This window comes from Chroicocephalus ridibundus, chromosome 5 (assembly GCF_963924245.1).
Source record: "Chroicocephalus ridibundus chromosome 5, bChrRid1.1, whole genome shotgun sequence".
Taxonomy (NCBI): domain Eukaryota; kingdom Metazoa; phylum Chordata; class Aves; order Charadriiformes; family Laridae; genus Chroicocephalus; species Chroicocephalus ridibundus.
Genome location: NC_086288.1, coordinates 20,731,995 through 20,875,094, shown reverse-complemented (window position 1 = coordinate 20,875,094; position 143,100 = coordinate 20,731,995). Strand labels below are relative to the sequence as shown.

At 44.9% G+C, this 143,100-nt stretch overlaps 5 protein-coding genes across 18 annotated transcripts in view; 2 read left to right on the top strand and 3 right to left on the bottom strand.

Moving 5' to 3' along the window:
* The window catches only part of SCD5 (stearoyl-CoA desaturase 5), a 35,237-nt gene extending 15,505 nt beyond the window's left edge, over nt 1–19,732 (bottom strand). Inside the window, exon 1 of the mRNA XM_063335988.1 lies at nt 19,415–19,732. Coding sequence (XP_063192058.1) covers nt 19,415–19,574 — 160 coding nt within the window. The 5' untranslated portion in view covers nt 19,575–19,732. The remainder of the gene's footprint in view (nt 1–19,414) is intronic.
* A 9,097-nt stretch (nt 19,733–28,829) lies between these two features.
* On the bottom strand, nt 28,830–73,885 carry SEC31A (SEC31 homolog A, COPII coat complex component). Of its 10 annotated transcripts, none has more exons than XM_063335126.1 (30): nt 73,679–73,885; nt 73,115–73,354; nt 72,294–72,376; nt 71,652–71,775; nt 68,442–68,640; nt 66,992–67,087; nt 65,871–66,011; nt 64,557–64,699; nt 63,492–63,591; nt 62,078–62,239; nt 61,721–61,873; nt 60,042–60,278; nt 59,359–59,433; nt 57,232–57,282; nt 56,328–56,405; nt 53,743–53,818; nt 52,882–53,060; nt 50,843–50,969; nt 49,690–49,835; nt 47,714–47,887; nt 46,975–47,148; nt 43,659–43,751; nt 42,862–42,991; nt 41,479–41,835; nt 38,197–38,244; nt 36,402–36,460; nt 33,989–34,255; nt 33,466–33,585; nt 30,533–30,604; nt 28,830–29,581 (listed from the first exon to the last, which is right to left on the bottom strand). In XM_063335126.1, exons 3-30 carry the CDS (start codon nt 72,370–72,372, stop codon nt 29,402–29,404), a joined length of 3,840 nt encoding a protein of 1,279 aa, XP_063191196.1. In that variant the 5' UTR covers nt 72,373–72,376; nt 73,115–73,354; nt 73,679–73,885; the 3' UTR covers nt 28,830–29,401. The 10 variants fall into 10 exon arrangements, with proteins under 10 accessions (XP_063191196.1, XP_063191197.1, XP_063191198.1 ...); XM_063335127.1 differs by having other exon boundaries at nt 38,206–38,244; XM_063335128.1 differs by lacking the exon at nt 38,197–38,244.
* A 350-nt stretch (nt 73,886–74,235) lies between these two features.
* Nucleotides 74,236–84,798, top strand: THAP9 (THAP domain containing 9). Its single transcript, XM_063336543.1, has 5 exons — nt 74,236–74,355; nt 74,455–74,650; nt 74,745–75,039; nt 75,798–75,948; nt 77,416–84,798. The coding sequence occupies exons 1-5, from the start codon at nt 74,276–74,278 to the stop codon at nt 79,376–79,378; spliced, it is 2,685 nt and encodes an 894-aa protein (XP_063192613.1). The 5' UTR covers nt 74,236–74,275; the 3' UTR covers nt 79,379–84,798.
* A 50-nt stretch (nt 84,799–84,848) lies between these two features.
* LIN54 (lin-54 DREAM MuvB core complex component) lies at nt 84,849–127,249 on the bottom strand. Of its 5 annotated transcripts, none has more exons than XM_063337287.1 (14): nt 126,943–127,249; nt 109,990–110,717; nt 103,602–103,722; nt 100,611–100,756; nt 98,961–99,119; nt 96,383–96,599; nt 95,581–95,654; nt 95,247–95,444; nt 93,330–93,421; nt 92,102–92,173; nt 89,482–89,584; nt 89,152–89,289; nt 88,252–88,454; nt 84,849–87,678 (listed from the first exon to the last, which is right to left on the bottom strand). In XM_063337287.1, exons 2-14 carry the CDS (start codon nt 110,680–110,682, stop codon nt 87,477–87,479), a joined length of 2,418 nt encoding a protein of 805 aa, XP_063193357.1. In that variant the 5' UTR covers nt 110,683–110,717; nt 126,943–127,249; the 3' UTR covers nt 84,849–87,476. The 5 variants fall into 5 exon arrangements, with proteins under 5 accessions (XP_063193357.1, XP_063193360.1, XP_063193358.1 ...); XM_063337290.1 differs by having other exon boundaries at nt 98,961–99,116; nt 126,943–127,248; XM_063337288.1 differs by lacking the exon at nt 126,943–127,249 and adding an exon at nt 126,311–126,431.
* A 113-nt stretch (nt 127,250–127,362) lies between these two features.
* COPS4 (COP9 signalosome subunit 4) lies at nt 127,363–136,777 on the top strand. Its single transcript, XM_063337292.1, has 10 exons — nt 127,363–127,670; nt 128,711–128,790; nt 129,576–129,727; nt 130,952–131,055; nt 131,921–132,074; nt 133,183–133,333; nt 133,720–133,890; nt 135,252–135,367; nt 135,628–135,712; nt 136,212–136,777. The coding sequence occupies exons 1-10, from the start codon at nt 127,597–127,599 to the stop codon at nt 136,343–136,345; spliced, it is 1,221 nt and encodes a 406-aa protein (XP_063193362.1). The 5' UTR covers nt 127,363–127,596; the 3' UTR covers nt 136,346–136,777.
* Nucleotides 136,778–143,100: the final 6,323 nt, after the last annotated feature.

Below are 143,100 nucleotides of genomic sequence, written 5' to 3'. Positions count from 1 at the left end.
TTCCTAATATAAATCCCGAGGGCTAAAACATCCCCAGACACAGACAAAACTACTCAGGAATTTGGTGACCAGAGCAGAAGCAAATCCTGTCAGCCAAATGCACTGTACAGTGATACCAGATTTCTGTGGTTCTTACAGGAATTAGGGTGCCTGAAAATATTACTCAGCCACTAATTCCCAATGTATAAATAGCCAAGATGACAAATACCTGCTATGTAAAGACAGGTCTCAAGCTTTCCTGTGCAGAATAAATTATAAACTTAAACCAAAAATCAGACTACAACCCATTTGATTTTACATTAATTATGCACAGCTACAGTAACTACTGTAGCCACTACTTGAGAGAGAGTCACTACTTACCTACCTGGCTCATTTTTGGGGGGGGTGGGGAGTGAACATCTCCATGAAACACAAAAGGATTACACCGTGGAGCAAAGCAGCTCGGTTAATAGCAATTTCCCTTCATACTGAAAACTTTCTCTTCGACCATAACTAAACAGGTCTCCTAAGTAATAAGGAGTGAAAAACACAGATTGCAGAAAAAGGGGGAAAAAAAAAAAAAGAAAAACACAAGAGAAGTCTCAATAAACAACCTGGAATCCAAACAGTTAATGATACAGTTCTTTTTAATTTAATGAGGTACTTAATGTACAAAGAGGAAGCTGCTAGAATAGCCTGATTAGTTTTCTGCATGTTTTAGCGAGCTAACTCTGCAACTGGGTTGACTTACCAAAGCAAAATCACACTCACAAGGAAACCACATTTCAAACTTAACCTACAGACTGAAGACTGAGCTGTGCTATCGGTATATCTTGGCTTCACACGCGATCACAGGCCACCACAAGTATCAGAGACTCTGGATTCAGAGCAGAAGTGACCATCTTGCTGAGGAGGAATAATATACTGCTTTTCCTCCCCTCAACCAGTGCTGCAGGGCTGGCAGGAGCACAGCTTGGGAGAGGGCTGTGTTGAAGCGTGGCGGAGGAGGTTGTCAGCTGCCATTGATGATGGATGTGAAGGAGGAACAGCAAGCTGGCAGCATCCCCACCTCCCCAAGACGCCTAGCTTTGAGGTCAAGAGGCATTTCCACAGGGCTGTCCTCACCAGGAGGCCAAGCTGGCCCCAGCACTGACTGCTCAGAGAGAGCTGCTTGTGAAACAAAAAGGTCTTGAGGGATAAGGAAGATGGAGCTAGAAAAGGGCTGGGTGAGGACTCGCTACCCACAAGCCTGGGGATGGAGCACACAGAGCTGCCAAGCAGGCAGGGCCAGCGTCTAAGAGAGCCAGGGCAAGAGAGTTCCACCAACAGTACTGCAGCCTCAGCAGGAGCTCTGAAGCCACCTGACAAAAGGTTGTGTCACGCTAATACCAAATTAAAAGAAAGCGAGAAAACAGAAAAAAAGAAAATAGCTGAATGAGGACTTCAAGAGAAAAGAAATGAAAGAACAGAAGCTAACACAGCAGAAAAAACTGTCTGGAGAGACCTGGGATGAGAGGAAACAGAGCAGCCAATGAACTGATCTGTGAAAGAGAGCGGGTTTAAGCCTGGTTATTTCTGGTGTTGTGAAAAGCAAGCCAGAGCTGTGCAACTCACAGTTTCATACTAAGCCCAGAGGGAGAGCAGGAAGATCCTTCAAGCCACTTTCTGATCATTTATTCAGTTTTGCTTCACTGATGGACTGAAGGCAGCACAGAACGCCGGTTTCACTGAGCCGCTGGCAGGGAGCCATCTGCCTGGCATGAAGCTGAAGTGTGCCACTGGGCTAGGAACACATCCCAGCGCTGACTCCACAGCCCTGCGCTCTGCCGTACGCCTGCAGTAGGGTTCTCCTGCCACACGTGAACCCTACAGCAGCTCCTTCTCAGCATCAGCTCCCAATTACCATGTTCAGTGTGAGAGTTCAGATCTACTCTGTTAATGCAGATACCCATGTTAGTAGGCACGGGTCATCCTCACGTACCTCTGCGCCTCCTAGATACTGTGGCACTGCATGGCAAGGGGCTCCACAGGTCTGCAGGGCCCTCTTGGGCCTTTACTCTTGCTTCTGCTACTGTAAAAATGTTTCTTCAGAGAATTTACTCAGAACAAGAGCTGAATTATCTTTCCTAACCCTTAGGATGGTGTGGGAATGCTGCGTGCCATGCCTGCTGCTCCCCCGAGCAATAACTAGCTTGGCCTGGACAGGTGGTAGAGCCCCTAGTTTACACAATTTTAGAGGATTTCAGCTGTCTGTGGTTTGCTTTGAATCACTGTCTGCTCAAAGCAATGATTACAGGAGCTTTAGCTGTGGTCAAGCCCACTTTTCTCCCATTTATCTGAACACGCTGGCTTCAGGACAATTCCCTAGAAATGTAGCCTCTGGATCTCCTTTTACAGTAATGGTCACGGACATGCCCCCAGCCATCCTCAGCTCTGCCCATTGCAGCTGGAAGGGTGCCCACAGCTGTGCAGAAAGGCCCAGGAGGTAGTTCTGATCTCATTGCCCCAACAGCTGGGCCCTTGAGCACAGACAGCCAGGCTGCAGCACCGGCCAGAGGCCTCTGCCACGGCCAGAGCTCTACCCCCAACACATACAAATGTCCCCAGCCAACAGCTCTAACTGCCATCCTAATTAAGACCCAAAACTCAGCTGCGAGATTTAGGGCTTGCTGCAGGTCCGTGAGAAGTCCAAGACCTGGATGCAAGTACTTGAAACAGCAGAACCTGTGCCAAGAGCTCTGGGCTCCACAAAACTCAAACGCAAAGCCCAGAGCTGCCCCTGACTGGACAGTAAATCAGAATCTCGTTCAAAGAAGGATGATTTAATCCAGCAGAGTAAAGGTTTGAAGTGGGTTCCTCCTTGTTTCTCCTGACTCTTTCTGAAGACCTCGAGGGAGAATTACTCTCAAACAAAGGAATTTTACTTCCTTCTTCCATTGTCTCCGGCAAGCTCTGCAATACACAAACCATGGAGTAAATGGTGTGAAATGAGCCCCAACACATCCCTCCCCTGGAGAGGTATTGCTCTCCCCCCGGGAGCCCTGCAGAAGCACAAGGTCTGACAGAAGCATTTCCAGCTGCGAGCTTACTTGGGAGAGCACAGCATAAGCAAAATGCTTCTGAACCGGAGCAGCGGAAGAAGCATTTAAGAGGGGGAACAAAGAGGAAAAGGGGGAAGAGAAAACAACAAGTAAGCCTGTGCAAAGGGACAAAAGAGAAAACCAGTGCATGGGGACAGGGAAAGGATGCAAGAGAGACGAGATAGACGAGGTTAAACTACCATGCAAACAGGGAGCTAGCGGGTTGCTAGGCTTCCAAGTATCCTGTGCCTGTGCACAGATGCTATTTATGGGAACATGCCAGAATCAATAGGCAGAAGATTTTTATTCAACATCCTTATTAATGACCTGAAACAAAGGCAAACAGCATATAAATTACAACTGCAGATGATGCTAAATTTGGAGCGCAGTGAGAGCGCTAACAAACACGAAGGATCCATGCAGAAACGGGGAAAGTAAGGCAGAAAATAAAGATCTGTCTGGATAGAAAAAGCAAAGTAATGTAGTTCAGGGGACGATAACTGCAGACACGGATCTGCATCGAGGGTGAGATGCTTGGGGAAGCAGGAGCCTGCAAGGAGGATCACCAACAGCTCATAAAATATTCTCAGCAGCAATACGATAAGGCAGCAAGACATCAGTGTGATTTTGAACAGCAGGCACAGAGATATCATCTCACTGTCGGAGAGAAGCAATGAAAACTATACTAGGCAAATCGTTTAAAAATGGATGGGATGGGAGATCAACAGCATAAAACATTTGAGCCGTCTTTTACAGAACGGCTCATTATCCCCATGGCTGGATTTCCAGAAAACCTTTACTAGTCCCAGTGCCAAACTCCTCTGAAAACCTGCGTGTCCAGGGGATTGACTTCTTATGAAGATATAGGGAGATACTGCCAGAGTCTGAAACTACTTCACAGGCATCAGGAAATCATCCTCTGCTCTAAGTGGTTGCTTAAATTGGAGCAGATCTCTCCCCCCCCGCCCCTCCCCAATTTCAACTCTGTCTGCTGAATATAAAAATTAGAACGTCTTCTGATTCGGAAACCTGGGACTACATTAGAAACATGATATATATTTACTGTTTGTAAATCCAGCAGATTCCAGATTGCTTTTGAATTTTATATGGTTTAAAAAAAACAACAACAAATCAACCAAAACAAGAAGCTCAACAAGCACTAGGTTCGCTCTGCACATCTGAACAGACAATGCTGGCTCCTGAAAGAGATGAGATGACTGGACATTCTTCTTAGGCACAGATTACAAGGAGACACTGTGTCAGATAGCAACTATCTACACATTACCAATGTCAGACATAACCTAGTTACATGGAGGAAATCGCAATTATCTCTGACATAAAAATAGTAGTGGTAAAACAAAATCCACCGCACGTTCACAATGGTGCTACTGTCAATATATAAAACATCTTTAAAATACAGAATAATGTCACACGACTATTCCTGTGGGGCGGTGACACGCAGAGCCTGGCACTGACTCACACCCAGAGCCTGCAATCCCTGCCAGCACAAGGGTGGCGAGGAAGGCAGGGATAGCAGGGCCGGGAGCAGGGAAGGGCATCAGCCCTTGCCAGTCCCACTGCTGGCATCTTTCTCATAAGTGGCTAAAAACCCCACGGTCCCTTGCAGAAGTAAGGGATTTGGACGCTACATTCAACCATGGCAAAGTGACTACTTTGAACCTCACAAGAGCCTGGAGAGCCATCATCCTTGGTCTAGGTGAGTTGTACCAAACACTGATCCCACCACAGCCCCATTTTCAAAACAGACTTTGAGACTTGGCAAGTTCTGTGAACATTTGGGCTTTTTTGCATGTTACAAATGGTCCTGATGTAGCAAATCAGGTGCTTAAGCCAAGTGATTACAAATCTTAGGTCAGCCAGCATGGGGATGTACTGCAGCACGTGCCACGAAGCAGGGCAGGGACTCCCAGACCACCTGTGTCTCGCCAGTACCAACGATGGGGAAAAACACATTGGGGAAAGTGCTGGCAACGCCAAACAAAACAGATGACATACTTTACAAGATCAGAACAGTGGCTCACCTACCTGAATACTTTTTCCCAACAGGGGTAAAAGGACTCGCTATTCAGAGGAGACACACACACACACACACAAAATTTAAAAAGGGAAAAAAGACAACACAGCCCACTTGCACTAGCAGTGCCTGCACACTGGTGGACTTCAAGATGTGGCATTTTGCATAGAGTATGTGGAAATATTTACCAGGGCTGGAGGCTGTCCCAGAAATGTTATCACACTTGCTCTTACCAGGAAGGTAACAGATCTTGGATCAAGACAGCCACCAGGGGTCAAGGCCTTAGTTTCGTGTCTCGTTCTGAGGACGTCAGCCCCATTTACTCCTGGACTGGTGCAAAGCTGAGTGCAGAGAGCTCAGAACAAGCTGCATAAGCATCACTCTCTCCTAGGACTGGCCACTATCACAGACAGCTATAGCCCTAACACAGATTTTGGCAGCTGCTATTCCCATGACAGATAGGGGACCCCCAGCTGGGGCTGCCAGATCCCTCTTCAATGGCATCCCACTCAGCGGGGAGTCTGGCAGACAGAAAGATCACAGCCAGCAAAGAAAGCCAGGAGCACCACCAACAAAACAAGGACCAGAAAAACATCCAATGCGCTCACTGTAGTGAGAAATAGGGTAGAAGTCTGCATACTCCAGCCACAAAACCACACCCTGTTTGAACCTCTTGTGGGAGTCCATCTAATTTCTGGTTGCCTTTCTCACAAGCCGTGTGCCTCTGCCCACAGCCGCTTCCTGCCAGCCCCCTGATGCAAAGCCCCACTCGCAACCGACCTGCAGCATTATTTTATATTTGCTCAGGGAGCTGTTCCTTGAGTGATGTCTTCGACTTTCAGTTGCTATCGTGGAAAAATCTTAACTCTCCTACTGCAATCATTTTGAGGACGGCTTCAGAAGCGTACAGCACCCTGGTTCTGCTGGAAGTCTCACTGCTGGGCAATGACACTCACAACATTGTTTAGCCTGCAAGATCTGACACATCCCCAGCCCCAGGTGGGAGTGCTTGAAGTTACATTCAGCAAAGGCTTATGCATTTTTGCACACACACTGTGTCTCTAGCAGGTCAAGGACCAGAAGGCAAGATCCCATGGATATAGGAGGGAGTAATTTCTTAAGAAGTTGTGAATGCTAGTAACACTAATGGCTGAGAAAGTTCATCTTTTGCTTGGGGAAGAAAAACTAACACGCACAAGGGCTGTGCTTCACCCGTAGACATCCATTACCTCTTCAACAATAGGGCAACTGAAAACAACTAACCTTAAAAATCCTGTTGCGTGGTGAAAACATCTTATGACATGACACCGTTTGGTGGAAATACTCTCTCCCCAGCTGGAGTAGCCAGCAAAGTCTAAGGCAAACCTCTGCATGAAAGCCTGTCAAGAAATTTTCATCTCAGTGTATGCCATTTTTTTTCCATCTCTATATATAAAGGGATACAACAACTTGATTTATTTGTATAAATAACTATTTGAGAACTAAAAATAACAGGGATGGACATGCAACATTTGTTTGTTTCCACACCAGCATTTTACCTCTGCTTATTCAGCCAGATCAAAATTGCTTGCTAGAGAATTTTAATAACCAAATGCATAAAACCCAAGGTCTGCCATCAGGCTACAAGAACTGCGTGAAATATACAAACAGCAAGATGCTCAAGCACGAAGTGAGCAGCGTAAACCTGGCTGCCATAAATATGTAACACTTCTGTATCTTACAGTTGGGATTTTTTCCTTTTTAAAAATTAAGTTACATCTGCATATCCTGCATCTGCCTTCTCTTCCTCACTTGTGGGTTTTTGCTGCTATTCAGTGGCAGATTTAGGACTAATGAACCACATTATGACCAAACCAGGGAGAGTATTTCCAGTGCTGTTGAATGGTGCCTAACTCCATTCCCACTGAAATTCAGGGCAGCACTGCCATCCATTTCAGTAGCTGCCACCATGCTTGGCCTCTTCCGAACACCTCAGAGATCCTCCACTACACACACAGACAGCGGCAGAAGATTCTCTCCCGATTCAACATCAGGGCTCAGACCAGAAATGCACCCAATAATTCCGTGGTGCCTGGTACCACAACACTTTTTTGTGCTATCATTAGGTAACACCGAGTTTTGGGATGTATTTCCTTAAAATGTGGTGTCTGTCCTCAGAAAGGAAAGTTTTCCTATGCCAAATTAGACCAACACTTAGTCTATCCAGACATCTAATTTGTTCTAAAACACTGGTTGATGTCATACACTGCGTTAGTGGGAGGGCGAGGGTCAACCTGCGCCATTACTAGATCTAGATTGGATATTAAGTCTCCAGTACACATCTCTACTTCTGTCACCCTTCTGTCACCCCAAGGCAACCTCGGAGATCTCTTCCTCCACAGCAGAGAGACACGAGGAGCAGTAACACAGCACTTAATTCACATCATCCTAACAAAAAAGCCCCGTTTCCTCACCTAGAACTACATTTACCATGGAGGGAGAAATTTTCCACCTCAGTCCCTGAATTGCTGCCAAGCAGAAACGTTGAATTAGCGCTCTGGCCCTGGGGTCTCTGCGAAGGAAACACTTCTCTGCTGGCAGACAGAGTCAATTGGCCAAGCCGCTGTTCGCTGAGCCCTGCTAGCTATCAAAGGCTGGCATCAAGAGCACCTTGGGCTGTATTCAAACTAGCAACTGAGAACTAAAAAGCAGTGAGCAGCAGCACCAATTCCCTGAGCCGCCCACCACACAGTGCATGCCATCTCTCACGGAAAACCGTGCATTCCTGGGAAGACCAAACATGTGAAATCTCAGGCCAGAAGCGGGTTCATCTAAAATTAGATCTACACATTCTCTGAGATACTCTAAATTGAACCAAGAAAGAGATAAGAGGAAGCACATCAAAGGCAAAGGGGAAGCAGAGTTTGAGCGCTGCAGAGAAGACGAGTTCAAATGAGGCCCTTTTCCCGCCCCTTTGTACCACGGTGGAGGAGCCCCAGAAGAAGCCATCTGTCACATCCTCTTGGCCCTGCCATCACCAGCTCATGAAATTCAGGCTGTCTCAGCCTGGATGCACATGCCTGCATATGCATTTTCAGGAACGTTCCCCAGAGCCAGCCCTTTTGGCTGAATATACAAAAGACTTTATTCCAGTTGGAATAACAGAAACGTTCACATTGACAACTGCTGCCAGTGTGACATAAATAAAGCCAACAGAGCAATGGAAATTGCGGCTGACAGCAAGTATTCCAGCGAATGCTAAAATTCCCCTAGGAAGCAAATACAGATTCCCTGAACTCACCAGCAACTGAAGATTGCCTTAAGATGCCAAACAGTTTATATATATTTTTGGATCAAAAGGGAAGGCTGGAAGAAGCTCTGATTTCGCCGAAATTTTTGATGGTTATGTGTAGTCTCTCTCAGCTCAGCTAAATCCTGCGTCATCACAAAAGCACGGGCAGATTTCACTTCTCTCCCAGTGACCTCACTGCTGTCCTCAATCCGCACACTGGCGAGGGCTCTGGTGGTTTTTAAGTGCTCTATAAATGCCAGTAAAGAATTAATGCCAATTTTGTCTCTTTTTTTCAAGGACAGAGCACAGAAAAAGTGCGGTTAAGCACGGCACTCAGAGCCCTGCATCAGCAGGCAGCTCTGCCTTAAGGAAGAAGGATTAGTTACTTAGCATCCTCGCCCACCACTGGCCAAAGCTTGCCCTGTATGCAGCTGGCTACCTGGCAGGAGAATGGCTTCATCCAGCCACTCATGCTGTGCATGCTGGCAAGACCACCCAAAGCACAGAGCCAGGAAGAGCAGCTTCTCAGCTATTAGAAACAAAGACATAGCGTGCTACATACTTGTGATTTGGGCAAACTGAAAGCTTCTACCTTTTATGATTTCTAGGGATGTGGCACAGGAAAGGAGCAGGGCTCAGCAGGGAACAATCCCCTTCTGAACTGCTGGGCCTCCAAACACGATTCCCTAGGGAGGCAGCAGCACCTTTGTCCCAGTTCCCCACTGAACAGGATCCATTGCACAGGACAGACCCTGCTCTGACCTGGTGGCCTCCCGGGCCAGCCAGCAGCTGCCGAAGCAGAGCTCTAATGGTTTTGACTTCTCAGGAACTCAGATTCTGAATGATGTTGCCGTCCCTCTGGATCGTTGCATCTTGCCCAGATGCTTTGTGTCTGCTTCACTTGTATACTGTCAGCTCCTGCACCGTTTCCTCCCCTTTCCAAAAATCAAACAGAGCGCAGAAAAAAAACTGTTGCAAAAAATGGCCTCTCCCAGTTTTCTCTGCTTCTGGCAGTTTGATCCTCAGAGTTGGTCTGCAAGCACTACACCTCATGAAAATTAGAAGGCACAAGCCTCTTGCATCCAGCCAAACATGAGGCAGGCAGGTCAGTTACCCAGAGACGTCAGGTTAGAGAACAGTGCCAGAGGAGAGGAAGACACTTTTTAGTGATTGCTTTGTCAGTGTTAGGTTGATGGTTGGACTCAATGGACTGAAAGGTCCCTTCCCACCTAGACGATTCTATGACACCTTTGTCTCCAGCACAACAGGCAGTTGCTGTCGGCTCCCCGTGGGTACTCACCTGATGATTGCTCACCACACTCCCTGACTGACTACTCACTGCACTTCTCCAGCCCAAACAGTCCTAGCCCAGTCCAGCCCTGCTCCTGCAGTGAGCTCAGCCACAAGGAGAAGGGCCACACACCAGGTCTCTGACTCCACCTACCCAGCAAGATGTTTTTCTTATTTTTCCCCCCCTCACTTTCCCACCACCACTTGCATATACACTGCATAAGGAGGCCAGCTTTCATCTGCCTGCTGAATAGTGGCCAGACAGTTTTCAGCCAACACAAGCACACAAGTCTATCCCTCTGCATCAAAGGTAGGAGCCAAAGCCAACGGAAAACAAGGAGAGCCTTGCTATGGAGGCCTCTTGCGAGGAGGTCTGGCCACACTTGAATACCTGCCTCACTGCAGCTGAGTCCAACTGACTGCAGCAGGAGGAAGGAGCAGCTCAGGATGAAAATGATTGTCTATGACCACCGTTACAACTAATTGTTTCAGTTGATTATAGAGGTCCTATTTTCCACACCTACAGCCAAATACACTCTGGAAAGAAGTTATAACCTTATGGTGCTGGCCAAAAAAATATAAAAGGCAGAACCCCTTTTTATACCCTCAATCCCCTATAAAATACAGAGTTTCTGACACTTTCATAAGACATGTTGCCATTTCCAACCTGTGCTGTTACCCAACACCCATTCTTCAGTGCCCTGGTAGGGGCCCTGCCTGAAGGATCACCCAAAGAGAGCAACAGGCACCAAGCAGGAGCCCAGAACTGCTCTCCCTCCACCCCACGTGCTGCCAAGGCTCAGAGAACCTACTTCCAGTCTTTCTCATCAGGACCCGCTTTTGCTGCTCTGCCCAAGCACTTCTCTACGTAAGCGGCAATCCTTCTGCATCCCACCTCCTCCCCCTCCATTTATGAAGAACACGAAATAAGCCTCACCATCACCTTGTCTCACCCTGGCCTCCAGCTTCTCTCCAAGCTTTTGGGTGGCCAGGAGGGCACAGCGAGCTCGTATGACCACCCCAGTGCCCTGGACAGCAGCAAGTGCTGGTTAGAGCAGTGCAAACCCCTTCCAGGTGTCGCCTTCTCAAATGCCACCTAAGGGCCTGTGCAGAAGTCCCTTCACAGATCCAGCTGTGTGGCCATGATAGCAGACATCCTGTGAACTACTCCATACGCAGAGGGCAGGGTAGGAGCAGACAAACACTGCAACCCCCTTCCACTGACACAGTGGGATCCCACGGGCACAGACGGCATTACAGTGAGGCTGGGCTGGGGAGGATATGAAACGCTCAAAAATACAAAGTCAGCCAAAGAACAGAGCCAAACAGCCAGCCAAAGAAAGAGCCCAGTCAAAAAGAGCATCCCCCATTTGCCAATGCCAGGTTATTTTATTCTGAGCCGCTCGGAACACCATCTGAAAAGCCAGTGGACAAAAATGGGTTGAGAAAGATCCTCATTTCAATCTCCCTTCATAAATCCCCATCCTCCTTGTACTGAGGTCCCTGCACAAGAGGGATGGCACACAGGATTCCCGATGCCAGCATCTGAGAAACAGCCCTCCCCTCCCTTTCATATCAGCTTTGCTTTACTTAGCACAATAATTGTTAATGTTTCAGCTCTCCAGTGGGGCAGCACATTTTATTGTTAGCCTACATGGTAAAAATAAAATCTGATTGCAAGAAATTGCTTGGCTTCAATTATAACATCGGTATTAATTACAAGTGCAACTGTAATTGCAGGGAGGGAAGGCAGAGTGGCAGTGATGAGGGTGCATACTAAGTTCTGGTGGGCGAGCCGACATTTTCCAGCCCAGCCCTCCCAGGGAAGAGGCTTTTGCCTCCTTGACAGCAGTGGCAGCAATCCCAGACCAGCAAGTCTGCATGGCTCACGCTGCTCTGCCTGGTGGCATCTCCCGGAGAAGAGGCATCTGATCTGCTCCCAGCCCCTGGAGACCTCCTGTCATGCTGGCACAACTCTGATTGATGCTTTCCCTCCACTTGGAGCATAGTCCCACCCGACTCATCCACGGAAACTCCTCAGAGCCTGTATACTGCCACCCCCAACTCCACATGTAACCAAAGACAAAAAGCTTGAGCCACAAATCTCTGTTGCCTCCCCAGAGCCTGCCTGCAGCAGCTCAGGAGCTGGCAGGCCAGGGCTGGAGAAGGCATCTCACACTCCCATAGCCCTTGGCTGGGCTTCTGTGTGTTTGACACAGCCAGCTCTGGGGGTGCCAACAAACCTCCCCTGCTCTTTCCTTCATGGGATTGCTTGAGAGGGATTTTTCTCCCAATCCCCTGATGTCAGGGGGCAGCCTGGAAGCCAACAATCCCTGTCAAATTCAGTAGGAGCAGAGACAGGGATTTCTACCTTTGCTGGATTCAGCTCTCATCTCTGTCCTCATCACACAGGTCAAAGGGAAAGAGTATTTAAGGTTCTTCCGATTTGCCTGGAGCGTGGCTCAGAGCAGCCAAGGGGCCAGCAGCGCTTTGTGCTGGGTGAACACCCCAGTGTCTAAACAAGAACAGCTTCACTACTCATTCATCCTGCCCAACTGCAAGAACTCGTTGGGAATGCCTCACCACCTCCTGAGAACAACAGGACCAAAGGGCACCCAGAGCTCAGCATACATACACTCTGTGCCCACAGAGGCATTTTTTTTTTCCTCCATTCCTTTATCATGTTCACATGACATACAGCACACAAAACAGAGCACCATAATGCACTGGGGATGAAATCAAGATAGGGAACAAAAATATGTACTTACAGCTGAACATCGTGAAGTCCACAGACAAGACCTTAAAGAATCACCTCCAGTAATAGTTAGGAGTGAATGCTGGGGAAGGGAAAACATCTGAGAGGCAGGAGTGTCCTCTACAGTAGAACATCTCAGAGCAGGATCTGGAACAGGCCCAGGACCACTCATGGCTGTGCACTGCTAGGTGGAGGCCGTGTTTCCCAGCTCTGCAGTGGGCATAGAGCTCAAACCATTCCCAGATGCAAAAGGCTAGGGAACAGCATGTTACAGCTACCCCCAGCTCCAGGGCACATCGTTTCTGATGAGAGAAGTACTGTTTGAGAAAAGACTCTGTTCCCATCAGAGATGACAGGTGTTCAGTTCTTGATACTAGGGAGGAAGGAACAAGCCAAGAACTTGACTATTAAGAGAGGCAGCTATAAAACAACACTTTCAAATGGGGCAGGAGAGGAAAAGACAGTCCAAACCTGATGTGGAGATAAGCAGCGCTATTCCCCGGTGCTGATGTGCACCTCAGACTTGCAATTTCGATTCTGAAGGTCCACCTCTTCTCTACTCATCTAGTGGAACAGCCGCTGTCTTGAACAGCTGAAAGCACGGCAGAGCTAGGGGCTGAAGGACAACAAGGCTGGCCTCCTGTATGCCACATAAACCTCCCAGAGCTGCTCACTGCTCACGGCCAGGACTGTTCTGTGAGCTAGCAGATAGGAGATCTCTCCTGGGAGTAAGGCAAGGTAAGGTCCTTCTGTTCATTAAGCCACTTCCACCAAGGTGGCTGCAGACACCTCTGCAGAGGTATCTAAGAGGAAAGCATTTGCTACCTGTTTCCTGACCCAAAACCTTGCCTACAGAAATCATCTGAGTCTACCCACTTTGCAGGACTCGGAGGCTGCTCCTGCCAGAGTGGCAGCAGGAGTGACAGTAAGAGAAGTTGTTATGGTTTGAGAAAACCCATAACAATTTATTGTTGTTGAGACAATTATTCCATCACCCAATGGACCCCAACCCACCTGGGAAGGGGAATCGGGGAAAACAAGGAAACACAAGGGTTGAAATATAAATAGATTTAATAGGATAAGACTAAATAATTAACAATACTACTAAAGAACCAGTATTGTCCCCAATACTAATATAAAATATACGACTATACTCAGCCAATTCTATCAGTAGGAAGCTGTGTGCTCCCAGCAGCTGACAATGAATGTTGGACACTGCAGGCACAATGGCTTTGGGAGAAAGGGAAGGACTCACACTCTGGCACTGGGACAAGGAGTTCTCTGGACCGCCACCATCAAGGGAGATAGAAACTACGCAGCAAACTTTCTGCTTTATATTGAATGTAACATTCATGGTATGAAGTAATCCTCTTGGCCTGCCTGAGTCAAATATCCAGGCCTCACTCCTGACTCCTGCACCTGGCAAGTCTCGAAAACACTGAAACCTTAAATCCCACATAGCCTATAACATAAATATTTTAATGAATTCAGACACTAGAATCTTCCAAAAGTGGAGTTTTCCCGGCATTAGGAATTAGTCCTGTGTTGCTCAACCGAGGACAGGAGTTTTTATCAAATGTCTTCATTTCATGTCTACGAAACAGAGACAGTATTTCCCCTGTCCTCCATTTGCAGAGGTTCAGAGTGGAACTTCCTTGGAGCTAGGATTTTTTATTTTCAGACATCTGTGCAGAGTTTCTAATATTGCGTGTAGAAACGGTTAATGACTAAAACCAGTTAATAACCAAAAAGCCAGTAGATGGCACTCAAGAATATGCAAGACTTCTGAAATGTGCAAGACCAATAAAACTTGCATCTGCAGTGCAGGACAGCAACATAAGCCTGGTTACATAGACACACTCCCAGAAAGGCGGAGAAAGAGGTGATGATCTCAGTAACCCAAAGTGCTAAGACCACAACTGCTTTAATCTCTCTTCTAGAAGGGATCCAGGCAGCAGGATTTGGATCCCGTGCCTGGGAACAGCTTGCATTTTGGCAGGGATGCAGCTGGGCAGCACCACCGCTCCGTCTGCGCTCTCAGACAGCCAGCGCTCGAGCGCAGGGGAAAGCTGCGGGTAAGCATGGCAGGGAGCTCATCGCGGCTGAGCATGATCAATCTGGCATTCTCAAGAGCACTAAAACATCGCCTAAACACGGCTAAAACAACAGCAACAAGGCTCCCCTCCCACATGAGCACCATCAGAGCAAGGCCACCCTCCTCCCTGATCCCAGGCTCTGGCAGGGCATATCAGCGTGAGAACCGACATCCGCCTGGCTATCAGGCAGCTCGGCAAAACACATCCAGATGATTCAGGGCTTCTGGGTGGCAACGCCTGTGCTAGTTTTTAAAGTTGTTAGTACAACTTTACTCAGTAGCCTGAAAGAGAAGGTTTCAAAGCAGGTAAACAGTTTAATCTTTTGTGGGTTTTTCTATTTCCTATAATGCATTTGGCTACTTTAAGTGCTTCCTCACAAGCCCCCTGTGAAGGCTAAAAAGCACCTTTTTCCACACAAAATTTGAGACCCTTCCACATCACGTGATCCCCCAGAACGAAGTCTTTAAGAAAAAGAAGCTATCATGAGCCCATCAAAAAAACCTGTTAGTAGCAGAAACATGGGTCCCTGTAATGAAACATGCTGATAGTTTTCCCTGTACAGGGATTTCAGAGTTATTTTGCTTTGCTTTCCCAACCCAAAGAGATAACCTCGCTGGGACTGCAACAGGATGGAGCTGGCTGGAGCAAAGAGGTTCCAGGTTAAGAAGCATCATTTAATGGCACACTACAAACTTAGGGGATGAGCCATGCAGAGTTTCCTACCAAGTGGCCTGTGGAAGGAGGGGTAACATTTTCACCCCAAAAGAGGCTGTCGGCAAACCACAGCCACATCCATAGCCCCAGCTGGCCACAAGGATCCCTTTGTATGAGTTCATTCCTGGGGAACCTGCATGCCTGGTCTAGCCGGCAGATCCATCACACCATGGGGGGTTTCTGGCACCACTGACAACAAGGTGCTCCCACCCTGCTTTGGGTGCCGATGCAAGTCTGCAGGGAATTCCCTCCCCTTCAGACCTCTCTATTGGGGGTGCTAAGCACCAGAAGCCCAAAGCCCTGCAAAAGCCAGTGGACAAAGAGACCTAAAGGGGAAGGTCCATGTGCCAGCTCCCTAGGGCCTGGGCTGCACCATGTTTTGAGCTTCACAGGATGGACAGTAAACCCTGGCAAACCTGCCGGCTGTGCACAGCAAGCCTATTAGTGGGACTGGGGGCAGACAACACTCGAGGAATGTTTCCTCAACAGTTCCCACCCCTAATCCAAGGCTGGGCACCCAGAGTGCAGGGGTGCCCCAAAAGCAGCAGCTCTCAGCTATGAAACAGCACAGACACCGACAGCAAAGCACCAAAAAGGAGGAGGGAGCACGTATCGCAAGCTGCCCGGCTCCGGATCAGGAAGGAAAGGGGAAGGCAACAGGGTCTTCTCCACACACCCCTGCACCAAACCACGTATCAAGCTGGAAAAGAGCAAGGTGAGAGGGCTCCCAGTGAGCGCAGTGGGGACGGCAGAGCCGGGGATATATCAAAGGCACAGTGCCGGCAGCATCTGCTGGGACAGCTAACACGACTGTTCCATGGGCACAGCCCAGGCCTGCTCGATGCCTCGCACAAATCATCTCCTGCCCCTCAGGTCAAGGCAGTTGCCAGTTCATGGAAAATTTTGAGAAGAGTAATTTTATTGGTTTTGTTTACTTTGGACTGAAACCAAATTCCATGGAGGCACTGGGATGGCCCCAAAAGCCTATGTTTTAACCAGTTTAGCTGTACGTCCCTTGAAAGATAACCCAATTCCCAGTGCCCCCTGGTGAGGTGGCTGCAGCACCCAGAATGCTGTTTGGGATCCCTTGTGCAACTCCGGCTCCATGTGGGGTGCCGGAAGGTGTAACACTGGCCTCAAGTTGTTAGTTCGGGAGGTGATGAGAACAGGGGAGCACAGATAATCCTGAGTAAACAACCATCTGAGCCTTCACTTGGCAGCGTTTTTCCATTGTCTATTATGTACAGCTGGGTGAATGTCAATAAATTACCAATGGAAATGAGCCCTGCTGAGCAGGCAGTTTGGCTTGAACAGCTGTTTTCTAGGTGGCACAGTGGCATTTCAGCTCCGCTTAGCAAGCAGTGGTGAATCCGGGATTACCAACTGCCTTCGGGGGTGGGAAGGAGGAAAGCAAACCCGGCACAGACAAAGGAAAGCACCCAGGCTGAGAGCCCACTGAGAGGTGGATGTCTCAGGGGAGGAGAAAGCAAAAAGCCAAGCAGGCAGCGGTGAGTCATGGGAAGCTGCCCGCTTCCTGCCAGGCACCACGGAGGTCACAGCCAGCACTGGCGAGCCACTCTGCGCACACTTGCTCCTGCAGCTTACCCACGGGGGAGCAGCGGTGGGGAGCACAGGACAGAGCAATGCAAGAGCTTGCATAAGATCACTGGGAAGCTTCCCAAGTCTCAGGCAAGCTTGGGAAGGAAAAGAAAACCGTGGATGGATGCAACGAGGGCTGCAGCTCCTCCATCCGCACCCTTCAGTGTACACACATCTCTCCATTACCCGACACTACAACCTTACCCGCCACCCAACTTCTGTACCATGCCAGCCCTGCTCCAAAGGCTGGCTGGCAGCCACCACCTACAAAAAGGCAGTCTCGCAGCTGGTCTGCACATGGAAGGAGATGTGGAGAACTGTGGAGGGCAAGTGACACTTCCGATCAACACTTTTTCCTTTTGGCACAACTGTACTGGGTTGGCTCCTTCCAGAGTGAAGCAAGCTGGGCTTGTTAACTTAAGCAACAGCAACCATGCTTTTGTCTACCCTGAGACAGTCTCTCAGAGGGACCTTGGACACATGTCTCCAGCATGACAGCAAGCTACTTTTGTCTGACATATTCTGCAGGAGAAGGCAGGCCCTGCAGCCAGCTGTGAGAGCGGCACGCAGTGTCCAGCTGGCCAGGACAGCTGGAGCCAAGGCACTCACTCCCTGCTGCAGAGCCCCTGTAAAAGACACCCAGCAAACTCCCGTAAAAACTTTGTGGTCTGCTTTAGGGCGGCTGTTAAAAATAACGATGTCAAGAAACCGGAGGCTCTCGCTTTCAGAAAGAAAGGCATTACATTGCAAAGTCGTTGAGACTTGCTTATTATTTAGCATCTGTTTAATTTCAACTAGGAAAAAGTACCTTGGAGGATGGAGGGCTGAAATTGGTAATTCAATCCTTCAGCTCCACCCTTAGGGAGTTTTGTAATTAAGACACAGTGAAATCAGAGATGATTTCAAGTTGTCTCCTTGGAAAGGCAAAACAGACAAAAAGAAAGCCCACCTCTCCACACACTACAGGACCTAAAAGGGTTGAAAGCAGACCACAGGCTACATGTTCTGGCCACGCAGCTCCCACGGGGTCTCCTGGTCTCCCCAACCACCAAGCTATGGCCAAGGTAAACTATTAAATCAGCCTGAACACGACCAGGAACAGGGAGGGGAGAGGAGCAGCGCTCACAGAAGGAAACTAAGCAAAACACAACCACCCCCTAAACCTTTTCTGGTCATGAGTGAGCCAGGTAATGGTTTGTGCAAAACAGGCAGCCAGTCAAATGCCAGGTCCCCACTGGGGACCCAGAAGCAGTTTCCCAATTAAGAACTTGTCAGAGGATGGTAGCTGACTGAAGGGTTCATTTCCCAACTGCCAACAGGAATGATGGCTATTTCTAGGGGTTCAAGACAGACTGAATATCAAAAGCTGAAGAACAGATTTAGGAATTCCTCCAAGAGAAGAAATAAACCTGATTTCTAAAGCATTTGGCTGGGTCTTTTTGAGAGTCACCTCAACACTACTGATAGCAGCCTAAGAACCCAAACCCCCTGTCTGTGAGTTCCTTGCAGCGGAGACCCTTCTTTCTTCTATTTATATAAAAGAGTCCGAGGCCATTACATTCTCCATTCACTCAAAAGCTCCCCAAAGCAGGTCTTTTACCCAGGAAATTGCATCAGCTGTAAGCAGCATTCAAGTTTTTATCCTCTTGGCCACCCACATTTACATGACTCGATGCACAATTCTGCTCGGTGAAGGATGATGCTGACATCCACCATCTATTAGTCTCACAAACCCTGAGAAGCCTTGCACGATACTGCAGTGCTTCTATGTAGCTCTTCTCCCAGCATCATTCTTTTGTGGAGAAAAGAGGATCTCACTGCAGGATGGAAGTAAAAATGCTGTATTTCATATTTTCTTTCCCAAACTGAATCCTCAGCTTTTCACGGCCAGCAAGAAGACAGACGCAGCAAGCCACCTCACCTCGGAAAGCACAGCTGGGCTTATTTTCTCGCTGCCAGCGTCTTACAGCTCTTCCTTGACTTTTACATCTTCCCTAAAGAGAAGGTGCATCACCTTCCCCAAGAGACAAAGGACAGGGTGATTTTCTACTGCCAACCGGAGCAGGAAGATGTGGGTGTTCACAAAGTAACAAGAGGAAGCAGCAAAGGGAAGACAAACGCATTCCCTATCAGACTTTCAAACCGATCTATCAGCTGCTTGACTCTTTTTTTCTTTTCAACTGAAAAAAACCCGATAAACGTAACCGGAGGGAGAGTGCCTCCTGTTTCTACAGCAACCGAGGGCCCGGCGCGGCGCCGGCAATGGCATCCCGGGAGCGGCCGGGGGGGCGGGGGGCAGGGGAACAAAAGCGGCGGCGGCTGCGGGGCAGCGCGGGGTGTCCGCCCGGCCCACGCGCGACTCGCCACGCCAAACGCAACGACGCGGCTGCACGAATAAATAAACACGCAGAAAACAAGACGCCGCTTTTGCCTCCCACCCACCTACCCACCTCCCCACCGCCGGGGAAACCCTCCGCCCCTCCGCGGGCGGGGGCCGCGCCGGGGCCCGGTCCGCCGGGAAGCCCTCCCCTCGTCCCCCGCCCCACCTGTGGCGTGGCGCGGCTCGGCGCAGCCCCGCACCGGCCCCGCACTCACCCCAGAGGAGAGTGAGGAGCTGCGCCCGCGGCACCAGGCTGAGCGCGTAGACGGCGCCCAGGTGCAGCAGCCCCATCAGCACCACGTTGCGCCAGACGATGGCCTGCCCGCCGCCCGCCGCGGCCGCCTCGCCGCTCGCCGCCCGCCGGGACCCGGCCATCTCGCCGGCGGGGCGCTAGGGGCGGCGGCGGCCCCCGTGCAGCGCGGCCGGGCAGCGGTTAGGGGCGGCCGGGCCGCGCCGCCGCATCTGTTGCTGCCGCCGCCTCCATGGAGCTCCCGCGCCGCCGGCTGCGCCCCGCACCGCGGCGGGGGACGAGCCGGGAAGCGGGGGGGGGGGGGGGGGGGGGGGGGGGGGGGCGGCCGCCGGCCCTGCATAGCGACAGCCAATGGCGGCCGCGGTCCGCCCCGCCCCGCCCCCGGCACCGGCACCGCCGAGCGGCCGCCCCTCCTCGGGGCGCCCCAACGGCCGCTCGCGGCGGCGGCCCCAACGGGCGCTGGACCGCGCGCGCCTGCGGCCCTCTCCGCGCGGCCCCGGCGAAGGGAGGGCGCGGAGGATGCGGAGGGGCCGCGCCCGCGGGTGCGGGGCCCCCGTCCGCCCTGCCCGCGCCGCCTCAGGCGGCTGCCCTTGAGGAACGGCGGGCAGCTGTCCCGCAGCTCCCCCGGGGGCGTGAGGAGGGAAACGCTCCCCGGGGCAGGCCGGTTTGAAAGGCGTTTAATTCCGGAAGCCCGTGAAGCCGGAGTGAAAGAGCCACCGGCGGTAGGGAGGAGCAGATACTCGACGGCGAGTTAATGAAGTTTAGCTGGCCTGGGAGTAACAAGGTGGGCAGTGAAAACGAGAAAAAAAAAAAAAGAAAAAAAGACAGCAAGGCTTTTTCTCAGCAGGGCGTACCCAAATGAAGAGCCTGCCGCACTTGTTGTTTACTCCATCCCCCCACGGCTGGCACGTTGCCGTGTTCGGATGTGGTTTAGATGTGGTTTCCTGGGGATGCTGCTCCCCCCGTGCCGCCGCGGCCTCCCGCTGCAAGCCGCTGTGGGAGAGGAGGGACCCGGCATCGCTTGGGGTGCCGGAGTGGGGTTCGTTAATGGCGAGTTCACCCGTGTCAGGAGGGTGACCCAGATACACGGAGGAGCGCCGGCAGAAAGTGGTTCACTGTTACCAGCGAGGCGCTTCACCTGCTGCGGAGCAGGGAACGTCTTGCACAAGCAGCCTGTGGAGGGCTTAAGTCATTAGGTGATAAAATGTTTGTCTGGGATGCGTTTTGTTTAGATTTGAATGTTCCCGGGAGGACAGGAGGGAAGGAGGCAGTGGCACCGGCGTGTTGGCAGCCCTCCGCCCTGGCTGGGGCCAGCTCCTCCGTGATTTACAGCCCGCGATGTCTTTGCATTGCTGCGCCAGGACCGCAGAAGGGGGTGATTTAACTTGCGCTGTGCTCTCCTCCTCCCACTCCCTCCTGGTGCCCAAGGGCAATTGTTAGGCTGAGGTCAAGTGTACCTGCTACCAATTTAATATGGGCTACTCGCTTTCCTTTTAGGGCTCTGCCACGTGGTGTTGGGGACAGGCAGGAGGGAGGACTCCATCCTTGAATGACTTTTCCATCTCTCAGTGTCTGAGAGGGGAAAGAAGCCCCCATCCCTGACACACCGGCTGCTCCCCGGCTGCTGCTGGGCACACTGCGCTGCGGGTGACCCTCGGGCTTACAGGAGCAAACTGCACAGCTCAAGCTCACCCCCGCACACTGCGGCTCGCACAGGTACACTGCCCTGAGTGTCTGATGGAGGAAGGTAAGGTCTCAGGGTGAGTGAAACAGGAGTGCTACCAGGCAGCAAGGAAATATGGAGACCGGGGAGCATGACCCTTTGGAAAGGCAGGATGAAAGCACTCAGCCTGACCCGGCTTCTGCAGGCTATTAAAGCATGGCATAGGACAGATGTTAGTCTTGTCCATCCACACAGATGCCAGTGGCGCTGAAACCTAGCAGCTGCCTTCCACAAACATTCCTGCCACCCTGGCCAGAGGCAAACACGCCGGGAAACTGCTTCATGAGATTTCCGACTAATCTGCAACACTGATGAATGCATCTGTGAAGGCTCCCTCTGCCACCAGTGTGCCTTAGTGCGATGCTACCCGTGCACACAATGCTGTAAGTTTCATATCCTACTTTTATCCCCAGTCACAGCAGTTTGTTTACACAGAAACCAACACAGCATAGAAAGCAGCTGAACAAAGATGACACGACAACTGCTCTGTTGTGGCCGGATGTTCTCTGGGTGCGGGGACTGCTGATGCTTAGGGTGACACTGTTGGGTACCTTCTGTGAAGGAAAAGGCCTCAGGCCCCTGTCCTGGCAAAGCTGGTCGCAAAGTGCAGCGGCAAAGCTGGTCGCAAAGTGCAGCAGCAAAACTGGAAAGGGGACATCGTCCTGTACCCAGCCCACCTGGGACCAGAGGGTTCCTTACTGCTCATGGGGTTGCTGGTCCTGGCGGAGGGGGAAGATGAAGATGAAGGCCAAGCCAGACCAAAGGCACCCCTTTGAGAGTGTCATTGCACAGCGTCATTCCTCACACGTGGAGCCCATCGCTGTTCCTCTGAAATCGCCACTCAGGCAGCAGCGCTTCAGTGGCAGCGTCAGCGTTTGTCCCAAGACCGCTGCAGTGGCTGTGGGCAGCAGCACATTTTGGGAGGTGATGCTGTGAAAACATCTCTCTTTTAAAAAGCTAACTGGCTGTGTAGGTCATGATGTCAGGACTACATGCCACAGACAGAGATCTGGACTGCTGGGCTAAGATCTTGCTAGTACCCAGAGATGCAAAGAAAAGACTTTGCAAATCTGACTCCTGTTTCCCTTGGTAAAAAATAACATTGGAAAACATTCAGTGAGCCAGAATCGCCTGGAGGATAAACCTGAGGAGCTGCAACCAAACCAGCAACAAACGCGAAAGGAGATTTTTCTCAGTAAACTCTCCAGGGTTCATATTTTTAAAAGCGAAGGATATGCAAGTCTCAAACAACAAATGCCTGAGCGTAGTTTAGAAATCTGGAAACTGCTTGCTTTTGTCTTCTGTGCTTAATGGCGAAGGCATAGTGACTGCAGACATGCTGGAAATGAGGACTCAAGGCAGCGTTTGGAGAGAAAGGTCACAGCCTCCCTCTCCTCTGCACATCTTGCCTTTGCTGGTAATCCCAGCTGGACTCTTCTGCTGTCGTGCGTGTCCGTCTGCTCGCCGGGCTTGGCCACCTCTGCTGCAATAATGCCTTTTCTGTGCAGGCGAAAAGAGGCACCTGACATTTAGCTGTGGTCCAGGAGACCCGTACGTAGCCCTCAGTGCTATCTTATGAGCTAACTCACCTCAAATGAGTCTCCCTCTGTTCATTTCAGCACAACTCTCGCTCGGGTCTCCCTGATGGGCGAGAGGACCGGACGACGAGCTCAAATCTGCCCACAGGCAGCATGCAAGTGCGTGTTTCCCCCTGGGACAAGAGCGTACCTTTCTGAACCTGGCTGAAATGCTGCACCAGGTTGCTTAACAGATAGGCACAGGCTTCGAGTACTGCTTCAGCACACCCTGCAAGTGAACGCGACTCTCTGCAACACAACTGTGTGTCAGATAACCGACTCAAGAACAAAAGGCAAAGACCTAAATCTTGTGGTGATTCCTATTCCAGCCGAAAACATCGTGGACTTGCAGGGATCCAGCGCTGCTGCTGGAGCTAGGTACTGCCTCACAGAGAAAGCGTGCTTTTATTTCTGGCTTTGCAGAGGGTAGCACAGGGGCATCCACTTAAACCTACGGCCGGCCCCCGCCTGTTGTGCTGTGCTCTGCGTGGCAGCGCACGGGCAGGCAGCAGCAGCTGTCAGGGTGATGCCTATCTCACCAAAAAGCTTTACTGCCAAATAATATGAGACCTAGAAGCTCCTTGCCTTCCTGAGGTGAGTTAGGCTGGGACAGTATTCCCAAGCTGAGGCTGCAAAGTGCTCAAAAGGCTTTGTGGTATCTTAGACGAAGAGTTTTACAATTTTTTAATATCACAAAGGTTTAAGAAACATAGCTGAGCTCTAACGTTGCATAGCTCCAGAATTTTCTTGTCTTTCCATAGTTATTTGGCCTGAAAGCATTACCCCTTTCGGCCGTCAGAAAGCTGCGCAAAGCAGCGCAGGGGGAGGCTGCTGCCAGAGTCTGAGCGCGGCGCGGCAGGGGGAGGCAGGCAGACACCAGCTCACCTCCACCCGAAACGGCTCCTGGTGCAGCGCCGGCCCCGGCTCCTGATGGGTGATTTGCTGGGGACACGGGCCTGGACCCCGGGGGACAGCGGCTTTGTGAGTGATATTGGTGCAAAGCACATTAGTCTGCTGTGCTAATTAGTTACTAACTACACCTCCCGAGGCAAGTGAATCAGCAGAGAGTATATAATTAAACCCAAGATTGTTTTTGATACATTTTGAACATTCTTCTAGAATTCTCCACCTGGAAGAAAGAGGGCAGCGATGATGAAAGGTAGTGAGCGGTTCATGAAAACACAGCGAGTACCATTTTAACGCTACTGCTGCCTGCTACCATCCCATTTCAGCACAGGGCTATTTAAAATGTTGACAAGAGTGGCCTTTTTTTTCTTTTCTCTTGCCATGAAAAATGAAGTAATGACCCCATAGCATTGTTCAGATAAAGGCTTTAAGTGGTAGAGAAGGAAACAAAGACTAAAACATCATAGGGACAAGAAATATGTGCTCAATGTTTATGTATTGTAGTGCTTGTCGTGTATGTGGCAAAGAAGGTGAGCCACGTTCCCAAGAACCTGTTACAAGAACCTGGATAGCCCTTGTGTTATCCAGGACTTACTGGTGAGGTCAGCTGCGGTTGCCTTTTTAGGGTGCTCCTTAATAAATCCTCTCTTAATTAGACTCTCTCCTGGCTATCTTGCAGCTCTAAAGCTCATCGGAATTTTCATCGGTTTAGCCGCTTTTGAGCGCGAGTTGCATTAAATGTACGCATACATCCTGCCTAGCCCTTTGGTGCTGTATCTGATCTGCAGGACCAGCAGAGGAAACATGGGAATGACTAACTCAGCATATAGTGAGTCAAGGCTGGGACCTTACCCTGAGCTTCCCCATTTAAGACTGGACACGTTGAAACTGTTCCTGGTATTAGTACATTATTTGTTACACTCCTCACTATACTCTGACCGTGGCCTTGGCTCTTGTTCAAAGCTGAGAGACTCAGCTTGGCACCAGGCACCCCAGCGGGACGCCCAGCACCCCCTGCAGGGGAGGCAGGATCAGTCAGTGGCAGACGTTGGGCCGTGTAAGCCTGTTTTTCCCTTTAGCTTTGAGCCGTGCCGGGCTCTATACGTGCTGCCCTGTCTTTGCAATGCATGCTTAATGCGGCTCAGAACAGTGAACCCTTATAGGTGCGGAGCCATGTGGGATCGCAGATATGGTGGGGGGGGACAGGAGAGGGAACTATCTGACCCAGGGACTCTTTTTTTCCCCTCTCGGACAGAAGAGATCTCCAGCTGGGCTAATGACACTGTGGAGTTTGTGCTACCGAAGCAGAGGACCAGCATGGTGATGACGGTGAGAACAAAGCTGAGGGGAGCCTGCAGGACTTTGGGGAGTGGTGCCACTGCTCTGCGTGCTGTCTCTGCCATGCTTCCCAAAACATGCCCCCTCCCCTCCATAGTTTTTTGGGGAAAGAGCTGTGGCAGCAATACCCCCCTCCCTTCTCTTTCAATAGCCCAGTCAGTCTAGCATACGCTCCCTTCTGGGCAGCAAAACCACGGTTACTAAACAGTAAACCCACATTCCCAATCTGTATGTTAGGGAACTATGTTATCCGAAAGGCACAACGGAGAACAAATCTGATGTAAACATTGCACAGGCTGGAAACGCTGAAGTGATTAAAAGACTATCTCCAACATTCATGTTAAATGTTGACCTTGGACTCCTGCCAGCAAAAACAGGGTAAATCCATTAGAGACCTTTACAGGCAGAAAAAGGTTTTCACGCAAGTATTTAACTTGGCCGTTCTGCCCGTAGTCAGCCTACGCCGCAGTACTGCCCCTCTTCCATCCCCACCTATTTGCCTTGGCAGCAGGAGAGAACTGCATTAGCTCCGTCTTTTCCCACAAACTCTCCTACTGGTGCTTTTGCCTGGATGGCGATAGCCGAAGTAGCAAGATACCTCCTCCTGTCAACCGCTGTTGGACAACACCCACGCCGCTGCAGATTACAGCTTTGAATTTTCTTCCATCCCTTTTTCTTTTAGTTGTGCAGCCTTCTGGGGGGGGGGGCACAAAAAGGAGTAGCTTGGTTGGTGTTAATGCCATGGTGTAAATCTCTTCTCACTCAGTGCAATCAAAATTAAGCTATTTGGGGCTAAATTCTTTTACCAGCATAAATTGGCAGGGCTTCATGGCCTTCTGTAAGTGTAGATGGCCATTTGCATTTATAACATCAGATGCGTGGCTAATTGCTTGGCATTCCTTGAAGATATGAACAGACGGCAGCATAACTGATTAACTATTATTATTCATCTCAGCTGCTCTCAGGAGAGAAGTAGCAGATTTTTGCATCCACTCCTATTATGTACTTGGGCAGTTTTCTGGTCCTGAGCTCCTGAGGATGTCCGAGGTAGAAGACCGCTTTCCTTTCAGCAAGGAGAGCAAGATTACTCTGTTGCTGACATACAGTGTCCAGGCCGGTGGTGCAAGACTGCAGTACCCAACGATACTATCACCTCAAAAAAATCCTGTGTTTCTCTCTGATCCGGTGGTCTCGTTTTTGACCACTTCAATTTCCAGACCAAGCTTACTCGTGGCCTGGTCGTATTGCATTTGTTCTCATGCTAGCACTGCTCTTTAGTTCCAATCAACCTGATTTCCTCGCGCTCTTCACTAGGTGAAGCAAAGTTTAGTCTTTCCCTGTTTAACACGCTCTTCAGTCCCTGACATCTGCATGCCCCGCTGAGTCCCTTCTCACTTGGCATCTTCTTTTACATGGATGGAAGTCTCACGAAGGCTTGTGCAACACCATTAAATGTTCCTTGGCTTTTACAAAGCCGTATCACGCTGAGGAGCTGTTCTCAGCTAATCCTCAGGTCCCGCTGCTCCTCTTGTTCCCAGTTTATGAGCTTCTAATTTACAGCAATGCTTTTGCCCACAACCCCGCACACTACACCTACTGGAGTGCATCCCGCTTTTGCCACCACTGTCAGTCTCCCCAGTCGTTACTGCCAGAATCAGCCATCTTCACAAACTGCGGACCACCTGCGCGTCCCTCACAAGTGCCGCTTGCCACCATCCTGCTTCTTGTCTGAAAACACTCAGTGAGAACACATGCAACGACCAGCTTCTGAATTCCCCTTCTAGCCTTCTCACAGCACCTCCCATCCACCAGTTTGGTCCTGTGGTGCTGAGATTCTCTTTTGCTTTCCTTTCCTTGCTGGGCAGTGTATCACAGAAATATCAGGCCCGCCGAGAAAACACGCTTTTCACTGTACTGTTTTTTTTTATTATTCCTGTTTTACCTTTGAATGTGTTCTTTCTTTTAAAATTTGTTCTTTCCCACCTTGAATCAAGACACAAGGGTCTGCGTTTCTCTGGCCAGACCATGCCCAGTTTGCTTTGAGAGAGGCATCAATACTGAAGTTCAGCGCAGCAGTTCTTGCCACACGTGCAGAGATCCTGGGTCCAAATTCTGCTTTTGCTGCAGATGGCAATGTTTCTGCTTCTGTGCCTGTGCCTTTCCTCCTCTCTTCCCTGCTATTGGGGCTCCAGCATTTCATTCCAAGCTTGCAAAAAGCAGCCCCAAGGAGGAAAGGTGGAGCACACCACACTGTTACCATTCTCGGCAAGTAATGGTACCATTCTCCGTACCATTCATCTGAAAAATTTACTGGATAACGTGGTCCCAGCAATCAGGAGTGGGGCTGGTGACCTGAATGTTTTTCCCGCTGAGGTAAACTGCCATTTCCTTATTACCAGTTTCTGGCAGCATCAACACGCTCCACATCTGAAAGGCTGAAAGAGCTGGGACTCTTTAGCCTGGAGAAGAGAAGGCTGAGGGGGGACCTGATTAATGTTTACAAGTATCTAAAGGGTGGGTTGAAGGAGGATGGAGCCAGACTCTTTTCAATGGTTCCCAGTGACAGGACGAGGGGCAACGGGCACAAGTTGGAACATAGGAACTTCCGTTCAAATACACGGAAAAACTTCTTTACGGTGAGGGTGACAGAGCACTGGAACAGGCTGCCCAGGGAGGCTGTGGGGTCCCCTTCTCTGGAGACTTTCAAGACCTGTCTGGATGCAGTCCTGAGTGATGTGCTTTAGGCAATCCTGCTCTAGCAGGGGAGTTGGACTAGGTGATCTCTAGAGGTCCCGTCCAACTCTGAAGATTCCGTGATTCCATGATCTACGTGATTCAGTCAATACCAGAGCCTGCTGGGCAAGGAGTTTTTACTAAGGGCATGGGTGAATAAAGGATACCTGCAAACCTTCCGATTGTCAGGAGCAGAATACAATCTCCTTATAACGCTACTTAGAAACCTGTAACCTAAATTGGAAATTATTCCAACTGTGTTTTAAACTCCTGAAACAAAGCAATTCCAAATTGATGCTTGATGTTCAGCTCATTATAAAAGCTTACAAAGTCAGAAAATGCTGTGAAGGAAATAAAATTGAACTCAATTTTGTCAGAGAAATGAAACTATTTTGCCTGACAAATCAGTTAACTCATGATCAGTTTAAATCACAGAAGTCAGCAATTATTTGCATTGTTATTTATAATATTTCTTGCAGTATATATTGCCCAATCTACATTCTACGGGCACTGATATTTTAATATTTTAGGTAGTTTTCAGGCAAAACTGCCTTTTTTTTTTTTTTTTCTAAACCCGGCCCTTTCTTGCAACTGCTGTTCTTCCTAGACGTACTTGCTATTTGTGGCACACCGTTTCAGATTTTTAAAACTTCAAGCCAACTCCCACTGTGCCACAGGAAAGGAGAGCACACTGTGAAACTTGCCAGACCCAGCTTGCTAATGGCCAGCAGAAGCATGCTTGCCGTTTCAGAGCACAGCATGGCCTGGCAGCGGTCAGCAGTGCAGCACAGGCAGCAGCCGCCAGGGTCGGGGACTGCAAGAAACAATTTGCACCTTGTTTACACACTAAATATCTGTGTCTCTGTACGGGTAGCGTAGACCACTCCGCATTATTTCTGCTCTTAGCTTTTAAAAATACACAGATGTGTTCCAAACCCTTGGTAAACCTTTCCTTGAAGTGTAAATGTCTCTAAACATTAAACAGAGCTTTTAGTGATGAGCGTGGAGAAAAAAAAAAAAAATATCCTCACACTTAGGACGCGACAGAAAGCCGCCCCACTGTACTCTGGGTTCAAAAATCTCGAAGTTGCACTTCATAAAGACATGTTTTAATAAATTAACATTTATTGAAAATATCACATTAGCCTTTATTTTGCTCATTTGCCCCAGTGCAAAATTAAGCTATTTAACATGTAAATTGTAATAACAGAACAGCAAGCAGCTTCATAAAATGAAAGACCAAATACACTTATAATACGATCAGACTCTTTAATCTGGTGGATAAGAAACAGTGGGGTGGAAGGGAATAATCTGGTTTAGGGTCTGATACACAACCTATCCTGTTGTTTTAACACATATCTGTTATTAAAAGCCACCGTTTAGCAGTATAACATGCATCTAAAAATTGACAATACGGGGCATCATCCATTAAATATACTATTTGTAGACAAGAATCATTAAGGATGGGAAAAGGATTAAAATAAAAAGAAAAGCACCAGGGCTCTATGGCCCTCCTAGAAAGAAGTATTTTGCAGGGAGAATGTAATGCCATTTGTCAGCGCTCTACTGCGACATGCCGTAAGGACTAGCATTTGGTCCATTTCCTGCACGTTTGCCGTAGAAATGCGCTTCTTTGGAAAAGCAACCGTCAAGGCTTTGCAAATGCAAGGTTCCTTCAGACACCCAGTTTATTGGCCTGGGTGAGGACAACTTTCAGAACAGGCATGAAAGCAGAGGTCTCGCTGAAGTTGCTGGTGCTGACTATGTGTGTGTGGATGTTCAGTCCTTCCTGGTAGTTGCGGGTTTCGATACTCTTCACAATGTTGTGCAAACCGCTAATGATGGTTGGAGAGAGCTGAAAGGAAGCCAAGCAAGGCAGGTCAGCAGAAAATAAAAGCAGCACATACACTAAATGCCAGAAAAACAGAAATCTTGAGTGTAACATTTGGCCCTCAGGAAGGTGCAGCAATTAGTTCCTTTCTTTAAAGACAGCCACCATCAGAGCTGTACCACGCTGGGAGCAGTCACTGGGAAGTCTAACAGCAGCCTTCGACCAGACCATTCCTTCTCTGCAGTACTGCAGCCTTCACTGCCAGCCCCTGGATGCAATTCCCCGAGGTGGGAGACCTGCTTGACAGACTGTGGCACATGAGAAACCTACTGAGCTTTTATGCCTTTGGGGTAAAGTTAATTGCTCAGCAAAGATGGCCTGACAATGACAGAATCAGACCACTCTAATCCCAAGGTACGAAGAGATCTAAGCCCAGTCCTTTATTCTGTCACAGACCTCTTGGAAGGCTTTGGAAAAATTACCAGATCTCAGAAGTACTTGCACATCTGCCTTCCAGTGAAATTAGTGAGCCTCCAACGTCTAAATCTTCCGAGGTTTTTTTGACCCCAAGCTGCATGTCTCTCGCTTCCTGCTGGGAGTGGGGGAACTTGCTGTGTTGGCTCGTTCTGCCAGCAGCTGGGGACAGGGACCCTCCTGATGCATTCACCCAGTGCCTACTGCGAGTAGCTCTGCTCTCTGGCTCAGGGCAGTCCCCGCACACCTCCGCAAAATTCATGACGTGACCCCAAAACACTGAAAGTCTACAGAGGCACGTAGGGCCAAGCACTCCACCTAGCTATTTCTGGGAAATGCATGGAAACATACAATAAAGGGATCTGAACCACGCTTTTAAAGACAGGACGAGCCCCTGCTACATACTGCAGAAGGGTCCACACCACCAATGAAGTTCTTGGCCATACCTGCAATATTTGGGGGCGGGGGGGGGAGGGAAGAAAAAAATAAACCAGAACTTACTGTCTGTTCCCTAAGTTTGTCATATAGAAGCTCCAGGCGTTTATTTGCATCATCTAGTTTCCTCTTGGTTTGCTGCAAGGGAAATAAATACATTAAACCAGTGATTTTAGGAACACCATACCGATCCGGTATCATTGCAGAGTCCACACAGAACATGAAATTCCTTTCTCAACAATATTTTCCTAATACATCATTTGAATTCTTTGCTCTGACTTTTCTCCCCTGATTTTGCTAGGAAAGACTGTGTGATATGACTGTAGTTCTCCACGTGTAACCACTCTAGTTAGCTACAGAGGACAGTAAACTGTAGAGGGGCATCCCAAAAGCCACTGGTCATTTGCAACACCAACTGGTACAGCTGATATGGAAAGTGACAGAATCCCAAGTTGCAGCACAATTTTTATTCCTACGCTTCACTGGCAAAGCATAATGATAGCTGGAGAAAGCTATTACTGGAATCAGCAACGTCAATGAGAGCTTAAGGGCACATGCAGTCACCGAACGCTAAGCATGTACAACTCGGTCATCCTAATTATATTTTTCATTATGTGATTAGTAGAACCCGGAGTTGGTCTGTAAGTTTTTACTGTCAACAGAAAAGCTAACCCAAACTGTCCTTACAGGTCCTTTGTGCTTCTATGATTTTATATAGAGTAAACCACCCAGTGATGTGTCTGGAATTATTTTGCCACCGAAGGCTCTAAAAATGACCCCAGTATATTCCACCTGGAGTGCTACAGCAGCTGCTGGAGAAATGCATTTTTATCCGTTTTATTTTTTTAAGCAAACAGCTACAGAAATTGAAGATTTTAATCCAGAATATTAAACCAGTAAAAAAGTATCAAGGTTACAATTACAGAAGCACAAAAAAGAAGGTGGTCAACAGCAGTAGAAATGGCATCAGTGCACATTCCTCCTAAGTCATTCTGCACATCAATCCGTCTTCACTCAGAATACTGCCATTTGCCCCTGCCAAATGGAAAAGTTTCCTTGGATTAAATAATTGCCCAGAGAGAAAATAACAAAGCCTATGGGAATGCTCTAGCTCGGGGTAAAGACAGACTGGTGGCTGCCTACTGTGCTAGAAATTAGGGAAAGCTGTTCGTATGGCAAAGGGTATAAAATGAGAACATAGCACAGAGATCTCAGGCCATATGTGGAAAACCCCACAGCAGTAGTTATGTTGTCAAGGAACTGAGACAAGTAAGGAAAAAGTACCTGGGAGGAGCAGATAAGAAACTGGCTAATTCTTTTGGACTTGCTAACTCTCTCAGATACATGACTTCAGAACATTTGTTTCAAAACGTGTGAAAAGGCATACATGCTATTTTCATTTTACATGGCCAACTAGGGCAAAGCGGAGTAAATTGTGTTCAAGAAACAGCAAGGCATTTCTCCAGCCAAGAGAAATTGGGTAGAAGCGCAAACTGGTTGTTCTCCTCAGTCTTTGCTTCCTATTCCCATTTCCCCCTTTGGAGTGTAATAACTGAGTGCCTGCGTTTGTTCTGACAATAACTGATATACACAGTCAGGGTGGGTGTCTCAGTGCTATGTGCCAGAAATGCTTGCTGTGCCTAAGAAAATCAGAGAGTCTTAACAAGAAGCAAGCAAAGTATATTGGCAGAGCAGAAAAGCAATTCCTGGGGGCAGATGTGAACTGAATGCTTTTGACTTTTTTGTGCATCTGGGAGAGGGGGCACTCAGAGGTAGAAACGTCAAAGGGTCCATGCAGTCTACAGCTCCTATCCCTGCAGTCTACAGCCTAACCTTTAAAGAAAGCATTTTGAGCAACTGAATGCTACTGAACGAGATCTGTCCAAAGAAAGGTCTACGGCCTCAAAAAGCTTCTGTAAAGGAGTGCATGGGCAAGTCCACCCTGAAACTGCCAGGCTGAGACCCACAGGGTAAAGGAGTACATACATGCAAATGTCAAGTCTAAACTCCACCATCAGCTGAAATTGTACAGCAGACATAAGTGACACTGAACAACCAATATTCTCCCACAGCCACAGAGCCCTCAGACAGCTCAGCTCCCAGTCACCATAACAGGAGCGAGTCTGTGCTGCTGACCAAGCACATTTAGTGCACAAAGCCTTCTGCACGCCACCAGCCTGTCTTTCCATCATCCACCTTTCCGCACGCGGCAGGCACGAGCTGAACAGTCAGCATCTGGGCTTTGGGCTAGCATGTTATTTACTGACCACTGGAAATAAGCGAGAAGCTTTGAGACAGATGGTTCATTTATAAAGTACTGACTGCCACAGGAAATGTTTTTCCTATCCAACTCCAGTGGTCATGGTTAAAGGTCATAATCTTCCACTTCTCTGCTACCCATTGTTTCTTTTTTAAAATGAGTTTGTTATCAGAAATCACAAACGACAGATCAAAATCTGAGGCATGTACTCACATATATGAGCCTCAGCTCAGACCTGCCATAATACCAACTGCATCCTGCTCTGAATTACAAGAAGCAATTAAGCAAATGTAAAGGGCACGCCTTCACAGTGATCACCTGACAGAAGGAAGGACAGCCCTTCCTGAAGGTTTTAGAATTTTTAATTTTTTTTTTTTTTCAAACCATCAACATCAAAACCTCAACCGTAACCAATTCCAACCTTCCTTCTTAGGAGAGAAGAGCAGAGGGGACCGCGATGGGTTAGTTCGCTGCCCATAAACGGCACCATCATGCTCTGCCCATGCTGAGGGCTGTAAGGACCAGAGTCAAAGTGCTAGGGCAGCTGGGCTGTAGTCTGGCCCCACACTGCTACATCCTATGTGTATATGGCTTTTCTACGCATTGCTTGTGGCTGCTCAAAGCAGCCTTTAGAAGGAAAAAGCTATCTCAGGAGAGGCTGTGAGGGCTAGCTGGGCTGCAGGCACCAGCACGTTCAACCAAACACAGGGGTAACTCTGGGAACACCTCAGAGACCTACCGGATCAGAAGCAGACAGCAGGCACCTCTGGATAAGAGCTTCAAACGTAGTCTTCAGAATAAGGTGCTCCTCAGGGATGGGCTTCTTGGTAATCTTCTCTGTTGGCAGTGCCTGCACATGCTGAGAAACAGAGAGCAGGTGAGGCTTTTCCAGGCCACTGTGACCACATGTTGTTTCCAATTAAACCAAGTGGCATTATTAGCCAGCTTGGCACAACTCCTGTTTCTTCCCTGTGGGTGTGTGGAGGTGACATTATCAGCATCTGCCATTGCTCCCTCTAGAGAGCTGTCAAGTTGCAGAAGGAAGCAGGTTGTTGGTCCATACTGACTAGAGTATTAACTGCAAAGAGGTAGTGTCTAGGTGGAGATTACGGTAGCAAAATACCAGCCTGGTGCAAAGCTAGTGACTAGAAACTCTGCAGTACACTTTGGAAGTACAAGAAATACCTGGCCAGTAGGATCCCAGCCTGCAAGTCTCTGCTGATGTAACAAACCAAAACCGTGCAATGCTGGGGCTACGTTACCTGGATGGCATTGCCGATTGGGGCCCCAGGGGCCCCCTCCGTGCTGGGTTTGGAAGCAGCAGGTGGCACGATGCATGGCCCCAGGGTCTGGGGAGCAGGCGGGTAGCCACCCTGCAGCACCGGCTGCCCTGCAGGGAGGTGTGGAGCCTGGAAGCTGGGTGCGCCCGTGGGTGCTGCCGGAGCCGGCTGCATCTGAGACTGCGGATCTGCCAGCGGGCTCATGATGGGGGAGGTGATGGGAACCGGGGGAAGGAAGTTATCAGGAACCTGGGGAACAAGCAAATAGCACATTTACACTGTCATGGCTGCTGCAGGCGGAGCACAACACCCAGCTCTTGCAGACTTCCCAAACTGCAGCCAAGCAGAGCACTGAGCCCCCGGGATATAGAAATAACAACGGCAGGCAATGCAGGTAAACAAACCCATTCCTCTGGCTGCAGCTGCACACTAAGAAGTGCCCTGGGGCAGTAATATCCTCCAGCATTTCCAGGCTGTGCGCTCTGCCTGTCCTCCTGCCCACAGGCAGCAGGAGCAGTCTGCCCAGCCTGCCCCTGGCCACAAGAGCTGACTACAGCTGCACCAAATCAGAGCCACCCTCCCGCTCCTAAAGGTACAAAACAGAGGTCTGGCAGACCAGGACTAACAGAAGAGTTGCACTAACGAAAACTAACCAACACCCACATCTGTTCTTACTATTGGGTCATTATATTTAGAATTTTGTGTCTCGCTTTCAATGGTACGTTTTTTGTCCATGCAGTACATAAGTCACAGCTAGCAACACACACCAATAAAGCTTCTGAAAGCCTTTCAAGCTTCTGGCAAACAGGTTTGAGCTAAGTCAGATTATGAGTGCGTTTCAGATTCATCCCTAAGCATCTGCCAGCCTTTACACAGGGGTTTTTTGGAAATATTTGGTAGAGGGAAGAAACAACAAAATGAGCTGTGCATCATACAGGAATCCAAAGAAAAGAAAGAGTTCCCATGAGAATACACAACTTTTGTTGGGTGTGCATGGAAAAAAAGATTACAGAACCCTGAATGCTATGCTGAATGAATGATGCCAGAATTAAACTAGTGGTTTGGGACAGCAAGAGAAATATTCCCAATCCAGCAAAGTCAGTTATAAAAGCAATGAATCACAGCAATAAACCTTTGAGTGGTAGATAAATTCTTGGTTAGGTAGAAAACAGTTGCAAATTATGCTGTGGCTTGAAATGCCAGACAGTTCTTCTATTTTACAATAGCCCACCTGTGAGTCATTTTATAATAACCTAAACCACTGCCTCATACAGTGGACATACAAGGAAAAAAATACAGAAACATTTCTGACAGAGGTTTGTTAAATACCCAACAGGGAATGCAACAAACATGACTCCTCATTTAGAAGGGAGCCAACCCTCAAGCTCTGGCTATGACGGAAATTCTGGCTGACACCCACACACAGTGGTAGCAAAAAAACCCAAAACACTTGTTTGCAGAAGGCTGCTTCTCGAGCTCTCAGGTCCAGCAATTATTCTCACTGACAACTTTTCTCCTTCTACTTAAGAGCCTGAAGCACTGAAAGGCAACAAACCGGCTGCTGTGCCACAAACCTCCCAGCACTGGGGCAGTCAGGAACACACAAGGTATCCCGTATCAACCCTCCAAAAGCTTCTTAATCTTGTAACTGCAGAGACCAAAACCCAAAGGGTAAGAGAAACTTCTGCCTTCACCTTTACTCAGACCTTATCTTGCCGGCTCCAACTTTTTTTTTCCCTCCCCACACTTTACACACCCCAGACTGACTCTTGCTTCCCAAATGCACCAGGCTCAGAGAGCAGCAGATGACACTGACTGCCGTGGAGATACACAAGACTACAGCAGCACCAGGAGATGAAAAGGGTCGCTCTGCTCTGTGCCAAGTGTCCCCAGCTATTCTGTCCTGCTGCAACCTAAATCTGTTGTACAAAACTACATTGTCTCCATCACAAAAATTGTCTTACTCTCAGCAGATCTCTCAGGGTCAGACCCTTAATCAGGATAAATTGCTTTCAGCTCCAGTAAAGTCAGTAATCTGTAACAATTTGCACAGCCTCGTCATTTCACGTAAGTATCATCTCCTGCAAAACTCATCTGCTCTACTGCAGATGAAAACAACCTGAGGTATTTTCTTCCCTCAAACCAGGATCAGTGTTGTTATTAACAACCACAACTTTAGCAAAAAGCCACCATCTCTTTAGAGGCTTAAGTATTTTGAGAGAGAATGCATGTTGGAGAGGCATAATGGCCATTTCTCCTCATGAGGCGCAGCTTTTGTTTGCTGCTAACCCTTTTTTTTCCTTTTCCTGCCAACAAGTTTCCCAGGAGCAGCTTAAGTTACTGCTTTTCAAGTGGTGAGCGCTCAATTGTGTCAAGACAGGATTTCCTAGAGTACCTTCTTCTTCTTGGCAGCTCTGTTCAGGGCGGGAGGGTCGTTCCAGCCGTTCTGAGGCCCTGGGACAGAGGAAAAAACAGAGATTGTCAGTACCTCAGAGGAGAGCAGTGATGTCTTCTTGAGCTCAGCTGGGCCAGCTCCCCACCACAGCTCGACTGGCTACATCCTGCCCTCACCTGCCTGCTCCTCTGCCCTTCACTAGGGGCCAGAACAGCTCCTGAGCCAGCCAGAGCCCCCCAACACCCCAGCCATCAGACCCTTTGGGCTCTGCGCCCACTGTGCAGGTCTGCATCTTGACTAACTCTTCTCAGGTTTGATAGAAGTTGATTCTTTTTTTTTTTTATTTATTTATAATTAACTTTTTCTTCTGTTGCAGGGAAAAAAACTTTGAGCAGGCACGCCCTTTGAAAAGGCAGGCAGTTGCCTACCATGCCCAAAACACAGCTCTGCTACACAGACTTCAGTTACTGGTGAAAGTTTCTCCCCTCTGTATCACATGAGAAGAAACGAGAACCAGTTTTGAACTTTTTTTTTCCCCCATGATCACCATAACATCATTATAAACATTAATCATCAGCAGAGCTGTCAGAAATCACGGGTGAATAAGAACATTAAGCTGCATCTATTTCCCAAGAGCTGCTGCTGTGATTGCGTCCCATGATGGATTTATACGTGACAGTTAAGATGTGTTCCCCAGCAGCACAACACAGAAAGGAGAGGCGTAAGAGGCAACAGCAGCCTTAAACACGTCAGGCCAGATCCAGCCAACTGCCCTGGAGACACAAAAGAGCAATAAAACCAGGCTTCCCCTGCCAGCTACAGCATGTTTATGATGCTTTGTGTCCCAAAAGCAGAGCAGAGCTGCTGGAGCAAGGTGGCAAAATCTAGAGTTTTGCACCAAGGGGAATTTCTTTGAAACCGGAAGAAGCACAGAGGATGTCTGAGCAGATTCTCTCTGTGTCCGGGGTGTTGTTCTGTACCAAACCTTCTGCTCTTCCGAGAAAGCACGCTCCATTCAGCTGCAAGATTTGTACACCAAAGCTCACATTAGTGCATTAGAAATAGTTCTCCATCTTGTCATGGAGCACACTTAATTGGGACCACAGCATTATATTTCAGCATTACCGTGGCCTCACTGAGTAATCAGGATTTATTGCACAAAGCCACAAAAAGCTAACAAAACCAAATCCCTGCTCAATGGACTTTTTCACCACAGTGTTTTTCATTTAGCAGATGATGAAGTCACCTTTGACAGCAGAGCTTAACATCACTGCAGAATTTGCTCAATTTATCTGAAATTTCATATGCTCCTGAGCTTTTTTTAAACAAGTTCCACATCCAAAGCATGTTAAAGGGGCAAATGAAAAACAATTTTAAACCCCTTTCATATCTGCTTTCTCTTTAACCAAAGGCAGTGCCATCTCCTGACAGCCATGCGCCCCAGGGGCTCCTCTATTCCTCCCTATACAGAAAATCCCAGAGTATTTCTGATACAGGAAGTCTAACTTCTGCAGTACTGGCAGTGGTGACATGTTCAGAAAATCTCCCAGATTTTACTGCTGTTAACTTCCTGGAACATTGTGCTTTAAAAAGGGAAAGTCAGCATTTGTTTCTGTGGTTAAAAACTCCAGATATGTTGTTATTGGTTTTAATTAAGGAATTAAAAATTGATTTGATTAAAGTCAAATTGGCAAACAGCATCGCACTTAATGTTCTCTGAAGAACATATGCATTACTGATGTCTGTTCAATTAATTTCAGGTAGTGGCTGTAATTATTTTCAGGTTAGGTGGTACCTAGTTCACCTGCGAAGGGAGAGGCCTGGTCTTGAGTTGGTAGGCTTTCTGCAGATAAAATGCAAAGAGAACTAAAAAAAGATTTTCTTCGAAAATAATAAAACAAATGATCTCTAGTTTTGGATTAGCAATTTAGTTTCAATAATCACGAGAAGTCAGGAGAAAAAACACCAAAACTAATTACAATGCCAGTTCAGAGACAAGTCATTTGTCCAAACCACCCTGTGGAATTGCTTTTATATGCCTTCCCTGAAAATAAGTCTGTTGCTCTTTCCATGCAGTAAATCGGTGTTTCTAGTTGTTTCTAACAAACGTTGCAGAGTCCTGTTCCACTTTCTTATCTCTTCTGCTGTTCTCATTTTCTATTCCTAACAGCCAGCGCAGCCAACAGACCACTACTCTCAGCAACAATCTTCTCACCATCATTTTACCATTCCCAAAAGCTTTTCAGGAGATGCTTAAAGTACTTGACTTCAAGGTGGATGTTAAGTATCTTCCCAAATCAAGGTGTGCTCTCAACTGCATGCAGCCCAGCAAATGCTCACACAGCAGCTTTACACCATGCGAAAAGACATGTTGCCTGCTCAGACTGAGCAACAAATCCAAAAGGCAAAACACAGTAACAAAGCCTTTGCCATTTCAAAGAGAAGAGGAATATTGGGGTGAGATAACTCCTATCTCTGGTGCTGGTCTGATGCACTTAATAGTTCTGGTGTAAACCCTTCCCTTAGCTCAGAATTGCTCTATCACAATTTCAAGTAAGATGCAAGACTGAAAATTAAAACTCCCTTGAAAGCAGGTTCAAAGATCTATCACCAAAAAAAAAAAGCGATAGGTTGAAAAAGAAATTAAATGTGGGCTTTTCTGGCTTAATGGAACGGCAAGCACAGCTTAACTTACTAATGTTCTATGCATTTTCAAAACCCAGAAGATATTTGTAGAACTGCTTCTTTTTTAAGTGCATCTTTAAATCCAAGGCAGTTCAAAGGTCAGGTGATTTTCAAGACTTCAAATTTGAGATCTTTTTTCCTTCCTCCCTTATCCCTGCTTTTAGATGAATCACATTTGCAAAGTGAAACATGATTTTCCCAGATTAGATCATCACCACACACAAAAGCACACCACTTCAAAGCCAAGATCAGCATCACTATATGCTCTGCACTGGAACATTCAGAGTTACAGGTGAGATCTACATCTGGCTGTGGATTTCTGTGGTTCTTTAGGATCTCATGCCAAGGCGTCCTTTGCTAAGCAATGCGGCTACTCTGGAAAATATGTTGGTGGTTGAGCATATTAAGCATGTACGCTGTCATTTCTGCATTTACAAAGAAAGGGTTTTTTCCTTCTTGTTCATATGCTTTTTTGAAAGGCGTAATACAAAAATTGGAAGAGGACAGAGTGTGTTCCTCAGATACCTCTTATCTTTTTTTTTTCCATAGTTCTCCAGCTGGAGGCAGCCGTTGCGTGCCAGCAGCCCACACATGAGCCACCTGGCCTTGGCAACTCACCGTGCCCTGGAGTCCACCTCTGCATAGGTGACATTGGCAAGATGTATTACACTACTGTCTATGTCGATTACTCAATGATCGGTATTGTCATTAATGTTGCTAATTTCTATTATCCAGAGTACAGAACTTCACCCACCCTAAGCGCACCACAAGGACTATGTCACTTCACTGTTAATTCAAGAAACTTAGCAAGTGACAGATCTGAAGTGCCTGCCAGCAACACGAGTAGTAAAATGGATAATAAGGAACAACGTCCTTGTTCCTTTCATTTATTTGGAGGTGCAGAAGCTATGCTGTCTGCATGCTATGCTGCTGTTTCACATCCCAGGCCTAGAATCCTATCCAACACCTCTTCCTCGGTCCAATTCAATAATTCCTCTCTCTTAGAGATACAAGTTTGACATGCCCTGTAACATAGGGTCAGGAGATGTCACAGTACAACATCTCCAAGAACAGAGAGGACACTGAATCTGGCTGCAGGACAGAGGGAAAAGGCCTCTTCTCCCCTTGTAGCCCTAGCAGCTGCCCTACATCAGTCCTCTCTATTATTTGATAGAGCAAAAGACCATTTCTCCCCAAAACACGAGTGTGAGTGTGTGTGTGCGTGTGAAGGCAATGCCAGAGGTGTGGGCTCCCAGCCTCACAGACGCCAGGAGTATCTACTCATAAGCAATATGCCTTTTCTGCACCACATCATCCCTAACTCTCTTAAGAGTCACAGTGGGGTCCTTAGGGTCTGTCAGCAGAGTCAGGATCCCTGGAACATCCCTCAAATTCTGCCTAACGTTCCCTCTGCTCCCAACTTCTGAGATCTGGTCCTTGACTCTCCAGCCAGACCACCTGGATGTGAAGTATGTTTATGGCCAGGTTTAGAAAAGGACCGCTCGTACTTCCTGCACAGTCTGACGTATGCAAAGCTGTTGTTTCACAGGCTGCTAAGTGAAGAGACAGCTTTGTTATCACAAGCGAGGTCACTGTCCCACAGCAAACAGTTACATCCAGGCAGTCACAGGGAGACACTGCGCCCCACCTCAGTGCGTGCTCTCTCACCATGCATGCTCAAACATGCTTTTATGTGTCAGCCACACACACATGCTTTTTATTAACATTCAGGAAAGAGACACGTAAAAGCATTTCTAAATCACTTCTGATTCTCTTTTAAGGCATTCACAGCTACAGTAAATCCCACCACATTAAGTGGTTAGGAAAAAAATAATGGAAGTGAGCCACAGTAAAAGCTGTTTGAGTATGCTGCCAATCTGGGGCTTGAAATGCTGCACACAAACCAGGCACACTGAGAAAAATTACATTTGCAAAATTGTTCCATGAGGAGAACTGGGATCGTCTTCTCTGCAGCAATTAAGAAAACTTGCTCATTTTTGTATTTTGCTCTCCAGTTACCTATCAGGTTCTGACGCCAGCCTCACAAGGTTAAAACTGAGCCACCATACATCCACAGTATACGACAGCCTCATAACAGGTCAATGCTGTAGAACACCCTGTCTGGGGCAAGACAAAAGCCGAGTTTGTGGCAAGGTCTGACTTGCAAAAGAGACTGCTCACACTGCTCAGCAAGTGCTCACTGCAGCACCATAGCTGTATCACTGCCAGATGCACAGGGAAGATGATGTGTTTTAGAAATGCTTTGAATTGACCTCTAAGCACAAGCAAACTTTGTACAGAGCATTCTCAAGGAAAAGGTGCACATTTAACGGAGTGAGTAATAAAGCAAAACCCTCCCCCTCCCTGCCTGCCCCCCCGTCCAAGCGCAGACCTGTTCTCTGGGATGCAGGAAGGTCACTGGTTGCAGGCAGAGTACCTGTTGGTCCAGTAGGTAATGCATAAGCCACAGAAGTTGCTGGAGGTCCTGGCCTGCCATGCTGAAAAGATGTGCCAGAAGGAGGAAGAGGGAAGGAAGAGACAGGATTCAGGCTTGTTGGGGAGGGTTGAGGCTGCCCAGGGTACAGTGGGGAGGGCATGGAATGGGCAGGGGCAGAGGGCAGGTAGGGAGGGGTGGTGTTAGGGGCAGGGGTCGGGTAGGAGGCTGAAGCAGGGACAGCGATAGGCTGCTGAGGCTGATAGAGAGCTGGTCCCCCTGTTCCACAAGAGTACTGCTGTGTGGCCTGATATGCTACAAACAGGGAGAAAAAACATCGTCAGTGAGTTCATAACAGAGGAGCAGGTTTCATCTGCCTCCGCTTCCTTCTCCACCTCCTCTCTTCCTGCCCCTTCCCCCTCAAACTACTTACCTGCCCAGCCAACTCCTGGCTCCCACAACTCTGCCTGCACCTGCAGGACTGCTTCACATCTCAGCCCGCCATTGGGAGCGCGGAGCCAGAGAAAGGACCACCTTGGCTGTAAGAGCTCCCATTGTTCCCCAGCCTCTCCTGCCCAGAGCCACCATGACACCTGCGGTGGGGCCGCAGCATACGGACGTTGCTGTGGCTGTTTTCCGGACCACTGCAATCCTCACGGTGCCTCTCAGGGAAGGGAAAACCCTGTCCCAGGTTTGCAAAAAGGGAAAGTCTTGGCCAAGGAAGTGAACAGCAGTCTCTGGAAGTGAATGCAAGCTCACAGCCTTTCACTACAGGCTCTGCAGCTTAACTTCACTGCCTCTTCTCTGACCATCTATGCCCATATTTTCCTCCCTAGTGCCTGTACTTTCAGTCCCTTGCTTTGAGTGTATCAGTGCTCTGCCCCCCTCCCTCCTCACTCACCTCTACTACTGCCCTTGTCTCCTCATCCCCTTTCCCATCTTCATGGAGTCCCAATGAGAACTGGATGGCCCAGCTGCACACAGATGAGTTGGGTCCCTCTTTGCCAGGCCCGTGCCACTTCTCCAGGAATCACACTGGAGGGTTTCTGACCCCTTGGGAAGGGCCAGCTGAGGAATGAGTTTAGGAGCTGTGGCAGACACCTTCTCAGCAGAGGAAACAGTGTCTGACAGAGAGTGCCTGATGTCTGGACCCCACCAAGAAATGGCAATCCTCATATGTCATCTCAGGAGTTTTTCTTCCACCCCCCAAGAAATGTGAGACTGCCTTGGTCTGAACTCTCCCAACACCAAGGAGGGGACTGGCTATCCCCAAGTAAATGTGGCCTCATCACTTGGCTAGCCCACCCAGGTCGGAGGGAGAAGGGAGCTGCTGCTACTCACTCTGCGGGTACGTTGGCCGGGTCCCTGCTTGTGAGTACATGCTGTAATTGGGAGGTGTGGCTTGCTGCGGTGGCATGTTGGGGTTAACAGCACCTGGCATGATAAACCCTGGAGGAGGTGGGTTGTCTCCCTGTAAAAAGATTGCAGGAAAAAGGGTAGGGGGAGATAGGATTTAGTCACCAACGGTAATGCAGTGCTGAAGTAGAACTGTAACAAAATGATCAGTTCACAGTTCAAGGCCTGAAACCACATTCCCTGGAAGAGCCACCAGCACAGGGACAAATGTCTCCAGCCACCCCAGTGCCTTAGGGTGCCCAGCGTAACACCAAACGCACAGCCTGTATATGTGCAGCAACTTCAGCAGCAGCACATACCTTCCCGCACAAGGAAGAGGTCCTTGCCAGCACTGCCTGTTATTCAGGCAGTCCAAGAGCACCTTGCCATCCACAGCTTTCAACTAAACAACGTGTTAACTCTGAAGCTTCTAATTTCCATGGGAAAGAGGGAAAGGAAAAAGTATCATCACACTTTAAATATTCCAGTGGGAAGCAAGGGCTGGGGGAGGGGGCTCGGGTTCCCAGGCTCTTGAGCTCCCAACTCAAGGCTTTCCAGAGCCACTCATCTGAGCATTGGTAAAAAAAAAAAAAGTAACATGAGACACAGAGGAGCAAAACCAGAGCACATGTGGAAGCTGCTCCTTCCGCCTATCCATACCAGGCTGTGTCGAGCACACAGACTATACCAGGGCACATACTGGGGTGGAGCAGGGGCTCAGATAGGAATAATGAAGGTTATACCTGTGTGTCAGAGGGACAGCCTGCAGGAGGATGACTGGGAAGGGCAGTAGGAGTTTTGTTACTCCAGGTAGTGACAGTAGGGGCAATTCTAACCTGAATCGAACAAAGAAATACCAATCATGGAAAACAAAACAATAAAAAAGTCTAAAGGGTTTCACAAAACGAGATGCAAAGAAGTGAACACAAAACGTTTGCATGCTGGCACTTTTAACACAGCCATAAATCTCGGAGGAAGAAGGAAAAGTGCATTCAAGATAGACAAAATCACTGTGCACTGGAGCTGAAGTGAATTGCAGAGTGAAGATGAAGCACAGCAGAGACGCAGCTACAACGGACGGTGGCGCAAGTGCAGTGTTACACGTGCCAGTGAGCCAGGTCTGCCTCTTTCATCACATTTTCCTATTGCAGAAGCTCCCCCCAGCCTATTGCATGACATTGAGCATCACTAACCACAGCTGGAAGTCCCAAGTTCCATGTTAAATTCAAACACACTGCCTCACACAAAAGCAGTCCGTTTAAATCGAGCTTAAGAGGAATTAAAAAAGGTTAAAATCTGATATTCAGCTCTTGCACATGCACAAACGTACATCTTAATTCTAATTGCTTCCCAGCCAGTCTTCCACAGTTACTTTCCTTTATCTTCCTTCTTTGCCACTCCAAAGTCCTTCAGTTTCACACAACCACTACTACCTTTCTGATGGCACAGAAACCAAGAACCTCCTATGCCTGCGACATCCCTGAGCAAGGAGAGGGTGTGCTGCCCAGGAGTGGGATGCACAGGCAGAGTCAGGAGCCCCGCACCACACACGAGCACAGGCAGAGGGAAAGCTGCAGCCCTGAAGTTCTGGCTGTCTCAGCTGGCTTCAGTCAAGTCTATTGGTCTCTAACTCTGTGCAGCGCTGGGCTAATGGTGCAGTCAGCTGTACAACAACCCATGTTAACCTCTGCATAACTCACCACTGGAGTCATCTAAAAGACTTCTCCATCCCCTGTTCATCTGTTGTTTTTTTTTTCAGATGAAAAAGAGGGTTCAAAAACCTATGCTGACAGGAAACCAAGTTTTCAGTACATGTTCCTATTTGGGACAGCAAATAGGCTTGAAGAAGCCCTGTTGTAATGGTTTCAAATGGGACAGAGTTGACTTTCTTACTAGCAGCTGGTGTAGCGCTATGTTTTGGATTTGGAATGAAAATGGTGTTGATAGCACACTGGTGTTTCTTATTGTTGCTAAGCAGTCAAGGGCTTTTCTGTTCTTCACAAGGCCCCACCAGCGAGTAGGCCAGGAGTGCACAAGAAGTTGGGTGGAGACACAGCCAGGACAGCTGACCCCAACTGACCAAAGGAATATTCTGTGCCATATGACATCATGCTCAGTATAGAAAGCTGGAGGAAGAAGGAAGTAGATGTTAGGAGTGATGGTGTTTTGTCTTCCCAAGTAACTATTACACATGATGGAGCCCTGCTTTCCTGGAGATGGCTGAACACCTGCCCGCTGATGGGAAACAGTGAATGAAATTCTTGTTTTGCTTTGCTTGTGTGCACAGCTTTTGCTTTACCAATTAAACTGTCTTTATCTCAGCCCATGAGTTTTCTCACATTTACTCTTGTGATTCTCTCCCCTGTCCCACCGGGGGCGGGGATTGTGAGTGGGCAGCTTCGTGGTGCTTAGTTGCTGTCTGGGGTTAAACCACAGCACCTATGTACACACTTTCTTATCAGGAAGTCAGGAAGTCCAACAAAACAAGTATCCTAAGACTCAAGTATGCAATTTCTTTCCATTCTGGTTCGTCAGCATACCGTTGGGCACCTTTCTGACATGCCACCTGTCCCCTTCAAGCCCTTCCTACTGAGCCTGAGCTCCCTGGAAAGCCAAGAACACAGGGGGTAACTCATTCGCAGTGTGCTTGTGGGGTTGTGGGACACCCAGCCTTTTATTAATGAGCAGGGCTCACTTAAATAATAGCTTGAGGCATTCCTGAAACCATAAGAGGGAACTCTGGTTTAAAAAGCATTGCTAAGATTGCGCCATCTAAAGGAGCGCTGCTATTTTCCACAGCCAAACGGGAAATAACGCAGCATTGCTTCTCAACGCAATTCATTGGTTACAAGAAGGAAGGTCAAAGACACAGGAAAGAATAGTAGAGTTAATTAGTGGCAATGATGCATTTAAAATCATATACAATGGCGTTAGCAAGGTAATCTTGTACAAACAGGATGAAGGCTGTGTCCCTTCTGAAATCTACCTTGTTAACACCCTGGAGAGATGGTGAAGGCATGCACAATTGTTGCCATCAAGAAGGAGAGAACAAAGCCCAGCTCCCCCCCAGTTTTCAGCCCTTCTTCCTTCCTGCCCCCATTTTTCTGTCCGGTCATGCTTGAAGGGCAGCACTGAGAGACATGCCTCTGCCTGTGCCAACCTCCTCTGTGTAAGGAGAACACCCACAGCACTAACACAGACCCACTCTCAGAAAAGCTCACCCAGAGCCCCTGTGCGGAGCAGGGCCAGATGAGCCAGAGCAGTGCTGTGTGGATTAGGGACTTGGCAAGGCTCTTTAAGCATGCACACAGCCAGGGCTGCCCACTGCACCGCACTCCAGTGGTGGCAAACAGTCTGATGCAGTCAGTGTCATCCTCAGGCTAGAGATAAAACCAGGGCATCTGCCTCCCACATTTCTCTTCTTCCTCCCTGCACAGTCACCAGCTCCCGTGTTAGTCCCATACTCACCGTGTCTTTCTTCTTGCACAGCTCACTCTCAGCCCAGGCCTCTCTCACCCCCTACCCATGCTGCCTATGCCCCCTTACGCCTGGCCGGGAAGGTGTTTTCATAGTGGGCTGTACCCACAACTGCAGAAACATGCCCTCGGTTTGCTATTGCCACTGCTCAGCAACTTCTGCAGCCAACATCAGAGCTGGGAGTAGGGGGAGATAATCAGCCCCAGATGAGGCTGGTGAGCAGCATGAGCAAGCCCCAAGGCCTGCTGGGATGGGACAACATCAGGGGCACACAGAAAAATCCTGCAGTGCTCTCCCACACGGTCATTCTTGGCACCGAAGCACATTTTCTAAGGGGGAATATATCTACTCTTCAGAAGCGGGCTATTTGACGAAGTGTTTAACAGATGTTTCCAGACAAGGAGTAAAGGAGGCATCTGTACTGACTGAAAAGCAGCATCAATGACTTCTACGACGAGAGTCTTGGTAGAGGTATGTCATAAAGCCCCAGCTCAGATCAAGAGAAAGGAAAAAAAAATCCTCTACCTATCACCCTCCAGATGTCAAGCACCATGTCCCTCCCTGACTGCCAAAACCATTTACCTGTTGGTAATACTGCTGGGCTGGAGCCGGGTGCCCTTGCATCTGTCCAGCCACAGGGCCAGCTCGTCCTTTGGGCATGGGCTGTCTCTCATACGGTGCCTTGAAGGCCTCCTGCCCCACTGGGAGCTCCCCTTGGGCTCTGCAAAGCCTGTCCCGTAACAGCACGATGTTTGGCTGCAATCAGAAAAGGACAGCAAAGGAAGGTTAGCTGCACTGCCTGTCACCCAATGCATCACACCCAGAGGCTGACTGGCCACACACTGATGAGTGCTCTCTCAGAAGCCTGCTCTCCTTTATTTGATTGGAGTAAGTCTTTTTTGCATGAGACGTGGGGTCAATGGAACTGCCTTAACGCATGCATGCCTCCCATCTTGGGCTGCACCATTCCCAAGCCAGCCTGTCTACAAATACCAGTTGATGGAAGGATGAGAAATCACAAGAAAACAACCAACCAAGTATAAAGGTACATGTTTCACTGTGACTGGCTTGCAGGAGGGACAGTTGCCCCTTTGGCAGCCGCTGGCTGCAAGGACAACTGTGTGAAATGGAGAAAAGGACAAGGCTGTGTACTTCTGGCAAGCTCAGCAAGGCCAGTGCTGGGGAAACAGCCTGACTATCACATCCTGAGGTGCATTTCAAATGGCAGTCCTGCTGGTTAACTGCACCACGCAGAGACCTTTGCTTAAAGTACAGCTCTTCTCACAGAGACAAGGGAGTAAAAAACCTGAAGGCCCCGTACCTGGTTGGTGTTTGCCGGGAGGAAGGTCAAAGCTGCAGCAATGCTGCCCTGGGCGGCCAGGAGGTTGGCATACTGGCTCATCTTCTCAGCCAAAAGAGCCCCCACAGCATTAGGGTCCACAGCCTGGGTGAGCTGCACAGCTTTGCGCAGGATTACGACTTTCTCTATTAAATCCTGGAAGATCAGTAAAAAAACAGCCACAAATGAGAACAGGGTGAAGTAGGCCCTGGCTAGTGACTGCTACAAAGGGCTGTTCCTCAAGGCAGCTCTGCAGAACCACTCTCACCCGACGAAAAGCCCAAGGCAAGTGCAGGTTTCCTGGACCGCTGCACCAAAGGTACAACTTTTCTAGCACGTGAGACAATGAAACAGCAACCGGCAATTGCGCACCAAGTAGCTTCTAACAGCAAAGCCAGCAGTGCATTGGGGAGAGTTCAGCTTTTATTAAACAGGATTTCAGAGCCCTATCAGCACTGAGCATGTCCACCAAGAGAGTATGCTTTCATAAAAGTATCTGGCAAGAGCCATGAGAGTGAACGGAAAACATCATGCCTATCACCAATATTAGTGCTGGGGTGCCCCACAATTGTTTGCAGCATTTTAGTAAGTCACTTCTTAACCATTTTAACCAAAAGGATCTAACAACTCCTTTGGAAGAGTTGTCCATGGTTTTCTGGTTGTTACTGCAAAGACAGTTTTCCTGATATTCACCAGGAATACTCCATATCTTGCCTTCCTTGCACATCTCCAAACACCAGAGCTGGTCTTGCTTGGGTTTCCTCCTAGTGATAACTTACAGGAACGTTTTCTGGTCAGTTTTCTCATGTGTTTCTTACTCTTACTGTATTATATTGGAAGGTACTACAAATACTCAATTTGACAATATTAACTTGCAATCCTCTTTGAAAATCTTGTAATAGATTTAATGAGAACGTACCACGCAGGATTTCAACCATATATCACTAATAAGGACTGTTTACTGACTGTTCAATAATAGATTTTTGTTTTTCCCAACAAATCAGCACTTCAAAAAAGGCAATTAAAAAAAAAAGACAACCGAGAGCTTCTAAGAGTTTCAGTAATTCCCCGTCATAGTAAACAAGCAGACTAATTATTACCCCAACAATAATTCCCAATTTTAGTCTCCAAGAGAGCAAAGCAATGCAATGAAAATGCACATTCAACCCGAAGGTAAATCTGTAAACAAAGCCCTCACAATCAAGACACTGGAGAGTCATTTTGATAATTCAGAACTGGAAAGTTAATAATGCAAAGCAAAACTCCGATATACTCCAGTTCCTTCAATTAACTAAACTGAGACTCACAGCACTGCCACGTAACATTCAAGTTCTTTCTAAAATTGGTCCTTCAAAGGCCCTGAACAGATGGAAGAAACTAAGATTATATTATAAAATAAATTATTTCATAATTGCTTCATTTCACTGTCATCAATTCTATTACCTCAAAATATTTGCTATATGCCATATATTTCACTGCTGGAAACCAAACCCTGTATATGCAACCCCCGAGAGAAAACTCTCGTGAGAACCATCCTACAGTTTTCTTTCCAGATTTAACTCTAATTTATTAAATTTCTTCCCTTGAACATCTAAGCCATCTCTTCCAAAACCAAAAACGTCCCAAGTATTCACCCTACTGCAAAAGATGCAAGCACTCGAAGACCCTTCTTTACCAAAACACTCTAATCCCTACAACTACCTTTTTACACAAGAAGTGTATTAATGCGACTACCCAAAGAACAGAGCAGACACGAGGGCCACTGTGCTTCACATTTTCCAATATCCTATTTACATGTTATTTCTACAAAAGCCACCCATTCCAGAGGGAAAAGGCTTGCATCTTGAGATACATGCAGCTATCAGACAGCATCAAAGCGCTACACTAGATCATTTGATTTAAGCACCAAATGACTGCAGTGTGCTACTTCCAACATTTTTCTTAACAGAATTACCAACCTGAAGGGACAAGGGGTTGTTTCCATCCTGAGCTTTGGTCCAACAAGCAACGAGTTTTTCCACATTGCCAGCACAAATGTAACAGAGACAAGCCTGTGTCTGCAGAAGGCTGTCCCCCTCGCTCTCCAGCCTGTTACCCAGGAGATCTAGGAAAAACATGAACAAAGATGCTGGTGAATCACTTCGGTGATCCCTCTGTCCCTGCTGAGGATGTGGAAGCCTGCAACGTCTGTTGTGTCTCTGCTCAGCACAGCGAGAAGAGATATTGCCTCTGGGCTCCATCAGTAAAGGCATTTTCCGGTGTCCAGCACAGATTATCTCACGGGATCCCAGGGCACTTCAGAAGCAGTTAATATCATGGCAGCAAGGACTTGTCAAATGCCTGCAGATCTCAGACACATCACAGGGCACAGACCATCTGCCGACATGACAAAGGACAAGAGGCCAGGGTTGGATTCTCCCCTCCACCACCCACTTTTTGCAGTCCCTCATTTCAGGAGTGCGACCCAAGCATGCACCCAGCCAAGGAACTGTGAGCAACAAAGTCGTGATGCTGCTCTGGGCCAACATGTGCTGAAGTGGGTCATACAGCTCCCTAGACATCGTGGCTGGCATCTGAGGGGCACAGGGGTGTCAGGCACACAGCTATTGGTGATACAACTTCCTTAGGGGTTAAACCCAGACAGCTGTCTGCTGTGCAGCATACATGAGGGCAGGCATGCTCACTGCCTGTGAAAGAGGACTCCTTCCAAGAAGTCAAAATTAGGAAAGAAGAGTGAAAGCGCTTCTCTGAAACGTTTCCACTTGTGTCCCATACACAAACACTCCAAGACACTGGTCCCTTGGCTGAGACACCTGTCACATCAACATCACCCATTTGAAAACAGTAAGAGACCAGCAGCTGTGCACTACACAGGTGACACCATGACACAAAGATGTGGGTTCTGCGCCCAGAAAAATCAGGGAACCTACTGGGAATGCACAGAACCCCAGAGGTTCCTCTCCTCCTCTGACACAGAACTGAAGAACCATATAATCCATCAAAGAAACTAGTGAGGCATTACAGTAATCTATTGGAAGGAAAACAGTCATGGCAAAGTGTAGTTTTGCTGTAAGCGGAATAAATGACATCCAGTCTGTAAAGTGTCCTTACCACAAAGGGCCGCAAATTCATCTGGCCTGGCGTAAGTGAGCACAGCAGCCAAAGCCTCTCTCCAATTCTGCAGATCACAAGACTGCACAATCTCTTTCCAGTTCTTCGTTACCACTGCAGTGATGAGCTAAACCAGAAGGAGAGAGACTACAGTTAAGATCTTGGTAGGATTTCCGTTATTTTTTGGGATACAGTATAATTTGTATCTATTCAAGTGTACTCATCCCCACTGTATCCAGGGTCACAGCAGATACTGCACTGCAATTCAACAGCTGCACAGGAGCACATTTTACTTCAAAAGGAGTTCAGTGAAAATCACAAAACAAGCTTAGATAACACAGACTGATCAATTATTCTTGCTACAAAATGTGCAAGAAAAGAATGCACGTATCTGCACGAGCTGGGATTGCTGCAGATAGTTTTCAGCACTGTTTTTGCAGACAATGATAACAAACTAAGTATTTAGCTACAAATCTTCTACACAATGCCTAGCAAGGGGTATGAATTTTGTTTGTGAAGCTGTTTCTTATCGGCTTCAAGCTCTTGGCCTCAGGCTGACCAGTGAGGGACAGTTGATAAGGCTGCCTGAAGGAAGAAGCTGGCACCAGTATCAACGTGAGCTGGCTGCAGTATCCCTACCCTGCACCCACGCACACGGGCTGCCTGTCCCCAAGCCCTCAGAACAAAATTCCAGTTTCTTCCATCTCAAACTCTGCCTCTGGTTATTTTGCTTCAGACAAAAGACAGACTTGGCAGCTGTGCTGCTATTTAGCGAACAGAGCCCTTGTAATGCCAAGACTTCAAGCTTAGAAACAGCTGAATAACCAGTAAGTGTGCAGTTTGGGACGAGAAAAGAAAAAAACACACCTGAACCTGAAATGCAAGGTCCTAACTACAAGGTCAACACTCACTTGTTAGCACAGGCACAGATAACTGGTCAGTTCTCCATAAAAATACCTTTTCCCAAAGGATGAACTACAGTGAAGAAATTTCTCACGCACTACAACATTCTCCTTCCACTGATTAGGCCAGAGACAGGAAAGGAGCTGGGGGCGGGGGAAGAAATCCCGCAGTCTTAATACTTGAGATTGTTTTTCTCTTTTCAGTTGTTCACTAGTAGAAATGCAAATTGTTCCTATCTCAAACTGGATCGCAGGCAACGACCAGCAAAATCTCACTTACAAACCCTAACCTGTGGTGCTGCATGCTCTAACTCCCCAAAGTGACTGTGCTTTGTGGCCTTCAGCGCTACCCCAGGACAGCATTTAAGCACATGCCCATTTCATAGGCTGCCTCCTGCGGCTGTATAAAACAGCGTTCTTTTACAATGGACAGCTAAAAAGTGACCATGAGCAACTTTGTTCCCTCCTCTAAAAGTGGTGATCCTTGCCAAACCAATTGTCCTGTGCTCTTTTAAGGCCACTTCTCCTGTTGCCACTTCCTCATGTCAGTAGTAAAGAAGAAAGATTTGAACGAGCAGCACCAGTAATCCCTGGCATTGCAAAAAACTAAAAAGAATAAAAACCAGCTGGCCATAACACACTGTCTCCTAGACAAAGGGTGACTGATCTACCCTGGGCACATTTAGTTGTCTTCTGTGCACACAGTGAAACGAAGCATAGGCAAAAATCTGTTAAGACTGATCACATGCAGAAATCAACATAACGCTGCTGGGACTGACCGTGGGTCACGTACAACTGTTGAAAAACACGACAAGATAACAGACTGAAATGCACGCTGCTTAAGATATTTATCTTTATCACTGAGAATCTACCAGTGTATATGCAACTCAGACACTGCAGACAAGACAAAGAATACTCTTTTTATGTATTGATATCCAGATAATGTGCCTCTTCCCTCCTTATCAATGCATTAAAAAATGAACAGAAATCCTTCTGCTCTGAGAACTTGTGGATGACTTGAACAGTTATTAGCTTCTCACATAAATAAACCTATGAAATAGCAAGAAAACTTTAAAGGTGAAAAAGGGAGTTGCCAAAGGCCTATATGCATCTTGTTTCTTAGCTGAAAAAACATACCCTGGTAATTTTGCTCTGCATCTTAGCAAAGTACTTTTCCTGTGTCCTAGAAAGCAGCTCTTGTCCGCCTGCGATGGCCAAGATAATGGCGTCAGCCATCCGGTTATCGTGCAAGCAAAGATCTACTGCGCTCTCAAAGTTACCCGTCAGCAAAGCCTGGGTAATCAAACCGTCCACATCTGCAAAAAGAGAGGAGTGTGTTTTCAAATGATGGCACAAAAGTCACTTAAATATGCAACAGCAAGCAATTCTGTCCAACTGTACAACACTGCACAAAGCTCTCTGCAAACCAGCCTGCTCCAGGCAGGTGCTTACAGCGATGCTCAAGTTCATCTCCAGTCTGAAACACACTATGGCCACAGTCACATCAGGCAGGGCACTTTAAGTATCACTTACCTTGCTGCAGAGAAAGATGCTAGCAAATGCTAGCAAGATGCTAAAGGTCCAAAGGACCTCTGAAACAACTACTCTGCATACAGTGCCAGAAACAAAGTCAAACCTAGACAGGAGGCAATGGCTTCTGTGTTATTCAAGATCCCCTGGGAGTTTCTGTACAAACAGCAATGTTAGCACTCCATGCCTGATCAAGTATGTGTTCTTTTATATCAGAAATCATCCGGAGTAGCTGCATCTCAGTGATGGGGGTATGAGTGCTGTATACTTCCTTCCCTTCCCTAAAGAAGCTGTATTTTCAAGTGTCTTGGAACTGCTGTGAAATGAATGAGTTAGAGGCAAGTCATGATAGTCCTTCACAATCTGTGCAGAAATTGCCTTCTCACTGGAACACCAGTATCAACATCAGTATTTATAAATATCAGAATATACAATGAAATCAATATCAAGGGTTTAGGTTTTTTTTACCTCCACTAACAGAGATGTTAAATGTCGTCTTTGCAGATCCCAAATCTTCAGTTTCTTGTTTATGGTCCTTCACCCTCTAAGAGAAAGGAAAAGCATAATTTTTGAGATTATGCAAGCACCTGGAATATACACACCCATTTTAAAAAAACACGGCTCTTGCCGTTAAAGACAGACCTTCAGACTACCACTCACCCAAGAGATCATTGACTTAGAAGGAAAAGTATGCCTGTCATTTGTTAGAACGCTGCTTCAGCACAGGATAATCAACTTGCCCTGGTGCCTGCACAAAGTCAACTCCTAAGCAAACTGAGAAAAGCCTGGGCTTATCAAAGGACCTCCACTGCATGTAAACACACCATTATAAAATCATTGTTCTGAGAGATCAGAGTAGACCATTTTTTAAAATGGATACCAAAGGGAAAAAGGCACTGGAAGCCCCAGATTTCTCATCACAAGGGAAGGCTTATGCAAACAACAAATGTGTGTACCTAGAGATCACAAGTACCAGCAACTGGACAGCTGGATCCTGGGTACTGACTTGCATACGTGCACCTGTGCCCATATACACAAAACCTCCTTAAAGCAAAACAGCCACAACCACAAAATCAGAAACCCTCTCCCTTCCCTCCTCTTTTACCTTCAACCCCTACCAAGAACAGCCTCTGTAATGCTACCTAGGTTTCACTTTGCTCCACTTAGACTTTCAGCTCATCCTCAAAACACTCTGCACTAGGCACACACCCTAGTTTAATTATGCAAAACACATGAACACGTGCTTAATTTTCAACACAAGGCCAACGTTGTCCACACAGACTTAAGCATTTTGCACTCGGTACAGGAGTCCTGAGCGGACAGAAGTTGCTTTTTTATAAAATTCCCCCCAAGAATTACACAGCATTTCCTGCAAGTACTTGGATTTTGGGATTTCAAACAAAACTTTTCAATAATAATAATAATAATAATAAAAAAAAGATATCAAGAGAGGAGTCTTTCTCCACCATCAATTTTCAAAACACAGCCTACGAAGAATGCAGGAATTGTCCCACAGATTGCCTCCTCTATCACAAGCCAGTGTGCTAGTACATGCAGTGAGAGTTCAAGAGTCTGAGACTACCGGGCTTATATGCTGATCAGTGAAATTGTACTTCAGAGGATGAAGAACAAGTAGACAGTCAACCAAGAACACGCATTTGGGATGGGGAGGTAAGTCTGAAACAGGCTTTATGTTTGGCTTATGAAAGGAGGCAGCATCTAAAACGTGTTTTGCTGTCAGATAATGTGTGATGTGCGTTTGGTATCAGTTGAGAATGTGCTGTGACTGTCACAGGAATAATGTGCCCATCCAGTTACTTTATGTAACTGCAACATCAGGTCAATCTCACAAATATCTACCACCCATGCTGACAGGCTAAGGTCATGTTTGGCTGTGAATTCTCTCCTAGAAGAGACATTTGTTACGAGACATCTAATATCTTCATGATTGCATACAGCAAAATCCTTACGTCTGCCACTACAGCACCTAATGAATTAACAAGCAATCAAGAACCTAACCTAAAGAAAGCACTCTGATTTGGTGTCCTTAACAGGCTGTTATATAGAGTCAACAAGTGCACCACTCCAGCATGCGTGAGCCATAAACCACCATTCTCATCTTCACCGACAACTGCAGACAGGCACCAAGCACAGGTTTGAGCACAGGCTGCATAGGTAGTTTTGGACTAACAGCTCAAATTCTAACTTAAAAGGGAGACTGAAGGAATGGGGGAGAATGAAGCTGGCCTGTTCATGCAGCAATACTAGTATTTTCAGTGCTATTAACCTCACATGGCAGAGGCTGGGTCCTTAGTTCTAATTACAGACCTGTCCCCATACTTGAAACACAGGGCTGAAAACAATGCAGCTCAAATGGACAAAACCGAACAAAAGCTGTAGGATCCCAAGGGCAGTTGCGGTGCAGCACAAACTGCCTGTGATAAACCTGGCTGAACCATTGCAACAGGCGTTCAGAAGTCAGCTAGCTACCAAAGCCCTGATACTGGCTGTTCAGGTGCAACGGAGATGGATGGCACTGTAACATCAGTGGGACCAATGCAGAGGATGAATATTCCTGCTCTCCTCCACTACCACAGCTGCATCTCTGCACAGGGTTGTACCTAGAAACAGGGCAGTAATAAGCTGTCAGCTTGGCAATAATCAACCAGAGGGAGGGAAGAAAGGAATGAGGAAAGTGGTGGTGGGGGGGAGAAAGGAATGCATTAGAGTTGTAGCAGCATATCATTTATTACGTGTTAGGGAAGCGTCAGTGAAAATTATGGCAAAATAAAGTCCTTCAGTCTGGTGCCAGCTGGATTGTTACAAAACGTGTTTGTTCTTCATTGCCACCAAAATCTATTCACATGATGTCTGAGGCTGATGAGAAAATCTCAAGCAACTTAACAAGATCCCACATTTTACTCATTCTAATAACTTCTTGTATTTCCATATGTCCTCAGCACTGGGAAAACCCAACAAAATAAAACGCTCTTAACAGTAACAAAGTAAATACACAGGAGGTCAACAGGCTTAGTCTAGAGGGCCACAGATACCTCTCTAGAGAGCTGCTCCTCTGTAGCCCGGCCTTCTTCCCCCTCGTTTGGTAGAGATTCATCAGATTCTGCAGGAGCCTTCAGCAGAGAGAAGATGCCATTAACAAAAAAAAAAAAAAAAAGCCAGTGAAACAGGAAGAAATACTTTGCACTGCAGCCACTTTCCAACCACCAATAGCCAGAACCAGACTGCAAATCACAGAAATGCATTGATAATATATGCTTGAGTATGACAAACATGATAGAGACACTCCATTTCTTTGCTCTTTGTTATTACACAGTACCTTGTGCCATTTTCATCTTAACTGCCTAAAATCATGCAGTAAAACTTTTCTTCCCCATTAAGTAACTACAGATGACATTCTGAATATCTACAGCACAGAAGCAATGCAATCCTCCCATTTAGACTCAGGCTATCATAATTACAACGGGCAACGTCTGAACTGTATTTATCACTCTTGCAGGGAAGTGTTATGGACCACACTCACAGTCCTGTTTTTAAAGCCTGGGGAAGGTGCTGCTCTTGAAACCAGCTGCCAGGCAGCAAGGCTCTGCCCCGTCTCACGGGCAGCACAAGGTATCACAGTGGGCAAAACACAAGCAGCAAAAAGGAAAGGTGGAGGGACATCACTGAGACCTTGAACTAAAACCTGTGACTGAGAGCCTTTCGTTGGGAAAACAGGGGGGACAACACTGGAGTGCAAAAAGTGCCATTGGTTGTTTTGGTTTTTTTTTTTTTTAAGTAAGTACCTTCATCCTACTGAATGTAAGAACTTGTCATATGCTGGGTTATTTCTGACTTACTTTGGGACAGCTACCAAGCAGAAAGAAAAATTATTCTTACTTCGCACTTACCACGGCATTATGAAACTGAACAGAGAGTTGGACACATGTGTTTGCTTACCTCTCCCAAGTCACCATCTGCAAGACCCTCTTTATTCAGAGTGGATGCAATCTAGAAAGCAAACAAGATTTAAGTCCCATTTTATTTTAGAGAGGCAGACCTCTCACTGATGTCTCCGACTGCAAAATTGGCACATGTAGCTAATATGTTGCTTGCAGAACAGTTAACATGATACTAAAGCTATTTCCTTTCCCAGCCTGGCGCTGGATTTACTTGCTAAGTCTCTTGGCACCCCAAGCTCTGATGGCATCAGAGGCATAGCTGCTCTATGCCTTTAACCTTTCAATTGTTAACTCAAAGGCCTCAAACCTCACTAGAGCTACTGGAAACCACAGTAATAAAAACAGTATCAGAGCACGCAGGAAAAAACCCTCTGTCTGCTCTGGTTAGGGAAAATGAAGGAGTGACAATCCTTGCGGAGAAGGGAGCCTGTCAGGGAGCTGTGGTTTCAAGCACAGCCGGCATATGGCTGCGGGCTAGGTATGGAAGGTATCTTCCAAGGTATGGAAGAGTTAAAATGCCTGGCTTTTTTTTTTTGCTTTGCAAAGCAAATCATGACTCCAGATTCAATCAGGGCCTTTAAAAATGCCAATTTAATGTATAGTTTAGAATACATGCAGAAAGTATTTTAGTTCAGCACCTGGGAGCCTGAGGTCCCTAATGCTGCTAACATTATGCATTGCTTTTAGTATTGCAGGCTTTATTTTACCCTTGTAGGCTGGTTTTCACAAAAAGCTGAGCTCAAATTACTAGAGGTAGTTTTCTCTTTCATTTTTAATCATTAGTTTACAATAGAAAGGATAAATCCAGGACTTGAATGGCATATGAGAATCACACGTTTTAAGAAGACAAAAACCAAAACACCATGTTCTTAACAGCTTATTCCAAGAAGCTGAAGTCTCTGACCCTTTTTTGCTTTCCTTACCCTACCAGTAACATGAAAAACAAGTTGTGGTTTAGTAAGTTTATCATCTGGGTATCACATATTTTCAGACGAGCTGTCCTGTATTGCTTCTCAACACTAAAAAACATGGATTCAACTTCAACATAGAATGCTTTGTTGAGAAACAGCTACCTGAAAACATGGCCTTGCAACTCCCCACATCTGTTCCTCAAATACTGAAATAATGCGGTAGGCCCAGCATTTCAGGTCACTCAACTCAGCTACGCCTGTTTTCCCAGCTTCTCCCCATGCCCGGAGCGTACCAAACCCAGAGAAACAGCAGCAGTGGGCTGCAGTCTGCATGAGGCCACTCCACAGGACCCCTGCTAAATTTCAACCGGATTTTCTAATTGAGATCTGCTTTACAAAAACAGGATTCCCCTTGCTGTGCTTGTCTTTGATTCAAGCAACAAAAATTTAGAAGCTGAGGACAGACTGCTAGCAAAACCATTATTTTTTCCTGTAATCATAATAAGTTTGCCATGGAGGCCATTTCATTCGTAACCATAATGACGTTTTTATGGAGCCACTCTTTGAAATTAAAAATTAGTTTGATACAATGAAAATGAGTCAAACGTTCACATCGATTGAATCAGAACTGAAGAAATACTAGACAGTTCCTGGGTACAGCACTGAAAGCAACAAAGAGCCAAAATGCACAGCAGGTACCCCCTATAACACTAAAATAAGAATCTTCTTCCAACTTGGAAAAAAACTCTATACTTCAGATGTGCAAGTTGCTTCCTGGTAATAGAAATTTTGCTTTCCAAACGTAACCAGGTTTGATCTTTGTTTTGGGGGGTTTTTGTGCAGCGGTGGTTTTTTGTTAGTTTTTGGGTTTTTTTGGTTGGTTGGTTTGGTTTTTTTAAAATGAATGGTGTCCCCACAACAAAACCCCATATTTAAACAGAGGCTCTGGCACCATGGGTAACAGCTATATTACAGCTATTAGGAGAGCTGCAGCACTGACAAATACTATCTGCTGGGAAACACAGCAAAAATAACGTTGTATAAAATTGTTTATTGTATTGTATAGCCTGTGGATACTGGTAATTGCTCTTCCAGTCCCACAGGTAAATGAGTACTTCAACCATCCGTGGCACCGTCAGCATCTTAGCCTGTGCTCTGCGGATACATCCACCAGTAAAGCATTTAACACAAGCACAGCTTCCAGGCACATTTACCTTCTTCCTCAGATCATCTTTCCTGTATCCCAAGAGCTCAAGGTACTTAACGCGTGAATCTTCTTCAAAGTTCACCTTTAAAAAACAAAAGTTAAGAATACATCGCAATTCACAATTTTTCATTTTCTCTCTCACTGGCTTTTTACTTGACTGGCACAAATTACCCAGTGAGAGCTAGTGACTCTTCTTTACCAGACTGAGTAATAAAGAGAACTGGAAAGGCATTCAGTCACTTGAGCATCTGAGCAGGTAGGCAAGGCTTCAGTCTGCTTCCTGTAAGTGAACAATCTACTTATCTGCTTCACTTGGAAACCTCTAAAGGTTCATGGTCAGTAGTGAAATGCACATCTAAAACTGTCCAAAAGCTTTATCCCTTCTCACCAGCTCCCTGTACAAAGATGTACTGATGGGGGATGTCAAAAAATACAAGATACCTTCCCTCAAGCCTTGGCTTCTGCCACAATTTCACATGAATCCCGCAAACATCCCTGGCCCTGAGGACCCTCTCTCTTCTGGTGGACCACCTCCAACAACAGGGCTTATGGGCACTATTTCCACAGCTTACACTTTTGGTTCCCAGAAACTCTTCTGCTAAAACACCATAATGTGCACCATTGTGCAACCATTTCTGCACTGGCTTTCCAAGTCAGTGGGGAACTCCTAAATTACTGTTATCCCGTTACCTTTAAGAAAGCCCACACATTTTTCTCAAAGTCAGCCTGGGCCATGTCGATTTTCTTCTGGCAGTAGCTGACAAAGCCTTCGGACTGCACAGCCTCCTGCAGCTGGTTCGAGCGGGCAAGGAACTCCTTCTCCGTAACAACCTGGCTTACGTAGACATAGTGACACTGCTGCTGCTGCTCGATGCCTGGCTGCTGCTGAGACTTGGCATTCTCAAATGTAACCAGCTTGCCTCCAAACTGGAATTGAAGCACACATGCAGTATGTAAATATACAAGGATACACTGGAGCGTATGTGAAAAAGTATGCACAGACACATATGTATGCATATGATTTTATAGAGTGTATACATGCTTATTGCCCAATAGACAAACATTCCTGACATCAACTCATTGATTTTTTTTTTTCCACCACTCCATATTTCTTTGCATGTAAGGAGCTTGCTGGATAAGCAGGTGCACCTTTATTAAGATTTATGAACACAAGTACTCCTGTGCCTGTTCTTCCTCAGGCAAAAGACTGATGAGAAACCGAGAACTGGAGCTGTGGGTCTGTACAGTGCCCAGCATAAACAGAGTACCTCATAATATTGCAACGTAATTACCAAAAAAACCTATGCATCATTAAATAAATGCTCAAGCACGGTGTCTACCCTGCTCTTGACAGGCTGTTTACCAGTTAAAAAACCTACAGAGAGGTGGGCAGTAAGTTGTGTAATCATTTGGAGAGCAGCAAAAGCAACAGAAGAAAAAAAAATTAGAGGGGGCTTATAATATTATTTCATTGTATAGCTCAAATTTAATTTACACAGACCAGTCCAATAAGTGACAAAGTCAGCATTACAAAAAGCAAAAAGCTTAGCCAAGAAAAAGACTGACAGCTGGCTCCTGGAAAACCAGGATGAATAAGGGAATAAACACCATTACAAAATGACACATCGATCAGCGTCTAGGGAAAAGTCGCTTCTCTTTTATGGCAGAAAATGGCATTTAATTTGTGCATCAGATCATGAATAAGCATGCATACAATCCTAAAAACCAAGCAGTATTTTGGCAAAGAAATCCATTTCAAGCGGACAGGCTTCAGCAGATCTGTAAGAAATGGCCCATGGGTCTAGAAAAATAAACCAAAGGTGGAGCCAAAGAGCAGACAACTCCACTCTCACAAAAAGCAAGGCTTTGCCACCCTCTCACCTGGCTCCTCTGCAAATCAACCAGCCATGGAGGAGCCTAGCTGTGTGCTGCTACAGCAACTCCTGCTACCTTGATCTAACCTGAGTATTCTCCACCATACTGACTCACATAATAGCTTCAAACTGCACTCAAGTCTCAGATATACGCCCAGTTTGGTCCCATCCCCCCCTCCCAATGTATATTTGTTTACTCCAAAGCAAGCACTGCACATAAATAAAAGCAAAGCCCTAGTCCTAAACCAGAGAGAAGTAAATGCATGTTTCTCCTTTTTTTCTTTTTCCCCAAGCATTTTTGTCACTTTTGCTTGCTTGCTGTCCTAAGCGTCCAGTCTGGAAGCTGCTGCAAGCATCTCCCACCATGACTACAAACAGGGGAAGTTCTCCCAAGGTGGAGCATAATGTCGAAATCCCCTCTTCCTAAAGCGTTTTGCAGGTGCCACCACACTATGTCCCTTCCCTGGCTGGCCAACTGTCTTGCCTCCTGCTTACCGAGAACGATGCTCCCACAGGTCTCCGGATCCATTTGGGTGGTTTCTTTAGGGGCAAAACAACACACTGGGGGGTGGTCTGCTGGGGAAGCTGCAGGGGCGGGAGGGGCTGTCCCGTACCAAATGGATCGAGGTTCCCAAAAGACGATGAAAGCTTCAATAACAAAAGGGAAAACCCAAAAGTCACATATTTATATCACATATAAAGTCACATATAAAGTAAACAGTAGCATTTATTTGCACCAGATTGGCACTCCTGCAAGCAGGGCTGCAGACAGCCACTGAAGACTTCACATGAGCTCGTGTTTCCCCTCCTCCCACTTTCTGTCCATATTCTTAGCTGAACATTTCTCAATACCTGGTCAACTTGCTTCTGCCTCAAGCCATCCGTGCTGCCTCCCATGATGGAGTAAACACTGATCCGCCCATCGAATGAAGCTGCAGACAAGACAGCAGGATTCCTGGGACACCACTGGATATCAAAGCACCACTGTGTGTTTGTGGGCAACTCGTACAGCACCTGGGAAGCAAAAACAAGTCCAACAAATTAGGGCTTTTATGAAGCACCAGGTCCAACAGCAAACAATTTTCCTGCCTGCCCTGAGACTGGTCTGCTCTTCTTGCTCCCCTGCAGCGTCCATGTCACCCACCAACAGTGGGCAAACCCTGACAATTGGCAACCAGGAGATTATCACACACCACGGCTTAATGTCTTTCTCCTGCCATTAAATCTTCTGTTTAATCCACACAGGACAAACTATGCAGGCAGGGTATTGTCTGTGCTTTCCCACTGCAACTTGTGAGCTGCTGCCGATATTCATGCCTGCTCATTCAGAGCTAATCTGGGTATCTCCACGCACTACATAGAGACGTGTCCAGGCTCCAAAGTAAGTCTGTTTTGCAAGAAAACTGCAAAAGTTAAAACCTGCACTCTGGGTATACAGCCTCTCCTGCCCTGGAACAGACAAGCCCACTACCACAGCAGACATTTAACCATGGACTAGGAGAAACTCAAAGAGCAAAATGTGAACTGCCTCGTTGTCTCCCAGGAAACTGGTTTTTATTTTTAATAAAAACAGGTAGTATAATTTATCCCCATGTAAAGCCTTCCTAACAGCAATTCATTTACCACCCCACAGCTTTTGCACTTTTGGTCCAATGCCTGAATTTTAGAAACACTTCTCTGTCCTCCAGGATTATTGCCCATTGCAGGCAAGGAGCCCTCCAGTGTGCCTGAAGCCATTCTCCTGGTCTAGGGGCAAACACTCAAGTTGGCTCAAAAAAGGATCTGCGTTCCCCGCAGGCCCAAAAGAGCACAGTGGGAACACATTCAAGTGGCTCTCTCTGATCTGCTGTTGTTGTAGTAACTTACAAAATCCCTCTGGTCTGGATAAAAGTTCTTACGCTTACAGAAGGAAAAAGGCAATTGCAACAGCAATCCAACCACATGGGGCCCAAACCAAAAGAGCAGGAAGCAAATACTTAGTTTAAGTGGGGCCATTTCTATCCCTTATAATGAGCAGGGACCTTACCACTTAACAGGAGGGAAGCCGTAAGGACAAACATGTAATATCAGCAATACCAGGAAGGAATTCTGCACCAGCAGAACAAGCTCAGAAGGCACATATACCAAACACAAGTACCCAGGACAGGGAGAAACATCCCACAGAAGTACCATTCCTAGGAATGCAAGCACACCAACACCTGCTTTGCATATGCCACTGTGCCACCTCCGAACAGAGAGCTTTTTTTAAGTGATGTGCGTACAATACCTCGCCCGTGTTAGGGTTGGAGCAGAGAATTTTAGCATCCTTCCCACAGCTAAGGAGCAGCTCCGAATCCGCCATACTCCAAGCAATGGCCAATATACCCCTGCATGAAAAGTCACAACCAAAAAAAGTTTAACGTAAATGCAAAATTGTGATAAATAAAGCGTATTTGTAAGTTGAGTTTCTACGTTAGCTGAGCGTTCCACCTCAAAATACCCTCCCCACTCCTTTGTCTTACAAGAGGAGAAAATTTTCAATCGGCACTGTATTTATTGAAATACATGCTTTCTATTTTCTGCATGAAGAAGTATAAAGGTGCAGCCACTGTATCTGAAAATTGAATACAACGGTCATGTGGGAGAACGTGGACACCAGTGTAACAAAATGGTTTGCTTGCCTGCAGTATCAGTAACATACAGTGTGCAAACCTGTAGGTAAGGTCAGTGACTACAAAGTTTGTCAGCTTCTTTTTATTAGCAGGAGATTCAAGTCAGCAGAACCACTGGCAGCAGTTTTGGTAGAAGCTGCAACACAGACTTAATGCTGTTCTCTTTCCTTAAATCAAGCGCTGGTTTTGGGCAATAAGGAAAGTTTCACTAACAACTGAGGAGGGATGAAAATTTAACAAAAGCTTTCATTGTACCCAAATTTAAGGCATTTAGGGGACTGAGGGGCAGAGAGACTGTGCACATCCACATGTGAGGATGTGCCTAGGTATGCCTTCAGTCCATTATTCAGGCAAAATCAACTATTAACTCTTTGCACCTCAGCTTCCTCTTCGTGAAAAGCATAGAAACAAAGCAGCAACTTCAGTGTTTCAACAGGGTGGTGTTTTTTTTATTCTGGGGCCTGTTCCCTTCAAACCAGGGCCCCCCAAAAGGCAAGCTTTTCAGGACACAGGATTGGCTAGTCATCAAGCCAGCATATAATGCTGCCTACTGCTGGAATCACGACCTCCAACTAAGTGAGCCTTCACAGGGAACTGCGCAAGAAATGGGATGTACAAACTGGTACACGGTCACCAACAGTGCAAACACCATGGAGCAGCAGGCTACATAATACTCGTACCTTGTATGACTTTCTAGAACACGAAGCGGTGAGGAGGCAAATCTTAGGTCCCACATCTGAATCACAGGCAACCTGTCATCCTCCGAGGCCAAAACCATCTGGGTAGCAACATCAGGGTGCCATGCCAGGCCTGAGCAGTGCATCTGAGGGACAACAGTGAGCCACAGCATAAAATAACTAAGCAGCACTAAAGGACAAAAGACAACTAGCCTAAATATGTCTACGTGCATGGCAAAACACTGTTGTGAGGGAATTTGCAGCTGTGTTTCTGGGCATTATTTCTGACTGCATTCAGATCACGATACTCTCCTCATTTCTGAGTGAGGAAATGAGTTAGTTTGCAGCTAGTTTCACAAGGTCATCTTAAAGACATGACACTGTGCTGTCCTGTTCACAATCCTACGTTTTAAAGTAAGAAAACTGTGAAGTCCTCAGCACAAATCTTTTTCTCTAATATTTTTATTGATATTTAATAAAAGGCAATTTTAGGCAGAGGTTATTGTCATGTGAACATTTTATCACTACACTACAATCACATGATGAAGACAGTCTACCCTGCTGCTGTTATGTTGGTCAACAAACACAAAGCATTGAGAGTTACAGTTTACCAGAATAAGAGTGCAGACCAAGCAGCTACTTCAGGAGAACCCATTTGTAAATTTTATTTTGAACTCTTGCTACATCTTCAAAGTTTGTTATAGCAACATTCCATTTTGCCTTTCCCAAGCTTGCCCTTCCCAAGCTCAGCTGCAGCCTGCTCCCATTTCCACATCCAGACCAGCAGAAGCGCAGGCCCCAGCTCCATCAGTCATCAGTGTCCTGCCAGGGCTCAGCCCTTATGCTCATCCCACCTGTGATGCCAAGGAGGAAGCCCTCTCTGCCTGAGCACTAGGTCATGACATCACCTTCTCTGTGAGATTAAATGTGCTCACCCAGAGCATATCAGCTGCAGCCTCATCTCTCCAGCAGGCCAAACATGTCATTTCTGAGTAGCTGAATAAAAATCTTTCTGTGGCAGCCCCAAACAGATCAGTAATGGCTTTCTCCAAATTAACTTATCACTCTGATAGGAAATCTGAGTGCCTTGCCTTGCGTCAATCTGCATCTGCGTATTTTTGTTCAGGCAAACAAAACACACAATGGACAATCCCTCTGCATATACACAGCCTTTTAAGAGAAAGCACTAGATATTTAGCATGTTGTACAAAACTAGGCCAGCCACCAGTATCCTTAAGTCATATAAGAAGGGGTGCTATGACCTGTTCCCACATGCCAAGAGGCACCCCACAAGCACCCATGCAAGAGCTAACTCACCCGGTTATTGTGGTCACTGACTTTGATGATGGGTTCGTTCTTCCTGAGATCCCACACAGTAGCTCGGCCGCTAGGGCTGGCAGATGCCAGGATGTGCTGGACTTGCCTGTTCCATGCGATACAGCTGATGTCCTCGAGAGGCTGTCACACATACGGGGATCTTTAACCAAGGTAAGCACCCTCCAAAACGCCCACATGATAATAAACAACTCAGACTAAACAAAGTATCCAAACCCAGAGTTTAAACTAAAAGTCCTTAAACTGAAGATTATTTCTCATGCCATTTCTCCCTTTGTTGTCACCAAATTACCATGCAGTAATAAATCCATTTTCCAGTAACCACAAACTTCTTGTGCAACAGCTACAGAAACATACATGCATTCAAACAACTTCCTACCATTCTTCTCGCTCCTTCACAAGGCACAAAGTACAAACAGCTATTGTTTTTCCTTGTAGATCTTCCTTAAGAGACATAGGCTAAATGCTGGCCCTTAAGTATAGCAATTAAGCATTCCCTGAAACCCATGAAGGTAACTGACAAACCTACTGCCTCATCTTCTGACTTCTCAGTAGATGCTTTTTATCTTCCTCATGAACATGGACAACTTGTCTACCAGGATTTCCAGGTCCCTCTCTGCAGAGCTGCTCTCCAGCAGGTCAGTCCCTAACCTGTACTGGTGTATGGGGTTACTCCTCCCTAAATGCAGGACCCTAAACTTGCCCCTGTTGAACTTCATTAGGTTTCCCTTCGCCCAACTCTCCAGCCTGTCCAGGTCTCACTGACTGGCAGCACAAGCCTCCTGGTGTGTCAGTCACTCCTCCCAGTTTTGTGTCATCAGCAAACTTGCTGAGGGTGCACTGTGTCCTTTCATCCAGGTCATTGATGAATATATTGAACAGGACTGGACCCAGTACTGGGGAACACCCCTAGTTACAGGCCTCCAACTACACTCTGTTCTACAACCGTCTGAGCTCTGTCATTCAGCCAGCTCTCAATCCACCTCACTGTCCGCTCATCTAACCCACGCTTCCTAAGCTTACCTATGAGGATCTCAACTTAAGTGACATGCATATTTTTCATTAGTCTGATCAGCAGTATTTAACAAATACAAATCTGGTACCTGTGTCTTCACTCCTGGTGTCATTGGTGTAGCAAAATTGTTCAAGTCCCAGATATAGATTTCAGATTCATTAGCACCAGAAGCCACCAGATTGGTCTGTAAGACACATTAATAGATGTTAAGAGTATTTTCAGCATCAGCTTTCAGACTTAGCTGCTGGGAGGCATCAAATCTATAGGACTGTGCAAATTTCTCCTATCAGCTCCCTGCGGATGGCAGGGGGGTTGGAACTAGACGATCTTTAAGGTCCCTTCCAACCCTAACGATTCTATATGATTCTATAATATAGCCTTTGGTTCACACAGAGCAGTTTAGGGAAAAAAGCAAGGTTTTTTGAGATTGTAGGTAAGACTGAGTTAATGAAAAAAATAAAATCAATACACTGCACTAGACTGGCATGCCAAGACCAATATTCCCGTTTTGTGGAGTGCTCCTCCACTGCATGACAAACACCTGTGAGGAGGCTGCAGGGGCGCAGCCATGGACAGGTAAGCGTAAAGCAGTGACGCTTCTGGGAGGGGGCAGACAAGGAAGCAGCGCTGCCACAGAGCTTTGCTCTGGACAAACTGCCATGAAGTGTGGCATGTGTGCCTCCAGCAGTGGAGAGCAGCCCGCCCACAGCGAGTGCAATGATCCAGAGGAATCCCGCGTCTGGGATGCAAAAGTCCAGGCAGGGCAACACGAGCCGAGGGCACTGAGCACCCTTTGATCACATTCTGTGGCTGGTGACAAGCAAGTCCCGACTTCATAACAGGCAGAAAGGGAAAGGAAGCGATTCAGAGAGGACACAATGAACACAGGGCAGCCTTGCTGAAGGCAAGTGTTCAGGCACAGAACTGCTATTTAGGAAACAAAATTAAACTGAATTCTCGCACAGCTGGTGGGGACAAGGAAAAACCAACACACTGTATCTAGAAGGAAGCAAACGCTCATTAGTGATGGGGGAAAGCTTGTTGGTTTTGAGAGCTCTTCTGCTAAAGAGGCTACATTGCCACGTTTCCTGTTCCGTCTCCTCTTTTCAAGTAACAATACTTATACCCAACCCTCAAAGGAGATACCTAAAATCTGATGTCACCGGAAACATGAGTGAGAGCATGTAAATACTCCCCACGTGATGAGAACAATATCGGCACCGTACGTGGGTGCTTAAAAAGGAGACTGTCTAAAAACACCACAGAAGACGGCCTCTACTTTACGTGTAAGCTGAGCTAAAAAAGACCCACTAATTGACAACTGACAAGGGGAAGGAATGAACGAGACACCTTAAACTCTTTTCCTCCCCATCCTGAAATGCCAGTAACAGGACAGGTTTTTCCTACAAACAGACACTCAAACACCAAATTTAGTTCATACTTTTCAGGGGAGAGGAAAGGGATCGAAATATTTAAGGTTACAAGTTAAGACAGGCCACTCATCTATGATGGTATGTGATGAAGAACAGAAAACTAACCTGGAACATGTTGACATCAAGTGCTCTTACTGGTCCCGTATGCTTGTCTTTCTGGGCAATTATTACTTCAGTGTCTCCAGCTATGATTTTGGCTGGATCGTACAGAATGACATTTCCGTTTTCACCCCCAGCAATCAGGACTCCAGAGACTCTCTCACCCGAGGTCATGCTGTGAGGCCCCCAGATCAGCTTGTGGTACCTGTAAGACACAGAGGTCCCCAAAGTCTACAACCATCCACCACATACACTGATGCACCCCATTTTGCTCACCCCAGGTAAAGCCTCCAGGCTGATGCTAAAAGGCAGAGCAGACACACTACAGAAAAACACTGCCTGCATTTCTCCTTAAGGATGAGTCTCTGTACTTACAACCCCTTATGTGTCCCAATTCGGCTTGTTATTAAGATGCAGGATCATGACATGGACAACCAATAACCTGGTAATCAATAACACCTCTCATCACCTGGCTGCAAAATCAGGTTAAGTGCTCCCAAATGCACATGATTTTGAGCTCACCTTTGCAAAACAACAGGAGTCAGAGTAAAGACTCTAAGACCATCCAGCCACAGCCTGGAGGTAAATTTCTGCTATTTATGAGCAATGTCATGTAAGAGAGGAAAAAAGCGTAACTAGAAGAATTCCAAATCCTTTTCCATATCTGTGCTTCTGGATGAGCAAGCATTTCATCTGCTGTACTGGGGGCTCACCAACTAGTTTATTCACATCACAGACAGGTGTGTCTTGGACCACGACCTATTTTCCAGGCTAAATCAAGAGGAATTAACCATACTTCCAGAAGTGAAGTATTTTCACACCACTGTGTCCATCTGCAAATACTCAAATTTCCTTCAATTCAATGAACTTGCTGCATAAGCAAAACAGCATTCCTGTGTATTCAGCCATGCAAAGAATTAATTTCTTCTACATAAAATGACACACTGTCACAAATTATGTCTTATGCAAACAGAAAGCAAACCCACATTGACTCGAAAGTGGCAAGGAGTTACTTTAGCATTCACAGTGTTATTATTAATGTGTTATCTCTGGACAACCTTCAAGTAATTTCTTTAAACCACAGAAACTTCAGCATAATACTGCAGAAAGCTAAACAAAGAGCATACGCTGGGTGAGAAATACTGTTAACAGCCAAGCGCTCAGTCTCCTAATGTAGTGTTCAGGTTACAAAGCGGGTTCAAAGAACGATGCTACAAAAGGAAGTTAGTCTGTGATATCAGACAGACCCTTTCCCTGGGTACAATTTTTATACTTACATACCTAACTGTGCAAGGTTATGATAAATGGAGTGCCCAATAGCATTGTTTGGGCATTAGCATTACACCACCAGCAAGATTCAACAGGACTTTGGATAATCCAAAATGAAGGCAGAAAAGAGTGAGGAATAAAAATCAGAGCTAACTGCGCAAATTACTTTTCTTTTGCCCTTTGCTCTTTCCAAGATAAAGTATGTCTCTATAAAAGCAGTGCAAAACTTTCCTTGGAGGACAATTAACAAAGCTTGTTGCAGGATTTATCTTTTGTGGCTTTTATCACCTGGACAATTCCATTTGCTGCAAACCAAAATAAAGCCTGACGTATACATTGCTATCTGTGACACTTTCTGTTATCTTTAGTTATAAAAAAATAAAAAAAATCAACCTCCTTTGTAATGCATTTTCTGGGGTAAAGTCAAATTCTTGTGTTGCTCACCAAGGGAAGTACTTTCAAAGGAGCGCTGCACCCTGGCTATAAGGAGTGGTTTTTGAAATTCAGTAAGCAAATGTCACTTGGCAAGCCCTGAAAAATCTCAATCATAGTTAAAACAAGGTAAAACAGGGAAATTTTAAAAGATTAAACACCTCAACCTGCTCTCAGCGGGTCAGTAGAACACATTAACATCAGCTTTTCACACAGTGCAGGATATAAAACAGAGACTGTGGCTGTTTCTCAGAAGCCTTACATACTAAAATGCAGGCAACTGCAGGGCACAAATTGTAAGCCACCTGCCAGCACAACAGCCAACCCCACGAATCATTACAACAAAACTGATATGGCACAAAGTCAGCAGCCCAACACCCTGTGCTCCCTCCTGCAAAAGGCACCACAACTGTTATTTACTCAAATCAGAAGAACATCCCTAAGCAGGACCACAATCTTATTGTTTGCAAACGCACACAATTTCAACCCCTCTCTAGTTGTTTGTAGGCGACACTTAACCCCTAGGAACCCAGCAAACCACATTTGGTCAAGAACTTTAGGAAACGGTTGTAGGTCCCTAGGTCTTGAAGTTACAGCTTTAGAACAGATAACGAAGACTCAAGTCCAATTAATTTCTGCTCATGTCAGAGGTGGGGGACATGTCAACTGCTCCTCTAGAAGTGTCAAATTCTCACTTGAACATACTGGCAAAATGCTGGAATTGCCTGCACCTCCAGTCACATCATTTCGGGTCACCAGGGGGAAAGAGTGGTTATGTTGACACTGTAGCTAGTATGAAAGTCATGGATCCGATCCAATACAACGGCAATGAAAATTTTCATCTCCTCTACCCACAGAAACACCCTACGCTTCCATCTATGTTGTTTCAGCTCACCCATGAGTGGAAGCCACTGGACCAGCCACCAGAGAGCCACTACAAGTGCTGCCAAGATGGAAATTGGACCGTCTGATGCTAATAATATTTCTTTGGACAAGCACACGGTAAGGAACTAAGAGCTAAGCGGAGTTGTATAGTTCGGAACTTGACTTCCCAGCTGCGGCGTGAGGTATGATACTACACACAGAACACAATCCTGTTTAGTTATGTTACAGGATTCTCCCCAAAATACCTAAATGCAAACAGGATGGGGCAATGTGAAAAGTTGCGACTGTATTTTCATAATTTCACGTTTCTTTCTGTTCCCTGGAGAATCTTAGAAGGTCCCCAAAATAAAGGGTGTGCATACATATTCAAACCTACCAGACAATGTCAGATTTTTTAGGTTTACAGCAGAGCATGAGCTGCCTGCAACTCCTCCAAGTCCAAGCTCACTGCCTTCACAATGACACCTCACTGTCCCACATCAATGGCACTCACATGCCTTCATCCTTCAGCACTGAACTTCTGCTCTTCTCCTAACAACTGCAGATAAAGCTCATGAAGTGGCCTTCCCACAGGCACCACGCATAACAGTTCCACAGCCATTACTTTTCCCTTACAACCCCACTGCTTACCTGTGAGAGGAGGAAAAGGTGGCACATGACTTCATATCCAGAGAAGGGTCTGATAAGTCCAACTCAAATATTTCTAGAGAAGCACTTGTACTGAAGGTTGCATCCAGCTGCTGAGCTGATGTACCTGCAAAGAAGCGCGCTTGGCAGTGAGAAAGCCATGATACACGAAAGAGCAACAGCAGCACAAGGAGGGGCATAAAAACATCCTTGCAAAAAGGACCCTGAGATGGGGCCACGTTCCTGTTATTTAGATGTAGTTCTACATAACTCTCCTCCCCATGGTTCCCCCTTTGGGGGTTTCTCAACCAGTATGAACAAGAAAAGCTTTGGGCAAGTGCCTCTCTCTCCCTGACAATGCACAGAAAACGATCCAAATTACAAATGAGCAGCAAGGGACAGTAAACTAGCGGTTAGGATTGCTGTCACCTAACCCTGGCAGAAAGAAGAGGACGCTTGCTGTCACTTGCAGAACGGAAAGCATGTTCACGGCACAACTGGTGAACTCCACTAAAGGCACCCTGCACCAGCCTTCAGGACAAGAAATAACTCCTAAAACTTTCAATTATGACCATGGCCAATCACTCCATGGCTGCCATGACACGTAGCCCGAGGCCTGCTAGCACACGCTTCTCAGAAACTCACCTGTGGCCAGGTAAATGGGGTGCTGCTGGGCAGGGCTCCATGCCTGCATGGCAGTACGATCAATTTCCTTCAGCTTCATTTCACTAAAAAAATAAAACCAAGAAAAGTAATACTTAAATGGAGCATGGGGGAGACTGCGCTGCCACGGATTCAGCCGCTCCCTTAGGACTTGGCAGAAGCAGCCAGGGTGACCGTTTCCCTAAAGATATCCCACAGGCAGCGAGACACCTAAGCCATCTTCTCCAGCGGACACCAAGGGGGAAGGGGAGGAATAACCCTTCGCCGGCAGAATAACATTGACGCGTAGAGGAAACCGACGGCTGCCGAACAGACGCACAGCACAGGAAAACGTGGGCAAAGCTTCAACTGCTCCCAAAAACCCTCTTCTAACGGCATCAAGGCACACAGCGGGCATCCTTACAGCCACCTGCAGCCTTAACCCACCCAACGAACCCACCCCTCACTAGACCCTCGCCGCCAAACCCCCTCAGCAGCCGGCCGCAGCGGAGGACGAAAAACGGTTTAAAAGCCTCCACCGCCTCATTTTTTCTTTTTTTTGGAGGGGGGGGGTCTTCTTTCAACGCCCTGGGGGCTCCTCCTCGCCTCGGAAACACCGTCCGCGGCCAGCGGGCGCCGGCGGGCGGCCAACCGTTCCCAACGGACCGCTAGCGGTCCGTTGGGAACGGTTGGCCGCCCGCCGGCGCCCGCTGGCCGCCTCGTCGACCGGCACCTACGGCCCGTTTCCGACAGGAACGGAAAGGATTTTTTTTTAAAAAAAAAAAAAAAAAAAAGTAGATAACGAGGGTTTCGCTCCCCCTCACCTCGGCGTCCCCGGCGCTCACCCGTCCCCGGCCCGCTCCAACGTGGCAGCCGCGGCACCGCCTCCCGCCCGCCGGCGGTTTCCGGGCGCGCCCCGCGCCTTCCGGGCGGCGGAGAACGGGGCTCCACCTTTCCCTGCGCGGGAAGCGAGCGCCTGTGCTACGTGTGGGGGGGCGTGTGTGCAGCCGCCTCCTTCTGCGGGGTCTTCTCCGGGTTTCTCGGGGCAGGAGCGGCGATCGGCCCTGGGGAAGAGGGAGACAGGCGTTAGGGGCGGACGCCCCGCTGGGGCTCGGGGGAACCGGGGAAAAGGGCCCGCAACGCGGGGGCTTCGGTGCCGCCTGTCCTCCTCAGCTCAACAGCAGTAATCACGGCGCTGTCATGATGTGAACAGCAGTGAGGCTCATCATCGGACAGGGCCCACACCCATGGCGGGGGTTCCCTCGCCTTTTGCGGCTGGGGAATAGCACCAGCACGCGTGACTTGGCTGACCCAGCCGCCGCACCCGGCGACCCACCGGCTTTCACAGCCCGGGGGCGCGCGGCTTGTGGCTGTGGCCTCTGACCCACCTCTCACGGTAGCCAGAGCACAGCTCCGCTGCCGCCTCCCGCCGCCGGATTCCGCGGCCGCTCAGCGGGCAGATGCCGTGCCCGCTGCGGGCGCTGCCCAGGCCCCATAGCGCGGCTGCGGCCTCTGTGAGGCTGAGCGCCCGCGGACGGCGGCCCTGCCGTCGGGCATCTCTCAGCCACACATGGCCACCTTCACAACCACCACCGCGCGGCGGGAAAGACTGCTGAGCTTCCCGGCCCCGCTATATATAGGGACTGGAAGCGCTGCTCCCATTGGCTGCGAGGATCACCGTTTGCCATTGGCTGCTTCTTCCCCCACCGCCGCTACCGGTTGGCTCGGTTCCCTTGCCATTCCCGCCGTCTGCTTCCCTGCGGACGTCGCACCGAGGCGGAACTGCAGCACCGCCGCACGGAGGGCAGCGACAGCCGCCGCGCCCAATGGAGAAGCAGCTTCCGGCGGGGAGGCCGGGGGTCGTGGCTCGCGAGCCAATGGGAAGGAGGAAGGTGGGAGGGCGGGCGACGGCAGCCAATGGGCGGGCGCGTTCCGTGCCGGGGCGTGGCGCGGCGGCGGCCCGCGGCGCTGCCTGCGCGGCGGCCATGACGCGGAGCTGCTCGGCGCTGGGCTGTACCGCGCGCGACAACGGGCGGAGCCGGGAGCGCGGCATCTCCTTCCACCAGTGAGTGCGGCCCTCCCCCGCGGCGGCACCGCGCACGCCGCCCGGCCGGGGCGGGCAGCCCCCGCCCGCACTCGCCTCCCTCTCTCCGTCTCACCGCAGGTTCCCGGTGGACGCCACGCAGCGCCGCGAGTGGATCCGCGCCGTGAACCGCGTGGACCCGCGGAGCCGCCAGGCCTGGCGGCCCGGCCCCGGCGCCATCCTCTGCTCGCGGCATTTCGCCGAGGCCGACTTCGAGCGCTACGGCCTGCGACGGAAGCTGCGGCGGGGGGCCGTGCCCTCCCGCTTCCCCCAGCCGGTGCGTGCGGGCGGCGGCCGCGGTCCCCTCTCCCCCCTGAGCCGGGCCGCGTCGCGTCGGTGTGCCGTGACCTGCCCTCCCCTTTCCCTGCTAGGAGCCGCCGGGCGCCGCCCGGAGAACCGGGCCCCACGTCCGAGGTCTGAAGCAGCCTCTACCCAGCCCCCCTACCGGGGTCACCGCCGGCGACCACAACTACAGCCTGAAGGGGCAGCAGGCGGGCGGCGGGGGGGCACGGCCGCCGCCGGAGACCCCGCAGCAGCAGCTCCCCGAGGCCGGGAGATGCTCCCCCGAGCACCAGCCCAGAACGGTGTCCAGCATCCTCTGGGAGCTGGCGGAGAAGCAGCAGCTTTCTGAGGAAACCGTGAGTTTGCTGCAGGCCCAGTTTTCAGGTACTGCTGGTGTTTGCTAGGGCAGAGGGCCTCAGGCTCTGTACTCCCTCCCCAGTTTTATGTATTTGACTTTACCCGTAATCCCCGATTGTTAGACTCATAGGTCCAATGCCATAGCGCAAAGGCTTTGCGATTTGTAGGTCTGGAATGCAACAACCAATGCTGCAAAGAGTTAGAATTCAATTACTTGAGGCTGGCTACACTGCTTAGGTCAGACCTGTAACCAAGGCTGTTAAATCAAATCGTGCCACCATTCAGCTGACAGATGACTCAAGAATAGAGTATATTTAACTAGGAAAACATTGTCTTTTGTGCTGTCCGGCAGTGAGCTCTGTTAACAATAATAATATAACCTGAAGAAGCCATTTCAAATCGCAGAGTCAACTGTAAGTTAATGGCTTCTCTCCTGTTATGTCAGTTTTTAAGGAGCACCCACATGTACCACAGCCTTTACTCAAAACTGTGGAATGACACTAGGTAGGAAAAGAGGGGAAAGACGTGTGAGGGACTTGGCCTCAGACAGCGTGGTAGGGCACACGCTCCCTGGCCACTGCCTGTCCCTAGGAAGAAGCGAGGCACGGTGATAGTATTGCTGAGCTATACATACTAGACTTCATCATTGAGTGGTGCCAGAGGCTGTCCTGTTGCCTTCTATTCTGCAAGGTGTTTGTATTACACATCCCTCTGTTAAGTTATCAGCTATTTATTTGCTTCACTAAAGCTGACCTCTTGTGTTTTTTGTTGTTTTTTTTAAGCAGATTTGCCTTGTGAGTTGCACAGCTGGAGGCAGATGGCAGAATACTCACCAGAAATGAGGCAGTTTGCTTGTATTCTCCACCTCTACCATATTAAGGCCTATGATTATCTACGGAAAATTTTTCCTCTCCCTCATCCTTACAGCCTGACAAAGCAAGTATTCATTCATTCATTCCGTATTTCCAAGTACTCTTGTAGAAATAGGTGTAACAGGTCTGTCCTAAAAACATTCAGCGGTGCTTTGTATTAGTAACAGAAGGAGAGTGGGAAGCAAATGTCAAGAAATACTGATACCCCTCATCTCATCTCACCTCACCTCACCTTAACAATTTTAGAGTAAGCGTGGAGTTTGCTAAGTATTTCCAGACAATTAGGGGTGTGAAAAAAAGCTACATTTCAGGGCCTCGGCTGCTGTAGGGTCTATATATGTTTTACTGTTCACTGGGAAGGAAGGAGGAATACAGAAAAGCAGAGGTGCTTTACCACATTGGCGCATGCTTTTGCCCTGTGATGTGCGATGTAGACTTGTAAGAGGGGAGGGATGAGCCAAAGAGTGGAAGGAAGGGCAAATACAAGTAAGCTCATCTGAAAAGAGGCAGCAGGAGGCAGTGTCAAGGGAGGTGCTGCAGAGCTTCACCAACAGCCAAAAGTGAGTGAGGAGAGATGGGCAGGAATAAGTGTCAGTAGAGGAAAACAACCGAGAGGACTATACATGAAGAACTTTGGAACTGTTTTCTGGAAAAGGGAGAAGAGAACATGAGAAAGTGAAGGACTGCATACAGTGGTTAGACTAGAGCTTTGCATTTTCTCACCTTGCCCCACAGGGGCTCTGGGAAGTTAGTGAATCTTGACAAGTGTCTGTTTCAGAGTTATAGAAGGGAGATTTTTCAATATCACATAAGTCCGTTGTGCAACCCATTGCAAGTAGTCATGTAGGCTCAGAATTTACTACCTGAAGTGCTGTCAGACCCATTAACAAGAAGTGGAAGTTGTAACAGCACACAAAACAAAAGCTGAAGAAACTCTCCCCCTACAGGTTTTCAGTCTCAAACTCCTGTAGTGCAGGATACATAACAGATATGAACATTGTCCATGCCAGCCTTGGGGGGGGGGTTTACACTGCTTCTCCAAAGAATCTGCTCAAAGGGGCACCAGGAGGTAGTGAGTGAAGAGTGTGTGGAGGAGAGTAGCGTTCCACATGGGCTGCTGAGGCTTTCACATCTTCCAGGCTGGATTAAGATGTACAGTGGGGAGAAAGCCACTTGGGAAGGAGAGAAGCCTGGTATTGCTGGCCTCTGCATAGCCTGATGGGCACTCCTGTGTTTGTTTTAATCTTTTTTTCCTGTTCTGATCTATACATTGGAGAGGGGAGAGGCAGGAAGCTGCTTTGTTACTTCCCTCTATGGTCAGTACTTTTGCTTGGCTTCCCATCACTAGGGTGTGAGAAAAGAAACTCAGACTATGCATTAAGAAGGGCAGGGCTGCTTGCCTTATACTCTGTGTCTTAGTCTATTCTACAGCTCTGAGCATGGCTGACCATCTCCTAAGTGGTAAAAGGTGCTGACTGGTGCTTCAGTTTTCTCAGAATCACATCTAATCGCATCCTCCCTTTTTTTCCAGTTGGCTGTCTAATAATGAAGCTGCTGCAGGCTTCAGCAACAACATTTTTCTCCGCCTTCAGGAAAAAGTGGAGAGAGGGGAACAGGCCTACCGCTACTGTGCCCTGATGGTACAAGACATGTCCCTGCAGAAGCAGCAGGAGTGGGACCCACAGACCCAGCGCCTGATGGGCTTTGTTGACTTTGGAGCAGGCGCCCTTGACGCTGACGAAGCTCCGCTGGCCTCAGAAGCGATAATCCTCATGGCAGTCGGCATCTCAAGTCCCTGGACGGCTCCACTTGGCTACTTCTTCGTGAACAGCACGACTGGCCACTTACTTGCTCAGCTGCTTCGTCAGACCATTAATAAGCTGAACAACATTGGCATCACGGTGCTGGCTGTGACATCAGGCGCCACCGCTCGTGGTGCCGAGACCGCCAGAGCTCTGGGGATCAGGATGGATCCTGAAAGGATTCAGTGTACTTTCCAGCATCCGCCTGGCTCTGCTCACAGCATCACATACTTTTTCGACATTTGCCATGCGCTCCAGCTCATAAGGAATGCTCTGCAGTGCTTCCAGAAGATAGAGTGGCTCAGTGACACCGTGCAGTGGCAGTATGTGGTCGAGCTGGCATCTTTGCGCGAGCAGAGGGTATTAGAGCCATGTAGTCCCAAGTCAGGCCAACCTGGGAGTGAGGAGAGTTACCACCTGAAGGTCAACCTTGCTACCCTGTTGTTTAGCGAGGGTGTTGCTGACGCACTGGAACACCTCCAGAAGCTGGGCCTGGCCTCATTCCAGAACTGCAACGGTACTGTCAAGTTTGTGCGTTTGATGAGCCGTCTGTGTGATGTATTTCATGGCAGAGGTCCCTACAGAAGGGGACTAAAGGGGCCTTTGATAGCTGGAAATTACACCAAAATAAGCCAACTGTTTAATGAGGCCAAGAGCTTCTTCGTCACCTTAACAGACTCTAAGGGGAGACACATTATTAAGGGCAAACGCAAACTAGGATTTATGAGTTTCTTGCTCAATGCCGAAAGCCTCAAGTGGCTTTACACCAACTATGTGTGTCCCGAAGGCACTCCTTCCCACTACCTCCTGACCTATGCCTTCAGCCTTGACCCGCTGGAGATGTTTCTCAGGGCCCTCCAGCAAGCCTGTGGCAGCAGTGGGAGCCCCACCTGCACTGTGTTTCAGGCTGCTTATCACAAACTGCTGGCCAACTGCAGCCTGGCACCAGGCTCGCTGTACAGTGGTGGCTCAGGCAATACGAGCTCTTTGGACATATCCTTGTCTTGTAGGAGAGATCTGACCCTTGGCAGCATTCGTGCTCAGTATAACCCAGCTCGTGGGAGGACACTGTCAACAAAGTACCTCTATTGTGCAGGCCTTCTTTTGCATGGCTCTGCACTGAGTAATGCGCTGACAGACCTATCGCTGCATGCCCAGAGCGTCACCTGCGCCGCAGGCTTCGTTGCTGAGCAGTTAGCCTCTGACTTGCAATGCGACGCTTGTCTTGCTTCTCTCTTTGAGTTAGATGAGAGCAGGCTTAGATGCGGGTCGGTGCTCTACATAAAAAAGTTAGGTGGAGTGAGTCTGCCCTCAGCAAGTGTGTATCACATAACAAACATTTCGGAACAAGTCCTAAACCGGTATGGCAACGTAGGAGATGGCAACAAAACCACCAAGGTATGGCATTTGTCTCTAGAACAGAAAGTCTTCCAGGAGCTTCTGGGAGGAAGTCCCCTTTTCCCCACCCTCACAGACCATTTATTTGATGGGGAGTTGTGTGTCAGCAATCACTACACAATCTTAATAAAGCAAATAACACGATGTTACTTAAACATCAGAACAAACCATGCCAAACACCTGAACTTGAGATACCATTGTGGAAGGCACAGATTGAAGAAACTGAAGGGAAAACATTTGTTTCCATCACCACTGGGTAGCTGTCAGTCAAGCCAAACCCACGTGCGGTCATGAGTGCTCGTTGCTGTTCCAAGGGTGGCTGTCCCCTACTGAGGCTCAGTGGTGGCCACATCTAGGCAACACATGTGAGGAAGTGATGTGGCGTCTTCCCATGGTTTTGCGGGCAAAAGTGATGTTGATAAGCAGTGATCTGTTGGGCCACTGCAAACCATCTGATCAGAGTTTGTCTGAGCAAAGCAAGGAAGTTCATCTGATCCTGTTTTCCATCTAGTAATCCTGCAAAGCAGCCACATATTTCATGAGATATGCGTGGCAGGCCAGGATGAGAGATGGTTGCCTGGGAAAGTGGTAGGGGACACTGCAGAGCATCTCCTGGAGCTGCTGGGTGGCTTAGTGCTGTGAGTGCTCTTGCTAGGAAAAAACTGATGCATCTCATCTTCCATGTGGTTGGGGGGAGGTTATGTGTGCTGGCAATTTGATTTCACTAAAGCGGATCTGCTTTAAAAAAGCAGGAGGCAAGAAAGCTTGCAGAGCTTTTACTTAAAAAGGAAAATAAAAATACAAAAAGAAAATGGCACTGAAGTTGTACACAAGCTCTAATCTCCACTCCCACATGTCTCAAGCAGCTAAACAAGCTCTTTAAGTGTAGATCTCCTGGAGGGGGGGACTACAGTATCAAACTGCACCCCTAAAGCTCCATGTTTCACAAATGAATCATAGAATAGTTTGGGTTGGAAGGGACCTTTAAAAGGTCATCTAGTCTGGCCTACCCTGGAATGAGCTGGGGCGTCTTCAACTAGATCAGGTTTCTCAGAGCCCCGTGCAACCTGACCTTGAATGTTTCCAGGGATGGGGCATCTACAGCCTCTCTTAGCAACCTGTGCCAGTGTTTCACCATGCCCATTGTAAAAAAAAAAAAAAAATCTTCCTTATATCTATTCCGAATCTACTCTCTTTTAGTTCAAAACCATTACCACTTGTCCTATCACAGCAGGCCCTACTAAAAAGTCTGTCCCCATCTTTCTTATAAGCCCCCTTTAAATATTGAAAGGCCACTATAAGGTCTCCGGTCTCCCCGGAGCCTTCTCTTCTCAAGGCTGAACAACCCCAACTCTCTCAGCCCGTCTTCATGGGAGAGGAGTGTCCCATCACTCTGTTTTTATGGTGCTCCTCTGGACCTGCTCCAGCTGGTCAATGCGTCTGCTGTGCTGAGGGCCCCATAGCTGGATGCAGTACTCCAGGTAGGGTCTCGCCAGAGCAGAGCGTGAGAATCACCTCCCTGGACCTGCTGCCCACGCTTTTCATGCAGCCCAAGATGTGGTTGGCTTTCTGGGTTGTGAGTGCCCATTGTTGGCTCATGTCCAGCTTTTCATCCACCAGTACCTCCAAGTCCTTCTCAGCAGGTGTGCTCTCAATCCCTTTGTTCCCCAGCCTGTATTGATACCAGGGATTGCCCCAATCCACATGGAGGACCCTGCACTCGGCCTTGTTGAACCTCATGAGGTTCACATGGGCCCACTTCTTGAGCCTGTCCAGGTCCCTCTGGATGGCATCCTGTCCCTCAGGCATGTCAACCACACCACTAAGCTTGGTGTTGTCCGCAAAGTTGCTGAGGATGCACTCAATCCCTCTATGTCATTGATTACGATATTAAACAGTACCCCTATACAGACCCCTGATGGACACCACTTGTCACCAATCTCCATCTGGACATTGAGCTGTTAACCACTACCCTCTGGATATGACCATCTGGCAAATTCCTCATCCACCAAACAGTCCATCCATCAAATCCATCTCTCTCAATTCAGAGATTTGTTGTGGGGGACCGTGTCAAAGGCCGTAGAGAAGTCCAAATAGATGACATCCATAGGTCTTGTCCACTGATGTGGTCCCTCCCATCATAGAAGGTCACTGTGCTGGTCATGCAGGACTTGCCCTTGGTGAAGCCACGCTGGCAATCTCAAATCACCTCCCTGTCCTCCATGATCTGTTAGAAGCATAGCTTCTAGGAGAGTCTGTTCCGTGATCTTCCCAGGCACAGAGGTGAGGCTGACAGGGCGGGAGTTCCCAGGATCCTCCTTTTTACCCTTTTTAAAAATGGGTGTGATGTTTCCCTTTTTACAGTCACTGGGGATTTCACCTGACTGCCACGACTTTTCAAGTATCATGGAGAGTGGCTTGGCAACTACATCACTTAATTCCCTCAGGACTCTGGGGTGCATCTTGTCAGGTCCCATATGTATGCCCAAGTTCCTCAGGTCCATCCACATGAGAGGTGTGGCGAGAGAGGTTGCCAGTGGAGACTGAGGCAAAAGAGTTCTTGAGTACCTCAGATTTCTTCTTGTCCGTTGTTACCAGTCTGACAGTCTTGCTCATCGGGGGTGGGTTTTCTTTGACCTTCCTTTTTGGCTGACATACCTGTAGAAGCCCTTCTTATTATTCTTTGTGTCCCTTCCAAGTTCAGCTCCAGATGAGCCTTGGCCTTCCTGACCCCATCCCTGCACAACTGGTAGCGTCCCTATACTCTTCCCAGGATACCTGTCCCTGCCTCCACTGCCTGTGCATTTCCTTCTTGTGCTTCAGTTTGACCAGCAGGTGCTGACTCAGCCATGCTGGTCTCTTGCCTTCCTTTCCTGATCTCATACACCTGGGGATCAAGAGCTCTCATACTTTATGGAAAGTGTTCTTGAGTATGTGCCAGCTCTGTTCTCCTGCCTTGTCCCTGAGGGCACGTTCCCAGGGGGTCCTATTGGCTAACTCCTTGAAGAGCTGGGATTTGGTTTCTTAAGTAGTAGGTAGCGGGTAAGTGGATGCTGAGTGAGGTAGTGGATAGCAGAGAGGCTGTTGTGCATGAAGGTGACAAGGCAGCGCTGAGGCTGTGACCAGGCTGTTGTGCCCAGCAGCACCCAGGGGGCACTGACACCCTCTTCTCTGGGCAGGAGCCCCGGATACCAGCATATGGATGTGCTGTAGCAGGGCGAGCGTTTTGGATGCCATTACATGGCCCCATCAGGTCATCCACTCAACTGTGCCACCTGGCCCCATCCTCCCAGAGCTGGTCAGCATCCTGCAGCCCAGGGTAGGAGGCAGTCTCCTTTTCAGATGTTGTTTCCACTGATAGACAGTCATAGATTTGATGCTACCAAGTAGAATAGGCTTTTTCAGTCACCTCATTTCCGTGGCAAGGAAGCTGCCTTGGTATGCAAAGCTATACCTGGAATAAGGAAGTTTGGCATAACTGCTGCTAAATGGCCTCCCTTTGCCATGCAAAATAGCAGTTGCATCTATAGAGCTAGATGGCAAGGATTTCCCACAAAACTCTTGGCTGTTCAGTTTCTTTTGAGCTGCATGTTGGAGACAGGATGAAAAATGGTGATCCACCATGTCCCAGGGGCAGGTATAATATTCAAGGTGCCATTCTGCCTACGAGTGACTTGACAAAACTGTCCCTGGTCGGTTTGGATTCTTCCTCCTCTTCTAGTCCTACTCACTCATGGTGGGAGCAGAGCTGCTGCACTCAATTCCTCAACCTCTGCTCTGAAAGCAGCGGCACCACAGAACTTCATCCATTCTCTGCTGGAAGTACAAAAAAAACAACCTCTATAGACTTTTTTCCCCAGTCCAATTACCTATGCAAAAAGCCATGTTGAAGACATTACTGCTGCAGAGACATTCCAGCTCCAAGAGACTCTGCAGGAAACTATTTCCCTCCCACACACATAGGCGATTTTTAGGTCGACTGGCAAAACGCTGCTGTTATCCCAGTGGTAGATTGGTTGCACTCATGTAATGTTGTAACATTTGCACTGCCTAAACCTCCAGCCCCAACATGAGCCGAGCTGTGGAGAACAGGCACTTCCTCGCTGTGCATTTTTTTCAGCTGGACATAAGCCTGCTGCCACTTCCTGTTTACATCTGAGCGAGCTTGTCTGGCTCAGTTCATGCCGAGCCTCCTCCCGAACAGAAAGCTCTTGCACGAAGACGCACATGACCTTCTGGCTGCTGGGGTGAAGTTGTAAACATGGCAGGCGTGCTGCACACAGGGCTTCCCCATCTCTGAATTTCTGATGGGTTTTGTGCAGTTGGTGCCGATCGGTGGCAGCTGCTGCGCAGACAGGCTGACGTTGGGCTCTGTGCATTCCCGTGGCTCACCTGCCCATACCCATGACCACCACAGTTCAAACATCCTTTTGTAATTCACCGAAATATTGATGACGGAGGTTTTCAAGAGATGTTGAGGAAGTTTTACAGGGCTTGATAGGATGACATTTGAGTAAAAGCACGATATTAGAAAAAATGTGTCAGTTATCTAATTAACAAAGTTATCCAATATTACAAGAAAGCTCGACAGTTGTTACAGGAACCCTGTACCAATTGCCATTATTTCCCAAAAATACAGACCTGCTGCTGCCCACCACAGACACTGCTGGCTGTACTCACTCTGCAGCAACTGTTAGATTTCAGTGGAATTTTTCAGCATTCATAACTCCCCAATTGCGACCAAGTGATTTTCTGCACCACTCCTTTTCCCACAGTGTTGACACTGCTCCAGCAACTACTTGCTCAGACATCCACCATCTTTCTCTGAAACACCCCCACTCTCGCTAGCACCATGTCCTCCATGACGTCCAAGCCCACCCCTAAGTCACTTTGAGCACCTCATTCCTTCTCCAAGTCCTCTACGGCAGCCTTCTCTCGCAGCAGCTGGTGTGCTAGGGGGGAAAAGCTCAGTCCAGTAACGTCTTTCATTCGCTCAACATCCTAACAACGCTCCTAGGACTCCCTGAGCATTGATCATATACTACCAAGCAGCTAGTAAAAGCTGAACCTAGAAATTTGATGCACAAAAATAAAACCAGGTTTTACTTTGCAGAAGCAAACCACAAGCTCTCTTAACTAACTTGTATTCTATAGTGCAACTGAATAATACAGCTTCGTAAGAGCTCACAAACCTCCTCCCCAAGAGAGACATTAAAAGACACAAATGCCACGAGAAAACAGTGCATTGCATGCTGCTAGCAGGGAGTCTAAGGCTCTCGATAAGCTTTGCTTCCAAGTTTTGCCCGTGATTCTCAATGAGCTCTGTGTAGCACCCTGCTGTCTTCAAGGGCACTGCAGAATGGCCTTGCACATCTTTCTGCTCAGTCTAAGCCTGACTGTTGTCCAGCCAGTGCACATAAAAAAAAAAAAGCGCTCTCATTAATGAGAAATTAATTAAAAGCTTTAAAAGAAATTATCACGTGGACTCAACTACCTGATGCTGGCTTGGTTGACCCATTTTGGCCCTTTATGAACTGTGCCACAAATTGCTATGCGTGGCAGTACGCCAGTAACCAAGGGTTTATCCCTGGTAGGATTCAATCTCATACTGAAAATCCAAGCTAGTACTTGCATCAGAAGTAGGCCTAGCGTTAACAGATTTATTTTGATATTTCAGTGAAAATCTGCTGTGTACATTTGTCAGTGCTGAAGGAACGGAGTGCAAAAAAAAAATAAATCGTATTTACAGAATAGTATAAATGTTTATTTTTCTTTGTGATTTATCTGACTGTTTTATTTGTACAATATAGAAAAGTGTATTCTTTGAATAGGTCTAGTAAATATAAATTTAATTTTTCTACTTTTAGATGTAAACACAACTAGAAAATGAACCCTTGCCCCATTCCCAATTATTTTTATGTAACTGGATGAACTTGACTGTAAATCTTGTCCAGCAGTTTGATGCAAATGGCTAAGGAAGTACAAAAACCAATTCACACATTCTATATCAGGGAGAGGGGAGAAAAGAATCCAAGCTTAATATTTGAGAAAGCTTGTTCAAAACAAAATAGAAGAACTAAGAGCATTTGATTGCACCTTGAAAGTCTTTACAAGCAAAATATTCTCAAGCAATGCCATCATACATAATTACAACTGTAATCTAAATTTCACAAGTGTTTTTGCACACTGTATATAAATACACATCACAAAAGGTGCTATTTAGAGTAAGACACGGAATATATACAAAATTAACATGGATTGAAATCTAAACAAAAGAAGGCATATTGCAATCTGTTTGAAAAATAACGTAAGTAGGTATTACTTTATTCACTTACACTAATTTACATTTATACAAATCTTACTGGACATACTATATTAGGTCACTAGAAGTAAACTGAATATCTGCACTATCTACATGTAAAGTTACTGCACTGATTTTTTAGTAAATCCAAGTCCTAATTATGAAAAAAAATGGCATTTACTTACATAAGAGGTGGATTCCCTTTTCAGAGATTTGCACAAACGTAGTTGCTATTTATGCTCAGGGAGATGTTAATAGCAGACAGGGCCCTTCGGACAGTGTCTGGCAGATCACATCTTTTCTGCAATGGCCACTCAACTGGCCTGCCACTGCTGCTGCCCGCCTCCCAAGCCCTTCGTGCCCCCAAGGCATTTTGAGGGGACACCAGAGAAGGGTCGAGGAGAAAGGGCCTTCCACTCAGTGCACAGGACTGTGAGGTGAAGACAGGAGTGGAAGCATCCTCCCATCCTATCGCCATCACACATGTAGGCACTTAGCTCTGCTGCTGGTTTGCCTAGTCCCTACCTTTCCCCAGCCTGGCCCTGCTAAAAAACCTGGAGGAAGAGCTCTGCTGCATTTCTCCGTATTTACAGTTTCACATGAGGAATACAAAATCATTTTTGGAAAACCTAGCTAGTTCAGGCTGCAGTGAGACAGGTAATAAAAATGCCTATGATTAAACATGGTTTTGACGTTCGTGGTAGGTAAGTAACCTACCAGCTTAATTTTGCAAACGTGTTTCACTATCAAAAATGTGATCTGAGATTGCCTGTAACAAATACTGAAAAAGTCCCCTGTCCTAGCCTGTACACAGCTATAGCTGATTCCCCCTGCCTTCCCGCTTTGTGCAAAAGGATCTGTGCATGTGTTTTGGTAGCAATCCTGATTCTGTGCTAGCATCCTCTCTGATCACAGTTCTCACAGTCACTCTAACCAACACTAAAAAAAACTTGCACCAAGTAAATTGTCAACATACAGGGAAGCAACATCCTGAAGACCCACAACCAGGCTGAACATGATCCCTACCTGCGTTTGCAAGTCGATTCAGATGCAGATTGTCCCGAGTTCTCATTAAGACAACTGTGATTCCACTGTCTCACGTGACCTCAGCTTCTCAGACTTAAAAACTTTTCCAGGGTTACAGCTTGATCCTAGAAAACACAATGGACTGCACAGCCCTACCTCCAGTGAGGGATTAGGCTGCTGCAGACCTCTGAAAAACTAAGCTTCACCTAAGCAACAGCATCCATCTGCTGCACACTTAGGTAACACTGTACACTTCGGTAACACTGCACACCGGGCAGACAGTCTGACATTGCGGTGTGGCTGCTCTTCCTCACTTCTGAGAACAGACCACTGTCTTAGCCTTCAAGTTCCAGCTTAAGAAACATCTGAGCTCTCAGCCACATTCCTATCAAAAAACTCCCCATTAATACCATTCGCCACTAAACTCCTTGAGCCCTGCTCCAGTGAGATTCTCCACCACTTGCCCAATGCTAAATCTGCAAGAAATCCCTCTGTATTATTGCCTGTCTCTTTCAGAGTGCTCCATGCGCTAAAGGAACATGCTGTGTCAGGTCCTACATACAAGTACTACCTTCCATTTAGATGCTAATTTTTACACACTTTTTTCAGAACTATCTTGCATCACTGATACCTCCTTATTATGGGCCTGTCGCAAAAAGTGTCACCTGGCTGTTGACATCACCTGTGCTTTGCTGTATGCACAACGTGATGCAACTCCATACACTGTAAATAACATATATCATAATAATTTATATATGCCCTTCAGGCAATTATTCTGGAGGAAAGGGGAGAACACATCTAATTTTTAAGAAACCTAAGGTAAAAGCTGTACATGGGGAAGAAGAATTGACCTTTAGGCATTGTCTGAAGTAGAAGAGGATTTAGCTAAGATTTAAAAGGCTCTACATCTTGTTATAAAAGATTTTCTTCTTTCAATCTTTAACAGATCAATTTACAACAAGCACCAAATTAACAAATATTATTAAATCCTCTATGCCAAACCAAAGTGTCCCTGTGCCTTAAGTGTTCTGTTCAGTCCGCTTTGTTGTGGCTCATGTGCACGAGTCAGCAGTTCATGGCACAAGGGTCACTTTTGGACTTCCCTGCAGAGTTAATAACTCTCATCAAACACCGTCCAAACTCCTCCAGGATCATGCGCTCTGCTGCAGCTTTTGACTTGCCCATCTTCTCTGCTTGCTCTGCCTGTGCGAGAAGGCATTCGCAGGTTGCATCAGCTACCTCCTTGGTTACAAACGTAAAGGGCAGCCTGAAACAAAGAAAGATTGACTTAGTCTCAGCGAAAACACACAAGGCACCTAACTCCAGGGTAGGGCAACTTTTTAGTACAAGGACCAATGAGATTTCATCTGTCCCACTGCTTCCAAGAGCCTTTAGACAACCAACGGGGAGTGGATAAGCCACAGTTAGTCAAATGAACTGGTGGGCCATTGTGCTTTGGTGCCTGCCTCCATTGATTTATATTTCGACATAGACTTTGAAATGCCCACCTACATAGAACAATTCTCCAGCTTTTACTCTAAGGGCAGCTCAAGGACTACATCCTCTCAGTAAATGAGACACTTGTACTCCATACTTTCTGTGAGCACATGGGCAACCATGAGAAGACGACACTTGGTTACGTGCTTGAACGCAGCTAACCTTGGCATACCCTAGGTTCCCCAGAAAGCACGGTTTTGTGAACAAAAAGCTCCATTCACCTGAGAGCTCCCGCTTCTACAGCTTACACAGATAATATTCAAAGGTGATAGGGACATACCTGTCACATACATCAGAAAAAACACGTTAGAAGCAACTGAAACAGGGTGCTGCATTAACTTACTTCCCACCACCGCTGCTGAGTGCTGGTGTTGGCCTTGTCAACAGATCTGAGATCTGTGAAGATAACTTGGTCTTTGCGGCAGTCTGCTGCTGGACTCTAACTTCTGCAGCATCTGCTAAATGCATCAATGTCTTTCGCTCAGGGCTTTCTTCAAAATTTTTACAGCCAATGCATTTGCATATGGAAGAACACATGATTTTTGCCTGAAAGAAACAAACAAAACATGAGAAACCTCTTGCAACCTTGACTCCCTTTATGTCAAGCCACAACAGAAAGGAGATTTCATTTTAATCTCTTATCAATTAGCCACTAGAAGAAACCCCCAAGTAGTATTCTTTCTAAATTCTCACCTCAAACTGAGATGCCTTCCCAGAATGTATACTTGAATTACATGCAAATCAATGGTTTCCCACTCATCCCCTTCCTCACCAACCTACTGTTTCTGGTGGAATTTAGGTGGTCAAGCTATAAGAGAGGTCAGTCTGCCACTGTCTCTGCATCCGCAGACTGATCAGTTAGCTGACAGAACAACCTTTCCTTCTGTCTTCCACAGACATGTGCTATCCCAGAGCACGTGTGCGACGCTGCTTCAACTCCCCCAGGGACTTGGTGCAGTAGATTTCTTTAGGAAATACTGCTCTTCAGTAAAGGACAAATCCAAGCCTGAGTTCAAAGTTGCTACATGGTTTAAAATTAAACTTATACAACTGACAACCAAAGTGATCAATTTTGCCACATATGTGGCTTTCTACATGCAAACTGCTGGAAGAAGAGATAATTTTATATCAATAGAAAGGAAGATAAAACATTATAAAAATACAAAGAGACAAAGCAAATCAAAGAAGTTGCAGCACTAAAGGGAAAAAGCCATTATCTTTAAGATGACATAATGCTTCATACCTCATAGCATTCGCAGTAGTTTTTGAGACATCCCGAGCGTTTACAGTTACACCCTTTGCTGTGTCTCCGATCTGATTCTCCTTCCTTTCCTTTCCCTATTTTGGGCTTGAATGCTTCAGGGTTTCTGTCAAGGCAGGCCTGTCAATGCAGACCCAAAGGGTCAGTCACTACATGCAGGGAGCAGGATTTAGAGGTGCAATAAAAGAACTTAAGCCTTGCAGATGTGGGGGGAGATCAGGGCATTATGCACCCACTCTGCCCTGCGCCATAGCTTCAGAAGACACAAACTAAATGGCTTTTATCCCGGGGGCAGGGGAAGAAGCCCCTCACCTTTATTGCTTTTTGCCTATCATTTTCGTGGTCCAGGTTGTTATAACAATTTGTACAGTTGCAGTTATTGCAGAATTCACCGTTTGCAAAACAATCACAATACCTGAAACAGAAGATGCAGAAGGCATTTGTAAACACGACCGTTACATTGGCTTTAGCACTGATGGCAGTAGCAGAAGTTCCTAGTCTGGCGATAAGCGCAGGCACCAATAAGGGTAAGGGTCACCCTGTGCTCAAGTCCATGTGTACTAGTGGTATCAATCTCATTGCAAGGCCTAAATTCTCTAGCACAGGTCTAGATGCTGTCTAAAGACGCGGGTATAGCTCAAGAGTGTCTGTCTGAGGTGATGTTTGCACAGCACAGGTCCCCAGAGCAGCAAGAGAAGCTAATTAGACTTTTTTCATGGAGTGACTCCTGGGTGGCTGAGCCATGTATTGAGGGCCAAGCTGCTGCAGCCACCTCATAGCCAGTTCCTGACCCAGCCAGTTCAAGTTAGCCTTCAGGAGCTCTCATATAGCTGAAACAAGAGGCAAGCAATTGGAGTACCAATCAACAGGCAAACTGACTAATACAGCAACAAGCCTTTTTTTGTTAGTTTTGACCATAAGCTGTTTGCAGCTGTGAATTGAGGCAGAGTTCACCAAAGCAGGGATAGAAGAATAGAAAAGGAATAACACCTCATAGGCTTTGAAGCACAGGTAACCAGGGAAAGGATATGAATGAGGGTAAAGCTATGGTTATCAGAGACTTTTCTTTAAAGGGACAAGTACGCGAATAAAAAGCAGCAAAACATAGACAGGAAAAGCCAATCACATTGCCATGCCTCTTATGTATCTCTGCTACCTCCCAACAGAAACAAAATCTCGCCACCCCACAGGTCTGATACATGGAAGCACCACATTCATCCCCAGCTCAAACACAGCTTTGGGCCACGACAAACTCTGTCATGTTTCAATGCTTCCAGTACCACCTCCAGCTATAGCTGATGGAAACTGCTGGTCCTCTTCAGTTGCTTTTCAAATCCCACTAGGAGTGTATGTTCATTTTGAGGAGCCTAAACCCCTTGCAAAACTGGCTTCCTGCGGCTTGCCCAGGGTAACACTACAAGAACTAGATTATGGCTGCACTGGAGTCCACTACAACCCTTTATCTGATTGAATTGCATTTTGGTACTTTTTAGCATCCTGAATGGTCCCAGGGACAAACTCCATCAAAAGCTTTTAGAACCTGCAATAGCTCTCCTTTCTGTCCTGTTTAGAATTCAGTAGTGGAACAGTTCTAGTTTCTAAAACAAAGAGCACCAGCATCAACCCAGAGCATCAGTGAGCAAATAACTTCTTCAAGGTCTCTTCTTTGTAGAGTAGGCTATGTGCCTACCTTCAATATTCATTTCAACATTTCATTCAAAAAGCAACTCCTCTTCCAGATGGGAAAAAGTTCTACTAGCGAGAAAGCACCTTTGCCAGAGTGAATTAGCCATTTGCTCTGCACCAATGCCTAGCAACTTAAAGATATAATTACAGAAGTTTACAGGAAAAAATTGTTTCCAAACAGCATTCTGAAGGTGCAAAGCATCACTAGCGATGCCATTATTCTCCTGGGATTTCTAGAGCTTTTAGGCACCAAAGACTAAAATAAGTGGAAAACCCTAAGCATCTAACATACATTTGGCACTAGGAAGTCAGTCATGTATATTGCAAAACATCTGAAAAAACAGCTACGCATCTCCCCATTTACCATGTCTTCTGTGCAACAGACAATTTTGAGGCAGGAAGCCCAGAGCACACCTCCCCACATAGAGGTGGAGTGCATTACACAAAAAGAAACCCAAGCCAAGAAGTTTAAATACACTTCACTTGGGTTCAGATACTGTTGCATCACTTTGCCTTTGAGTAGCACACCAGCAATTTCCTCCTTTTGGAAATTGTCTAGGGTTCAGAGAACCACAGATTAATTTCAGTATCTCCTCCTGTTACGATCCTCCCTCCCCCCTCCAAAAAAAAATTAATTAAAAAAAAAAAAAAAAAAAAAAAATCGGTAAACCGACTTTGCCTCAAGTTAAAGAAACGTAGAATCTCCTCAGCTTAAAATGCTTTTATGTCAAATTCTTACAAAGACACTGAATGGAATAGCAAAATATCTCATGAGGATGAGTAAGACTCCCACCTATCAGTGAAGAATCACTTGTCTATTCAGTCACTGCAGAAAAATTGGTCTGTATATCTTTTCTTAAGTACTTTATACAGCATGGTATTACTGATGCACTTCCCCAAAGTACAGTAGATGCCCACTGCTGATACCATGGCATCTCATTTCACTCATAGCAACAACAACACAACTACAGCTGCTGAGTGGAATTGGCTCCACCACACAACAAGGCTGCAAAGTTAGAAATGTATAAAATGTTAGGGTCCATATACCTCACAAGAGTTGCAAAGTTACACAGGCATTGCAACATCTCCACCAATATCAACAGCAACTTTAAATTAGCATCTAGACATAACATTTCTGACGTACTTAAAAACATGATATTCTAATACTTGGCATAAATTTATGATGTCAAAAATAAGACTTAGAAAAAACCAACCAACCAAAAAACCCAAACCAAGCTGTACTTACAATTTCAAACACAGAGATTTAGTACAATTACAAGGCTTCCTGGGGCGGTTTGCAGATTCAGAAGGAATTATTCTGTGGGGGGGAAAAATGCATTTATATACAAGCACACTGTTTTAAATTCAAGTAAATAGCTCATAATAAAAACTTTGGAAAAAATCTCTATATTCCCCTTGCATTAGGTTTTTGGCTGACTTCATTTAAGAAACTATTATATATAGCGCCTTTCCAACAGAGAAAGACCTGGGTTATTTTCTGCAAATCTGGCTGCATGCCTACAGTAGAAATGAGGCTTAAAGCTGGAGGAAGCATCATAACTGGAAACTGGTATCAGGGAAAGTTTCCCCAGAACGTCTCTGCATGCAGGGGGACTAGATCCAACCAATGTTTGCACACCATGATTGTGCCTTTCCTTTTGTTCTAGTTGGAATTTAAAAAAAAAAAACCCACAAAAAAACCCCAAAAACCAAAAGGGCTCTGGAATAATGGGAAAGCAAGCCAAAACATGGTATTCAGTTTATAGATAAATTTTATATCAGACAGAGTCTTTAGATGCTCTTAAAACTCGGATTTTGTGTCACTAATCGCTTTCGATGAGATTCGTTCCATCCCTATCCAGCAATTTCTGCACGTAATACCAGGGAGATTAAATCAAACCCATTTGTTTGAATAGCTGCATCTGGATTTGGGATTAGTTTGTATCAGTTGAGGTTGCAGCAACAAAAAGCACCTTGGCATTTACAATTTCCAGCAAACGACAGCACAAAAGGACTGTGCAGAACAGCTAAGCCTGCTGGATTGGGAAAACGAAAAATAATACCTTAGCTGTTATTTTCACTCTTAAAGGAAAAATACAAGACTGAAAAAAAACAAAGCCTCCTATCCTCCAGCACCTCTTTCCAGCAACATTGAGAAATATTTCAGGCCTGTAGCTCCCAGGTGCTGATGCAAAATGAAGAATGAGCAACAGGGAGCTTTCAGGTCAACTTCCTGCTACACAAGTTCAAAAAACAGAAAGGAAAACACACCTTTGATCACGAGATTGGCTCAACTGTCAGACAGACCCATGTCCTTTAGTCAGAGGTAATTACTACACCCTAGTATACTTGATTTTCTTGGAAAATCCCTTAAACCAAACTTCAACACCTCAGCTCCCCCACTCAGCAGCCTATACTGCAGGGGTTTCCTTTGTGGTTTTGGTTGGTTTTTTTTCACCCTCCAAAACACTCACCCATTGAATGGTAGCCGTGCTTGGGACTGGATGCTAGATGTCCCTGTAAAGCCAGTGTTGCTTGCTATAGATACATATGATGACTGTTGTAGCTAACAAAACAAAAAGGTTAATGTGTAACATAAAAGAAATTGCAGTATATACAAGAGTATGTGTAGCTAATCTTTTAATTAGCTGTCCAGACGTCGTTATAAAAACAATATGCTTGCAAGCACAGCTTTAAACATTTGTAGAACTTGGACCAGGAAGCATAAACTTAGCATAAAAACATTATTTTAGATGATATTTTTGTTCGCTATTACAGTGTCTACAGACAACACAGAAACGTTCAGACCACAAACAGTTCCAGCTCCTAAAGTCATGCTCATTTTCCCCCTTCTTTTCTGAAGCAACTCTGCCCCAATACAGCAGGATTGCTTCCTGCACAAATTAGTAGCTTCCTTCATACACAAGCCACTTATTACGGAATTAAATAAAAGCAAGTAAAATGATTTACATTCCAACTTTTCTGCATATCTGGACCCACAGTTTGGTTTTCACATTAAAAAAACAAAACCTCTTAAGAACCTGCCAAACAACACTGTTTTGGGCTACCTTCTTTTCTATTACCTACACACAGCCATTTTCTCCTGCTGGGACAGCTTCTGAAGACAGATTGGCACTAAACAAGATGTGGACCTAGGCCAGGCAAGAGGGTACAGATTGTGTGTGGAACACAACCTCTGAGAGGAGGTCCAACAAATAGTATTCTTTAGTTTAAGGTAAGATTTGTGGAAGTGGACTGGAAGGACACAGTAAAGAGTCTTCAGAGCCAAACTGCAACTGTGACAAATCAGAAGGGAATCAGCAGTGAGGTTAGCAGCAGTAATGCCATAAGCTGACAGAGTCCTTGTTTGTACAGACTGGATGGTCAGCCTTCAGCAGAAGGTTTCATTTATTCTCCTTTTCATTCTGAATATTGGTCAGATCTTGATAAAGAACAAAAAACTAATCCCTAGACCTAGGCTGGTGTGAGCGGTACCCCCTGTTCCTGACACCTGGTGATGTGGTTAACATAACACCACTTTATAATGCAAGCAGCCATTCTCTGTAACCAAGAAGGTCACATATTCATTCCTTTTCCCCTCATTATCAGGCCCTGAAGGTCCTGTGAACCAAGTAGACAAACCAAACAGATTTCTTCTTCCCCTCACTACCAGCCTCAAGATTCCTGGGCACCAGGCCAATTACTCACTTCCTTACTGGCCGTGAGTGTCTCGGGCACCCAGACAACCAGGTAGTGGTGATGACCCTGTCACAGAACAAGGGAAGCATAACGGCACACATAGCACCGTAATCAAGAAGTTACAAGCCTTAAATGAGGAATTTGGATCAGAACTGCTGCTGGACATTGAGACCCGTAACACCCTGGTAGCCAAGGACACCTCCACTGACATCTGCTTCCTCTGAGGATTGAGTGACTTGTATTCTTTTTTATGATTTTCAAGTCCAGATTATGATTGTTATATTGATAAAGCAAACCACGTATTAAGATCTGACCTGATGTGCAGATGGTTTAGGTGATCAGAAATTCTAAGTTAAGATCTAAGGGATTAGAAATTATAAGTTAAGGTATATTATAAATTCTGTACTACATTACTTATAAAAACCATACTACGCTGATTCTGCATATAGAAATCCTGTGCTATTCCGATTATAAATTCTATGCTATACTAATAAAAAAAATCCTGTTAAGAAAATAAAACTTTAATTGTAATTCTGATTTAGCGCCATCATCATTCTGTCAAGGTTCCCTAAAAGAAACTGTCTGTCCCTTTAGTGTAAGGTGACAGTTTGGGGAGCAAGAATCTTTAAGAGGAAGGCAGTATGCTCCACAACAGCACTACTTCTTTATTTATCTCTGGGTTAACACCGTACCTGTGTGACATACTGAGCTGGAAGGACTGCATACCCGACATTTCCTGTGCCAGGTGCTGGTGCCAGTACAGTACCCGGTGGGAGGTTGGTGAGGTTGGGCTGTATCTGTGGCAGTGGAGTGGCTGGCATAATAAGTCTTTGTTGGGGCTGACTAGTAGTAACTATCTGGGAAGTTGGGTTGATTGGTTTGGGCACTACCTGGAGAAAAAAAAAAGAGGTCTTTATGAAATCATTGTTTTTTTTGATTCAAAATTTTATTAAACTGCTAAAACCAGACTTTTTTTCCCCATCCAGCCAAAATAAGTCAGGAATATGCCTTTTACATTTATCTCACCTGTTTCACAGTCTGTGCTGGCACTATGGGAACAGACATCCGCACTGGGGTCGCGTTCACCACTACTGGCTTTGCTAGTATCAAGAAACAACATCATGTTAACACACATTATTCACTCAGAGTCCACAGTTCAGTCCTCCAAACTTTCACATGTGCATAACACAAAGGTACTTAACAGCATAACTATGCACTGAGATTAACTGACGAAACTCATAGCACTTAACACACTTATGTCTAAAGAGCACCCCTGCAAACAGGTATTTGGCACAAGAGTGTGTGTACACACTTCACAGCAATGGCTTAAAAACCAGCTTGGATGCAGAGCTCCTCTGGACACTGGATCTCCCCTGGCAAGAGGAGAATACAAAAACAACAGCTTGGTTTGAAATCTTTTATTCCATCACAGCTCCAGAAAGCGCAGACAGAAACCAGCAGAAACATCTGGTGCTTCTAAAGCATTTTACATGGAAGGATCTTCATATTGCAGGAATTCTGGCAATATGTTTGTGGGCTGTCCTGGGTTCACACTTTTTATACAGAGGATCTGGTACTTGCCGTGAGTCACCCACAAAGCTGGTAAACTAGGGAAAAGCAACATAAAATGCTCCAAAGATTCAGGCTCAATTACAGAGCAATCTTACACAGAGGAGCATTTCCACATACAAACCAGAAGTAACAACACAATATGGAATTTATAGGATTCTACCACAAAACCAAGTATATCTGGCATCTCTATTATGTACTCATTTTAATCCTTACAAAAAAAAAAAAAAAACAAGAAAAAAAAACAAGAAAAACTTACCCTGTTGAAGAGGCTGTGTATTCGTACTGTGATTTTGACTGGCTGATTGGGTTGAACTATTGGCTGTTGTGGCAGTAACGAGTCTGACATAATGGAACTTGCTTCCAGGTACCTGAATCTGCTGAACATTGGGTGCAGTTGCCAAGGGAATAATTGTCTTGAACTGAGATGTACCCACTCCTCCTACAGTAATGGTCTGCACTGCTGATTTCACAGCCTGTTAAGCCAACACAGACAGCACAAAGTTATTTGTACAAAGGCAGAAAGAACATCAGCGTGTTTATTCCTCAATTTGTTAGCGAGCAACTCTTCAATCCATTTGTATCCTTGAGAAGCATGTCAGTTATCCCCATTTTCTCTTTCAAAAGTAAAACAGATGCAAAGAGATTAAATGCCTCTCAACAGCTCAGAGCAAACTCAGTTCCATTTTCAATGCTCAACACCAAACACCAGAGCAAACTAACACTTACATGAGCAGAGTGACTCGGCCCACTTCCCCAGATACAACATTTGCCAAAAACTACCTCAGGTGACTACAGAGAACATTGCTCAGTTTGTATTCAAAATCAAGCAATGAACAAACCTAAAAGTATTCCTGCTAATAAAAACACATGGTAAGAACTTGCAGAACTGTTTGTGCTGGACTGGGGTAGGATTTATCTCTGCATGTACTGATATGTCCTATTAAGACAGTTTGCAACTAATACACAGAAATTACTGTGCAGCCCTTGAGAAGGAAATGGAACAGAATCCATAAACTGATAGCTGAAGACATAAGAGGGCACAAGCTGAGAAATGAAAGAAGCAAGAGCAATGAACAGTAGCAAACCAAACGTATTAAGAAAAAAAGGAAAAGGGGGAAAGAGAGGGAGTTTGGCAGACCTGTGTTACCTCACAGCTGGAATAACAGTACATCTTGAATTTGCAAGACTTCATCTTTCCAATTTCTTTCAAGCTACAAACTGATAACAAGCAAGTGTTTATTTTATTTATACACATTCGTAAGTCTACCAGTTTGATAATGGCCTCTTCTTCCAGCCTTGCTGACAACCTCGAACCTTGGTTTATTCGTCCTTTTTCTCCTTCCATCTATCTTCTTTCTGAGCTCAGCTTTTTATTCTCAGTATCTTTTAACATTGACATTAAACGTATCATTGTTCTTGGCATTAAGTTTTAATATTAAATTTGGTTGATAGCATGATGTGACTTCTTATTAGAACATTTTCCCAACTCCCCAGCTTTCAGCAACTACACAAATGAAATCTCAATTTGCACTTATTTAAGTGGAAATATAAGCCCAGTCTTTTAAAAGAAGGTGTTTTCTTGGGATTATTTTTTTTTAATATACTGAGACCTCAGCAACCCAGAGCAATTCAAAATAAGCTCTATCTGCAAGCACAGACACAGCCTAAGTGTTGTCACAGGGAGACCAGCATGAGCAAAGATCCTTCTAGCACACAAATTAGTGGCTGCCATCCAAGAACAACTGGGAAAATTGTAAGATTCAAGTGACAGTTCCTCTAAGGACATGTTCTTGAGCCCAGTGAAGACAGGTGAAACCCCTGTATTGAGTTAGATAGCTTTGGATCAGAACTTAGTATGTACACCACACAGCCATCTCCATTTTGTCACTTAGTATGATTGCATTCGAGTGATTTAACCTTTTAACGACTGTCTCAGGAAGACAACTAAGAAGACAACTTTGCCAGTTTTACTCAGGGGGGTGTGGGGGGGATCAAATCAAATCACGCTGGTGTCCATATATCCATATCAGCTTTCCAATTATCACCTGTATCAGTAAGACGAGACTGGCAAATATGTCCGAGTCTCTGGTCTCATGCTGTACATGCAGCTGTGTCCACTCCCTGCTATATGCACTCTGGCTATTTACACTCACACGCATCCCTTCACGTTTGCCAAAACAGGAATACAGACATTAAGATAGAAAAAGATTCACTTAAGATTACAAAAGAGAAAAAAAGTAAGAACTGTATTTTGTAAGACAGATCAGTTTTGTCCTGTCATTCATTAATGCAAATCAATTTATCAAAGCTATTACGGAACCCCCTGCTATTTTTCTAGAAATGAGACACAGGAAATCAATGATTTCTAATTCTGCAGGTCTCTGACCATGGTGTCTTGCTTATGCAGACCTCTACCACAAGAATATGAATTCCATTGTTGCAAACCTTAGGAACACCTGCAGCCCTAGTCAGTGGCCTAGAAACAGTGGTAGAAAAGATAGAACCACACAAAGAACTCTTCCTTGTGTCATAAGCAGCCTTTCAGATGACTTGGGAGATTCAGTATGCAGAGACAAGAACTTGCACCAAGTGGGGCTTTGCAAGTTGGAAAGCTGCTTTCTAACAGCATGCCCTTTTATGGGCTTGCAATGGTTTGCACTCCTCGATTGGAGAAGTGCATGCTCCTCAGGGCAATGCTTTTGCCAATTCTTAAGCAGACACCTTTATAACAACACCTTGGGACTGACCACTGCCCATTTGCGGTTCAACACTCCAGTTTTCCGCAAGTGATGAGACAGAGACACACTAGAAGACAAAGGAAAGTCAGTCTGTACCTGGGCGGTTGTGTGGTTGACTATAGCCTTCCCAGGGGAGGAGGGTGCTGACTGCTGCACTGTGAGGATCTGCTGTCCTAACGCTACATTCAGTGGGACGCCCACCGTCTTCTGGGGGGAGTTGGGAGGCTGGGAGGCCACTGACACCACTGTTAGCTGCTTGGCAAAACAAAGAAGCAGTTTAAATCTCTGTGCAGGATACAAGACCCTGTACATATACATTTCTCCTTCTCATGAAAGTACAGTTCTCCATCAGTACAAAGAGTTCTTCCTGCGAACAAGGGTGCTGTATTTAATCACAACTCACATGGGTCCGACCATGCAACAGCAGCACATAGACACGTTAGAAATTTCAAGGCATTGCTGGTTTCCAGCACCAAAAGGCCCCTGCAGAAAGATAGCACTGCTTCTGTTTTTTTTTTTTTAAAGGAAGCTGACGCTATTGTCCATTGTCAGGATGGATTTTCTGAATAACAGCTTTATAATCAGTCCCATGACTGTTTCATCATAAATGGAAATTCTAAAGGAGATCTGTGGGGAAAAAAAAAAATCTCACCTTACACTACCGATTCAGCCAAAGTATAAAAATGTCAGTATTTTCAAATCTAGTTTCCAGATTCCCATAGAGAACCAGTCTTCTGATTGCATTTCTGCAGAGTGCAATGTTTGAGTACTTTATTCTGTGTAGCCGCAGTCCTTCCAAGGTTGGTTTTCTACTTTTTATTCTAAAAATCCTTTATGTTTTAAGGAAACTCCCAATTTTTGAAAACATTTGCTTTTAAAAGATACTTAGAACTACTTATCTACAGTAAATTCAACATGTAACCCTAAGGAGTCTTTTCACCCCCACTCACTGTTAATTTTGATTATTTTTTTTTTTTTTACTTCTTCCTCATGTTGCTTCTCTCACTAATAATTCTCAAACAGAAGCCCTTCATTCCATTTCTATAACACTACACAGCTAAAGCACAGCCAAACTAAGAGAATTCTTTACTCTTAAGCCAGTTTTTATACTGATATTTAGTTTGCATGCACTATGCCTGTCGCTCCCCCCCAATTCTTATTTTCTCCAGACAATTTTATCAAGTCTAAAAATACAAGTGTCACCATGGCACTCATCTCTAATGCAGCTTGCATTGGATGAGTTAGCTTTTCTACGTATTGCCCACCTGTGCCAATCTCCAGCTCTGTATTTGTCAAGGACCATTGCAAATCTCATTTACTTCAGATGGGATTAGGGAAGACTAAATTATCTATGCAGTGGCAGGCAATGGTTAATAAGTGCTGACCTATTAGCATCATTGAGGTCTCCTCTTAAACAGTCTGTTAATGTTTTATGGAGGCATTAAAAAAAATACTGTTTGAGCACTTGGCTAAGAGAGAACAGCTGCTCTTGGAATGGATGCTTAGGGAATGGCAAGAAATCGCAGGAATGGGGAACTAATGCAGTAATGCATATTTACTTAAAACCACAGTAAGGGAGCCAATTGCAAAAATTCTAGCTTAGGCCATTACCATAGAGCATCGTGATGTGCAATGGAGACTCTGGAGCAGTGGGATCATAAACAGCTTGTAGCAAAGACACAGGGAGCTCCATTCAGACCACTGCGCAGGAGGGACAGAAGGCTGCAGCCAAAATCAGGTCCTTACCTTATTAGGGGATTTGAGTGGCGAGATAGCTATTTTATTCGGTGTCTGTTGTGTTGTTGTACTCAGAGATGATCCAATGACTCCACTGTCAGAGATCGTTATTGTCTTTGGTGGTGTTCCTGGAGCAGACTGTGAAAGAACCCTACCTATAAACAATGAAAATACCATCAGCTCCAGTTATGTCTGTTTACTTCAACTTTTAAAGCAAAGTTTTCTCTGCATATTCTGCAATTGATCCCTACTTCTGAGCGTGTATTACCTGGTAGGAAGGACATTGGCATTTTTTAAGTTAGTTTTAGCAACAAAGAAGAAAATAATTTGTCATTATTGCAAATAAAAAGACAGTTCACTGTGGCTTAAAAAAGCCAAAATGTACGTTGAGCCTTCCTTGACATTCAACTGAAAATTCTTTAAAGCTAGGACAGCATCCTGAGGCATGCAGCCCTCCAATATACCTGTGCTGCGCACAAACATCCAGCCAGCTGGCAGTTTCCTAGGAATTCCCTGGGCTGCTGCCCATGTGCAGAGAAACTGAGCACCTGTGGGGAGCTACTTCCTTTTAAAACCTCAGTCATCAGAAACAAGCTATGTTACAGTGACCAAGAAAAAGGTGTTTGGTCTGTCTACACTCAACTCTAAGGTGTTTTTCTTCATTTTGTTGGTGGTTGTTTTTCTTCACTGCCTAACAGACCATACGACACTCTCATGAAAATATGAGTGGTAGTGTAATTCCACTATCTGCTTTTACAATGGCAAAAAAGGTTAAACATCAAAACCAGCAGCTCCAAATCATGAAATCAGTATTTGGAATATTGCAGAACTCCCATATTGGAAAACAGACTTTTCTTTTTTTCATACTTTTAAGATTCTTTCCAAAGAGTGCTGCGTTCCTCTGCTGCACTTTTGTTCAGAAATTAATTTCTGTTATTGCTTCTGTCACCCGTTCTCTTCATACTACGTTTATAAAAATAAGCAATAAACACCAGCTTTTCCATCCGAAACCTACTACTGGTGCGACAATTAAACCAACTGGAACTAACAAGAAAAAGCACCATCCTCATGGAAAGCTGCCTTCCTCTGAGGTCCACGTGCTCTAAAATAACCTTCACTTTTGTGCAGCCTAAGTAACAGCACAGATAGTTGCCAGCAGTTGCTAAAGCCACGTGCAACCTGAAAAATGTCAGAGTCTGTGGGAATTTTACCATCTACAGCATTCAATGCTTTAAATTTGTGGGTTTTTTTCCTGATGACAGCTTTAACTTTCTCACTACATCCCCTCTGCCTCTCTTGGCATCAGCTTCCTAAACAGAATGTGGCTGCTTATATTGACAAGTCCTTCAAATTTACATCTCCCACCTAGTTTGCAGAAATTCCCAGGCAATTAGAAATATTTATCAGATTCAGAAAAACACACATTAAAAAAAATATCAAAACACAACACACAAATGTTACACCTTCCCCAACGTGATGCCAGCCTCTCAAAGCTGGCAAGCTGTGCTGGCTGTTTGGGATGGCAAGCAGAAAGGCAGATGTTTAAAAAGATTTCCCTCTCAATTACAGAAGCGTCTTCACCTCCCAGTGATGCTTCTCGCACAGGCTCAGGACAGGTACTCTTGATTTTCCAATATATCAATTTAAAAGCTGGAATTTTGTAACATATCTGCTTTTCAATATTATGCAGGTATACTTTGACTTGGTCATTTCTCTTCACTCTGGAGGCAGCAAACTTAAAACCAAGCTCTTGTTAGTATTATTTTTGTTGTGCTTCCTTACTGTTTACCAATTTTCCTGTATTGCCAGATGAAAATGTAATGCAGCTTCAAGTGCCTCATTTTGTTTTTTAATGGTTTTGAGGTGTTTTTTTTTGTTTGGTTGGTTTGTGTTTTTGAACACACAAACAGCTTACTTCAAATATTTATAAATATAGTGAAGAAGTCTTGTTATTCACAGGTCTGTACATTTGGTGGGGAATTGTTTGAGAAAGTGGAAAAACTGGGGAGTGGGATGGGGAATCCCTCTTTCACCTGAAACATAAGCCGGGCTTCAAGGACTCAAGGAAAAGATTATGTTTCAGTTACTTGCCACCCACTTGTATCTATCAAAGTTTGGAATACAGGAGACAGTTGCATTCTTTTTAAAACCAGCTCAAGTCCCAGTTCTGTAAAGGCTTAACACATTTGTTTAAATACGTGGAAAAGATTTTAGGCCTACTTGGGTTGGTCAATCTGGAAGCAGTTGAAGACATCCTTCCAAGCTCTGAAGATGACTCTGGCTTCCTACATTTGTCCTTTTGATAATTTACGTGTCTCAGATGTTAGTTGCATGCATGCAATGATGCGTTTAGCAAGGGACACATTAGTCCCACTGCCATAATAAACAAACAATTACACTGTGGGTTTTTTCTTTAATTATTTTCTTAAAGGACACAAACATAGATTTTTTTTTCCAGAGACAAACCTTTATTTGCCTTAATTACTTTCTTAAGGCTCCTCTGCAATGATTATTTTTGAAGTAGGTGAGCAACTTAACAGAAAGAAGACAATTTATTCACATTTTTTCCTGTTATCTGGATGTATTACATTTAAGTCCAAATATAAGCAGATCAAAGTAATACAAAAGCATATGTCTCCTTTTCCCCCTATGTGTTTATATAAGGTATCTACAAGTACTTTCTGTTTATTGAGTGGCCTCTGTCTGTGAGGTATTTTTTTCTCCTCCTTAAAATCCAGAAAACAAAAGCAGTAAAAGCAAAATGATCAAACTCTACAAATCACAAAGATAATTCTAAATGAGCAAAGTGTAAAGGTACCAACAACTGCATTTATCTGCTTCTACCCACAAAATACCCTGCTGATTTCTTTTTTTCAATTCCTTGAGGCACTCCAACAGAAACCACAGTAAAATCATCAAAACAGAAAAATTTCTACAGTCACCATCTCTTTAAACAGCCTCTAAAAAACGGTAAAGCAAAACAAGTCAGAGTAGTACAACCTGCAATGACTGGTGACACTTGAGTGGTCTGCCCTGTAACAGCTTTGCTGTTGACGGGTTTTGCAAAGATTAGCTTGGTGATCACCGGGCCAGAAGTTGGGGTTCGCGTCTTCTTCGCAATCTGAAACATGGAGGAAAAAAGATCTAAAGTAACTCAAGCATTTTGGATCTAAATTGTTGTATTAAGTACATTAGAAAATAAGAAGGGCAATGTTTGCCCACATAATTAGAAGAATAATTGCTTCTCACGTTTCACCTCCGCTTCTCACTATGGAGAGAACTAGGATATCATCCATGCAACTTGAGAAAACCAGCCACCAAAGCAGGATAGCGAAATCGCTTACAGCTTTTTTGTATGATATCTCTCTGCGCAAACATACCTCATCTTCAAGATGCTGAAATTATTTCTTACATGCTGTTGGTCTATATAGAAATGTTAAAATTAAATGCACAACTCTCAACATTTGAAGCTTTAAAAAAAGTAACATATCTGTTTGTCAGACAATCAAGACAAAACTTGTTCCTCGAGTGATTTAAATGACAACTACTGCTCTGAAATATCTCTTGACCTCTTCTGACATAGCAACACACTTTTACCCTGCAAATGAGGAAACAGCCTTCTGCAACAGTTCTCAAAAAGGCTGTGGATCATCAGTCCTTGAAAGTATTGGGTACTCACTAGCCAAGAAGAACAAATCTGTTGGCTACATCCAGGTACAAGGGGATGTTTTTTTCCTTCTCTGATCCAGTCTCCTGAAACACAGCTGGACCAGGAACATGCAGATGCAATTCGATGAGACCGATCACTTCAGCTTGAAGTTTTTATAAGCAGGGTTTTAGAGTCTTAATCAGGACTTTTTCCCCTTTTCCACTCTGACAGAAGTTAACTACCAGATGCATTTATCCTAATAGTTGCTATACACCGGAATCTAGCTGGTGAACAGTTCAATTAAGAGGCTGACTTCTTTCAAAGACTATTTTAACCTGTCGACTGCAGAGGCTACCTGCAGATGCGGACCATCACTAGAATCTTCCCTGAGTTCAAGTGCGCACACTGGAAGGCATTACTGAAGCTCTTACACTTACCCACCCCACAGGTCAGGCCTGTACTACCTGTCCTCCACCACACGTGCCCAGCCACATCCCATGGGCACCAGCCACCAATTCCAGCAGTACCAGCGAGGCACAACATTGGCATCCACGTGGGGAGCCACCACTCAAAGATGCAGAACCACCTTTGTTACTCAAGTAGCTAATTGGAGAAATCTCACTGATGTGTAAAGATACAGAGATGACAGCTACTTTTAACAGCCTGAGAACATTGTGAGTGCTTAAACGAAGCAACTGAGTAGGCTGGATGTTATGGTTTCCTACACAAAACCCTATTTATATAATTTGCTGACTGAAAACACCTCCTTTACAGTAGAGTAACACCAAAACATTCAAAGTATTCAGTAGCACATAATAAATTCCCCAGCTGCCCTGCAAAGAGCACGCGTGAGGCTCTTTCAGCTCCCAGCAGCACACATATAGCACGGCTGGGGAAGCTGGAGCTCACCCTGGCTATGGCACTGGAGCCCTCCAGCCTCTCATGGAAAGCAAATGCTGCCTCTGCATGCCTAAGCTGTAACCAGCCACGGGAAGCCAGCCATGAGCAGCTCTGACACCAGGCAGTGCCTGAAAACAGACCTCATTTAAAGGAAGCCATGCATTGCCCCACAGTTATAGTACAAGTGTTCCTCAGAGGAAACCTCTGCCTCAGACCATCAGCAGGTAAAGGTCACTTGCCAAAATATGCTGCACCCAGGCCTCATTAGCTGCTTTACAGGTGGCATACAATAGTCAAGGCTTAAAATGAAACTGAGAATAAGAAAAAGCCTGCTCCTTTTGGAGATATATTACTTAAAACTTTGAAACATAAGTTGTTTGAAGAAGGATGCTTCATTCACAGCCCAGTTTGCAAATTTAAGTCGAAGCCATTTTAACATTTTAGGGATGCAGTTCTCTCAGCACATAAACAGCTGACAGATGAGCAGGCCTTTTATCAGTAAATTTTTTTGTTAGTTTGCACACATTTTAATTTCTGATAAATACCCTGCATTTCATGTGCTTGATTTGAGATTTCTGTTCTGCTGAAATTAATCTTACCCTGCTATAAGGTATTACTGTAACTCACCTGCTATTGCTTTTACTCTCTGAAGCGAGGGCAAAGTCTGGCTCAGAATGTGATCAACATCCAACACCAACAGCCAGCTCTGGACAACAGCAGTCATTTCCCAGTAACAGTCAATAAGTGTGCTCAGATAACTTACACGAATACATTTAAAATACTAGCTACCTGTTAACATGAAGTATTTCAGAAAAAACGTGAAAATCCCAAACCAATAGCTGGTCAACACAAGTAGCCCTGCTTCCCTCAGACTCAACTTGCAATATCCTTCTCAGATAAATTCCCCCTTGCTTTTTGGGTGAACTGTTTGTCTACAAACAAGGAAGTCTAACAAACGAGTGAATCCCTTCAGGGCTTAGGAAACATGGCAAAGCTCAAATATGGTTGGTTATAGGTGAAGAACAGCCCTTGGCCCCCAACTGCAGGCAATGCACTTCTGCTCTTACTTGCTGCCAAGCAAGCCTTTCTGAGGTTTTTGCCATTGGAGCTGATAACCCCAGCTACCTGTGACAGCCTTCTAGGCAGCAGTGGGAGCCTTGCTAGCCGTTTCAGTAGAGACTGGAGAAGGCAGAGGAAATAATCAAGATGACAGACTGCCTCTTTGACGCTTCAGAAAGAGCAAGTTCTCTGGAGCCCTCTGCCATTGCCTGTACTGATCACCAGAAGCTTAACATTATTCCTCTGCCTATGCAAGCTAAGCATGCTCTCTGCAAGTTACTTTGAATTAGACTGCAAAAATATTTCCTGGGGCAACACGCTCTTTTGTAAGAAAATTATTATATTTAGAAGCACACACCAACCTTCTTCCCCCTACAGAAGTAAAGAGATTTATCTGCAAGCATCTTTAACTACAGGGTCAATTTGTGTCTTCCTAAGCACTCTCCACTAAACAAGATGAATTAGCAAGTTTCTACGGCCAGACTTTGTTTTCAGCTGTCAAAACATGTTCTAGTAATACAGAAAAAGGCACATGCATTCCTCACACTTACTGCTAGATTGAATACCCGCATAATCAGCTACCACACAGGAGCTAACATACTATAAATCCACTCACGAGATAAGCTCATGGGAGTTTGTCCATGTAGCCACACCCTATGTAATTGATACTTGGCATAATATGAAAAATCAGGGACTCTAGAAATAGGAGAGAAGAACAGTGTATTTCAGAGAAGATGAAGAAACTGAGCTAGGAATGGGAGTTTGCTCTAAGGTTAGGGAGTGCATGAGGTCACTTTTCCGTGATGAGATGAAGCCACATTGATGGTTTAGCAGTTGTCTTGCCATGGTAACAACAATGCTATGGACATGTAGATTTAACTGCTGAAAAACACAGACAGTTACCACATCAGCTCAAGTTAGACTAGCTTAGTGACAGCAATCGCAATGGGTCTGAACATCTAGTTGAGAGTCATCTGCAAGGCCAAACTCCTGCTTAATGCACTTGATTTAAAGTAGTACGCCAGCAGGCACATCATTATTCTTTAGCCTGTAAGCAGGCAGGAGCCACAGGCTGAAACCAGATGCACTTGTCCAGAAGTTCTGTCTATACATTCAGGCCAGTGGTTTCAACTAAATCAGGACAAGCTACCAAGGGACAGTAATAAACCTCTGGGTATAGATGAAGCCCAAAGTCCTGCCACATTTTACACCTCACAGACTCATTCCTCTAAAAGTGTAATCAGAGAGACAGCCAGATTCCAAGGAACATTTTGCTCAACTCTATCAACTATGCTTTTTTTCACGTGCTAAGATTTCAAATGTCACAATTAGATTACAGCAAAGCTATATTAGTTTCACTAATGACCTGCAAAGCCCCTGAAACAGTGAGGATGTAAGGAGAACTGAAGAGAGCTCTTTGTTATCTAATCTTTTACCAATTCACTTTTCAGCACCAACTTGAAGTGCTGTGCTGCCTTGCATCTGAAATACCCAATTCAAAGCTACAAGACATAAGTTACACAAGACCCTTGGGAGGCAGGGAGACATTCACAGCTTCCTTTTCCACTCACTAAAAGGTTAAGAGGCTGGTTCAAGATGATAAGGTAAACACAAGACTTCATTTTCTAAGCCAGGGACTCCATGCATGGGTTACCTCCCCTGTCATTCACGATAGGGTAGACCATGAATCATAGAATGGTTTAGGTTGGAAGGCACCTTAAAGGTCACCTAGTTCCAACCCCCCTGCCATGGGCAGGGACACCTCCCACTAGACCAGGTTGCTCAAAGTCCCACCCAGCCTGGGCTTGAACACTTCCAGCGATGGGGCCTCAACAACTTCCCTGGGCAACCTGTTCCAGTGCCTGACCACACTCATAGTGAAAAATTTCTTCCCAATATCTAATCTAAATCTACCCTCTTCCAGTTTGAAGCCATTACCCCTCATCATGAAAAGCTGCTATAAGGTCTTCCTGCAGCCTTCTCTTCTCCAGGTTAAACAACCCCAACTGTCTCAGTCTGTCCTCACAGGAGAGGTGCTCCAGCCCTCTGATCATCTTCATGGCCCTCCTCTGGAACTGCTCCAACAGGTCCACATCCAGTCTCTTGCCTAGCCTCATATATCCCTCTGATACGTCAGTAATTTTGTACAGGGAAAAACACTGTCTGGGAAGTGCTAATGTAGTCATCTTCCTTGTAGTATTGGGTACTTATAACCAACTGAATATTGCCTTCTTGCTTTTCATTTCTAGTTCCTCCTCTCCTTAGTGCAAAAAAGGAATACCAGGTGTTAACAATTCAATCTCTTTTGCAAATGGAAGCAAAGGTTAAATAAAAAGAGACCACAACAAAACAAATTTACTCAAACTGCAATTAACTAGATTTACAAACAGATGCAAGTCCATTTGTAAGTTTCTATTAAGGAACCTGTAGAATTCCTAATGACAAACAGTAGAGGTCAATTGCCAAGTTGCTGTATTTCAGTCACTGATGGCACAGGTCATTTCATGCAAGCAAAAGCACATCACAGCTAAGTCATTCTTCTCAGCTTCCTGTATCTGTCACTTAGCAGCGAGTAGCTGAAGCCAAGTAACAGGAACTGATCCACTCTTAAATGTTCCTATTTAGTCAAGAGCAGAGGCTTTTTTAAAAACTATGACAACCATATCATTAATAATCAAGGCACAAAAATAAAAGTAATTTAAGAAAATTGATATGTTTCAAACAGCCATTATTAAACATGTTTTACACAGGTATAATGTAGCAACAAAAAAGGAGAAAGCAAAATCAGTGGAGGGATCATCTGCAGCTTTAAAACAAAACATCTTGAGAGTTGTTCCCATTTGCTTGCCTTGAAATACTAGTTGGTGAACTTACCAGTCGGCTAATAACATGCTTAGAAGCTTGTCCTTTTTCATGTACAGCAAATGAGATTTATTAGCATACTTAGTTTAATTTCTCGTTTCATTTAGACTGTAAAATATATTTCCACCACAACCCGCATTGAGTTCTACTTTTCCTTCACTTTCATGAGGTCTTATTTCTGCCTCGCTGCCAACTAGAACAAAATCACTTGCATTTAGTTCTGCCATATACCAGATGAAAATCAGACCCTTTGGGTCACAACCCAAGTCTTTTCAACACATTTTCAGGTGCCAGCAGATTCTCTGTGGTTTCAAATATCTCAAGATCCATGCCAGAGATCAGGAACAAGATCTTGAGGTGTCCAGCTTATGATAGCGCCTAGTCTATCAGTATTTATTAACAAGCTTAAACTAAATTTGAGGCAGACAAGATATACCTTTTTGTTCTTTTTCAAATACTGGAAGGTTTTTTTCAGTTTATTTAAAAAATATTTTATTTAAAAAAACCCCCCTAAACTTAATAGGCAGAAGCTACTCTTTCACAAAGGAGTAAAGCAGCGTACACTCTGAATAAAGAACAAGAGGCATATAGAGTTCAATCCAGTCTTCCTGAAAGCATGTAGAATTTATTTTTATAGAATGAAAATAATGGGAAAATTCTCTTCAACTTACTGAATTTTAATAGCTCACTTTCTCTGAGGCAAATCTTAAGTTTCTAGATAGTAGCTAGAGGTAAAGGGCATAAAATGGAAATGCATCCACAGATGAAAGCATGGCCTAAGAGCAGCATTGTATTTTTTGATACAAGGAATAAATGCAAAGGCTGAAAGTAACCATGTGTTAATCAGTGAAGGAAATGGACAACAGTTACAGCAACAGAATTGTCTTTAAGAAGTTTCACCAGCATAACTCACTTTACCTGTACTGTTTTTAATTGCTGTGTCTGCAAAACAGAAGGCTGGGCCGCAGTGTTTATCAGCTGACTTCCTTGCGTCAAAGCTGAGACACCAACAACAGGTTTCACTTCTGACCGACCTCCAATAACAACTTTAATCTGCTGGCCTTGTACCTTGGAGTCTCCACCTTGGGCTTGGGATGTGGCCTTCTGCGCCTGCGGGAGTTGGCTGTGGGGTAATGCTAAAACAATAGGCTGACCAGACTTGCCCAAAGTTGTTACAATCAGCTTTTGCCCATCCGGTTTAATACTCTGATTCCCTATTTTAATATCAGCAGTCTTGTTCAGAATAATTTGATTGGCTGATATAGTGACGGGGGTCTGAGCACCAAGTTTATGGAGGCCACTTGGAAAGGTAGGCTTTACTACTGCATTCACATCAGTCTTTGGGGTTGTGGTGTTCACTATCATGTCGCCTGAGTGATTGCTGGGTGCAGTAACTGATTCTGTGGTGACTGCGGACGTAGTTGTCGCTGAGGAGTCACTGGTGGAGCTTATGTTCACTATTTCTTCCAGTTCTGTTTCCATGGGAATAGAATCTCCCATGGGGGACGACACGATAACTGCCTCGATGCTATCGTCTTCCACCAGAGTTATACCAGTGTCCATTATTTCCTCAGGGAGCAAGCTGTTGACCTCTGCTGAAACCACCTCCATTTTAGCAGTTGTGGCAGTGATGACCGGAGCAGGTACTGCAATGATATTTTAAAAAGTTATTGGCTTCCAGAACACACATTCTCAAAGCTTTATGAATAGTATTACCAAAGAAGAAAGTACAGTTGCAGAAGTTTTTTCAGATTGAAGGTATTGTACATGCACAGGAGGCATATAAGAAAAAAGTTGTTATCAAAACATAACACAGTAAGCTGAATTTACTCTCAGCAAGAATTTATATTAAACCTCTTCAGCATCATCCATTGAAATCAAATCAAGGCACTGACTTGCTATGGATTACCAGTCCACTCTTGACAACACAGTACACAAGGAAGTACTGTTTCCCCCCAAGACACGAGCACCTTGTTCACAGACATTTAAGCTTACTGAAATATAAAGCAAGAGTTAGACAACTTTAAAAATCCAACAGATCGTAATGGCTTTTCTCATACATGTCAACATTGATTAGCAGGTTATCTTGCCTCAAGAGACTTCGTATCCATACCAGATGTACCAGGTTAATTTTTGCCAAATTCTCATTACGGAAATCTCAGAAAAACAAACAGCTGCCTAGTGACGGGCTTTAATGACCCCACAAGCTCAATCAACCGCCTATGTACCCCAGAACCAAGCCAAAGCCCTGCCCTTCCAAGATGAACAGATAATTACTCTATGCTTGCCTCTATACTGATGAAAAGAGAAGCTCAATAATTTTTTCCTCAATACACACAAGAAAATACAAAGCCCAAATAAGCCCAAATTGGTGATTAATTTGAAATGTGTTCTAAGCAGAAGCCAAAGAACACCCCATTTGAAAGAAAATGGATTTTTTTTTTTTTAAGCTGAGTAGTAAGAGTCACCAATTTATATTTAAAAAGCCTACAGTGAGATTCAAAGCTGGAGTCACTTCCCACTTGAGAAACCTTAAAGACTTTGCTAGAAATGGTCACATCTACCACTTAAAACTGTATCATTATCAGAGGCTGAAAACAGATCGGTTTAATAAGGCACTTCCCCCACTTGCTGAGCCAGTCAGCATGCTTAGGTACTGGATAGGCAAGCACACTGTGTGGGTATGTGTACACACTTTCAAATACTCATTATAAGCTCAAGAGGACAGGATCCTTGCAAATTCATTTTCCTACTTGCTAGTAAACGCAGAGCTGGGTTACTTGTGCTAAGCAACATTCATAATTAAGGAACTGTGCCACTGAAAACATTGACCAAATGCAGACCTGACATTGATTTCTCTGGAGTCATTGTGGTTCCACTTTGCACAGCAGCTAACTACAGAACAACTGCATTTCACCCACAAAGTAGAAGGATGGCGAAAAAAACCTGCTATAAATCTAGTTTCCAGGCTAAGCTCAAGGGGCTGTGCTGGAGCAGCCCATGGTCTTCCTGATAGTGAAGAGTGCCATCCTGATTACCCTCACATCCAGAGTACAAGCCATATCAAACTGCCATGATACTCAAGAAGCCTGAGCTGTGAAAGAACTTGTTCAGACGACTGACAGTCAAACTCATACACAGCTCACTTATTGGCAGGTATTTAAAGATACAAAGTTATCTGATGTCACTGCCAGAAATACCTCCTTTGGAAAGCATTTCTCCCAAAGTAATGCCAGTCCAGCTTGCGGTGATGCCAGCCCTGGTAACTAGCACTGGACAAAACAGCTTACTCTTAAGGACACATTAGTAACAGTACTGCATTGCTGTCTTGAAGTGAAATTAGTTAACTGCATACAAGATTACACAAAACCAGGAATAGTAAAAGCAGACTGTTTCAGCAAATATAAAGGCCACTAGCTCTCCTCCTGAGCTGTGTTGCTTTATCATCTCCTCATCAACCTGCATGGGCTGATGTCTTAGATCTTACAACTTGGAATTATTTAAGACACACATACGCCCCTCACGTTCTACACTGACAAGCATAAGCGGCTTGGATCCAGAAGTTAGACTCCTAGGGTCAAGTGCAATCCAAATGATGATTGCCTCCGTGTTTGAAAAGGAGGGAATCGTCTAAATCAGACAGTGGAAAATCACCATATTCAGTAGTGACAATTTTAAATTACTTGCTTTAGGTTTGCATTTGGTACAAGTTATTCCCGAAAACAAAGGTCATTCTTAGTATCTTTTAACATCATGCCCATAAAGTATTTGCATATCTTTAACTATTTATACAGTTCAACAGTTATTTAAATTCTTCATTCTTACCATTTGGTTATATTACAAAGCTGTAAATGGTTATTAAACACCTATCTCTAGTTGAAAGGATATTTGTATTAAAATGTATGGAGTCAAAAAAAACACTTGGAAGTCAGAATGCAGAAGGAAAAGAAACACATTACATCAAGTCTGGAATCAGAAACTGACAAGTTTAAATAAAAGAAACATTATGCATGGTTACTGGATTAACAGCTTACGGTCATCACGTTAGGAGATTTTATGGTTGGCTTCCATTAATGTATTCAGGCTAGTGTCATCAACAACAGCAAGAAAAGAACCACAATGCAACCCACTTATTCTATTTCTTCATAGTTTATTGGATATGACTGAAATAGATACATGAAATGCAACAATGAAAATCTCATCCTAGCTATATGAGGCTGCTGTCGTCAAAGGCAGCTTCAACATCCCAGCAGATTTTACTTCTAGGTATTTAGCCAGGATTTCTCAACAGTTCAGCTGTTTATTTTTTTTCTAATGCTTTTATACCAAACACACACTGTTTCCATTTTCCAGCTCCTCTACTAAAGTGAATTCCAACAGTAAAGGCATGCCAACCTCTTTTAAGATTCTAACAGCTTTGAGATCTTCACAACAGGGTAGATTATTTTAACTATTTAAAAAGACTTGAAAGTTTCCTTAATTTCAGTAATTATGCTTTGAGTCACTTGATAATGCAAGAGCTGTACCTACAACACCCAAAAAAGATGCATCAGTAAGCATTTTCACTTATTTAGCTCAAAACCTGAAGAAAAAGAAAACAATCTAAAGGAGTGGATAAGCACTCCATTCAAAAAGAATATATGCGTATATAAAATGTCATAAAGGGTAAAGGGAAGAGGAATAAGGAAGAAGATGTCATCATTGTTGGCAAAAATACAGAATGGTGTCTGACAAGTACCTGTGAACCTTGATCTATTTTTTCCTTTTCTGTCACTAGTACATCAGTGCAGAATCTTTAAGAAACTAACACTGTTAAAGCATCGAGATCGATTTTATCAACATCTTTGTTAAAAAAGCAGGCAAAGCAGACACACTAAATGGGAAAAAATCAAAAGAATCAATACAATAAAGCACAATGATCTGCAAACAAGTAAACAAAATGCAAGATATAACAATGCCTGTATTTTACAGTAACTAACTGCATCTTATTACATCTCCAGAAATGTCCTCATTTCACTAGAATAACCTTCCAGTTTGCAAACACAAGCAGTTCGAGTGCAGCACTTACATGAAGATATGTTACAAAATCACCAGTGAAGCTATGTAGGAACAGTTTCCTATGCAAGGAAACTGTTTAGAAATTAAGACTGCTGAGACCAGCTTTACAGGATGTCCTGGGATGGTGCTGCTTGTTAGCAAGGTCATCACAATAAAGCATCAGACTAAGGGAACTGTGGCCCCATTAGTGGTCCCCTTCCCATTCTCTTCTCAATACACAGCACAAGCCTGGTGGCATTCAGCCATGGGTATAACTTGACAGGTTTAAAAACACTTGCCTGACCTGCCTTAAGTCATTGGCAATGTTCATTTTGAACTAAATTCTGAAGTGCCACTTTCACCACAATATAGGGAAATCTAATCAGTAACAGCTTTTTTATGAGCACCTATCTCAAAGCACAAAAAACCCCGACCCAAAATCAAAGGCTTCATAAATGCATTAAGCCCAACAGAGCCCCTAAAATAGCAGAGATTCTCTTGGTATCAGTAAAACTGTTGCTGCATGGTAAGCAAATGCCAACTGAAACCAAGAATCTTCACCAGATACAGCAGCTAGTAGTTTTAAAAGCTGGGATAGATGCACACACTTAAGTGTAATGTTATTAAGAGCCAGCAAGTGAAATACTTTCAACTTTTGAGTTAGGAACTGCAAAAACACTTAAAAAGAAGTATGAAGAAGAATGATGCAACACCACAAAAAAATCCATACCCTCAAGAGATCACCACTGGGGTGACTATCCAGGAGACAAATCACATGGACATGTCTAGCATATGTGAAAATAGTTACTACATCACTAACCACAAAGAGATGGAAATATTACCATATATTCATTATTACAATTTTCTTCCTGAGGGATGTAACAAAGCATACAGTTTTGCAGCTCCTGAAAAACAGGAAATCAGAATCCTTGCATTAAGGGACTTACGAGCATCTCCACAGACCCTTGGTGCTGCAAAGTGCCAAGACTTTTCCAAAGATCAATAGAAGTAAGAGGACATAATAAGCTTTCCAGAGAATCAATGCATATGCCTAATAATTTGCAAAGTGGAAGGGAGATAGTTGCAGTCTCTCCCGAGGGATTTACTAAGTCGGGTGGGGGGAAACGAGGTTGTAAACTACAGTCAGATGAATAGCAGAAAAGTAATAGCGAACCACCTAACAAGTAACGGTTCATTGCAAGTGCAATGGACTCTAAACGCAAACGTAGGCGGAAAAAGCAAAATACCACAGTATCACCAGTTAGCCAATACAAAAGGGGTAACATTCGGCATTCCCTTTGCTGTGACAAAGATGTGACAACACAATCACTTCTCTTTCAAATAAAAGTGGAACAGGGTACTGTCAGCAGGCTATGGCTCAGATTTGAGGATTTTAAAACTCAAAATTCCCACAATATTTGTATGAAGTTATAGTCATAAAATCAGCACGTTTCTCTTAACTAGTAAAGGTTTAAAAACATCATTTATTTCATTCCTAAATCCATTCATAAGAACAAAAGCAAGAGCAGGAGGAAGTAGGGGAAATGCAGAATGGACCCATGATGATTTAACTGAGAAGCACAAGATGCTGTCAGCCACATGCAATTAAAGTTTAGGTGCTTGAATGCTTTTCATATTTTTCGGCTTCTGCTTATCTACCCTCTCCAACAGCAGCAATATGTAAACTCCAGAAGGCTGCTGAGCTGAAAAAAATCCAGGTTTTTCTGGTCTTAATATTTAGAGATTAGGCAGTTTAAAATTACCAGGCCTCGAGTAGCTGGAAGCTGCCACAAGAGAGATCCAAGTACAACCCAGTGGCAACACTGCAGTAGCAATTCATTCACCTGCTCCCACTCCCCTTCCTAATCTACCAGCTCTTGCGATGGAGGGGAAAAAAGAGGCATCCTGCAATTATTCAACCATGAAACAGTTACTAAGCTCTGCATGCTGCTATCATTGATGTACAACACTACAAAATATTGACAATTAAAACACAATGAGCCAAAAAAGCCAGAGGAACAAACAGAAGGTGTTCTTTGTAGGCATGTTGTAAAAAAAAAAAAATTAATAAAAATCTTTTACTTAAGTTTGCAAAAATTTGTGCCCTATTGTCTTCAAAACAGAAATGTTTTACCCACATATTGATATAAAATATGTTTCCTTCACCACAAAAATCTTTAGTTGATCATATCCAAAGCTTTAGAATTGATGCACGCAACATGACCACACCTTCTTCTTTCACCACAACCACTGTCAGAAATATACTTTAAGACTCAGCTGTCCTGTGACCTGTAGGTGTTTTCTTCATATCAAAATGAATTCTCACATACAAGGAATCACAGCATGCTACCACCGAAATCAGATTACGTACACCGACTACTAAAAGCAATTTTTACAATCAAACTAACAAAGACCTTAGATATAGCACATAACCAAAAATCCCCACGAGTCACAGAGAACCTTTCAGGCAAAACAGAAGCTAGAGAGAAAGAGGAAAAAAAGACACAACTAAGTTTTGGATGAAAGCAGCGTGTCATACAAAGTGTACATGGTTGAATTACATTACACATACACGCGAGTGCATTGCTTGCTAGAAAAACAGCATTTTAAAACACACAGATATCTAACTCTGGATTGAACAACACCCTTTTCACCAAAAGAAGAAAATACCTTGCCAAATGCACCAAGAATTACAAAACAAGATTAGCACGGAAGAACATTCTAGCCATTGTGAGGTACTGAGTAGTGTTACTGAAAAAAAAACAACAAAATGCCAAGCAGTCACCCAGAATCATCAGTATCTCAAAACCTAAACCACTTAAAGGTCAAATTACTTTCCCATGCATGGCTCAGAGCTATTATCTAGCTCTCGTGCTAGTTAAATGTCCATTAAGAGGGCAAACCATACCATTTTACTAGTATTAGTCTGCATTTCAAGCAATGTCTACATTTCAAATTTGCATATCTATCTCAATCATCAGTCGACACTTTCAGCGTTTGCTATTTGTGGCTCACAGCAAGCCAAAAACTTAGACTTCCATGTCGTTTTGAAGATGGACAAGGATCAGCAAGCTGATGATAAATCTGCTTCTTGAGAAGTACTTAGTGCCCTTAAAGGGTGTAATCCTCACTAGTGCTACGTAAATTCCAGAGTGCAATGAAGAGCAAAGGCTTGCTATTACACAAAAGCTGCCCGCCAATCTAACAGTGCAATGTTCTACAGAAGTAAAAGAACATTGGTATGTGTATAGTTTTCAAATAACTGACACATCCAGGCTAAAAAGGCAGAAACAGAGTAGTAATTAGGATAGCCATTTATGGTCTGACTACCAACAAATGCATGTTGTCGACCACAGAAAGATATTCCATACACATCTGTACATCCTCCTTTTCTCTTAAAAAGGAGTGATGAAGGCTGCTTTATCATTGTACAGTTAGTCTTAAACACTGCTTGTTTAGCATACACCTTACTTAGAGAACCTTTCCAGGAAAGAACTGGAAATAACATCCATTGCAGCACAAAACTTCAGAACAGTTCAGTTTGCTTTCTGTAACTGGAAACAATGTGCTACTTTCAAGCAGAATTTCATGCAAACTATAAATAAAACAGAAACCAAAAATCAGAACATTTCCCTTCACCCTTCCCTTGGTTTGCATGCCAGTTTCAGTCATTTTCACCACATACAGTAGTAAAAAAGCTGAAAAACAAAACTGCACAGGTGTTCTTATGATTATTAAACACATTCTGAAGATGTTCACTGCCATGAACAATCTAATATTTGGGTTTGTAGATCCCAGGGCCTTTACATTTAATGAAGCATTTCTAACCTTATGTTCTATGCAAACTTTGTGGTGAGACCAAAAGAAATAACCCCTAAAATAACTTCAAATTATTTTATTTCCTGTAGTGTTTGGGAGGCCAAAATTAAAGCATTAAGAATCTGAAGTTAAAATGTATATATGTGTAGTGAACTTAGCTTGACTGCAAAAAAACCCCACACAACTTAACAGATGTGAAGAGTACTTATCACTAGGCCCAAGAAACACATATTTCGGTCTTTTAAATATAGCTTGAAATAAAGGTCTTGCTTTCTAAATTCCAGACACCTCTTGAATGTGGGGCTACAGAAAAATTCAGAACACACAGCGATATCACACCAAGAACACTCTTAACAAACAACAAGCATGAAAACTGCCATCATAGGCTTGGTATCAAGTTCCCCATAGACTTTTACCAGGCGTTATCATAGCAGGCACCTTTTAAGATTAGGCTTGCAGCCAGCAATATCAGCAAGGGCACATTTTAGCGCTGTATTTATGAGCAAAGGTTCATCACAACAGAACTGTAACCCACCAATTTTATTAAGACTTTGCAAATCAGGAAGCACAATGATTATGCAGTGCACATGTATACTTCAGCAGTGCTGCCCACTCAGAAGCTACAATAAATGAAGTTCATAACTGAAACAAAAATGCACACAACACTGATTTCAGTTGGGTATTTCATTTCCAAAAATATGCTAACAGGGCACAGAAAAGAATTTTGTCCTAAAAACTTAATTCCTTATGTGTCTTATGCAATCATATGATTATTTTCAAAGTTAGAAGAATGCAGAGATGAAAACCAGACAAAAATCTAAGACTATAAACTGCAACGCTTTCAGGGCAGTACTGTCAAGATTTGAACAACAGTGAAAGCTGTTATGGCCACCACTGCTTTTTAAACTTAGCCTAGAAATCTAAGTAAGCTTTCTTCATTTTTAAGTCCAAGCGAGCATCGAAAGAAAAGCAAAAACAGCTCCAACAGTTACATTGCAGTGATGCACCAGAAAACATGCTTCTTAGCTGCAGACCACAGCAGCTCGACCAGCCTTTAACATGACAACACTTAACGAGTACAGAATATATTCACTTGCAGAAGGACTGAGCTGAAGATAAATAGCTCGCCTGCAGGCAAACTGTGACTTGGTTCAGATGTCAAAACACACTACTACCCCCTCCCACTTTAATCTCTAGATAAAGCACTCCCATATTCCTTTTGGGGAAAAATTATTTAAATAGCCAGGACTGTGCAATAGCTGACTGGGTTTCCTGCAATGAAATTCCACCTTGAGTCAAGAGATCAATTCAATAGGAGAAATGGGAATTTCAGTGAAATCTTCATCTCTGCTCCAGAACAATGTGGGCCACTTCAAAACGCAGGCTTCTCAGACCTCTGGAGTCTCATTTATCATAATACAAAAGGTTGAAGAGCTTCTGAAACACAAACTGGTAATTTCCGTTAGGTGTACATAAGAAAACCAACAGTTAATCTTTTGAATAAACACCTCAAAAAAAATATAAATAGAATCTTACAGACAGGACTGGCCAGAGAGATGCATTCAGTGACCAGGACCACACAGTATGTTATGACTAGGACCAAACAGCCTTTGTTTTCAATATTGTGAAAGCAATACAAAGATACTTATTGTATCTTACCCTATCCCTGGAGATGCTTAATTCCAGACAGCATACACCAAAGCCACCTGGAAGGAAGAGTTCTTTCCATGCACCGTCTGTGCTGCTTAATATATCCCTTTCTGTCCTTACAGCATACCCTTCCCGATGTGACTTCCATGGCAAACATGCTCTACCACCAGTTGGACAAGTCACCACTAGACTGAGTTGAAACAGATCCAGAAGGTTCCTCTCATTCTCAGAATTAATAAGAGAAAAAACAACTACATGCAAAGCCTTAATTGTGTTTCTCCACTGAAACAGTTTTTTTGGTTTTTTATGTTGTAAGATCACCTAGCTCGTAGCTTCCCTCTTTACTACATCTAAGATGACTTTTTAGACACAAAAGAAGCTTTTTCCAGATGTCAATTTATAATTTTGGGGATTGGAGATTAACAGTGTTGTTATATATGACAGGACATCAAAGCTGACCTGTAGCCTTGACAGCTTATCTGCTGTGACTCAGTTGCCCTAGTCAATAGCTACATTGTATTAAAGCATCAATACCCACAATGCACTGGACGCACATGAATTAGAGAATATCTTAGCACCTGAGTAAGTTCCCCCAGAATCCAGCCCAGTACATGCACCCAAACAGCTCTGTGTCAAACTGCATGCTCTATCAAAACCAATTGAGCAGCGGCAATATGACTTGACTACGGGATGAGTTTGTGCAAAACTGTATGGCATCTGCGTTGTTGAGGGTAGTCTAGGTTCTTCATATCTGGACAACTAAGATAACTGTCTTCCAAGGACAAAGTTTATTTTGCAGCTATAAACAAATATTAGAAGCATAAGCAAATATAACAACTCATGATAACAATGCCATTAAGAATTTTTCTTAAGGATCCAGCACAACCAACTTGTCAAAGTTTTTATTCAACCTATGTTTTTTTTTGCTGACATAACGCCAAAACTCACCTTCCCATTCAAAAGAGAATGATTTTCCCAATCATTCCAGTAGCAACGGTAAAAATTCACAAGTAGCCTCCCACTTTCATGTCTTCTGCTTCTCTCCTGGGAGAATCCATAGCTCATACACAATTTTTAATTTTTCTCTTCACAGGAAACAAGTGACAACCTTTGCTAATGTGCCAAACCTTTGTACGTACGGAATTGACTACAGCCTTATTGGTCCCTCTGCTGCAGCCAGTTTGCAGCACTGGCACCAGAACTATTCTTTGCAAGTGGAGAAAACCCCACTCTTCATTTAATGTTTCATGCATTAACCCAGCAAACAGAAGAAATTTATTTCAATAAAAGATTGAATACACTACATAAAACCACAAGGCTTATAGCTCCCCAGAGATTCTTGACTGCTTGCTAGTGCAAGTGACATAGAACACGTACCTATGCAAAGGAGAAAAAAGCTACAGTTAAGAAAATCAAGGTCACTTGTTCGCCTAAGCTGATTTCAAAGGAAAAAAAGTAATCTTAAATAAACAAATCATTTTATTGGGTCATTTTATAATCAAAACAAAATAAAGAAGATGCTAGTTCATTTCCTTGTTTGCTGTGTTCTCCCATCACTTTTTGCTAAGTACATACAAGCACATGTCAACTATTCCAGGCAACTGAAACTCACAAAGATCAATTGTACTAAAAGATAGGAAATGCAGTTATAGAATGGTTTGGCTTGGAAGGGACCTTAAAGATCATCGAGTTCCAACCCCCCTGCCCTGGGCAGGGACACCTCCCACTAGACCAGGCTGCTCAAAGCCCCATCCAGCCTGGCCTTGAACACTTCCAGGGATGGGGCAGACAACTTCTCTGGACAACCTGTTCCAGTGTCTCACCACCCTCACAGTAAAGAATTTCTTCCCAACATCTAATCTAAATCTACCCTCTTTCAGTTTAAAACTGTTACCCCTCGTCCTATCATAACACTCCCTGATAGAGAGTCCCTCCCCATCCTTCCTGTAGGCCCCCTGGAAGGCCGCTAAGTTCTTAAGAAACTCTTGACACTGAACATGATTTCTCTCAATTGCTAGAAAGGCCTTCACACAAGCGTATGTATGCCCAAGATTTGTCCTGTACAGCTGGAATATTATCAAATGAAAGACCAAAACGGCACATAGGCGATCTTCCTGTACTACAATTCTTGTTATGAATTGCCATCCTTCAATTTTGCTACCGTTTCAATAATGGGTAAAATAGCGTCATTCATTTTATTCATTCCCCATTTTCTTACTCTCTCTGACATGCTACATTGTCTCTAAAATTGAAAGGTTTGTTTTGTTGTAAAGCAAAGAATTACAAAAATCGCTCAGCGCTGCATTTTTTCAACAGTCTTTTGTTTAAGCTTGCTGAGCTAGATCTTGCCTTAAAAAATATGTCATGAAAACAAAAAAAAAAATAAAAATTTACCTGTAAGAAAGCTGTGGTTAACAAAGGTAAGTGGAAAAATTAATCATCTAAGATTGCAAACCCACCATGTTTGCATATGTAACAGCAGAGTGAAAGCAAATTGTTTTAACACAGTAAAAAATATGTGTGTGGAACACAGACAATATAATTTCCATTCTCTTTCCTATTGTCTACAGGAGAGAAGATATGGAGGCAGTTTGTCTGTATGCTTCCCAGAGGATCATGGTTCTGTATTTATCAAGTACACTACCAATGGCAAACCATAGCAAGGAAAAAAAACCCAACCTTAGTCCTTATCAAATGCTGAATATACATCTAGTATAAGTATCAAGTCTTTTTTCATCGGTTACAAGGAATACTAAGAAAATATCAGGTGTTCTTCACCACAAATTTAACTGTCTATAGTCGAAAATTCAAAATAATAGTTCCCAAGGCAACCATAATTCCCTCAACCAACGCAGACCGTTCCCTTCCCATTACTCTACATTCTGTTAAGTGAATGCTCCCTACGTGACACACCATAGATGCAATCAGGTGCAGTGTATCAGAGGAACCAGCAAGATACTTTCAATACATAGGAGTTGCCAATTTGTGTAACAGCTATCAAGTGATACGGACATGAGAGATCTACGTGACACAGTCTGGGATTTGGGGTGGTTTTTTTGGTTTTTAATGGGAAGAAAGATTAAGCTCATGTCACCATGGCCATGTTTATAATAGAGGATCTAGCTGCTTTCTTTTTAAGAATGAATGGAGGAAAAAAAAACAGAACAAAGCAATCACTTGCCCACATACTAGTTATCAGATCCTTCTTCCCTTGGTTAGTTTGGGGTAATTTAAGCTTCCACCATAATTTTAAAAGGAAAACCAACAGCTGAAAAAACTTATGTCAATCAACTTGTAATCGTATACTAATAAAACAAGAACCTGCTACAATTTTTTAGGATTTACTGTGAAAAACATCCTAGCAATAGGATGTTGTTTCATATAGCATCCTTTGCTACTTTGACCACTGTGTGCACATGATCAGCAGCATTACTTTCCTTATACTCCAATTCCCTGTGCGTATTAAACTAGCACTACTGCCAAAGCTCTCCTGTCCTCCTTTGGCACCTGCCTATTCATTTTCCCTCCTCCTAGCAAACATTTACGTAGCTGCAACGGCAGCCCAGATGAAGTAACCAAGCTGGGTTAAAGCTAGCTATCCAAACCAAACTCTGGGCTGTCACAGCCCTGCCTTCTCCATGCTGCTCACTCTGGCCTTCAACCCAGGAAGAAAACTACACAAAGTAGTGAGCAAATTCTGGTGGGCCAGTGTGCTGAGATAGCTCAGTTCAAAGTCTATGAGCACCCCAACAGCACCAAGAAATCACACCACAGCCAACAATTCAGCTGGGGCAGCGGGCTGGGGAAACCCAGGAACCACCCTCCCCTCCCAGCGTAGCATTTATTACTCTCTGACTACTCAAAGCACAAGAGAAGGGGAAAGCATGGAAGACGAAGAAGTTACCAGGGAAGAGCAGAGCCACGTTCCTCACCAGCAAAGCAGCAAACATGCGCTCATGGTACTATAGCAGTGCATAGCCACATCTTCTCCCAGATAAATGGGAGAGTAACACTTAGGAAAAAAAAAACAACACTGAAAGCAAGGACTAAACTACAAAAGCTGCCAGGAAAGCTCTGCCCAGGCACTACATTAGCAGCAATTAACTAGATTTTAAAACAGAAAGCTTTCATTTGTTTGCAGATTGTGTCTCCTATTTCATTCAAATATTTGGGGGGGAAGAGCAGATTAAGCTATGTAGGTAGACCTGAGACCACTGGGAACTTTTTGATAAAAAAATAATATAAAAAAAACAAACAAAAGGCACCAAAAAACTTTTCAGGGGAACAGCAGATTAATCTACAGAAGTTTCTAAAACATTCTTCAGATAGGCTTCTTGAGTCCATAGCAGAAACCGCTGTTAATCCAAAGGAAGAAAAAAAACCTGCCAGACCATAGAGACGGGGACTGGGTACGTTCCTGGAACTCGTACAGCAGACAGAGCAGAGCCCAAAACTAAGGGCATAACCCTCATGTGGGTAGCAACATGTTCAACTGAAGAAGTATGGCTTCTGAACGGGAACAACACACAAGTTGGAAAAATTAAGGAGCCACCATCCAGATCAGGAACATGAGAAACTTGAATCTCTCGCATCATGTAGCTATGCACCCTCATCACTGATCAACGGATTATTCCGACAGTCCTATTCTTTCTTGTGCAAGAAAAACTTTTATGTTTTCTAATGTTGTCAAGCAAGAAAGCCTAGCTAGGGGCTGTACTGAAAGACATATGCTGCTTATCATTTTCTAAGCAACCTACTCAAATGTAAGGCCTGGCAAAAAAACCTCGAATGAAGAGTTCAAGAAACATTTTCCACTTCTTATTGGGAACTTCTGCAGCTAAGAATAAAAAACAAAACAAAACCAACCACCGTGAGTTTTTCTCCTAGGTACTTGTTATGAAGCCCAGCATTATAGTATACAAACTCTGTAGGACATTAAGATGTGCTTCTAACAGGACGTGAAGTAAGAAAGCGCTACCTCTATATCACAGGAAGGGAACAGAAGTACAAGCAGACCAGGTAAGAGATAAGGAAGCACAGTTTGTTGCTGAAGCAGAAAACAAAACACACTTCCCTAATCTATGTTACTGAGTCCCCCCCCAAAATATTTTTCAAAAAAGCATAAGGGAAAAGAATCAAAAGAATCTAAGGGGCTTTGGCCGCTTTTCAAAACCTAAAAATTATCCCAATGTATGAGATAATGATGTCTCTAAGGCTAAAATCTGACAGCACTCTTCATGCCACATTTCAAATTCACCAGTGGTTAGCAGATACTCAATCTGAAACCAGTTAAAGCTTTTTGAGAATTCTAGCTGAACCATTCAGAGCATTCAATTACAAACTATCTCAGCTTGGACAATGTAGAAGCATAAGCAAACCAAACAGCAGCATATAGTTCTTGATACATGATCTGAACAATCAACCTTGCATAACAAACTTAAAACTTGCCCCATTGCAACAAGCATGAAGTACCTTTTTATCCCATTAGAGACGCTAAGTTGCATTTTCTAACAAACTCTCCAGGCCAGCCTTTAAGAGCCCTTGGCCTACTGAGCAATACAGCCGTACATCTCTCTGTAGGTTGATAAAAGTCTGTACAAGGCATGGAACCAAGCAAGTTACCACTTGCTTACACATATCTAAATTGGATGTCTTAGGAAATAAAAAGAAGTATAATGCATTTTATTTTATGAAAAGATTCCCCTGGCAAAAGTAATCTCAGCTGATAACGTGCTACTCTTCTTGCCTCCAGTAAGCCAAAAAGCTATTGTGAATAAACTAACCACACACACAAGGCACTGCTTGTTGTTGCCAGCTTTATGTAAACAATGCAAGGAATATTCTGAATTATTTTTCTATATTCAGTATTTTCTACAATAACTCTAACATATTTCAAGCAACCGTTCAAAACGATGAACCTAATGAAAGGTCATTTAAATATCTATTATTTCTTCACTTGAAATCCTAAGTCTGAGAGCTCTCCTCCCGTTCACACTATGTTCCAGTGGACAATTCCACATGCTCTCAATGCCACAGTGCTTTCCACAACTCAGAACCCCTATGCCAAATGTTACATAATTAGTACACGATGTGCTTCAAAGGTAAGACCACCAATAATTAATAATACATTCTGACTGCCAATATGCCTCATGATGAGCAAGAGTGATGAAGAGAGACGCTGAAACTGTCCCAGAAGACGGTCCAGCTAAACTCAGTCCGAACTCGGAGGCTGTCCGCGGCCGTGCAGCAGCACGCTGAAGGCACAGCTACGCCCTCACACTCGGGCGAGTTAAGGAAGTGTGGAAAACACCCTACGCCGTTTCCACGGCACCCCGCTCTGCCGCGCAGAGCCCGAGCGAGCATCCCCCGCAGACAAAGGCAGCGCGTCCTCACCCCGGACTAAGTCCGGCGCGGCCCCGGCAGATCCTCAAGGCGCAGCCCGGTCCCCTCCGGCGGCCCACGCCGGCAAGTTTGGCGAGGAGAGCGTCCCCGGGCCTAAGCCGGCGGCCACCGCGTCCTGCCGCCGCCAAAGCCAGGGGTCCGGGACCGCCCGGCCCGAGGGCACCCGACCGCCCGATGCGGTGTCCCGTAGGCCAGAGAAGCCGGGCCCCGCCAACCCCAGGCCCAGCGAGGCGAGCCCCAGCGGCCGCGACGGCTAGCGTCGCGCGACGCCGGTAACGGCCGCCCCCCGCCCTCCACGACCGTTACCCCCGCGCGCCCCCCGGAGCCCCACCTCATCGGCGGGCGGCGCGGGGGCGGCGGGATCCGCCGGGCTCCGTCAGCGGCCGCCACCGTATTTCGAAAGATCCGCCATTTTCACCCCGTCACCACCGCCCCCCGCGGCCCGCCCCCGCCGCACCTGCCCCCGTCGCACCGCCCCGCCCCGCCTCGCCGCCGCCCGCGGGGCGTCCCCGCCGAGCTGCCCCGCCGCCAAACCCCAACTGCTTCCGGACCGGCAAGGAAGGGGCCGGCGGCAGGTCCCGCACAGACCCCCGGTCCGAGGAGGAAGCCTCGCCGCCGCCCCCTCGGTCCGTTTTAACCCCACCGCTCCGCTGCGGCTTTGAGGGCAGCTGATCTCAGCGAGCAGAGGTGAAGAGACCCGCCGAGCGGGCATCCCCCGCAGCGGAACGGCGGCCGGGACGACTGTCCCTGCAAGCCCGAGGAGGTCGGCGAGGCCGCCCGGGAGCCCGCCCCGCCACGGGTAGCGCGCCTAGCAGGGCCGGGCCTATGCCTTCCCGGCGGGAGGCGGCTGTCAGTGCTCCACAGCTCCCTCCCGGGCTCCGCCGCTCCTTCCCCGCCAGCGCAGCCGTGCCCGCACCCCCTTCTTCTCCTTCTTGCCGCCGCTTTCCCGCCCCTCGCACTCACCGGGCGGGCGCCCTTCCTCTTCCTCCTCCTCCACCGCTGCTGCTGCTGCTACCGTTGCCTCTCTTCGCCGCTGTCGCCGCACGCCCTCCGCGCCTCGCGCCGCCGCCGGCCCTCTCGCCTCCGCTACCGCGCCCGGCGGCCGTGGCGGCGGCAGCGCCCGCGATGAAGCCGCCGTGTTTGTTCAAAATCACGCGCCCCGCGCCATTCCTCCGCCGCATCCCATAATACTGCGCCGCGCCGCCCTGGCAACCGGGCGCAGCGCCCCGCGCGCGCGCGCGCCGTGCCGCCCCGCCCCGCCCCGCCCCGCGCTTCCGGGCCCGCCCCGCTCGAGCCGGGCCTCCCGCTTCCGGGGCCGCGCGCGCCACTTGAGGAGGAGGACCCAGCCTTGTCCTACGTTGAGGCCGCTGACACGCGCCCACACGCCCACGCGCGGTTATAGACGTGTATAGGTTTATACGTGCCGCCCTGCAGCCCCGGGGGGAGGTCTGCGTGGGGCCCACCCGAGCTCTATTCCCGCGGCTCGCCTCTGCCCGCCCGGGCCCTCCCCGCCACGTGACGTCGTCGTGCGGCGGCCCCTCTAGCCCGCCGGCGGCGCGGCTCTATGGTAGGAGGAGGTCTGCGTCGCGCTAGGGCGACGGCGGCGAGTCGGCGAAGATGGCGGCCGCGGTGAGGCAGGATCTGGCGCAGCTGATGAACTCCAGCGGCTCTCACAAGGATCTGGCGGGCAAGTGAGTGCCGGTGCCGGCCTGCCCATGGCGGGGCGAGGCGGGTGAGGGGCCGTTGGGGGGGGGGGCAGGTGGGGAGGTGCCGGGCCCTGGGCGCGCGAGGCGGCTCTTGCCCAACGGTCGCCCTTCTTTAAATAAAAAGAAGAAGAAAAAAGAAAGATTTTACCTCACGATTCTGTCATTTTTTAATTTATTTTTCGTTTTTAACCACGGCTTGCGCTGTGCTGGCGGCGTCCTGGCGCAGGCTGCCGCGCGGGGCCTTATCCCTTTTCGCCATAGCTCCCTCGTGTCTGCCCGCCACCCCTCAGAGTTCTGCTGCCTGCCCGTCGGCTGCGCGGAATGCAGGCAGATGTGGCTCAGTCAACTGAAATTTTGAAGAGTCCCAGTCCAGTTGCTCATTTTCTAGAGGAATTGCTTCAGTTTTTGGAGTTTTATGTAAAAACTTGGAATCGTCCCCCTCAAAATGTGTTTACAACGTGAGTGTTGTACTTCATCAGTATTGAGGTTACGGCCCAGACAAAGTTTAATTATCTTTATGAAGCATGAAAACTGGAGTTGCTATTTTTGCAGGAATACTTAACTGTCTTCGTGTCAGGTGACCGTAGCATGCTATTTACCTCCCACTCCCAACACTGTTTCTCTTTCTTATTGAATATGGCATTTGGAACATTTGACTAACTTTATTGATCTTAATCCACGTGCACTATAGTTTTCATTACTTTTGCTGTGCACTATCCCAGGGATGTGATTTATTTATTTATTTTACCCTTCATAATTGTACATGTATTCACAGATGACAAAATGATGAGCAATGTTATCTAGTCCTGGGATTTAAAAAGAGCCCGATCCTAATTCCAGGTGAATGTACCTGACATTTGAGTGCAAACACTTTGGAAAATTACCATGTCAAAGGTATAGAAAATATAAGCAAAAGTAGGGGCTCTGACGTAGAAAATAAGCAGAGAAACATAACTTGTTAGTGCAAAAATGTGCCCTATGAGTGATTTTTTTTTTTTAATATTTTTTTTTAAATCTGTGGACAGATATCGTCAAATATTGGAAAAAGCCATTCAGCTGTCGGGTGTAGAACAACTTGAAGCTTTGAAAGCTTTTGTAGAAGCAAGTAAGTGCATCTGGTGTAATCGGTTGCACACTGAGTGAAGGCCAGAGGTCTGTGGGATTGCATATTTGTTAACTCTACGTGAAGCTACATAAATACATGATATTTTGGTCCTATTGGAACTCAAACACAACTAGAAGAGGAACCATCATCGCCACATTCAGAAGTTAAGGGAGAATGGACTTGTAAGCTTTGTAAGTTATAATACCTGTCAGTGTGACAGTGTTGGAAGGTGAAAACAAAGTAGTCTCTGTTGAATGTTAAAATTGATACTGGATGTCAAGTGGTATTTAAACTAACAACCCCGTTCTTCCCCTGTCTCAGTTAGTTTGAAAAACTGTCAAGAAGAAATGCTTAGGGTTTTTTTTTTTTTGTGTTGTATTCGATGTTTGGCTTATTGAATACCTCTATAAATAATACCCGTTGTGATTTTTTTAAGTTGAGAATAAACTTAGTGAAATTTAGCCTAAAGGTTTACTTTGTCCAAGATGTTTCAGCAACTGAGAACAGTGATTCATAATGAAACATCTCTAAACTGTAAATCAAAGTGAGAAATTCATTATTACCTGTGAGGGGTTAGAACTCGGTGACCTCTAATGTAAACAAGCTGTTTCTGAGAGAAAAAATTCACCTTTTAAAAACAAAGAGAAAAACCCCTTCACTAGAATACAGATTTAAAAACTCGAACTATTCATATTTAATATAAAAATAAATGATCAGTTACAGTGAAGGCACTGACAAGCATTGTGTCCATCTTGTGTTTTTTCTTCCATGCTTCTCTGAACTAGTGGTGAATGAGAATGTCAGTCTAGTGATCTCACGTCAGCTACTGACAGATTTCTGTACCCATCTTCCAAGTCTTCCTGACAGCACAGCCAAAGAAATTTACCACTTCACCTTGGAAAAGATACAGCCTAGAGTTATTTCATTTGAAGAGCAGGTGAGAGATCAATGACAAGGGGTTTTTGGTTTGCGGGCTTAGCTTTGTGTTTTTTTTTCCCTTACCTGCTGGCTATTTTAAGTCTTTAAAAAAAGCTGTTCAAAACAGATATTCCTACTTGGAGTCCAGTTCTGCAGTCTTGTACATGCAAAACCTGAGCTAAATGCAGAGAGTATTTAGGATCATGCAAAGAATACAGGCTTTGTCTCTTCATCAGGATGCTGGGCATGTAATTCCTCTGCTACCAGAAAATGGCTTCTTAAAATGAAACAGTACTTGAGCTACAGGAGGTGCTGTCAAGAGACAGACCGATAGTCATTGTATTGTGTTTTACCCAACTAATGGAACAGCCAGGTTATGTAAAGAGAGAAACATCTTCATAAATAGCTTTTGTTTCAAAATAAATACCTCTGTGTGTGTATTAGCCATAATCATTTTACCATGAAAGAAGTGTTTTCTTGAAAACCCAATTGTAGTTAACTACTGAAAGTGCTGCAGTTCTTTTTCAATTCACCCCTTGGTTTTGTTGTATGAGTATTCACCGGCATCTGAGAGTTCTTACAGTAGATGTTTATATAAAAAGCCTTTAGGATCTAGTATTTGAGAAGCAAGGCAGTTTCTGACATTATTCGTATTTGCTTGTCTTATCTTCTGTCTTTTTAAGCACCTTTTACTCTTAAGTCTTAACTGAACATGCTTGTATGCTTGTAATGATTCTGCATAAATTAAATCCCAGGCATCAGATAATTTATTTTTTTTTAGCCACACTTTTTATAAAACCCAGATTGTAAGCACTGATATTTTACCTGCTGATAGCTGCCCTACAAAGTAGAAGTCTGCATTTATATCTCTCAGGCATGATAAGATGTATAACTGCAAGAAATGGCTTGTGAATCTTGGTGCCCCAGTTCTTGAAAGCCTCGTTTAATCTTTTTAAAAGCTTTATAAAAGGTTATTACTTCTCACTCCCTTTTATCTTGTCACAAGTTTAAGCGTGAATGCTTCAAATCAACACTTGTATTTAAAAAGCTTGGTATTAAAGCTTGAGCCAGGAGTCCCACGCAGGAGTCCTCACATGGGAAGAGTTGCACGCGTGTGGGTTGCTGTGTCTATGAAGCTGGGGTATCGGTTGAGAGGATTCATGAACAAGAACAAATACTGTGAAAGTTAATACAGAACTACTCAACTTTTATAGTGTTCGCTATTGATTTGATTATTGTTTAGGTCGCTTCAATAAGGCAACATCTTGCATCAATCTATGAGAAAGAAGAAGACTGGAGAAATGCAGCACAAGTATTGGTGGGGATCCCTTTGGAAACAGGGCAAAAGTAAGTACTGTGCTTGATGCAGTTATGTGTTGTTAAATGTACTTGCTCCCTTTGTACTTAAATAGACTAGCGAGTGAGAATTTTGGGGTTGAATATTTTCCCAGAGTTTCAGTAGTTCAGGCCAAAACTATTGTCAGGTGACAAAAGTATAGCTTGATCACTGTACATTACAGTAAACAGTTTAGTGTGCCAAAATACCACACCAGAAGCTTTGCAGTATTTATTAGTCTTGTTGATAAACAACCTTTTTGATAATATTTTACAAAAATGCTTCTAAGGTTATTGAAAGGTTCTTGAAAAGTGGCAGTTCTTCCATGTGTTCGCCTGTACAGTTCAAAATGTAGACATAGTTTGAAATTGGTTATTAACAAATGCAGTTGAGGTTATTTGTGGGTTTTTTTGTGGTTTTGTGTTGTTTGTTTTTTTTAAAGTCTAGAACCCTTGCTGTTACTTTTCTCTGGCTGTCCTTTCTATCCTCTTTCTCTGTACGCATGTAGAAGGAATTGCTGTAGGTTTTGCCTGTTTAGCACCTATTTGTTCCACTGCAAGTTTGCTTTTTAACTCAAGTGGCTCACCACTTCTGGCAAACTTACAATCCACTAAAAACAGATTATTAGAGTGTACGTTTGTCTCTTGGTGGACAGCATTATTTCTACTGGTGTTTGTAGAAGCCAGTTCGGTACTGGCATTCATCTCAAATTTCCTTACCCTGAACAGAGCGTGCTAATTTTGGTATTGGGGAAGAAGAAAGCAAGTAAAGCAAACGTTGCCAAGTGCTTAACAATCGTAATATATGTTTAGAACAGCTAAGAACAAGTGGAGTTGTGGAGCAACTTTGAGCACTTGCTTTTCTGTTTCTCTACAGACAATACAATGTGGATTATAAACTGGAGACCTACCTGAAAATTGCCAGGCTGTATCTGGAGGATGATGACCCAGTTCAAGCAGAAGCTTATATTAATCGAGCTTCCCTGCTTCAGAATGAATCAACTAATGAACAGCTGCAAATCCATTATAAGGTTGTCTAACTTGTTTTATTGCTTTCTCTTTCTAAAGGGAGATGATTCCACCCACATTGAGATGTTTTTATGCAATCCCACTAAAACTTTCATAATGAGAAAAGAGACAAAGGGAAAAGCTTGGAAGTGGTTTTGGGAGCTAGCAACATCTTAGCAATATTCCTTATGATTTGGAGATAGGTCTGTAAAGGTTCCTTAAATACCAGGTTTATTGATTGAAGGGAAAACTTAGACTTCAAAACATCTGAAATACTGTTGGTAATACTGCCTTCACCTTTGTAAATCTAAGAGGAGGAAAAAAAATCACGTTCAGTATTAGGGACAACAGAAGCCCCCTGCCCCCAACAGTAATTAAATAGTAAGTCCCATGCATAAAAGTAGCTTTAAGTCTCAATTAGTAAAGTAACTGCTGACCTTTCTGCTTATTTGTGGGTTTACTGCATACATAGTTCATACACTAATTTCTCAAACCGTTGTAGTAACTGGGATGAGCAGTGAGTGGTAACTATAGTGTGACAGTGCCAATCAAGTGTGGTGGTGTTTAAAATTGTACAACCCAAAGCAGATGTGCCATGAGCTGTAACTCAGGCTGTGGTGGTTTTGGTTTGTTAGTTTTCCCTTTTTTCTCCCCCCATGCTATGTTTTAAAGTGTGCGCTCAGTTGGAAGCGTAAATATTTTCTCTAAGCATTAGAAAAGCACAAAGGAAGGGAGAGAAGAAATACCAGATGCTGTTACAGCGCTGAAAGGGAAAAGCAAACACTTGAAACGTGTAAATTGCTACCTAAGTGCTAGCTGTCAATGTCAGTAGTGAAAGGGAAGCTTACATAAGTGCAATATCAGCTGTACAATATTTCATTTACATAGTTCCTAGCGTTTAGACGTTTGCAATATTTAACATGTGAATAGCGCCCTTTCAGTTGGTTTCCGTGATACTTTAGCCAAGGGCTTTACAAGTCAAGCTAATTGTTCGAAGACATAGATTTCCCTAGGATGCAGTAGAGCAATATTTATGGGTACTGTCATGTGATAATGTGGCAATTTATACACACCTATATTATGCAGCCACCCCTGTTAGTTTTCTTTTTTTGAGACATACTTTCTTTCTAGGTTTGCTATGCTCGAGTTCTTGATTACAGAAGAAAGTTCATTGAGGCTGCTCAAAGATACAATGAGCTCTCCTATAAGAGCATAGTCCATGAAACCGAGCGACTGGAGGCGTTGAAACATGCTTTGCATTGTACTATTTTGGCGTCAGCAGGTAAAATACATACTACGTTTTTGCATAAAAGACCCAACATACGTATTTCATATCCCCTGAAGCAAGTCAGCTTGTGCATTACTTGTGGGGAGGGATCTTGTTACTAAGATTTGGTGTCAAAATTACCTGTTGGCATACTGTTAGGTCAGAGTTGGATTACGTCTGTGTCTTTGCTAGTGATAAGGCAGCATCTTGGCTAAAGATGCAAAAGATAGTCGGTGGCAAACGGTGTTTTGGAACTGAACACAACCAAGTTCCTTCTTTAGTAGAGCTTTGTTGGTTAATTGCATGCATTGAGGAAAAAAAGATGATAACTTTCTGTTGTTTACTTCTAAATACTCAATACTTCGGTGATCATTTATGAGGATTCTTCTCGACTCTTCTAGGACAACAGCGTTCTCGCATGCTTGCTACACTCTTCAAGGATGAGAGATGTCAGCAGCTTGCAGCCTATGGGATCTTGGAGAAAATGTATCTTGACAGAATTATCCGTGGAAATCAACTTCAGGAGTTTGCAGCTATGTTAATGCCTCACCAGAAAGCAACTACAGCCGATGGTACGTATTTCTCTAAACCCTTGTAATGCTAGGTGTTCATCTACAGGAGTTAAATTTGCCCAACGCAGTCAAGAAGCATGATGGAAAAGAATCTAGTATTGCTTATATGATTATTTTAAAATTATTTCCCAGCATGTTACCCTCATGAGTATAGTTTAATAGTAAAGCTTCTTAGGCATAGTTCGTGTTTCTGATTGGCTTTAAGGTTTTGAAATGCTCCTTTAGAAGGTAACTTGTAAAAATCTTATCTCTGTTGATGTACAGTCCTCTCTACTGACAGCTTCCCAGTATTTCTAACCTTGACTCATACTTTGAGTCTCTGTCCTTTTGAGCTTCTCCAGTTCTAAGTCACTGTTATAAATAGGATGCCTAGAAACACGTGACATGCATGTAGGCTGTAAATGGTCTGTGCAGATGATAAATTTATTTGAGCTGCTTCCTGATTTGACAGGAAGATGACAGATAGTGAGGGGATGACTTGGACCTTGCACTGTCTCCACATTGTTTTCTGAGCCAGCTCACTGATGTCTTATTAGCTCTGTTCTTCCTGGAACCTCTGAACAGTGAGAAATAATGTGAAATAATGACTTCACTGGAATCCTAAATGCACTGGTCTTAATTTCCTAAATTAGAAGAATATTGAAGTGGAAAAATACATAAGCCTGAAATACCTCTTAATCAGGAAAACCTTCCTAGTGGACAATACTCGTTGATTAAGGACAAATAAACAACTGTGTAATCACAGAGGTGAAAACTGGTTAAAGGTACTTACTAACAATAAGCTACAGTTCTTTCCTTGGGTCAGTTTGTTCTTTAGGTATAACCCGTACTGTTTGTCTAAGTTAAAGAATGCAGGTTAGTTGGTATTAATAATGTGCTTATTTTCACCTAGAGGGTAAGGGGCAAATAAGTTAAATTTTTAAATTGAGAAGAGAGAAATTAGATGAGAGTTTATCAGTATACAAGCACAGTAAAAGAGAGGTTAATTGTACCCCTAAAAGCTGTAATGAATAAGAAAAAAAAAAGGTCTTAGCATTTGTCAAGCTACAAACTAATCACAGGAGATCAAACTCCCTCAATTCAGATGTTGAGTCTTGTAGCAAAACCAAGGATTCCACTTGATATTCTAGAAATTAAATAAAAGGGTTTAAGCGATGTATCTTAAAATCAACCACGTGCCATCCATTTCTTTTTGTTCCCTTTCTTCTGTGTAGCATAACACTGATGCAAGGCAGATGCATCTTGACCTTCTGCACACATAACCCTTGGGGAAAAAAAGTGTTTTCCATCTGCTCTACAATATGAACGAAGTATTTCAATCTTATAGTAACGGATTTTTTTTCTCCTCTAACTCCTCTCAGGTTCCAGTATCCTGGACAGAGCTGTTATTGAGCACAACTTACTATCTGCGAGCAAACTTTACAACAACATTACTTTTGAAGAGCTTGGAGCATTACTAGAGATCCCTGCAGCTAAGGTATCGGTTTTCTATGTGTTTTGTAAAGACAAGGAGCATCAAAGACAATAGAAAATAGCTGTGATAAATATTAGGAAAATGAGTTCAATATTAGGAAAAAATTAACTATTCCGTATTATGAGGAAAGTTAAATATCTAGCACGTCTTATGAGAAGGAAGGGTACATGATGTGGAATGAACAATAGTGGAGTTAGGTGCCACTGATAGTATGGACATCATTTCATAATAAGTTTTTAACATCTTTCTCTTTGCTATTTCAGGCAGAAAAGATAGCTTCTCAGATGATAACCGAGGGTCGCATGAACGGATTCATTGATCAGATTGATGGAATTGTTCATTTTGAGAGTAAGTTCCACCACAGTAATTTATTTTTTTTAGCACAATTCAGAGTGACCTTTTTGAGTTGCTGCCTTACATGATAAAGAAATTAAATTTCTTACTATGTTACATCTGAAGTGAGCTTGCTGAGTCTTCTTGTGGCCAGGAGGTGGCAGAGTTTGCCTTAATGGAGGATCACACTTCACCCACCCTCCCTATTATGCATTCTCTTACCTACAGGAAAGTGAATTTATTCCATCAGTTTCCTTGTAGGAAAACGTTCACCAGGAAGTTCTCTGTTTAATTCTACTTTGCAATGCAGGAGTTAGGCTTGTAACAGACAGCCACAATCATTGTAGCTTTTGAATACAAAAATGAGCATGACGTAGCTGCAAGGAAGGCTTCCTCTGTTAGGTAGGTGAGGGCAGTGGCAGAAGAAAAGGTTGGAGTTGAAAAGGCAAGGGAATTGCTAATACTTACTTTGTTTTGTATGGGTTGTTTTTTGTGTTGGTTTTTTTTTTTTCAGCTCGTGAAGCTTTGCCAACCTGGGACAAGCAGATTCAGTCACTGTGTTTCCAGGTTAACAACCTGCTGGAGAAGATAAGTCAAACAGCCCCAGAATGGACAGCACAGGCAATGGAAGCCCAGATGGCTCAGTGACTGTGCAGCCTTTGTCTGAATGGAGGCAATCAACTGCTTGCTGTGCTGGAAGAAAGGAACTGAGTAGGACTTCGAACCACACAGATAACCTACATTTGTTTTCCCACCTTCTGCTTTTACTCTGGCTTAGGACACAATTAGATGATACCATTTTTGGTGTGAAAGTCTCCCAGTTCTCAGAACACAGAATGGTGCTGCTGCTGCCTCTACGTTGCACTTTACTGTGCTGAAAGCTGTGGTTCCCACGTAGAAGCAGCTGCAATGTCTGCAGCAAGCTTTGGGTTTGGTTTATTTAATTTTGGGGGTTTTTTTTCCACTGTATTACTATAGCTTTGTAGCCCATTAATTCCTAGAATGCTTGTCCTGCTGTGAAAATATAAGTGCCATGTTTCTTTTAGTTGTAATTATTCTAATAAAGGCTGGAATGAGCCACTTGGTGTAAGCCTTGCGGGGACCTGGGGTTTTTTTCATAAGCAGCAACTTGAAATAAGTTGAATTTTTGAAATTGTAACTTTCAGCCCCTGAAAATGTTAAATGAGAAACAGCTTTTTTTCCTTCTTCTATGTTTATGAAACACAAGTCTGAAATCTTAACTGAAGGAAATACTGACCCTTGTCCTGCATTGGTGCAGCAGGGCACAGAGTTTTCTATCCTGAGAGGCGGGGTAAAGACCAGTATTCCCAAGAGACCCTGTTGCAATGATATGGTAAGTGATGAGAATATAGCACATGCCAAGTAAAGTAGGCCAAGCGTGCTCTTTGTTTTATTTTCTAGGTCAGCATGAATTGGTAATTTTTCAAAAGTATCCATAGCCGTGTTTTGGAACTGAAGGTGTAGCAAGAAACTCTTAACAGGTAGGGATTCTGTACTACAAAGATTAAACATCTTCTGAAACTGGAGTGGTTGGAGAATGCTGTTCGGATTACTTCTATAATGAGATGCAACGACTAGGTAAAGATGTTGTGATAAGCAGGACTAACTTGAAATGCTGTGCACAGCAATGAAGTATCAAAGTGGCCCTTCTGATGTTTATCAGTCTGGAGTTGTGCACTCTTGACCTATCCTTGTGGTCTGCGAGATATACAAGTCTTATTGTGCGATTTGATGCAGGGGTTTTCACAGAGAGCTCTCTGGTAATGGAGAGCCAAGGCAGAGTTTCATCAACAGCTGTTCTTGTCCAGAGGTTATATTTTAATTTAAGGTGACCTTGTTCAGGTTGTAATTCCAGCTTTGATGTGAATTACCATAGCTCCTTTTTCATTTCAGTCAAGTAATAATAGTATTAATGAGTTTTCAGTCTCTGTTCATTCTAGTCTTTTTGTCTCAAAATCTGGAGGATGTTGATGTCTTCTCACATCAAAGGTTTTGGCTTAATCCACAACTCTAATGCCTTGATTTTTGTTTTGCCCTTTTTTTTAACATGTTTATGCATTTAGATTTGTAGTGCTGTTAGAAAAGCTGGGAGCCTAGTGAAGGGTGGTTCATCCATAAATAGGATGGACTTCTGTCAACCTGGCAAAACAACTGACCAAGTAAGTTATGATGGCTCCCAGTCGATAGCATCCTTTAGTTCCTCTGGGAGGGGAAGTGGTGACAGAGCAGCGGTGGGCCCAGGAAGAAGCTGCCCACCTCTTGACAAGTTTACTGTGAAAGAGCAGGCGTGGAAGATCTTCCAGATTATCCTTATTACATATTATGGCTGTTGTCCTTCAGTGTGGGCTGACATAGTCCTGTATAAGGGTCTCCATCTACTAGCGTTGGTGTCGTGATACTCTGGATTGTCACCTCCAATACCCACAAAGGGTCATCTGTCTTACTAAATGGCCTCCTGTGTTACACTCTAATGCAGCAGCTGTGAATAATTTGTTGGTTACAGGAGAGATGCTGGTATTTCAGTAGATGGCAGTAAAAGCCAAGCTGACCACAACCAAGTCCCAAATGTGCTATACGCATGTTTGTTGTACTGCTTTTTCCAAGTCAACAGTGTCAGAACTCGGAGCTGGCTTTGGCTGTTCATTGGATAGCTTTTATATCTACACAACCTTGTTTCCTCTAAACTCTCCCAGTTATTTTAAAGGCAACTGTAATGTCAGAACATTTATGTAGACAGTGTAAGACAGATGTAAGACGGTATCTAATTAGTAATTACTTGAGTAGTAATCTAGTATCAGCAGGAAAAAATATACCATTCAAAAATTTGTGACTGGGCTTTTGATCAGTTCACTGAAGTGCAGGGACTTACTTTATAATTAAAATAGAAACTTCAGTTATATGGTAAGTTCACTCCCTTTACTGGTCATACCATTACAGCTTGAAATTTGCAGTGTAACCTTGATTAACAGCTGTTCTACAGAGGATCAGACATCGTGTCTATTTTCTTTAGAGCAGGTTCATTGTTTGCCTGGCTTATCCAGAAATTATCACTTATGTTTTGACTTCGTTTGTATTCTCTTTTGCCCTGGAATACTAAAGTGACCCATGAAACTTATGTTAATTAGGGATTTGGGGTTAAGCTGGATGCACAAGCTCTTATCTTTTGAATCCTACAAGGAGATTAATTTGTGGTTTTGCAATAACAAAAATGTAGCCCTATTGCAACAAAATATTCATTGCCAAGATTTCACTCATTTCACTGTTCTAATCTGTGAGGAAAAAAACAGTTTCGGAACCATCTAAATATGAAAGCAACAGTTGTAGAGGAAACCACCATTTCCCAAACAAAAACAAACACCAAGGATTTGCCTAGTACTAGAACTGACATAGGAAAGATAGCAGCCTGAAAATTTTATATTTGGTATGAGCAAACATCTTACGTAACTTTTTTTTTTTAAAAATAAACATTAAGTGATAATGGCATTCACAGAATTTTAATAGACTTAGCTAGTCTTTCCATTTCTGCTGTTGATGTTCAAGAAACATGACAAACATTTGAGTCTTGAGAGGCGTTTATGCTTTGTTGTCCCCATTCTTTTGGAAACTCCATTCACTCAACTGCATATCTATCTGCATACCTTCAATCCAAGCAACTTCATACATTTAATTTCTTTAACTGGTTACAGAAACAAAACCGAGTTGGATGACAAGGCAAACATCCCTCAAGAAAGGAATTTACAATGTTCAGGATGTCAAGCTCAGGGTGACAGCACGTGACTGCTCTTTCAAATAATTTTACAGCAGCAAATATTTGCTATCAAATCAAATTCTTTAGTACACGAAAGAACATAGAAATCATGCACACTTGCTAGACTTATTACACTTGTCTAGATTGATGAAGTGTCTTGTTTCAAGGCACCTTGCCACTTCTACTCACTAAGAAACCGTCAAGTGAGTTTAGATCCAATTATAATATTCTTCACTATGCAAGTATTCTTGCACATGTTAGTCCAACAGCATCAGAAAAGGAAGAGCAAAATGGTGACATAAATGGTGTTCCTTTTCAGGGCTGAAGGGTATTTTGATTATGTATTTTCAAGTGAAATTACTTGTTCAAAGTGGTACTGGCTGATGATTTTCTCTCCCTTCAAGAGAAATGTGGACATTGTCACTATTAGTCTGAAGCCTGTTGGTTTTCTCATTTGTCTTACAGATTTATTTATTTATTTATTTATATTGAAAAGCACGTCACACCGACTTGTACACAGCTCTTGGGAGCATGGCCTTTGCATGTGGAGGTGTGTTGTATGTGCCATTCATATACATCCCAATTTGGGGCATTTGCTGCTTAACTCTGCTACCTAAGGGAGAAGACAGTTCTAAAAAGCCATAATGGGGTGTGTTGACAGCTGCTTTGTGGAGTATCTTTTCTCCCTGTGGGTGAAGAGTAACTTCTGGAAAACAATAAACAGATCAAGTGAACCATTTCTGAGAGAAGTCCAAGTGGCCGACTCTAGCCTCAAAACTAAGATGACCTTTGGTGATCAGCTAACTAACATGTGAACAGGGCAGTGCTAACGTGTCTGAGCCCACGCCTCACTGCAGGCTTGGGTATCCTTCCCACTTCAGCCAGGGTCTGTCCTAATGCAAGAGCTAAAACCAGCAGCTCCTCACTAGATGGAGAGCTAAGCACACATAACCAATGTAGATGCCTCAGCTGTTGTGGAAGACTACCAGCACATTTCCAGTTTTATTTTGTGATTAACACATGTTCATCCGTAGCAAGCACAGAAGAACAAATTAATCAGCCTCTAGGCTTTTTAGTTTTCTTGTACTCAAAGCATGTTACAAAGCTTGCTTCCCACATGCATGGCTTAGGTTGTACTTCTTTACTTCAACTAATGGGTCACTTGGTACCAGAAAGTTTTCCCTTCACCAGAGGAAAAACTGACAAGAATAGGACTTAACTCAGAATAAGGGAGTAAACACTGCCACTGGGATTTGCAGAGTGATTCAAAACAATATATAATGCTTTTAAGTATAGTGTGGAACTGAACTTGGAATTCATCAGGTCTTGGTGGTTTTACAGTTTTTTTCAATAAAAGCTTAGTACACTGAATTGCATGATCTAGTAAAAAGGGCTTCTATGAAGAAACCTGAAAACAATGGAAGTCATCTATTAGGGAAACAACATCCATGCAAATCCCTCTCCATTTCTTTTTTAAAGCGTGGAGACTTTGCTTTGCACATGATGAATTACTTTCTCTATGAAATGATGTTTTTATTCTTTGCAGTAGTTACTACTTAAATGCTGTTCTTCATTGCAAAAGATAATCCAAAAGCAAAGCAAAAGTTTACCAGACTAAGAACATTAGATTAAAAAATAGACAGTCAGCCTTGATTGATTCTTAGTGTACAACATTCATTTTATTACAACAGCATAAACTTGAAATTATGACCATTTATCTAAGAAAAAAATAGGACCATAACACTTCCAAAAAACAGCTTTGGTTTGGGGGTTTCTTTTGTTGTTGGTTTTTTTTTAAAAAAAAAACCTGGACAGCTGGTATCGTAGTAAGGCTCTTTGTGCAGTTTTACCAAAAAGTTTTTATTGACTGAGTAACTAGATATGTTCCTGTCACACTAAAAAAAAATCATTATTCAATAGAAAAATAAAAAGATAAATTCAAATAGCCTAGAGTTTAATTGCCAGTTTTGAATTATTTTTTGTTAGTGCACATCTTGCTAACAATTTCAAGACACCTAATATAAAATCCAAAATATATAAACTGAGAAACAGAGTTGAATATTTACCTAGAATGTGTTACTTTTATGTGCTGTATACTAATAAAACAATAATATTCATACTTATATTCTTCCTCCCAATTCTACTAATTATTAGTCTAAATCAAATACCTGTAAATGAACTCTTATAACAAGACTGAGTTATTATCAGCTGTTTAATGCTATAAAAAAACTTCCAACCCTCACACATGGTAACAACTGTAGCAATAGTTTTAGTAAACTATTGCAACCTCATAGCAATAAATTTAGGCTTGCTTTCAGCTACCTGCATCTTTATCAGTGTGTTCATTATGTTTGTGGGAGAACTGATAGCATGTCACTCATATTCTTGTACACAATAATATACTTGTACACAATAAGGGGAGGTCCGAAAGATAAGTTTGTACATAATGAGGGAAGGTACGAAGTATGCAACCTATTCCACTCTTGATTTTGTTTAAGGAACAGTTTATTTTATCAACTGTGCTGAGTTGATTCAAGTGCGCTTTAATTACATTGTTTGCCTGAAATGATGCAGTAAGCTAGCTGACCTCTCACAAGCTTGGTGGCTTCTCCTGAACTTTGATGTTAAGGAGCAAAAAAAGCTGTCATTTTTATATATATTCAGAATTTGCTCTGTCTTGCTTTCATTAATGCAAAATTTGTTTAGTTTTATTTTTTTGTTAAATGGAAAGATAAATTCTTTGCTCTAATATTACTACCGTGGCAGTCTTAATTCCTGTTTTCCAGGGAGAACCAGGTTGCCAGTGTATTTATTCTGGGGTAAATCAGAAGTGCTTCATAATTTCATTTTTGCTTGTTACCATGCTATAAAACAAACAATTGATAAAATATCTTCACAGCATACCATGTGTGGAATGTTTTGGGAATGATTGAGGAAAACATATATTAACAGTTACCAGTTAATTCAGGGTGAGGCCTGGTGTGGTTATCTTTTGTTTGTTTGTTTGTTTTTAAATGCTGCAATCATCGTTGCAACTTCTACACTTGAGGGTACATGCATGCTTCCATTTTTATCCGTATGTATGGGACTTCAGAGAACAATATCTGAGTACCTGATCATTTCTGGATATGAAACACTGACTGCTGCTGTGACTTTGCTTTTAAAATGTGCACTGCAGTTACACATCTGGGTGCCATTAAAGCATCATACAGTGATTTGCAGTAATTGTTACTGAGTGTTTTCAAAAGCCAGGAGGCGTGAAGACTGCATTTTCCAGCCTAGCTGGACTGCACTACTTATGGACAGTCCCAAGTTACTGCACTAACTATAAAATTAAAGGGAAATGCTAAGGTGTAGTATTCAGTAACTGTTTCATATGGTCAAAATCCACTACCAGCTATAATTCTCTTCTCTGAAGAATGGGGAGTAGTTACTTTCTATTGTTACTCCTGCCTTGTTTAGCTATGCTGGGTATAGCATTTCGTTGTGACTCATGATAGCCTCTAGCATTATAGGCAATAATGTGACGAGGTTTTTGTTTTTTGAATTAGTGTATTTATTATCAGAAATAAGAAACAGATAATTGTGGTTATATATTTCTGCTTTACAGTAATGGATAAAAACAGGGAGGAAC

Coding starts and splice junctions, on each gene's coding strand:
- LIN54 (XM_063337287.1), bottom strand. CDS start 110,682: ATGGAGGTGGTTTCAGCAGAGGTCAACAGCTTGCTCCCTGAGGAAATA. Junction 100,757..103,601: donor AGTGTCACCAGTCATTGCAG/GTTGTACTACTC, acceptor CATTGTTTATAG/GTAGGGTTCTTTCACAGTCT. Junction 95,445..95,580: donor CAGCACAGACTGTGAAACAG/GTGAGATAAATG, acceptor TTTTTTCTCCAG/GTAGTGCCCAAACCAATCAA.
- SEC31A (XM_063335126.1), bottom strand. CDS start 72,372: ATGAAGCTGAAGGAAATTGATCGTACTGCCATGCAGGCATGGAGCCCT. Junction 60,279..61,720: donor CTGTGGGAGCATCGTTCTCG/GTAAGCAGGAGG, acceptor CTTCAATTCCAG/TTTGGAGGCAAGCTGGTTAC. Junction 59,434..60,041: donor ATGTGTGGGCTTTCTTAAAG/GTAACGGGATAA, acceptor TGTTTTTTAAAG/GTGAACTTTGAAGAAGATTC.
- COPS4 (XM_063337292.1), top strand. CDS start 127,597: ATGGCGGCCGCGGTGAGGCAGGATCTGGCGCAGCTGATGAACTCCAGC. Junction 133,334..133,719: donor TACTATTTTGGCGTCAGCAG/GTAAAATACATA, acceptor CGACTCTTCTAG/GACAACAGCGTTCTCGCATG. Junction 135,713..136,211: donor TGGAATTGTTCATTTTGAGA/GTAAGTTCCACC, acceptor TTTTTTTTTCAG/CTCGTGAAGCTTTGCCAACC.
- THAP9 (XM_063336543.1), top strand. CDS start 74,276: ATGACGCGGAGCTGCTCGGCGCTGGGCTGTACCGCGCGCGACAACGGG. Junction 74,356..74,454: donor CGCGGCATCTCCTTCCACCA/GTGAGTGCGGCC, acceptor GTCTCACCGCAG/GTTCCCGGTGGACGCCACGC. Junction 74,651..74,744: donor CCTCCCGCTTCCCCCAGCCG/GTGCGTGCGGGC, acceptor TTTCCCTGCTAG/GAGCCGCCGGGCGCCGCCCG.